General features: G+C 38.0%; 2 protein-coding genes across 4 annotated transcripts; one reads left to right on the forward strand and one right to left on the reverse strand.

The window, feature by feature from the left end:
• The first annotated feature begins 4,449 nt into the window (after positions 1 to 4,449).
• Positions 4,450 to 12,684, forward strand: EIF3K_1 (Eukaryotic translation initiation factor 3 subunit K). Of its 2 annotated transcripts, XM_051209808.1 has the most exons (6): positions 4,450 to 5,388; positions 5,422 to 5,520; positions 5,560 to 5,680; positions 5,712 to 5,786; positions 5,822 to 5,888; positions 12,293 to 12,684. In XM_051209808.1, the coding sequence occupies exons 1-6, from the start codon at positions 5,261 to 5,263 to the stop codon at positions 12,574 to 12,576; spliced, it is 774 nt and encodes a 257-aa protein (XP_051072893.1). In that variant the 5' UTR covers positions 4,450 to 5,260; the 3' UTR covers positions 12,577 to 12,684. The 2 variants fall into 2 exon arrangements, with proteins under 2 accessions (XP_051072893.1, XP_051072894.1); XM_051209809.1 differs by having other exon boundaries at positions 5,308 to 5,388; positions 5,422 to 5,680.
• A 365-nt stretch (positions 12,685 to 13,049) lies between these two features.
• Positions 13,050 to 88,395, reverse strand: RALGPS2_1 (RasGEF). 2 transcript variants are annotated; one of them, XM_051209910.1, is made up of 15 exons: positions 87,875 to 88,395; positions 59,924 to 60,136; positions 57,943 to 57,993; positions 46,051 to 46,134; positions 42,993 to 43,082; positions 40,361 to 40,577; positions 35,334 to 35,483; positions 33,304 to 33,909; positions 30,651 to 30,700; positions 28,625 to 28,743; positions 25,465 to 26,174; positions 23,013 to 23,524; positions 19,465 to 20,160; positions 16,808 to 17,074; positions 13,050 to 13,414 (listed from the first exon to the last, which is right to left on the reverse strand). In XM_051209910.1, the coding sequence occupies exons 1-15, from the start codon at positions 88,079 to 88,081 to the stop codon at positions 13,073 to 13,075; spliced, it is 4,314 nt and encodes a 1,437-aa protein (XP_051072895.1). In that variant the 5' UTR covers positions 88,082 to 88,395; the 3' UTR covers positions 13,050 to 13,072. The 2 variants fall into 2 exon arrangements, with proteins under 2 accessions (XP_051072895.1, XP_051072896.1); XM_051209911.1 differs by having other exon boundaries at positions 25,203 to 26,174.
• Between the last annotated feature and the right edge of the window lie 55,784 nt (positions 88,396 to 144,179).

A 144,179-nucleotide genomic window follows, 5' to 3' on the forward strand; every position in this document is an offset into this window, starting at 1 on the left:
ACACTGAAGACGTATGTGGTTGAATCTAACAACAGGTAGTGAGAAAGTTTGTACTATATCTGACAAAGTGCAGTGTCACGTGAGGAGTGAGTATATAACATGAAAGTGTCATACTTACGTAAAATATACATGAATATTGTGAAGGCACGGACGAAAAGAAGTTAGCATTAGATTATAAGCAAATTAATAAGTGTGCAGAAAACAACATAGGTTTATATTGTGACTGTCTAGATAATAAAATAGTACGCTCGCTTGAGTGATTTAAACGATCGTGAAAACAAAGTAATGAACCGTTTGTGACAGTGGAAACAATAGTGAAAGTGAGTAGAAGAGAATATGACAGAAATTGATCTGTTGTGCCGCCAGAATATAAGGATAAAAATGGTTGAAAATGAGTAGGTTCTAGTTAACCTCAGTAGAGTAAATAAAGTCGATTAACGATTACTGGATTTCAATTTACACACATGGAGTTTGTGTGAAAAAAACAATCCATCAGCAAAATGATAACTGCATCGATGGCTGATATTCCTTGCTGTACTGCAGTTGATAAAACCATGAAACCCGAAGTTAGTCTACGTTGTCGTTCTAGTTATAACCACACGAGTTATTGTTAAATGTGTATTAGTAGAATGACCAGAGAAATGGGGTAGTAACTGTGGAGATGGGATATGCTGAGTCGTATTCCATCTTGGTCGTGAAGCCTAGCGTGGTTTATGTCGTTTAAAGTTGATGCGGTCGACCCCATTTGTTACGAAACCGTACTAAGACATGATAAAGAGCCAGTACGTATGATTGTTCACAACGGGCGAACGAAACTGACCTGCATGTGCATTCCCGAGAGAATAGCTCTGAACTTTGTGTTCTAACAAACAGTGCGACAGGAACAAAGTATTAATTTCAGTAATCAAGTAATGTTTGCAGGCAACGAACACTGTAGGGTGCACTTATACATGTGGACAAATAGATAAGATGAACATGATCGTTACTAATCGCCTAGTAATGCGACGTCGAGTCTTTGATGCATGTATAGACATTAAGTCAAGGGTCATCAATTGGGCGAAAAATGGCTGAAGTTTAGTTTAGAATGTCGTTGAAAAAGTAGAAAATGGAGATCGCTGCGTACATATACGATGAATGTACATAACTTGCCTGTAGAGAACATAGGTTCCTACTACCGGAAGTATGACTCAAAACTTATGTTTATGATAGTTTCTAACCGCTGTTAGTGTTGATGTGGTTGTGACCATGCCATAATCAGCATGCAGGATGTTCGCTCGACTACTTAGACAGAGGACCCATGTGCTAGCGCGGGTTACTTGACCGCCAATTAACTTACCAAGTCGCAGGTTGTTCAGTATACGAACGGCTAGTAAAGACGTCAGAAATATATGTTATGATATAGTACTGAAAATGCCACAGGTATTTGGATTTTGACAACGCTTTAACCAGTAACACCTAAAATGAATCGTACCCACCAATTGAAATCAAAAGACAGAAGCGAGGAGGTTCGAAGATATATTTGATAGGCTCTCAGTATATTGATGATCGTCTGATCTAATCTGGACAGCGATTGCAGGGGATGATGAGCACGGCGTTCCAACTCGTGATCTGGTGTGGATGCATAACTGGGAGCCGAAAAAGGGAAATAAACTCATGCACACGTATTAGCGTAAAAAAAGATTTTTATAATATGGTTTTTTTAAAATATAAATATAAATATATAAGCATATTAAAATTGTTTTTTTTTAAATATTGCATTTGGTACAAAGAAAAATCGAGATGACATAAAATGTCAACCAGTATCTTACGTGCAATGCTCTTTTCAGTGTTCTGGAAATCTTACTCTTCTTCCAGAACGCGTAGTTATGAGTTTATTTTCTGATACTGCCAAAGTATCATCGTGCGTGTTGGCTGTCGAATGAGGTATTATAAATATAGGAGCCGTGTCGTTCGATTGTGCCGAAGGAAAATCAACGCGAATGGGATTTCCTTCTAAAATACGCTACTTTGAGGCGATAGATGCTGATGCTATCGCTGGGTCCGTTCTTATCGACTACATAATACTTGGGCACGAGTTGAACAACTTTGAAGGGTCCTTCGTATACTGATTCGAGAGGTCATCGATGTGAGTCTCGACGAACGAAGACACGTGTGCTATGTCGTAAGTCAGGTTGAACGAAAACATCAGTTGATTGAGGTCGAGTGGAACAGGTTTAACTGAATGCTTTGCGTTTGTAAGCCTGTTTGTGTAGAAGGTTAGATCCATGTTCATTGAAGAAGACGAAGGACCCACGAATTCTCTTGAAAGTCGAAGTGTCATTCCATGAACGAGTTGAGCCACTGTTTATCAAATGTCGGCTTTCACTGCACTGCGAATACCTAGTAACACGAGTGGAAGAGCGTCAGTTCACTGAGAAACGTTTGCAGCTGATAGGAAAGCTTTTGGTTGTCGGTGAAAGCGTTCTACCAACCCGTTTGTTTGTGTGTGGTAGGCAATCGTTTGGAAGCGAGTGATTCCTAAAAGTGTGGTCAAACGACGGAAAAGTTCAGATTCAAACTGACGTCCGCGATCTGTAGTGATGGTTGAAGGGCAGCCGAAGTTTGCTACCCATCGTTCGACGAAGGCGCGAGCCAATGTCTTAACAGTGATGTTCTTGATATTTACTGCTTTTTGCCATCGAGTGAAACGGTCTACGTAGGTTGAGAGATAAGAGTGTCCATTTGAATCTGGTGAAGGTCCTACCAAATCCAGATGAACATGGTCGAAACGAGCGTCGGAACTTTTGAAAGAGCCAAAGGGACATTTGTTTTGTCAAATAACCCTTGATTTTTGGCAGCTTGCACAGGAGCGTGCCCACTTCTTCACGTCTTTATCCATACCAGGCCAGCAAAATCGTTGTGCTATCAGTTTGATGGTTACATGAACACCTGGATGAGAAAGTTTGTGCAACATATTGAAGACGTTGCGTCGTTAATGTTCAGGCACGACTGGGCTGTCTCTACCTGTGGATGTGTCACATGGTAAGGTTTCGTTATCTGTTCCTATCTGATTATTGCTCAGCCCAAGGGTTGTTGGGGGTAACTCGTGCTGAACATCAATGTCTTCTTTTTGAAGCTGGGCGAGTTTGAGAAGGTCGATTCCTTGGAAACTGTTCAAAGAAGTCATACGAGACAAGGCGTCTGCGACTACATTGTTTGCTCCAGAAATGTGTCAAATGTCTGAAGCTGGTAATGTTTTCTAGACTCAAGGAGACGGGCTAGGAGGACATAGGACCAATACGGATAATAGGCTGCTCATACCGGTCGAACGTCATTGGTTTGGGATAGTGCAAATATTTGTATAACTCGTATTTTGATTGGTGGATAAATCACGTAATAAAAAGCCGGACATAAAATCATGACAGTGCAGTACCACAATTCAGTGTCTAGCAACTGTCTAGAGGAAAATGCCAAAGGTTGCCTGGTGGGTTTAACCCATTGTTGTAAGACTCCTCCGATTGCTGAGCCGGATGCGTCCAATACGACAGTAATGGGTGCTTGAGTTTCCTGATGTGCAAGCATTGTTGCTTGAGCGATAATTTCCTTAATTGTGAAGAATGTTTTTCGCGCGGTGTCGTCCAGATTGACGGATATCGCATTTCCATAAGCGGTTTCATAAATGACACGCATTTCGGTGTGAACAGTCTATAGAAACTTAGTAGGCCGTTAAATGTGCGTAGTTGTTTGATGGTGGGCGGTTCTCGGTAATTCAGAACGGCTGCCACTCTGGTCCTAAGGTGTCGAATGCCTTGAGCATATATAGTGTGTTTTAGGAAGTCTAATGAGTCGGTTCCGATTTGACATTTCTGAATGTTTACGGTAATGCCATGTTTTTGTAGTCGGTCGAAAACAAGATCCAGATGCTTGAGATGCGATTCTCTGTCCGTACTTGCTATTAGACAGTCGTCATGTGCTTAATTGTGACTGGGGATAATCTGCGACCGGATAAAAAAGTTACGCAAGCAGATAAATTAGTGTTTCTGTCTACTATAGTAGACAGAGGCTATAGCTTCCGCTTGCTCGTATCGATGATTAGATAATGGTGTTGTAGGAGGTCTATACTAATGGTTGGAATACAAAACTTCTGCAACAATGAAAATCTAGTGAATAGGCTTGCGTAAACCTATTTTAGGGTAAACGTACCTTTTGCCGTACGTAGCGATAGGCTTTTCGTTTGCCGCCTGTAAGTTCAAAGCAGATTCGTGAAACCGGTAGTTGGAATTCGTTGGGAGAACGCTAACTTCTGCGCCAGTGTCGACAAGGTAGCGAACTTTCGTTATCACATCTGTGACGTATAACAGCCGGCTACGGTTGCCTTTAACGCATACCGGCTTGGAATTTTTCCGAATTGTTTTTAGTGTCGGTCGATTCTGAGTTGAAAAAATGGCAGGGTTTTCTGCAATTTCTGGAAGACTTTCCATACTGGTTATGATACAGCACCATTCGGAGTTATCCGTCTCTCGTGGTCTAGAAACAGATCGCCTACGTGAAGTGCTTCTTCGTGGATTGTGTGACCGTTTACGGTCGTTACGACATTTAAGTTAACATGTAAATGTACGACGTAATTCTGTAATATCATTCTGGGCCGTTTGAAGCTTTTCTTTGACTGAAAAAACCTCGGCATTAGAAGATTTCGTGATTTCTAAGATGTGGTCGGCAGATGCAGCCAGCTCGTCTAAGACGTTGTTCTGAAACGAGACCAGCACAGCTTGCACCTATTGAGGAAGTTTGGATAAGAAATGTTGTTTGAATAGGCCATCATCGTAGGTTCTTTGGCATATAACCTCTCTCATTCCTTGTAACATGTTTGTCGCTGAACCGTGTTGCCAGCCGATGTTATTAAAGACTTGGTCTAACCTTTGTCGATCAGTTAGGTCTCTGCGTCTAAGGATAGATCGTTTCAGTGTCTCGTAGGGTTCCGAAGCATCACTAGTAAACACGCTAGGTGTTACGTACCTGTTGAATTCGCGCGGTATTGCCTTGACTACTGCGAGGAATTGTGCACTTATGTCGTTCACGCCATGCTCGTAGAAGTTGGCTTCTGTGTAGCAGAGCCAGGCTTTGATGTTGTCTGGACAGAAGGGCATTAGTGAGAACTCAAGTACTTTGGGTGTCTGTTCAGTCATGGTGAAGTATCGGAGTACGAGAATGAACGAGTGAGAAAATATATTTATCAAAAACACGGAAAAAATCACAGTGTATAAAAAACTAGAATAAGGCAATGATATGTAAAATCCCAAAAAGGAACAGACCCTCAGTAGGCGGAGCGTTTACAGGCGCGTCCCTTGAAGTGTTTCACGTTATGGATCGTAAGACAGTCATCAAAAGCAAACTACAAGGAATAGAGAGGTATTAACCTGTATGTATTTTAAAAGACATTAGCTATAACCCTGAACACATAACAGCACTTGAAGAACATCTTTCATGGCAGATCATAAATAATGATTATGATTTCGAAGCTAATTTAGCTCTGCTTAGATTGTATTTAACAAGTCTTTGTGATTAGCTCTTCTTACATAGATATCAGTTCTATCCGGAACGTTTCAATGCTGAGTGTGCGAGGTTAGTGCTGCTGAAGGCAATTATAAGCATGAGTCACTCAGATTTTACATTGTGCAAGTACTTGATTCACCTAGAACATGTAAGTAGTTGATATACATTATTAAAGTTAGCTCAGTGAAGAGCCACTTTCACAGGTTGTGGAACTTGGGTTTCTCCTGGAGACCTGTCGGTTTTCTGAGTTTTGGGTTTGTTCAGTTTCATTGTTTTACTTAGTGTGTAGACGAAAATTAAAGAAAACCCCAAAGTTTTTTCTGCTATCCCTGGATTCCGTGAATCTGTATGTAGATGTAAGTACTGCCTTCTCCAGAATTTTATATACTTAATTTTTTATGTGTAACCTAGTTTTCATAGAAACAGTTTCATGCATTTGAATCCATTCATTTACTGTGTCTATAACTTGCTTTATGAACATTGTTTAAGAATATTTTTTTAAAAACTAGGTTGTGCCCATAAGTCTTAGTGGTTTAACGACATTTTCCGAAATATGTTGCTGTGATCTAAAGTAAACTACAGCGATGTACTCAATAATTACAACTTGTAGATATCTGTCACCAGTCAGTCAACTACAAAGACTGTCGCTCATTCTGGAGCACATGCCTAGATTCAGATCATGCTCTAGTGCGAGCGCGTATTTGCTTGCGTCTTACTGGACGTAGGAAAGATCCTGCAAGGAAACCTCTTAGGGCCCTACTTAATGATAGTCAAGCTAAGAGTATATTTCAGGAACAACTAGGAAAACAGTTAGGCAGCCATGTATGTGATGCCCACCCCGATGCAGCATGGAATGATATCCGAAAAGCTGTGGAAACAGCAGTGATATCTGCTAGTAAGGTAAACCAGAAGGTTAGGGAGCAACACTGGATCTCAGCAGCATCTATCTCACTGATAAATGCTCGGAAACACATTCCACCTGGCTCTGAACATAATGAAGAGCGGAGTCAGCTTAAGCGCAAGCTGACAAGAAGTCTACGCAATGATCGCGAACAGTGGTGGGTAGCGAAAGCAAGAGAGATGGAAAAGGCAGCGGCAATAGGTAATAGCAGACAATTGTTTAGACTCGTTAAGGAAACCGGAATTAGGAACCCGACCGTTAGCGAAACAATCTCAGAGAAAGATGGACATATTATTCATTCTCAATCCAGGAGATTGGATCGATGGGCAGAACACTTTAGGGATCAGTTCAACTGGCCTTCAGCCACACTTCGGTTTCCCACGATCTCCAGTCAACCTGAATGGCAAGTTAATGTAAGTCCTCCGTCCCTTTACGAAGTTGAAAAAGCCATAGGAAATCTGAAGCGAGGGAGAGCAGCAGGCCCTGACAGGTTTACTCCTGAGATTTTTAAGGATGGTGGTCCAGTATTAGCAATGAGATTAACCGAGGTCTTAGGTAGAATTTGGGAACTGGACGTAATCCCATCTGACTGGTCTCAATCATTGATTGTTCCAGTTTTTAAGAAAGGACAAAAGTCCTCTTGTGACAATCACAGAGGAATCAGTTTGACTAATATAGTGTCTAAAATATTAGCCTCAATAATACTTCGACGCCTAACTAAAGCTCGTGAAGAGCAGACTAGAGAAAACCAGGCTGGTTTTCGACCTGTACGTGGTTGTATAGATCAGATATTCACACTACGTCAGGTTCTAAAACACAGACACACATTCAGACGCCCCACAATGGTAGTATTTCTCGACCTTAAGGCGGCATTCGACTCTATTGATCGTGAGGTTCTATGGCAGTGTTTGTCACTGAAAGGAGTACCAAAGAAGTACATTAACCTTATAAAGGCTCTCTACTCGAACACAACTGGTAGAGTGAGAGCTTATGGCGAACTGTCATCAGAATTGATCACCTCAAGTGGTGTTCGTCAGGGCTGTCCACTCTCCCCATTCTTGTTCAACTTTGTGGTCGACGTACTTTTAGAGATAACACTCTCCTCATCTAAATTTACAGGGGTTGAACTTCTACCAGGAGGTTCACTTGTTGACTTAGAATATGCTGATGACATAGTTTTTTTTGGTGAAGACGCTGACAAAATGCAGAGTCTTCTGACCACTCTAAGCAACAATGCAAGCATGTTCGGGATGCGATTCTCTCCCTCGAAATGCAAAATGTTGCTTCAGGATTGGGTTACATCGGCACCCGAACTAGTGATAGGGAGTGAAGTAGTTGAGTGTGTCGATCGCTTCACTTATCTTGGAAGTCTCATCAGCCCTTGTGGTTTAGTGTGTGACGAAATCTCAGCACGGATACAGAAGGCTCGACTAGCTTTAGCCAACTTGCGTCATTTATGGCGTAGGCGAGATATCCGTCTATCAACCAAAGGACGTGTTTACTGCGCAGCAGTTCGTTCCGTCCTACTTTATGGCAGTGAAACATGGCCGGTAAGAGTAGAGGATATCCGTAGGTTACTAGTATTTGATCATAGGTGTCTTCGAAACATTGCTCGTATATCATGGGACCATCGAGTAAGTAACACAGTTGTTAGGAAACGGGTACTAGGTAAGGATGGCAAATCAATTGATGACGTAGTGAAACTTCATCAGTTGAGATGGCTGGGACACGTGTTACGTATGCCCAACGACCGACTGCCTCGACGTGCGATGTTCAGTGGTATAGGAGTAGGTTGGAAGAAAGCTAGGGGTGGCCAGACCAAAACATGGCACAAGTCCATGAAGTCACTGACAAGTGGTCTGAGTCATGTTGGTAGGTGTAGACTACCTGGTTGGGGACCGCGAGATGACAGCAACCGATGGTTAGAGACCCTGAATGACATGGCTCAAAATCGTTTGCAATGGCGCAGGTGCATCCACTCTCTGTGTTCTCCCAAATTCTAATCTTCTGAATTCTTCATGTGCCTTTTTTCCTCTTTCCAAATTTCTTTCACTGGATTATACTCTTTAAATAACATCTCCAAACCCTAATCTTCCCGATTACTGCTTATACTTTTACTGTCTCTACCACTACGGGATTTGAATCGACAACCGCATCTGTGTGCTAATGTGGTGTGGCAACTCGAACTGATGTACGTACGTACGAAGTTCTACGTTGTTACTGACTGACTGACAGTCAACTACAACGTACGACCAGACACATATATGCATCGACCCAAGTAGCCACACTTCATTAGCCCTAAATTCATAGGAGTAGTTACTTCAATAGTAATATATAGACGGAAGATTTCATATAAGAATATAATGCAGAGAGAAAGAATTCGTTGGTAGAAAGAAAGGTATAAAACAATTTTAATCTCATAGTTTAAAGGGAGACAAAGAGTGTATACACCAATGCCATTGTGATCGGTTCTCAGTCATGTCATTCAGAGTCTCCAACCATTGGTCAAGACAGTCATGTGGACCACAATCAAGTAATCTTCATTTACCAACATGATTGATACCAGAGGTTAGTGACTTCAAGGACTGATGCCACGTTTTGGTTTGGTAGCCCCCAACTTTCTTCCAAACGGCTCCAACACTAGTCAGCACTGCACGCCGTGGTAACCAGTGTTCAGGTATATGTAACACGTTGCCCAACCCTCTCAGTCGATGAAGATTCACAACCTCATCAGCTGATTTATCGCGGCCTGCGTCTAGTTTCACCATTACTTACTCAGTGATCCTAACAGATACGAGCAATATTTCTAAGACATCTGTGATCAAATACTAGTAACTTACGAGTATCTTCTACCGTTATTAGCCACGTTTCACAGAATGACCTGCTGTACAGTATACTCATCCCTTAATCTATAGACGGTTATCTCACCCTTGCTATAGTTGAGACAAAAGCCAAACGAGCTTTTCGAATCCTTGTATAGATTTCGTCAGACACCATCCCGTTAGGGCTGATCAAACTTCCAAATTAATGAAGTTGTCAACGCGTTCAACTATTTCACTCTCTATCCTTAGTTCAGGTGTTGATGCCGACCAGTCCTGAAGCACTGCTGATTGAGTATTTTAGTTGTTCTCTGACAAATAATATGTTCATCAAATTGGTATTGTGCTGTGTTCTTGTTTGGTTAATCATAAGTCACTCATCCACTGTAGAAGAGTGGTAAGCTAGTGATTTAAGCATTTGTGTTCAGACTAAGTTTGGGAACCATAGCTGCTACGTTGGTGTAGTTTTCTTTTGATTGCCTTTGTGAGTATTGGCTGGAACACGTCTCTTTAGGTTCTTCTATGCCCATGTTAAACAGTGTATTTCTTCAAAGATTACTAAAAAGATGAATTACCAGATACATAATCAAGTGCTGTACAGGCAGGTTAGTCAAAATCGTCATGTTGAAGGGGCGAGATTTTAGTGTGGCTAAAATAAAAGCCGTTGTAAGTTAGTTAGTTGGTCAGAGAAAAAATCCTTCACTACAGGTATACGATATATTAAAGAAATTCGACAGGAACTCATTAATACACTTTTGAGATTCTTTCCACAATTCATACTTAATTTAAACCCTATTTTCTGATCTGAATCAAACTTTGAAACTTAAAAGGCTCACCATGTAGTTTTAAGTGTAGTTTCCGAAGACCAAAAATGACACTTCCTGAAGTTCAGTCGTTGGCTTTAATGAGGCATGGTGTTAAAACTGTAGAGGGGTAGATAATTATAAGGAAGTGGACGTGCGATTCGATCTTGAACAAGGCAATCTTGTGTTCTGGTTAAGATGTGTGGTTGGTCATCACTTCTCGGTCGCACGCACTGTTGAGGCATACTTCATGGGAAGGAAAGTGGTTTATTAGTGATTTTGTTAATTTGAGAGTGCAAATGCGCAGCCCACGGGACACATGTTCGCTGTTGTTTACGCATGGTCTTTTTGAGAGTAGTTTTTAATGTTACCTCTATACTTTTAGTACCTTACCACTGACGACGTGAACTTGTGGGGTAGTGTAGTGTTATGTTACATTGCGGGGAGACTGCATGACTGTCGGAAGGGGATATCTCACTGTTTTCCAACTAATCTATCTAGCATAGTAAAACCCAAAAGAACAAGTTTCGTTGTCATTGTAGTTCGAGTGGGTCATCACGACAGACAGGTCTGACTACCAATATATGATAGCAACAGTTAGGAATTAAACAAATTTGAAATGCACAGACTCTCTTTATAGAATTGTTCAGGAAGTGACTGGATATTATCAGTTCAAATTCCACTTAAATCGTTCACTTGTTCGGTGATGTAGTTTTCGGTAAAAATTAAGGATTCACTTATCACTATACATTCAGTGTGGCCATATTAATAATCTTCGTTTGAAACGTGATGTTAGCTACCAAATAACTGTGGTCGCCTATCGATGGGAAACTATCTAAAAACTCCTGAACTGTAACGCATTCTAAAACTCATTTGAGTTTGAAGAAATCAGTAGTTGGATTTGACGCACTTTTTTGATTAGAGTAATGGCTGCATGATTCGCAAGTAACGTATAGTATTTCAGAGCGCATAACCTTCATCTACTCCTTATCAGTCTATGTGAGATAAAATCAGTGACTATCTATTATACATTTCAGTAAGGTAAATTTTAAAACCAAAACCCCTCTAATTATTTTTCAATGGATTAATAAGGTTCCAACTGGAACACATGCCACATTTTATACAAATCCGGTGATATAATTCACTTGTCAAGCACAGATTCGTATACTCAACCGTAAGCCACATTTTACATTTAAAGACTAATGGTTCCATCCAAACCAAAGTAGGTGAAGCAGGGTTGAACCTGCAACCTAGTCGCATTATAAATTATTGCAAACCAATCATGGTTGAGGGCCTATTATTACGCAACATGTCCATTAGTCTAGTTCATAATTTCAATAGCTTAGCTCCTTAGTCATTTATTTATTTGAACAGAAATATTGGTACAAAGGGCACCGAATACATATGCGCCACACAGGTCACTTTATTTGTGATACTGCCTGGGCGCCCAGATCAAAGCAGGTGGTTTTCTTAGAGGGACACTCGGAGCCTTCAACCTAAAGGTCTGATTCCCAAGGCAGTGGAGAAACGTCAGGAGATGCAGTTCCATGGTAGCCTCTGTCAGAGAAGTCCTACTCACTGCCTTTTCGTGGCGGGGGTGTTGTTTACGAGATTGAGAGGACGAAAGGCGATTGTCCGGCGCTTTGACTGGATTCGAAACCAACGGTGCACATGGGCCCCAGTATCCTAAAGGAACAAGTGGCGTGTGAACCAATCGTTGGTCACCGGCTACCATGTGACTGCATCTCCTCACGATGCCCCACTGCCTTGTGGGTCAGACTTTAAGGTCAAAGGCTCGGGGTGTGGCCCCCTAAGGAAACCATCTGCATCGGTCTGGTCACCCGGGCAGTATCCGAGCCCTCACACAAATCGAATGATTTATGTAGCGCATATCTATTTGGTGCCTCCTTGTACTAATGTTTATGTGTTTAAATAAAATAAAAACCCGTGGTGCGAAAAGGAAGTGGGTAGGACATCTAGGGTAGTAGTTGTATGCATGTGAGAGCATTTCTCGAGAAAGAGCTGACTCCCCGTTCTCGGATGTATCGGGACATTTGGAAGGTTCGTCTGAGATGCAGTCCTATGGTAGCCAGTAACCAACAGTTGGTTCATACACAATTCATTGATTGGATATTTAGAGTTGCATATATGTATATATATATATATTTCTCTCCTTTAAATAATTTCCATGATCTTTTCATCTCTATGCCTCTCTTTGTCTCTACATACATATATAGTTATTGTCCAAATTATATCTCAAACATATCAACGTATATCAAAACCCTTATTAATGAGCTTTTTGGATATGTCAGAGAATGATTTAAAACAATTTATTAAACAATTTGAATGGTCCGAAATCACTGATCATCATAATCAACTTATCTTAATTAATAATCATGAAGAGAATATTAAATCAATACAAATACGTGAACGTGTCAATTTCGATTCGATCACATCAATGTCCGGTGCATTTAGACCATCAAAAAGTGATTTTTTCATTAAAACTAACATACAATCATAATCATCATGTCAATCAATCAATCAATCAATGATTTATTTCATTAAAAAAAAAGAAAAAAGAATATTCCATTTTTAAATCATTGAAATAGAAGAAAAATCTTCTTTGTGTAATCATTTTTCTTTTTATTATTATTATTATACATTTTGCCCAACAATTGATTTGTGTGTGTGTGTGGGTGTGTAGGTGTTTGTGTGACAACAAAATAATCATGATATTTATTGATGAATAATCAATAAGTCAGTTAGCAACAACATAGAACTTTGTATCTACGTACGTATGTACATCCAGTTCAAGTTGCCATAGCATAAAAGTCAAATAATCTATAATAAAGAAATAAGAGATTATAAAGTAAATTAACAGAAATGATAACTATTCAATTGTTACACATATGTGCTTATATATTAAAAAAAAATCTTATTTGTACAAGCAAAAACTGAAAATGAATGAAGACAAACAGAGAGAGAGAGAGAGTGAGAGAATGTTTTAAAAATTGAGATCATTCCATTGTGGATAAATTAAGAAATGGTGTTTGAAACATATGCTTAGATACTTGTTGTGAGGTAGATGGAAATAGAGTAAGTAATGGAAGAAGCCATTGGAATGATTTATTTAATAAATAATCATTTGATGGAGTGGTAGGAGTAATTGTAGTAGTATTAGTAGGAGGAGGAGGAGGAATGTTAGTTGTTGTTGTTATGTTAGATGACAAGTCATATTTATTTCGATTTATTTTTGAAATAGTGCCAAATTTTTGTTTAATTATTTGACTGAATCGATGCACCGTTTTAGTAGTCCATGACCAAGAAGGTAGCAGATCACGATGTGTATTATTTGTAATCTATTATAATATGAAATAGACAATACAGAATAGAGAAGAGCATTAAATGGATATTGTTATATTGTTATGTTAAAAGATTTCACAGCTAAATCTAGTCTGTTCATTTAATTTAGCGTGAAAGTTTTTCTTAAAAAAAATAAGTGAATGAACATTGCATATACATGGAAAAATAGGGGGGGCAACAGTGATGATATTCAAACCGTGACCAATGTAGCCGATATTTTCAATCTACAATGTAGATGAATCCAAACAGAATCTTACATAAGCAAAGATGGATAGTGGGTAGCAGTGGAATCCAAGACGCGCCTTTTGTCCTGTTTGGGACTCGTCGACTGGATGTACCTGCATCTTGGAGTTGATGTTCACGCTGGGACTTGAACCTAGTACCGCGATTTATTTGAATCTTCTCACTCCATTGCACAAGCAAATGGCTATCAGGACTCAGTAGCTAAGTGGATAACGCGATGGCGTTTGAAGCGAACGGTACTGAGTTCGAGTCCTAGAGTGAACATCAACCCCGACATGCAGATACATCCAGCTGACGAGTCCCAAAATAGGACGAAACGCGCGTCCTGGATTCCACTGCTAGCCACTACCCATCTTTGCTTCCAATGCTTGTGAATTAAGGCAGTATCGAGGTAATACACATATGCCTGTAAGAAACTGACCAGTTGTGGTGCTAAACATCAATGGGAGGATTCAAGTAAACAATACCAAGCAAATTTAGAACCTTATATACAAATTGAATAGTCACTCTTTATGTAGCATCAATAGTGCATTTGTATAATTTAACACATTAGTGTGTGTTTTCGATCAATTTGACGAGGCAAGTTAAATAATCACGCAAAGCTTTTAAATTATGCCCAATGTTTCGCCACAGATATTTGATATGGTTTGGAGATTATTTTCATCAAAAACTGTAACTTACAAGATAAAAACTAAAAGCCAGGAAACAATAAATAACCGTTTCACATCAGTTTGAAACAGGGATCTTTAAATCTGTTGGCGAATGCAATATATCTTTGAAAAAGCTGAGTTGATATTCTATGATACACATTCCTGACTTCAGCTAACTCTTGAAATATCATGGCCATCATTGATAAATAAAACGTATCACCACTCACTGATAGCTTGATAAACGCAACATACGTCACAGACTTCCGCTAGAACTTAAGAAACTCTCCAAGATAGTCAATAACTAGTCAGAATATTTTAGATGCTTCTTCTTAAGTAGTTAATAATTGTAAAAGATTATTTGACTGGTCGTATATTGAATATTGTTCAAATTTATTTATTGTGTTTTATTACTTTGATAAATAAGAGTGTGCAACATGATACGATAAGAGGAAGTTTGAAACACCACTCTAACTTTATATTCAATGTCTGGTAAGTTAATGTTCATAAAACTGTTACAACATTGTTTTAGAGCATTAGGTGAGTAACATTGATTGCCAGGATGACCTGGCCCTAGGTTTCGGGCTATTTGGCACTCGTCAGTAATCTTGAGGGAGTTTATGATTCTTTTAGAGTACAGATCCGCATCATCCAGTGTTCACAGTTCGAGACTGCACTACTGAGTTATTTGGGTTTCGACTGGTCTATAAAAATCGATCAGCCCAAAGAACGGTGCTGGTCACTGCTCAATTGCAAACTGCCGTAGTAATAATAGTTATCTGACTACCGTTTACCTCGACACACAATACTAGCTTGGGTAGGCTTCACGAAAGCCGGGAGCGGTCAAACTAAGACACGGGATCATTGACTGTTGAAATGAAGTGTTCAGAAATTTCATACGATTGATTGCCTTTATGAATTTGAGTAAAGCCTGAAAAAGCATCATATAAATTTATTATATTTCGTGGTTTCTCATCAACTGCTTACAACCATTGATATGTATTGAAAGTTAACAATGAGGTAAGGTATAAAGTGAAGCAATTAGCATAGATAAACGAAATGAATTAGAATGATAAAGGTTATCAATAATAACTATATATATGCTCAAAAACGGATTACAGGTCATTTGGATTTGGCATTGAAACCATAAGTGTTGGGTGATGCATTAATCAAATAAGGTCCATAGACAGATGAGATAGATTGTGTGATAATTTTAAAGGTTATGAAGTGTTTACATAAGATTACTGGAATTAAAGGTTGATAAGATGGGTTACGTAAATAATTGGACAGGATTTGAAGAGTTCACAAAAGTTTTCACTCACTTAATTCTCTTTCAATACATATATGGTTGGAAGCAGCTGATGAGAAACCACGACATATAATAAACTCATATTATTCTGCATCAATGTTTGTTTTAGCTTCATTCGAACTAAACTGTGCAAACTGTTAGGTTAAGAGCCGCGTGACCAGTGGTTGGGAACACTGGGTGACATAACTAAGTGACAGATCCACTCTTGATTCCTAGTACTTCGTCATGGATACGTTTTCATTTTTTCTCTCCAACTATATTCATGATATCTTATCTTTCTTATAGTCACTGGTGCTACTATTATTTCAATTACTGCCATTTATCTTAATAATTCTGTCTTGTGCTAACGTAACACAGCAGGTGATAATAAGGGATCAGATTATTTAGTCTCATATTACATATTTTTCGAAATGCTAGTCTCCATGATAGTAATATTTGTTGTTATCTGATTGATTGTTGTCATATTTCGTTTGCTATTTTATGTGTTCTAACATCATTGGATGTTTCAACATAAGCAGACTTATTCCTTCCCAGTTTTTGACTTCTGTACGAGATATAAAGTTATCCTAGAAGCCCCATTCTCACTATCTCATCATTAATGCGTGGTTCATTAACGTTAAAGCGTTTTTGTGCATCAGATGTACGGTCTATTCTATTCGTTGCGTCGTATTAGAAAAAGTCTCAATCATTCGTAAAGGGAATTTACCCACAGGAAACCCCAATACATTAATTGTTTTTACTAAGGTTTAACAATCACAAATGAAAATTTCTAATATCCAATTCAGTGGCCATGATTTTCAGTACTGTCAATTTTTATCTCCTCATTTCCGTTGCTATTTGACTGGTCTTCCCCGGTCTCCTACATTGTCCGGATGTTCCATGTACCTATAAAAGTTGTTGTTTTGGCTGTTAGAAGAGGCATCGGCCTCGTGACTTCGGAAGAATCTCGGCTTTCATCCTGAGGAGTCATAATTCTTCCTTCAACTCTGAAGGCAGAGTTTAGATGGTTTAATTTGTTTAATCTGGTTGGTGTTTTTTCTTAGCAAGACGTGGTTGCCGACCCTATGACCAAACCTCCTTTACCCGGGCTTGTGCCCGGCAGTAACTTTAGAAGAGCTACAGGCGGCCGTATCAAAATCAATTTGTATATATAAATGAACTGGTGAAGAACAAAAAAAAACAACAGTTACCTGAATATCAGAATTCAATGCAACACCAAATTGATCAGCATGTTCCATAACTTTGGAAGAACTTCTATTTGAATTTTTACATGTCATTGATTGTATACATGAATATTGTGCAATTGGAGACATTAATCGATACACTTTCTCTTTATTTGAATGATTTTCTAAAACTAATACAGTTTGATGAATACAATGACCCTTCAATGGAGGTTGATTATTATTATCAAAGCATGCATCTTGTATACGTAAGACTTTACATCGACTAGCTGAATACTAAGATAAATAAAATCAAATGTTATATAGAATAAATTATTGATTGAAAACAAATGATAATCATGAAATAATAAAACGTAAAAATAAAACAGTCCTCTTCTATTATAATTTATGTTGGAGTGATCCAGGAAATTCCTTGCGAAAGATAAGCAAGCATCAGAAAACACTAAGATGCGTTTCATCCAATCAGCGTTCACTTGAAGTTTTAGCCAAAAATATCAAAGAAGTGAAACGTCGCATGTAGAGGTCCTGATTGATTGATTGCTACACTGCTACTGTGTTTAGTAGCATTCCAGAATCTTCTAGCAACCCAAGGACATTTAAAATATAAAAGCCTCGTATTTTCTGTATTGAAATGAACCTAGGAGTAAAGTACTTTTCGCATACTTTGCGTCTTCTCTCTCTTGTTCGGGTCGCTGTATAGTTCTAGCTTGGGGGTTACTAGAAGAGCTTAGGAACTGAATATAGCGTTCAGTCTGCAAGACTTATCAATTTAAGAGCCGTTCTGATGTACATTAAAGGTATTACAGTCTATTGTGTTACGTAAATAAGTGTTATGGACAGTTTGATGCTTCAGATAAATGAATTCATAACAATATAACGCAACTTGTTGAAAAAATATGCAGATTCACGTAATTATATTTTTGAGCTAGTGATACTAACTTAGTGGGACCCAAATATACAATCTAATGGTAGCTAATCGATATAAGACATTTGAAAAAGTGATATACAAAGCCAAATATATGGTTAAGTATGTTGTGCAATGAATGACAATAGATTGTCTCGAAGGAGTCAACTTCTTCATTGTCAAAAGAAGCATTATATGTCACTTGTAGAGGAAGAGTACCCTAACCCATTCCATTGAAAAAGTCCTAGAACTCACGTTTTTAGACCCTTGCTAAATTACCACACAATATTCTTTAACCATAAAGTCAAGAAGAGAAGTATATTGTACACTTTCGTGATACTTCTCATTTTGCTCGAATAACAGGTTGTTAACAGATTTTGTTGGTTGGTGCTGACAAGCAAGGATATCATAATATACACCTATTGTCTTCAAGCTCCATAATTGAGGACAGGAATGAAATTTCGGTTACTAACTATTCTAGTGTTGAAGTATAATACTAGGATAGATTCATCGCTGAAAATTTGACTCAAGTTGTAAGCTAACATTAGTCTTACAGTAACGCACTGGTCATGAGACTTAGAAGCTCTGGTTATGTTTCCTAGAGAGATTGTAAATAGAGGTTATCAAGTTAATTTTTACTGGAAACGAAGCATTTGTCCAATAATCCTTTGTTTTCAATGATTATCTAGCTCTAAGTTAGTTCATGATGTAAACGAATAAAAGGCATTCTGAACTTGAACTACAGCAGTGATATGGCAAGTGGAATAAACTGTGCACATATAAATCTTTACGAAGCTAGCTAATTGAATCGAAATCCTGTACTTTATAGAAAGTAACTTTGAAATGCATTTCCTGAAGTTCTATTTCTTCAATTGTCATGACCTAAAGAGATAATTACATTTAAAATCAGGCAGTTATCACTGATAGTATTGAACGGTGAATACCCACTAAATCGACATCTAACCAAAGTTGCAAATAGAGATATTGTACATCGTACCATCAATCGCAGACTTATTTTCGTTTTTTTTCCTGTCAAACTGTGGGAAAGCCAAATACTCTACCCATTAGACCATCTCCTCTTTGCATTGCGAAAGTGGTTCATTCTGTCCCAGCTCAGTGCTTTAAAGATATTGTGCTTGCTGAGAAACACAAAGTTTGTAGCTCTAAACTCGTGGTTGAGGAGTCCCGAAAATATTTATTTATTTAAACATATAAATATTAGTACAAGGAGACATCAAATAGATATGCTTCGCACAAATCATCCGACTTGTGTGAGGGCTGGGCTACTGCTCGAGCGCTCAGAAAGAAGCACGTGGTTTTATTTAAGGGGCCACTTCCCGAGGTCTAATCCATAAGGCAATAGAGCAATACCAGGAAATGCAGTCCCATGGTAGTCGGTAACCAACAACTGGTTCATACACCATTTGTTTCTTCGGAGTAATGGAGCTAGCCTATGTGAACCATTGGTTTTGAATCAGGTTTTCTCAATTCTCTTAAGTAGATCCTCCCTGTCTATCAATCTGACTAAAGCACCGGACATTCGTTTTTCATCTTCTCAATTTTGTAAACAACATCTTCATCACGAGAAGTCAGTGAGTAGAACTTCTCTGACAGTAGCCATGTGAGAGAATTTCGAGAGAGAGAGAGCTGATTCACTCCACTCTTAGCTGATATGAATTTGTTGCGTCCGTATCAATTCATCAAGTGATATAACTATTAAAAGTAATAAATCAGAACACACACACACACACAAAAAACTTACATAATTCGGTGAGTTGAAAAGAAGTTGAGTTTTATACATTTTTGTTTTATTCAATTGTGAAGATAAAATAGATGACCATGAAATTAATTGTTTTGTATGAGTTTTAAATAAAACTAAAAAAGCATATTCATCATTATGATTATTAGTATTTAATGAAATAAGTAGTACAGCCCAATAATTTTTAAATTTTTTATAAAATGTACGTGAAAATAAAGATTTTCTTAAATATTTACAATGACAATTAGTAGCAATTAATTGAGGGGATAAATGTTCATTTCTATAGTCTGTAGATTGTTCACCATCATGGATATTATTATTATTATTATTATTGGAAGACGAAGAAGAGGAAGACGATAACGAAGTAGACGTCATGGAAGATAAAGAAGTTTGTGAATAAGAATATGAAAGATTAGCAGTAATAGTAGGTGGTGAATGTATATTTAACTTATTTTGTTGTTTTATTGGTGATTGATTATTATTTACTTGTAATTCCAAAGTTGATGGATTCATATTATGAAGAGTTTGACAAAATGGAATCGTGGAAATATTGGAATGATCTGTAAATGAAGTTGACAATTGTGGTGCTGGTGGTGGTGGTGATGATGATGATGTATTACTACTACTGATTGATGATGAATTATGGAACTTGGCAATTTTAAATGATGTTAAAGAGGTAGTACAACATAGTAAAGGACCCTAGAGATAAAATACGAAACAATAATCATAGCGTAACATTAGCATTATTTAATTATATCTAATCTGAAGCTATGAATTAACGCCAATAATAAATATATACCGATGAGTAGAAATTTGTGTTTCTGATGTTTCGTGACTTAGTATAACTCACTTCTTCAGACTACACAGATAAATATGAATTAAGGTTAGTTTTGAATTATGAAAACATATTCATTATAAAATAGATGAGTATGTTTGAGGTGATCCACAGGATATACATATATACCAACCAAAATTGATCACATTTTAGTCAAAAATGTGAACGATGGGCCAATCCGAACTATTTTCTAATTGAACTAAAAAAACACACACACGTAGTTTTCATTATACCTACTAATTGAAACAATTTGAAATAGTGAGAATCAAGTTGACAAGCGATTAGACAATCGTCCAAAAAAAACTTTGATCTCGTTTCTTTAGGAATTCTGTAATGGATTGTTACAAAACCACTGAGTGACTTCGAAATATGAACACAGACGTGACTCTTCAGAAATTTCATCCAGTTGGTGTTATATCCCGATGAGAATAATCAATGGTAACTGTTGGAATGTACTTCTGGACTAATACTATGCGTATATTTTTATCGTATAGTTGTTAAACAATTAAACTATTCATATTCGTGTCCCTCTTATGATAAGCCTTATTTTGACCCATGAACTTGTTACGTTCTTGATCTGTCTACCCATTTTTGGTGCTGAGGATAACTCGTCTTATCTGGATTAAGACTTTGGCGCGATAGGCTGACCGGCTTAACCTTGAGGCTGGTACGCGTGAGTTCGAAGTGGGGTAGAGAGAATAAAACTATTCTATCACCTGATTGGCTGACAAGCGCGCGAGTGAGAGAAGACAAGTCAACTGGAACACTACTCGATTCCGATCTGGTTCCCGATTTTTAGATCAGTGTAAAAAGATACATGAATAAGTAGATGATTAACCCGACCACAAAGTACAGTAATTAGAAAATATACAATTATGTCCAAGACTGGAGATTAGCGTAGAAAATAGAGTACAAAATAATGTTTAAATTACAATAGCTTCGGAACAGAAAAGGGCTATGACAGTGAATCATACATCAAACGAAAGCTTATGATTTGTTGAATAGATTAGGGACAAAAATAAATGTTCTTGTTTTACAAGCTTTGAATGAATCGAAATAAAGTCCCAAAAAATAGCTTTCGCAGTTTGTCAAGGCTTCTTGTTTCTCTGTTCACATCAAAACTATTATTGGTGAGACTATAATTTACGGACAAACCAATCAGATTTACGATAACAGATCTCAGATTTTGGCGCAAAATTCATTCACCCATTTGGCTAAATACAGTCTTGGTGTTAGCGGGACATAGACTGGATTAAAGCATGCTCAATGCACGATTGCTTTGGTGCACGCTGATTGGCTAATTCTTGTTCAATCAGCACTATTCGATGCTTGGAGAACACTCTAGAATCTTCTTGTATAAAAACTATAAATGTACTAACGTTTTTCCTATTGTGCTTCTTACTTCCATCTAACCTTGTTTTTTTTGGAATATAATCTCTTTCCTGTTCAACCGTGTTCTGATTTGGGGACTTGTCGAGTGAATCGGTGTCCGAGAATACTAACCAATAGGAATAGCTGGGTCATAACCGTAAGAAAGAGATTATAACACTTGGCATTATAGCTGATGTTAATTCGTGATGAAAACCCTAAATCTAATTTTGTAACCCTAACCATCAACTGTAAATCATAATCCTTATTCTTCAGATGGCTTTATGACCCTCATTTGGCCCTAGTAAGTGGGTAAACACTCTCAAGGTCACTTTGGCGTCGCTCATAGGTCGTCCATAGATTATAGTCTCACCCTGTTATTATACGATTTACCATTCTGGAGTTATGCCCAGTCTATCAATTACTGTCCCCCAAATTCACAGTCACTTTTCACTGGATCATGTACAAATGTTATTTTCTATTTTACGGTACGATATGGTCTGTTTGGTTTGTATGTAAACGGAGTATGTTTGAAATATATGATTCATATTGCAGAGGCTGAGATTGATGTTCTGGACTTAATAAGCAGAGCTAGGCGGGAACCAGGACCGATAAAGACTGTAGACTGTTCGTACGGGTTTTATGCGTCATTGGTCCGGTCGATAAATCACTGTTCTCTAATTGAAGGTATCATTATGTCATAAATTAATAGGACACAAAGCCACAAGATATAACAGTTGGTTCTATTTATTAACTTGAATGAAGCCAAAATAACAATTGAGGCAGAATAACATAATCTCATATTTCATGATTTCTCATCAGCTACTTACAACCATATATGTACTGAAATGTTATGTATATACCGATGACATTGTGGTCGATTCTGAGCCATGTCACCCAGTCTCCAAACATTGGTTACGATAGTCACGCGGACTCCAACCAAGTAGTCTGCATCTACCAACATGGCTAAGACCCGAACTTAATGACTTCAAGGACTGATGCCATGTTTTGATTCGGCCGACCTTAACTTTCTTCCAACCGTCTCCAAAACTAGTCAGCATTGCGCGTCGTGGTAATCGGTGTTCAGGCATACGTAACACGTGGCCTAACAATCTCAGCCGATGAAGATTCACAACCTCATCGACTGATTTACCATCATTCCTGCGTCTAACCTCACTACTACTTATCCAGTGATGCCAGCAGATGAGAGCAATATTTCTGAGGCATTTGTGGTCAAATACTAGTAGCTTACGAGTATCAAACAGCAGAACACTAACCTCAACTTTCTCGAAAGAGATGCACAAAAAGATTAAGCAAAATATTAAATATTCAATAAAAAGAAGCTTACTTCTCGAATTACTTCTAAATTATTTGCTAATTTTATATTTAAATAAGTTGAGTTTACTGGAGAGGATTGTGAATGAGAAACATTCGCTGTTGACATGAAAACCGGGGAATGATGATGACGATGAACAAAAGTAACATTCTCATCATGTGTAATATGTTTATAATCATTATTATTATTATTATTAGAAATTGTTACTTGGGCAGCTGCAAGAGCAGCTAAGGCTAAATGAGATAGATTTGTAGAAGAATAATGTTGAGATTGTTGTTGATATGATGATAACTTAGGTAAATGTAACGATGATGATCTTATTTTTGATGTAGGCAATACAAATGGAAATGTTTGTGAAAGACGATAATGAATTGGATCAATATGATTTGTTAATGATGTAGTACAAATATTAAATGAATGATCTTTTTGAGGTGATATAAACAATGATTGATGGAGTATTGAAGGTGAATTACTAAGTGGAAAATTATGAAGTAATCGTTTAGCAACAGAGATTTTCTTCCCATCTAAAAAAGTGAAAAAAATGAAGAAGAATTTCAGTATAAATCAAAATGAAAGTGTTATGTATATTAAACATAATTCATATAGGTGCAAGTGAGATAATCAATGCATATGAATATGATAATTTAAGCTCAACATTAATAAACACACAAAATTCATAGTGCATTGAAATGTAGATTAAGCAATGATTACATGAATACGGTGATAGTTTGTTGAACATAAGTAGACAAACAAGTTTGTTATTTTACTTAACAAAGAATCATTATAGTGCATGGTTTGGTGCGACACACACACACACACAGTACACGTGTATCAACATAAAAGATTAAAAGTAACTCTTGGATTCAGTGATAATGACTGTGAATAATGATAATATTAGTAGCAATAAAATGTATTCAACAATGTGAAAAGCAGGAATGTGACACAATAGAATTATGAATATATCTCCTATGTAGTCTTCTTCGACTTCGATGCCTGTTACGCCCAATGGAGCATAGGTCGTCGACTAGCATTCTCCATTCCACTCTGTCCTCGGACTTCCTTTCTAGTTCTATCCAATTTTTGTTCATTCTTCTCATGTTTGTCTATCCCCATTTCTCGGCGTAATGTGTTCTTTGATCTTGAAAATCTCAAGGTGAGGGCTTGCTTTGTGACATAGTTGGGTACTTTGCTTAATGTGTGTCCTATCCACTTCCAGTGCCTCTTCCTGACTTCTTCCTCCAATGGGATCTGGTTTGTTCTCTCCCACAGTAGGTTGTTGCTGATAGTGTCTGACAAACAGATCCGAAGTATTTTGCGTAGAAAAACTGTTAATAAACAGTTGTGTCTTCTGGATGTTAGCTTTCGTAGTTCTCCAGGTTTCCGCCCCACACAGTAGAACTATCTTGACATTTTTATTGAAAATTCTGACCTTCGTGTTGGTGGAAAATTGTTTTGAGTTCCAGATGTTCTTCAGTTGTAAATATACTGCTCTTGCTTTGCCAATCCGCGCCTTCACATCTGCATCATATCCACCATGTTCATCAATGATGCTCCCCAGATATGTAAAGGTTTTTACATCTTTCAAATTTTCTCCGTCAAGTATGATTCGATTGATGCATATTGTGTTGTATTGGAGAATGTTGCTTTTCTCTTTATGATCTTCTATGTAGTAGTATGTGTTATTTATTTTTTTAGCAATTTTAGCTAACTTCCTGAACAGTTGTTCTGTTCTTGAATAAAACTTGTTATTAATAAGCAGCTACATAAAATGGAACTGAAGACAATATCGTTGTGATAAACATAATACTATTGAATCACCGAGTTGAAATCATACAGTAGGAATAAGGGATGTAAACAAATCAAAAGTATTCAACCATAACAAAACGCCTTTTCAATATTGAACCATCTAGATATCATATGAAAATCTTGACAAGACCTGTTGAAATCTTATACTAATCGAGAAATTTTCCTTTTATAACACATAGGTGAACAATCAATAAGATATGTGAATACAGGTGCATAAACGCCTATACAAACATAAATATGGAAACAAAAGTAACAAATCATATGTAGCTGTGATCAACAAATGAAATGAGTCTTGCATAACAACAATAGTGGTAGCTAATATCCCCTACCCATCCACCCACCCACACACACACACACTCACACGGTGTAAATGTATCATTGAATTCTTTTACTTACTATGTACATTTAATTATATTAGGCCATATAAATGCTTCGGTATGTACAGAGTCTAGAAAAAAACAACACCTTAAATACATAGAGAAAAAGAAAATTCGGGGGGGGGGAGAGAGGCATAACACATAGGATTTAATCTAATTCTTTTACACTCTCTCTCTACCTATCTCTTTCCTAATTCAGTTGTATATGTCAACATAGTTGAAAAATGAATAGAAAGTAAAACAATAACTCAATTTAATCTAAAGTCTTGTAGTTAATTTACGTTCAGTAGATGCATTACAATAGGATAGATTTTTCTTTCTTTGATAATGTCCACTATTGAAATCTTTAAATGATGTATTAGTAACAAGCATTGTAGAAGATTTATGCTTACTACTAGTACTATTATTATTATCATTGTCAGTAGTAGTAGTAGTAGTAGTAGTAGTAGTAGTAGTAGTGATATTTGTACACTTTTTCGGTTCATAATTTGATATTCCTGTATCTGATATTTTAGTAGTATAGTTATGTTGATGTTGTTTTATTCTACGACATGGTGTAACAGGAGCAGTTTTTGCATTGAATATATCATGAAAGAATATAGATGATTGATTTTGTGAATCCTTTGATTTTGATTTCATAATACATTGTAATTCAATGACAGAATTATGCGATGATGAAGGTGATGATAATGATGATGAATTGCCAGAAATCATTTGCTCTTTTTTTATTGATTGTTTATTATTATTATTATTATCTGGATTGTTTAAACAATCAGTGAATACAAGAAGGTGAGGTGAAGATGTCGACGAATTAGACGATGAATGATCAAACATTAAATTGATATCACCATTGCGTTGTTTAGAAGTTTTGATATTGGTATTAATATTATTATCATTATTATTAGTATTCATATATTTTTTGAGTATTGTAGGTGAAGATTTGTTGATGAATCCATGGTTGTGATTGGATAAGGAATTTTTCGGAGATTCACTACAGGATAGGGTTGTGACAAGTAATAAATATAGACAAGCGAAAAAAAACACAATAAGTACAAAGGTAAGTGTACAATAAATAAATAAGTTAGACAAATAAACGTATAACTCCGCCCGGAGCCCCTATGGGGCTACTGCCGTTCCCAAGCCCGGGATAAAGGAGGAGGGTTGGGCATGGGGTTAGCGACCACGTCCCGTAGAAAACTAACTTGCTAAAAAAATGCTAACCACTAACTAAGCTCTTCAAATGGATTATATATATGGTTAAGAGATAGACTCGTAAATGTAGTGTAGGAGTGGGGTTATGGAGGTTTTAAGTGGTTGAAGATAGTTCAGAATAAGACGTGGATCTAGGTTTTGTGATAGTTGGAACTGGTCTGGAAGGCATACCTGCTGTCTTAAAAGAACTGATGCTCCTATGGAATTCAAACATGCATCACCCAGCTTCACAGTCTGAGATGTTAACACTGAGCTATTCGTGGTGACGTGTGATATTAAAATATTGCAGTAAAATTATAAATATATATCAGTAAGAGACTATTGAAGAAATGAAAAATTATGGCTCATAGAAAGAATAGAAGGGTTGAAAGGAAGATACATGAATTTCTGATTATCAAGCGTGACGAAAACAAGATTTCTATCTTCCAACGAAGGGGAGAGTATAATGACCAGCACTCCACTTTTTATTACCCTACATGTATTGACCTCATAAAAACAGTAGACATGCGTAAACTGCTGGTTCTCGATCATATTTGTTTTCGAGGCATCGCTGGGACATATGTTGGGACAACTAAGTGAGCAATATTGAAGTTAGACGAAACGTAATAGTCAACAGTGATTGTGAATTTTCATCAAATGAAGTGGTGTAGGCATACGATAAGTGTGCTTGTAGCAAGCCCATTCAGATATTGTATCATTTGTCTACTCACTGTAATTCAGACACTTCACTATGTTAATTTCTGTGTGTGTATGTTTGAGCGCGTGTTTGCATACAACCTTAATTGGCGGCCTGCTTGAGCATCTGGGCTACCTGTTCCTGCCATCTAAACATTTCAAAAAGTTATCTATTTTTGTTTGTTTTCATATATCATTATGTCTATTCATCGAATAAGCTATTCTGGTGCATTTCTGAAAAGTGTACAACCTTTCGTTATCAAAGTTACAAAAAGCTCAGTAAGAGACAATGTGGTTGCTGGCAATATACAACGAAAAGAATGCACATTATTCAGATGTTCATTTACTGGACTGCTAACATCTAACTGGCGATCACTCAATATTTATCGCCAGGACCGACCAAGAAGAAAGAAACGGAAACTCGTCGAAATACTTTGCGCTGAGAATTCTATATTGTACCAAAAATATAATATTGAATAAAGCTGATGATAATAATAATAATTCTCCTATTCGTTGCAACATACAGATAATCAATAATTTATCCACACTTGATTGACACTCAAAAATATATATGGATTTTTAACACACACACACACACACTCGTGGTTTCACAGTGTGCTTGCTCACTGTACGGTTGTGGATTTTATTTATCTTGAACAATAAAAATATCGCTACAACTGGTGTTCAAGCTTCTGAATAACCTCCAGTAAATCCATAATTCTACTAGGAGATTTAGCCTACCTAAAATACTCAGTTAACGAGATATCATTTATTGGAGTCATTTATAGAGGAAATTAGCCTCAACATGCTCAACTGTCATATATCACGACAGGCAATGTTGGTTGGAATAGGAGCAGATTGGAAGGTGGTTAGGGGTGCCAGAATAAAAAGTGGCACTAGACCATGAGAACACTGAGTGTTGGACCGAGCTATGCTAGTAGATATGGTGTACCTAGTTAAGATCCATGCAACCAGTAGTTGGGGATACTGAGGGATATGACTGAAAATTGATTACAATGCTTCAGACATATGGGCTCTTTATCTTCCGTTAGGACTTAATTTATTTCCGTTCAGTATATATATATATATATATAATTTGAACACGGATATTGGTACAAAGGAGCACCAGATACATATTTGCCATACAAATCTCATTCGATTTGCGTGAGGGCTGTGATATTGGTCGGGTGTCCAAACCGAAGTAGGTGGTTTTCTTAGGGGACCACAACCGGAGCCTTCCACCTAAAATTCTAATCCACAAGGCAGTGGAACAACGTCAGGAGATGCAGTCCCATGATAGCCGGTGACCAACGATTGGTTCATACGCCATTTGTTCCCTTAGGATCCTGCAGCCAACCCATATGCACCAATGGTTTGGAATCAGGGTTTCCCAACTCCCTTGAATGGATCCTGCGTATCCCTCAGCACGGTTAAATCACCGGACATTCAATTTTCGTCCTCTCAATCTCGTAAACAACACCCCCGCCACGAGAAGGCAGTGAATAGGACTTCCCTGGCAGGCGAATTATATATATATATATATTAGCGACTTACACATTATCAAAAGATAATTTCATATTCCTATTAAAACGTGGTGACCGAGGTAAAAGTTGACTACTGCTACCAGTATTAGTAGTAGTAGTTGAAGTAGATAAATTTTGTTTATTTTCAGTCTATAAAGAAGATTAAATAAAAAAGAAATCATCACATAATTCCATAGTGAAAAATAATTGACTTTAACTAAGGAAATTAAGTAGAAGTTAGCAATGGATCTATGAGATCAACACAAAATCGAAAATCAAGTAATAATAATGTGAAATAACTATTTTGCCGCCTATCTGTTATATGTATTATTTTCTTCGATCATTTTAGCATAGGGGATGAAAAAGATTACAGAAACCTTCTATAAGGTGATTAGGACAAGTTTTATATATAACTAACTACCTTCTACTTCAATGCATGATGTATCGGCCTGCTTGAATATCTGGGCTACCTGTTCCTATCATCATCTACATATTTTAACAAGTTATCTAATTTTGTTTGTTTTATTACATCATTATGGTTATTAATTGCATAACCTATTCAAGTGCGTTTCTGAAAACTGTACAATCTTTCTTTGTACAAGTTACAAAAGGCCCAATCAGAGATATCGTGGTTGCTGGCAATATGCAACAAAAAGAATGTACATTATTTAGATGTCGATTGATTGAACTACTAACTTGTAACTGGCGACCACTCAATATTTATCGTCAGGATCGACCAAGAAGTAAAAAATGGAAACTTATTGAAATACCGAAAATATAATATTGACTAAAGCTAATAATAGTAATAATAATAATAATCCTAGTGTAGGTGTAGTAGTAGGTAGGTAAAAAACTAGATTGCCCAAATCACGACACACAATCAGTTCATGAAGTTGTTGAGTGGCGGTCTCAGCCATGTTAATAAGTGAGGGCTAATTGGTTGGGGTCCGCGCGATTATTGTAACCAATGGTTGGAAATGATGGCTGATATATATCAGAGCTGATCACATTGCCACAAATGTATTTAATCTTGAGTTTTATTTAATATTCACTTGGTATTGTTTCGTTTGTATCTTCCCATTGAGGTTTAAGACTGCAATTGATCAGTCTATCAGAACTCAGTACCAAGTGAATTTAAATTTACTACATTGCACAAGTAAGTGGCTGTCAGGACTCAGTAGCTGAGTGGATAACGCGATGACGTTTGAAGCGAATGGTACTCGGTTCGAGTCCCAAATTGGAAGAAACGCACGTCTTGGATTCCACTACTAGCCACTATCCATCTTCGTTTATAAAAATGTTTTATTTATGTTTAGCGTTTACCACTATCACTCACGCTGTTATTATCCCTACTACTCTAGTATTTATCTTGTAAATCTTATTTCAATATACTAATGTTGTGTAAAAGTATTGTTTGTTAAAGATAATCTATAGGTCAGTCAGTAACAACGCAGGACTTCGTACGTACGTACGTACGTAAATTCGAGTTGCCATACCCTTAATTATCCTTCAAATATATATATATATATATATACATATACTCAGACAATAATAATAATTACTATTATGCCGCATAAATCATTCGATTTGTGTAAGGGCTAGGATACTGTCCGGGTGCCCAAACAGAAGCAGGTGGTTTACTTAGGGAGTCACACCCTGAGCCTTCGACCTAAAGGTTTCATCCACAACGCGCAGTAGAACAACGTCAGGAGATACAGTCCCATGGTATCCGGTGATCAATAACAAGTCCATACTCCATTTGTTCCTTTGGGATTCTGGAGCCAGCCCATGTCCATCAATGGTTTAAAATCACTGTTTTCTAACTCCCCTAGGTGGATCTTCCATTTCCACCAACCCGTTTAAAGAAGTCGAGATCAACTTATTAACAGGTTACAAATGAGTATAGTTCTAAACTAAATTACATATATATGTAGCCTTCAGATTGCTTTATTCACTTTGAATAATCATTTAGCATAGGTTGTAAGGAGTTGATGAACAAATAGAAATGAAAGAGGTATATCGTTATTGAATCATAAACAAGGAAAAAAACAACTTACTTTATCAATAGTCGGTGTTGTATCATTATCACAGAATAATAGTCCGAATCCTTTATGAAAATAAACAAATGAATATATGCATATACATATATATATAGCCAATTTGATGAGTTTCATACATAATAAGCTCAACTATATACAGTAATACATAAGTAAATGGAGAGCTTACGGAAACAGTTTTTTTTCTCTCTTTAAAAACAGTGAAGTAATGATTGCTGGCTTCTTCAAACAGGGCTTCAAATTACAAGAAGAAGATCTTTAGTGAGTAAATGCTGTTTTTAAAACTATACAACTTATTTCATCAATAAATACTTTAAAATCTTGTATTGTAGATGTATACTATGTCTTTGATACCCATGAACATACATGCTACAAACATCAGTATTCATAGAATCTCAAGTGAACAGTATGTAAAATAATCACGCTTTGCTGTTTGTCTATTTGAAGATTCAAAAACGATTAACCTAGATATTGGTAGTGTAATAAGTATGGAATTACGTTCGACTGAAGAACAAAATCTTCAGGATTGAATTTCAGTAGACAGATGTTGAAAGATATTCAGTTGAATGAGATTGTAAGAAATAGAAAGCATAAAGATACTCCCCAAAGGTGCCTATTTGAAGTTTCTGACTATGTTTTAGTTTTCAAATGAAATAAAAAATTTATTCTATTGAAAATCCCTTAGTTTCTTCTAAAAAACAATACCTACTGAGTGTTATAATATATTAAGCAATTGTACAATGATGTAGGGCTCTGACACCACTTTTAACCAGTCAACATCTTCAAATCCAGTGTAAACCAACTAAGATTTGAATAAACACACGAGATGACTAGTAATCACATTATATAAGTTTAACCTAAACCCTAACACATGAACCAAGTAACAATGATCCCATACATTTAAAACGATATTAACTCCGTCTGGAGCCCCTCTGAGGCTACTGCCGGTCCCAAGACCGGATAAAGGAGGAGGGTTGGGCATGGGATTAGAGACCCCATCCCGTAGAAAACTAAAACGATAACCAGGAAAAACAATTCAAACCACTTAAACTCTTCCCTGCTGGTAAGAAAGTCTCCATTTAGAAGAGTTATGACGCCTCATGGTGAAACCCAAGTTCCTTCGGAAGTCAAGAGGCTGACGCCGCTGCTGACAACCAGAGCAACCATTTATTTAGGTACATGGAATGCTCGTACAATGTGGGACACCGGGAGAGTCTACCAAATTGTTGCAGAAATGAAGAGATACAACCTGGAGGTGCTTAGAATGAAAGAAACACATTGGACGCAGGTTGGACAACAACGACTAACTTCAAGGGAGCTTCTGTTATACTCCGGTCATGAAGAAGAAAGTGCTTCATATACACAAGGAGTTGCATTGATGCTGTCCAAACAAGCACAAAATGAACTTATAGGATGGGAGTCACATGGACCAAGGATCATCAAAGCCTCCTTCAAAACAAAGAAAGAGGACATTTCAGTTCACGAATAGCCATTAAGCTCTAAAAGAGTCATTTCCGTTCCACCTAGTAAGGTAAAAAGCTTTTTTTTAAAAAAACTGTTTTAATTAGTCAAATAAAGAAGAAGTATATTCTTTGATGATCAACTTTTAATGAATTTTTTACATTGAATTTGGAAGAATAAATGCTTATAGGCATACTACAATCTAATCACAATTCATTGAACTAAATGTTCTATGGAAAAAGTGGGTCGATCAATGTGATTGGTCACTGAGTTTTAGAAGAAACATCAGGTATTCAGCTTAATTATTATTAAATATGTGGCTTCCTTACCTCTTAATGACTTCTACTCTGGACTCATTGAGAGTGACTGTATGTAACTTTGTGGAATATGGTATTGTTTGGATTTACTCTGGTTCTATAGTTTTGATCGTGAACCGGGTATGTGATATAACGTGTTTCGGTTTGTATATAGCGGATAATTTGCGTAATCAACCTAACAGTGTTATAAACTCTGTTATCCAGACCAATTTCATTATTGTATAGAAATTTTAGAGTAGTATACCGAAGAAGGAAAAATACTTAAATTTATATGTCATATCAAGAAACTGGTACGGCTAAGAGTGAGAAGAGTCAACTCTTCATCTCCAAATGCTCTCACATGGCCACATGCATACAAACATTGTCAGGGAAGTCCTACTCACTGCCTTCTCGCGGCATTACTGTTGTTTACGAAATCGACAACACGAGAAGCGAATGTCCGGTTCTTTAAACGGGTTGGTGGAAATGGAAGATCCATCTGGGGGAGTTAGAAAACAGTGATTTTAAACCAATGATGTACATGGGCTGTCTCCAGGATCCCAAAGGAACAAATGGAGTATGGACATGTTGTTGATCACCGAATACCATGGGACTGTATCTCATGACCTTGTTCTACTGCGTTGTGGATCAGACCTTAAGGTCAAAGGCTCAGGGTGTGACTCCCTAAGTAAACCACCTGCTTCTGTTTGGGCACCCGGGCATTATCCTAGCCCTTACACAAATCGAATGATTTATGTGGCGCATATCTATTTGATGCCATCTTGTACTAATGTCTATATATGTTTAAATAAATAAATAATCGTGTCACACAGAATTTTAATTATGATTCATAAGTAATTTGATGGAGTAAAGAATTTAAACCAATCAATGCTTACCTCCCCAGCTGCCTAGTTTTCGATGAGTTGGTCGTTTTCGAGGCCGTTGAATTGAATTCACCACAGAATGGTTTGATGTTAAACAATGAATACTTGATGGCATTGAAATATCTTCTTGAGAATATGTTTGTTTAACACAAGGTGGTGGAGGTATAATTGGTGCTTCAAGTAAATCGTATAATATTGAATTGGATTTGATTTGTTTTTCAAGTTGATTCACTGTTGAATTAGATGGATTACCTTTGTTAGTATGCCTTGTTCCTGTTGTTTTGTTATTTATAGTTTTACAGGATAATGATAATGTGGTAGTTTTAATGGAAGACAATGTAGTAGTAGTTGTTGTTGTTGTTATTGTATCACAATTGGAAGTAATGTTTGTTGTACAATTATAAATTGGCACAGGTTTTAATATATTATCATTATTACTTAAAAATGAATAATTCGGTGGGACATTATTTTGACGTGATACATCTGGTGGAGATGATGTAGGTGGAGGTTCTAATTGAATAGATAATTTATAATTTGCATCTTCAATAAATCGTTGAAGTTCTTCTATGTAACGTTGTGCTTCCAAATAACTGGCTATGGATTCATTTCGAACAAAAGCTGATGAAATTGAAATATAATATAAAAAAGAAAGGAAGACAGTATTTTTTAAAATGATAACTTAATGTGAAACTGACATAAAATTAACCAGTACCTTTTTGAACGGATTTCAAAATTCCATCTGAGCAGTTCTTATATGGACCGTAATTTGCCAACACTAGAACTGAGTGAAAGAAGCAGATAGGTAGTCTTTTTATGAGATAACATCTTGGTATGAAAAATAACTGTGTAGGACTAAGATCATAAATCCCCTAGTTGAGGTTTTAGAAAGCATACAACTCAGTGTATTAACTGGTTAATAAACATGGATCAGAACGGAAGTTAATGGTGATCATATTTCTCGTAAAACTAAGATGAATTCTTTAACATTTTCAATCGAAATGTCTCTTTTAATACGTATGCCCAACAACCGCCTACCTCGACGGGAGATGTCTAGTGTAGGAGTAGGTTGGAAGAAGGTTAGTGGCAGCCAAACTAAAACATGGTATCAATCCATGAAGTTACTGACAATTGGACTGACCCATGATAATAGCTATAAACAATCTGGGTAGCGTCCTCGTGATTATTGTAAACAATAGTTAGGAACGTTAAGTGGAACGTCTCAAAATTGGTGTATTCATTCTATATCTTCCCTTAAATCTTAAACTTCTGAATTCCTCATTATTTTTTGTATTTATTACACCAATATATATTTTCTTGAATTGAACCTTCGATGTCTATTCTTTTCTATTACCGCTAATACAATAACTAACTTCACTATCCTGAGATTTGTCCTCATAATTTCATTTCTCTGTTCTAATAGGGTATGGAGACTTGACCCGATGTATAAACGTATCAGATTGTATGTTGCAACTGGATGATTACTGGTTATTTATTCATTTTTTGACCTTTTCATTACACTTACTTACTTACGCCTGTTACTCCTCGTAAAGGAGCATAGGCCTCTCACTAGCATTCTCCATCCAACCCTGTCCTAGGCAATCCTTCCCAGTTGTTATTCATCCTCTTCATATCGGCTTCACACCCTGAGCCTTTGACCTAAAGGTCTGATCCACAAGGCAGTGGAGCAACGTCAGGAGATGCAGTCCCATGGAATCCGTGTCCACCAACCCGTTTAAAGCGACGGACATTCGCTATTCGTCCTAACAATTTCGTAAACAACATCCTCTGGTGTGAGAAGGCAGTGAATAGGACTTCCTTGGCAGTGGTTGTATGCACGTGGCCATGCAAGAGCATTAAGAGAGGAAGAGCTGACTCTCCCTACTCTCGACGGTACCAGGGCGTTTGATCGTAAGAACATAATAAAAATCGTTCTTGCTTTATTTCCAAAACCGAATAGTTTAAGGAATAACGATACCAATACTACTACTACTATTACTACTCGTATTAAAACTATATAAATTCAAATATATTTCATCACTTACGATAGTTGGATTGTTGAAAATTTGCAATAATCCGTAAGATATTATTAATTCGATCTTGTTTACCTTGATTAGTCCATGTACTATTTTCACGACGACTATACGATGATGATGCAGCCACATCAATAAAAGTTAAATCAGAAAGATAAACACCTTTAAACATGAAGAACAAAAAAAAATAGTTAGGCAGTACAATTTAACCCACTAAGCATAAGGTTTAAACTCAACTCTAAATCAACTGTTTCAGTATACACACAGACGGGTAGTAACATTAGTCGACATACTTAAAATTTAGTTGATACTTAAGTATTTAATGAATGAGTTAACCTAAACTAATAATGATAAGTTATTATCAGAGGATAGAACGCCAATCAATAGAAAAGTTTAAACAAACATTTATCCGAATTATCTTTTGATAAACAGAAACGAGATTCCAGTTATGTATGCATCATACCGGGGCCACGTGTATACAGCCAATTACTGTCAGGGAAGTCCTACTCATTACCTACTGTTAGCCGAGGGGTTGTTTACGAAATTGAGAGGACTAAAAGCGAACCTCCGACGCTTCAATCCAGTTAGTGGATATGGGAGATCTACCTAGGGGATTTAGAAAACCCTGACTCTAAACCAACGGTACACATAGGCTAATATATTCAACTATCCAGATGTATCAGTAGGTCATATAGTACACAACATTGATCAGTATCGACCAGCTGGAGGTTAGCGATACATCATACATGTAAAATAAAACCACACCATCTAATAGAGTTTCACAAATTTATCAATCAAATCAATATGTCTACTTAGAACTTAACACATAACACTGTTATTACTTCATTAGTAGTACAGATTCATTATGATATGTAATATTAAACATAAACGTGAGAAATACTAATAAAAGTCATAGCTAAGAAGGATTAAACAAAATGTAGTACTAACGATAAGAATGAAACTAATAAGATTTCAATAAGTCCATGAAAGTAGATCATGATAATTGTGATTCAAAGAAGCATAACTAGTTTTTTTTTTATAAAAAAATTATCTCTTCTTTAATCTATTCAAAACGATGAACTTCATATGTGTTATTCCATGGTCACTATCTGTTAAAAAGAAGAAGAGCTTAAACTCTACAATTTACAAAGTAATCAATTATATATCTAACTTTACATGAAAATGTTTGTGATGGCAAAGTGATTTGATTGTGAAGAAAATAAGATTGAATTATTTAATCATTAGGCTAATAAATAGTTGAATTAATGAGTCAATTAAAGCTAGATTACCATGGAAACTTTGAACAGTTGTTTCATCTTAGTATAAGGTTTCTCAGCCGTGCGCATCTACGACTCCGACCCACGAATGCTTAACCTCTAGACCATTCAGTCATTGTTCGACAAGGTAACAATGGACATTTCATTAAGGAGAGATATGAACTTAAAGGTACACCTCCGGATGAGAAAACAATACGTGAAAAGTGAGAAGAAAGCAACATTGTCAAAAGTATGTCTTAAAATAAGAAAGATTAGTTTAGAGAAGAGTACTCTTTCCGAGGAATTCATTTTCAATGTTGTGTAATCCTAAATATATACACATATTTTTCAGGATGATAATAATTACAATAATAGTGATAATAAACTTCTGTTAAACATGTGGTGTGTTCGAAGAGATTACGAGTTCAACTAATCTGCGAACGGAACGAAGATTCAATGACACAATGACCAATAAACTAACCATTCCGATGCGTCCCAGCTTGGTTAACTAGAGAGAGAATTCCAGGCTTAAAAATGGGAAATGTATTCCACAAGCAGCCAGAAGCACGAACAACAACAACAACAACAACAATAAGCACAACTCAAGTGTATATATACACCGTGTAAAAATGTCTTTAGGGAACGTTACAAAATAGCATATTGAAAGACAACGAACCAATAACATTTTAGGTCCTCTCAAATGAGAAATACGACATGAAGATGAAAGTGGGTGATTTTAAAATAGAATTACAAAAATAAGGCATTTACCAAGTGAGCTCTAAGAATTTAACATACCCAACATGGTGACAGTGAGGTAGAGTAAAAAAAGGAAGTAAAAATCATTTTCCTAATAATAGTTTTATTGTCAATCAGTTATCATCAACTTCTAAATAATGAATAAGAGGATAAGATTATCAATCGAATCAGTCAGGCACAATATTTCACAGGGCTCCTATCTCTGGCAGTATTCAAATAGACGACTGTGAACAGCTGAAAACAGTAACCACAACCACAATTAATAGTATGTACAATTTACGTTCTACACATTAATGGATAAGTATACGTGATGGAATGTATATATATACGACATATGAATGACAAAATAACAGACAGAACATAAAATATGGGTAATTGTTACAGTTACATACACATACGTCCAAATGGAAATCCAAATAAAACAAATTAAGCAATTGCAAAACTACTGAGAAAATGTAACAGTTTTTATATAGGTGAGAAAAAAAAGCTTAATAATCACCACTCTCACTGATTGTGAAATGGACGATTGATATCATGATCATGAACCATTTGGATTTATATCAGTATAGGGTTGTGGAAATTATTAAGTTATTGATTGAGATCTCCACAACCCTATACTGATAATTACTATGTGCTCACTAATGACTAGCTTCGTGAGAAAATTCTCGGAGCTCTAGTGAGAAGCCATGACCAGTGGAGCTAATCCGTGTCGGGTAGAGACAGGCATTTACCTCAGTACAATGGAAGATGATTGCGCGATTTCGTGGATTGGTTGAGTTTGGACATTAACACTGTTGGATGCCGGCTCAGTGGTCTAGTAGGCTAAGCGTTCGCGCGCAAGACTGAGGGCCCTGGGTTCTAATCCTGCGGGGGATCGTGGGTGCGCACTGCTGATGAGTCCCACAACAGGACGAGATGGCCGTTCAGTGCTCCCAGCATTTCAATGGTGTTCTAACATTAATCGGTCCAAGATCTCAATCCATATTTAGATTTTAACAAATGAGGTAGCAAAGTTTGAACATCGTAACATAATGTATTGCAGATTTGAGAAGCCAGCTTAAATCACATATGCAAGACAGATCAAAGTTAAGTACATAAATCTATATTTAATAAATCAGGAAGAATTCTTAATGATGTTCAGATCACTGTACACAGAAATAACATATATGAAATGAAGTGAGAATCCGTTATTGTGTTACGCAAACATGTGACAACATAAAAAATTGATTGATAGAATCTGATTACTACTATGCATTGGAAAAATATAACATGGTTACTACTACTAAGAGATTAATGTGGAAAACAGTCCAGCAAGTCATCATTTGTAACTGCAATAAATCAGTAGTAAAAACTAGTTACTAACAATACATGACTTTCATGGGAATCACAAAACGAGGATTAATGTCCTTAAAATTCTAGATATACTTTGTTGATAAATGCGAATTAGTGTAAAATCCAGGTTCTTGACTTTGACGAATTAACAATTAGAATAAGGTGCATCATGTGACATCGTGACACATTGTTAATTTCAGCTCACACAACAATACAATATGGATAACTATCTTCTCAATTACAAGTAATTACATTTATATTTTCATGTGAATTAAACACTGAATTATTTTGCTAGGAAGTGAAAGGTAACAGTAATAAATATAATTCCATCATAGACGTCTGTTATGGTATCAAAGAACAATCTATTAAAGTAGCTCTGGATTTAAATTTCCAATACGAGGTTTGAGGTGTACACTAATGAGGAATATATATTTCAATGGTTGAGATCATGAGTCAACTGAAGTTAAACCACCATGGAAAACCTGAAAGCACTCGACGGCTGTTTCGTCCTATTGTGGGACTCCTTAGCAGTGAGTACCCACGACCCTGTCTCACGAGATTCCAACGCAGGACCTATCAGTCTCGCGCTCGAGCGTTTAACCACTAGACTACTGAGCCAGTATCTAACCGTGTTAATGTCTAACTTCACACAGTCGTCTAGTGGTTCCAGGTTTTCCATAATGGTCTAGCTTCTATTGACTCATGATCTCAACCATTGAAATTACTATAACATTCACAAAAACCCTTCTGAATATATATCTATTAGGCATTGTCAATAGTTTTAACTAAACACACTAATTAGTCTATTTGAATAGTGCAATAAGAATATGAAGTTTATCAGAACTATGTGCTAATAGATTAGTGTAATACATTTCGAACAATCTGATCACACATATACTTGTTGTTAAAACATTTACATATAAAAATAAAAGGTCAACTAGACTAAAAAAATGGAGGATGAGAAGAGAAATGAGATAATAAATAAAATGATATGAAAAATAATGTAATACCTCATCAATCTGGATAATAAGCTAACATTACCAGGGTAGGTTTACGAGTGAGAACAAACTATTTTTGAACAAGTACATATGTGATCAGATTGTTCGGAATGTATTACGCTAATATACATCACATAGTTCTAATAATCAAATTTATCAAAATGGACTCATTTTTTAAAAATTTAGTCTAATGATGCCCCCGAGGGTGGGGAGACTTAGCTCTCCCTCTCCTAATGCTCTCACACATGGCCACATGTACACAGCCAACTATTGCCAGGGAAGTTCTACTCATTACTTATTGTTAGCCTGGGTGCTGTTTACGAAATTGAGAGGACGAAAAGCGAATGTCCGATGCTTTAACCGAGTTGGTGTATATGGGGGATCCACTTAGGGGATTTGGAAAACCCTGATTTCAAACCAATGGTCCACATGGGTTGGCTCCAGTATCCTGAGGTAACGAATGGCGTACGAACCAATTATTGGGCACCGGCTACCATGGGACTACATCTCCCAACGTTGCTTCAATACCTTATGGATTAGACCTTTAGGTCGAAGGCTCCGGGTGTGACCCCCTAAGAAAACCACCTGCTTCGGTGGTCTAGGCACCCGGATAGTATCACACCAATATTTATGTCATCAAAGTCTAATCCTGATTAATGTTATCTAATATAAACACTTAACAACAATTAAAACTTACCTAAATATGGTATACATGGAAGACGTGAATTATCTACAGCTGAACGAAGATTAATAAAATTTTCTTCTTGAGAAAACAAATCTGACAATTTTCGAAATATATGACGATCACGTGAAGATAAATTAGACCATGTAGCATTTAATCGATGAATACATTGCATATGTAAAGCAGATACAATAGCCATTCCTGATGAGAAATTATTTAAATCAACTAGTTTCTGTATAAAGTAATGAGTAGATGTGTGTGTGTGTGTATGTTTAAGTGAGAGAAAATATAAAAATAGCCAATATAATTTTATTTATGACAATAATAACAAGATTAGTAATTTGAATAATTATGTAACAGAATTAGACTGAAGTGATATTGTGAAGATTGATTGAATTTGTAGGGTGTTTTAGTCATAGACTAATCATAGACTCTTTAGTATTCACAAACACATCGGAGATCGAACATAGAACCTTCATGTCTGAAGGTGAACGCTTGACTAATAATATAATTCCAACTTTAATCAATTTGAAATACATTGTGATGATTATCCACTGTCGTTGACAAATATACATTGATTCAAGTTGGTATACTACGTCAGTACAATGAAATGCCATAATATAACCACATTAACAGAATCAGTAATAGAGGAAAAGATTCTAACCCTAAAAAACGAACTTGTTAGATGGGAATAATTTTTAGGATAATTAAAAAACAACAACATAGGATTGAAGGCAAAACAAAGAGTGAATGCATCTGGATCACTAAAAGATTGTGAGCCATGTCAACTGCTAATTATGCTGATAGAGCGGACCTTAACCAGATAATCTACACCTATATACATGAGTAAGACTAATAGTCAGTACCTTCATGAATTAATGCCATGACTTGATTTGGACGTCTCTAAATTTCTTCCAGCCTACTCCTACACTAGACAACATCGCCTGTCCACATAAGTGGTGGTTAGGTTTACGTTACACATGTCCCACCCACCTTAGATGATAAATATTTCTAACCTTATCGACTGATTTGTCATCTCTACCTAATACAGTGAATCCACCCCTAGTATTGCTAATTTGGTGGTAAAAAGACATTTATAATCGAACACTAGTAAACTATGGATATAATCTCTTTTAAAACATTAGATTTTACAGCCATAGAGTACAATGGAGTAAATCGTTGTACAATAAACCTGCCCTTTGGCTGGTAGACGGACATGTCGACTGAACCAAAAGGGATGTGCGTTGAAAAATACCGACTGAGCATTTTGAATTGGTGCCAAGGTTTAGCCAGACATTAACTCACAGATTGATATGACTTCCAAAATAAGTAAAATGGTCGACGCAATTTATTACTTCATGCGTTAACGTAGACCAGTTATGAAGAAATGTTTTCCATTTAGAGAAGTATAAACACATTCTAAACATGCTTGTATTGTAGCTCATGACGATCAGAAGACTATATTTTTTATCAAACAGGACTTTCATTGGTGATGATAATATAAAATACGATTTCGTTGTTAACTAAAGAACCCGCCATATTCGAGATGATCAATTCTCAGTGTCATTTATTTCACTTATAACAATGTGACCGGGCCATGATGCGGTTACCAACTTCTCAATAAAACTTTAGGAATTCTTTTCGAGATAAGTCGTGAATGAAAAAAAGGTTTATAGAGACTATTCAATTTCGGTAGATAGTTTTACAATATAGAGAATTAACTCAAGTTAAAAATGCAAACCATTGGATGACAATATGTACAAGTGATTGATCAATAAGTAGTGATTAATGTCATGTTTATCTGATCTTTTTAGAGATGACTGAATGTTATCGATTAAATTAACTATTTGTTAGCAGTAACAGATATGAGCAACTCATTGATGTCAATCCTTAAAACTGTTTCACAAGTGTATATCGAACTTGTTTTGATCGATAGGCCGTACACTAGGTTTTTTACTACTGCGGTGATATTAAAGTTGATCCCCGATCAGTGCATTTCAACTAGGCATGTCTATAAGGTACACTGATTTTATCTGCTCTACTACTAGTACCTAGGAAGATACAAGAACTTCGCAACTATTATATATATATCTTCCTATATATATATCTTCCTACGGGTATTGTATGAGTACTTTATACTTTGATGAGCTAATAATTTCAGGACACTTGTGATTGTAATTTCAGTAATGTTTGTGTTATTATTCGGTAAGAACAAATCTTATGAAAGTCAAAAGTGGAATAGTTGTTTTCCGGGCAATTGATTTAAAACTACAGTAAATTTCTATTACAAGTATTTTGAGAATAATCTCGACAACAAAGTTAGTTATGTGAGAATGATAGAATTGAATAGTACTGCTTAACTTCAATGTATATTACCAACAATAGAGATAGTTGTATGTTGTCACATTTAATTGTAGTGAGATTATGTACAAAGACATTACTGACTCTATAGGCAAACGAGTAGTGGCAACTTAGTGATCACTAGAATAAGTTTGGAATTAACTGTCATACTGACATTGTGGACTACTACTCACAAACTAACCATAAATCTGACTACTGGCTTTACAGACATACAAGTAATAGCATAGACCTCAATTCAAAACATAAATTAATAATCAAAAGAAAAATAGTAGGTATATACACTAACCTTTGCTATTCGTATAAAATGTGATAATATTTCTGTTCGCTTCGATAAACTTTTCTCATTTAATATATCTTTTTGAACCCAGAATATGATCTAAAAATGGATAGATAGATTTTATATCAGAAGGCTTTTTATAGATATTATAGTAATTTCAATGGTTGAGATCATGAGTCAATTGAAGCTAGACCACTATAGAAAATCTGGAAGCACTCGATGGCCATTTCCTCCTATTGTGGGACTCCTCAGTGGCAGTGCGCATCTACGATCCCGCCTCGCGAGATTTGTACCCAGGACCTAACAGTCTCGCACGCGAACGATTAACCATTAGACCACTGAGCTGACTGGCATCCAACGGTGTTAATGTCTAACCTCAACGAATTCATGAAATTGAGCGACAAATAAATTTTTTATTTTATTTTAACACATAGATATTGGTACAAGGAGACACCAAATACATATGCGCCACACAAATCTCATTTCATATGTGTGAAGGATGTGATACTGCCCAGGTGCCCAAACCGAAGCAGGTGGTTTCCTCGGGGGGCCACACCCGGGGCCTTCGATCCACAGGGCAGTGGAGCATCGTAAAGAGATGCAGTCCCATGGTAGCCGGTGACCAACGATTGGTTCATACGCCATTTGTTCGCTCAGGATACTGGAGCCAGCCCATGTGCACCATTAATTTGGAATCAGGATTTTCCAAATCCCCTAGGTGGACACTCCATGTCCACCAACCCGGTTAAAGCGCCGGACGTTCGCTTTTCTTCCTCTCAATTTCGTAAACACCGCCACCGCCACGAGAAGGCAATTAGTAGGACTTCCCTGGCAGAGGCTATATACGCGTGGCCATGTGAGAGCATTTCGAGAGGAAGAGCGGACTCGTCCCACTCTCGGCCGTTTGGGGGCGACAAATAAAGTAATAACAAGTATGATAATGAACAAGCAATAAACAATGTGTAGGAGAGAGAGCGGGGGAGAGAAGAAACATTAATGATAAAGAACAGGAATTTAAAGTTCGTTCGAAAAGATAAAGATTATATCTCTTTGTTTTTTTAGAAAAAAAGAATGAAAATAAATCTCTAGTTGTCATAGTGATAGATAAGGAAAATTAATATTTTCTGTAATAAATATTAAGCTAAATCCTCTTAGTTATATTATAAAGGTCAAATAGAATTATATAGTTTAATCATATATCATAGATTAACAAAGAGACATTATATTGATGGTTATTATCGATTTAGTTATATAGCATAGAACATTTTATTGAGACCTCGAAAAAGTCTAAAAAAGTTAAATAAATACTGAAAATGTGAAGTAATGGTGATAACCAGGTACCTCAATGAGCACAATTAATGAAGCCTTACAACTACATCAACTTTATACCTGATATATATATAAAGTTGGCGATGAGATGACTGTTTCATTAAATAATATAAACGTTACCTTAGGGTAAAATCATAAATAAGAAATTATCACTAGTTACAATGTTTGAGAGCGATGCTAGGGTCAGACATAGGGTATTTGGATAAATTGTTTGAAAGTGTGAACTATTAATAACTTAGATGGTTGAGATATAGACTACATATACCTAACCATAGCCTATTTCAATGCGCAACTTTGACTGGGATAAGAGTGCATTAAAGGAAAGCTATGAAAGCGTCCAAATCAAGACATGCCGCTAGCTAATCCATAAAATCACTGACTGTTGAACTAGGCTGTATTGATAGATGCAAAGTAACCGGTTATAATGAGCATGATGATGACTGCAATCAGTAGTTAGAGATGATGGATCAGGGTTAGGTTGTGTAGACATTTTATCCTACACCATATGGTGAGTTTCAGGATTCCATTACAGATACACAACCTTTTATTATTTAATTTTTCTCACTACTATTGACTATACCATTACTATGAATTCTTTATTACATATCTAGTTAATTTTATTTCTCTGTACTGATCTCGCATGTCCCCACACATTAGTTATAACTGAGGATGTTTCATAGTTGAGACTGTATTTATCTATCTCCCTATTAACATGTTTTTTTTGCTGAATCTCACTTATATTGTTAACATTTAAGATTTAATGCTATTTTTGCCTAATTACTAGAATTAAACATAAGTGTCATGCATTTGAATTCATCAATCATAGTAGAAGATAGAAAGTTAGGATAGTGGCACTAATAAAAGATATTTTGTAATTTAACTATTTATTTAAACACACAAAAATTGGTAGGAGGCAATAAATACATATATACGCCACATAAATCATTCGATTTGTGTGAGGGCTGCGATACTGTCCGGGTGTTCAAGCAAATGGTTTCCTTAGAGGGCCACACCCGGAGCCTTTAACCTAAAGGTCCAATCCACAACGCAGTGGAGCAACATAAGGAGATGTAGTCCCATGGTAGCCGGTGACCAATAATTGGTTCATATGCCATTCGTTTCCTCAGGATACTGGAGCCAACCCATGTGGACCATTGGTTTGGAGTCAGGGTTTCCCAATTCACCTAGGTGGACTCTCGATGTCCACCAACCCGGTTAAAGCGCAGGAGGTTCGCTTTTCGTCCTTTCAATTTCGTGAAAAACAGAAATGCCACGAGAATGCGGTGAGTAGGACTACCCTGGCAGTTGTTGTGTGCACGTGGCTATGTGAGAGCATTTTTCGAGGGAGAGCTGACTCTCCCCACTCTCGGCCATACCAGGGCATTTGGGGGCTAGTAGAAGACAGAAAGTTATAACAGTAGCACTAATAAAAAATATTTTGGCATTTATTCATTTATATAAACACATAAGCATTGGTACATAGAGGCATCAAATAGATATACGTGAGAGCTGGGATACTACTGCCCGGGTGTCCAAACCGAAGCAGGTGGTTTTTTAGGGGGCCACATCCGGAGCCCCCAAAATAAAAGGCATTTTGGTAAGTAGTTGATGTTACTTCAAACAAAAACACAACAACAACATTATAAACTTATAAGAAATCGTTCCGATGTGAATCAGTTAAACAGTAAAAAAGAATGAATCTTTTAAAGAACAATAAACAAATAACAAAAAAACTAACTTGATTAAACCATCTTGTAGAAGCAACAATATTTGGAGCATATTGTAGTTTTTCTTTACTATTCCATTTTAATGTATAAAATTCCTAAATTAACAATACGAACAGAATGAAAATTTAAATTAGAATAATGATTGATAATTGCTTTAGGCTTAGGCTGAATAAGATCGACTATCTTTTGTGATTAAACTTTTAGATGACTTGAGTAATTACTTACTCCGCCTGGAGCCCCTCTGAGGCTACTGCCGTTCCCGAGCCCGGATAAAGGAGGGTTGGGCATAGGGTTAGAGACCGCATCCCGCAGAAAACTAACTCGCTAAAAAAACGCTAACCAAAATAAACAATTCAAACCAGTTAAACTCTGCCCCGGGAGTAAGCAAGTCTTCATTTAGAAGAGTTATCACACCACATGGTTAAACACGAGTTCCTTCGGAAGTCACGAGGCTGACGCCGCTGCTGACAACCAGAGCAACCATTAATTTAGGTACATGGAACGCTCGTACAGTATGGGAGACCCGGAAAGTCTTCCAAATTGCTGCAGAAATGAAGAAATACAACATGGAGGTGCTTGGAATTAAAGAAACACATTGAACGCAGATTGGAAAACAACGACTAGATTCAGGGGAGCTTCTGCTATACTCCGGTCATGAAGAACAAAGTGCTTCATATACACAAAGGAGTTGCATTCATGATATCCAAACAAGCAAAAAATGCACTTATAGGATGGGAATCACATGGACCAAAGCATCAGGACCAGACAACATTCCAGCAGAGGCACTGAAAGCAGACGTAGCGGCAACTGCAAAGATCCACCGCATTCTCTTTAATAAGATTTGGGATGAAGAACAAGTACCAACAGACTTGAAAGAAGGACTTCTGGTCAAAATTCCAAAGAAAGGCGATCTCAGCAACTGTGATAACTACAGGAGCATCACTGTTCTTTCAATACCGGGAAAAGTCTTCAACAGGGTATTGCTAAACAGAATGAAGGACTCCGTAGACGTCCAACTTCGAGACCAATAGGCAGGATTCCGTAAGGATAGATCGTTTACAGACCAAATCACAACTCTACGGATCATTGTGGAACAATCACTTGAATGGAATTCATTACTCCACATCAACTTCATTAACTACAAAAAAGCATTTGATAGCGTGGAGAGAACAACACAGCATGCATCAATCCAATCACAATTGACGGAGAAAATTTGGAAGATGTAAAAACCTTTACATGTTTGAGCAGCATCATTGATGAACACGGAGGATCTGATGCAGATGTGAAGGCGCGGATCGGCAAAGCACGAGCAGTATATTTACAACTGAAGAATAACCGGAACTCAAAACAATTGTCAACCAACACGAAGGTCAGGAATTTCAATAAAAATGTCAAGATATTTCTACTGTATGGGGCGGAGACCTGGAAAACTACGAAAGCTATCATCTAGAAGATACAGGTGTTTATTAACAGTTTGTCTATGCAAAATACTTCGGATCTGTTGACCAGACACTATCAGCAACAACGTACTGTGGGAGAGAACAAATCAGATTGCAGTGGAGGAAGAAATCAGGAAGAGGCGATGGAAGTGGATAGGACACACATTGAGGGTAGCATTCAACTGCGTCACAAGGCAAGCCATCACATGGAATCCTCAAGACCAAAGGAAAAGAAGAAGACTAAAGAACACATTACACCGAGAAATGTAGACAGACAAACATGAGAAGAATGAACAACAAGTGGATCGAACTAGAAAGGAAGTCCCAGGACAAAGTGGGTTGGAGAATGCTGGTCGGAGGCCTATACTCCATTGGGAGTAATAGGCGTAAGTAAGTAAGTAAGAATTATAAACTGAACTTTAGAGCATATTTTTCCTAATGAAAATTATTGATATAAACCGAGGTTCAAACTGGAACCCTAATGGCTGAATGTTGAATAATTTAATCACTAGGTTGATGTTTTATGGTAAATAGAATTTCTTGCATTGAAAACAAAATATATTTGCTGTATTTCAATGGTAAATGTTTCAACAATGTGTCAAAATACTAGAAACGTGACAATTTATGTTATTACAAAATCTCTTTATTTTCTGAACAGAACAACTTTTCATATGTAAACTTTTCTAAAAATGAAAGGATAATGGAAAAGATAGTTGAATGCTTTATGCTGATTACTTCAAGGGGTATAGTAAACTAACTAGTAAGTTTATTCAACCCAATGTAGAAATACAGGACTAAATCGGGAAATATCTATATTAACAAACCAAGATATAGTAGTAAGGTACGTTGGTACTTAAAAATGATCTGATAAGGGTCCGTGTAAATATCGTAAATGATGGTTGGATATGAACACTGATGTAACGAAGAATCTATCACAATGGAGTAGAAAAATTCATTTGTTATCCATTAAATTTTGAGTTCCAGCATTCTTAATTCTTGAAATAAATTTCGGGTGTTTAGATTCTTTTACTATCATTACCACTACAATTATTGTGATTTCTTTAATGTCTATCCCATAGTGGTATAGCAATTCGGGTTAACGAAAGTTTACTTGAGGCTATATGTTATGATTGATTTACCAAAAAAACCCATTCTTTGAATGTCACATTTATTTGTTACATCATTTATTTAGTCAGTCAGCTGCAACGTAGGATCAGGTACATATATGCATAGGTTCAAGTTGCCACACTTCATTAGTACAACTACATGAACACCAAATTCATAGTAGTTACTTCAATGGTAGTAATATATAAAAGAAGGATTGTGTATAAGGATATAATACATGAAGAAAGAATTGGTCCGGAGATAGAAATGTATAAAGCAATTTTAATCTAATGGTATAAGGGAAGACAAAGAGTGTGTACATCGACGCCATTGTGATCGATCCTGAGTCGTGTCACCCAGTCTCCAAACATTGGTTACCATAGCCAGGCGGACCCCAATCAAGTAGTCTACATCTACCAACATGGATTAGATTATAAGTTAGTGACTTTTTGGACTGATGGCATGTTTTGGTTCGGCCGACCCTGACTTCCTTCCAACCGTCTCCAAAACTACTCAGCATTGCGCGTCGTGGTAATTGGTGTTTAGGCATACGCAACACGTGATCTAACCATCTCAGTCGATGAAGATTCATAACCTCACCAACTGATTTACCATCATTCCCTAATACCCTGCGTCTAACCTCACTATTGCTTACCCGGTGATCCCAGCAGATGCGATTAATATTTCTAAGACATCTGTGGTCAAATATTAGTAGCTTACGAATATCTTCTCTTAGTGGCCACGTTTCGCAGCCCTAAAGTAAAACAGAACGAACTGCCGTGAAGTATTAGATTTTAAAATTACCTTGAGTTTCTCTAATCTATGCTATACCATAACAACATCGATTTGCCACTAGTTATTCACTGCCTACATGCCTATGAATTACATATCATATCTCTACACTAATATATATATCGATATGGTTTCCAACATCATAAACAGTACTCTTCGAGCAGTTACATTAAGCAATAATTATATAGTGTCACAGTAACCATAAAATGATATCGATTTACTGGGAAAAAAAGGAGATTATGATAATCAATGTAGGATTCAATTAAACCCTTAGTACAATACATAATATTAAAAAAGAATTAACAGAATATTTTAATAGAGGGTTAGTATTATGGTAGTTAAGCAAGAATTAAGAGATGAATATTGAGAATGTGTTTGTTTGATTAGTGTTCAGCTGAAATTCACTCTTATATCGATAATCAAGATAGAGAGTGTAAATGTACAAAGTTCTTTTCAATGCAAACGTTAAGTTTGTGAACATGGATTCCGAAAGGTTCAACAATATGCAAAAAATGAAGTCAAAAACCATATGGTGGATAACCATACAGACTTTACTTAATACAACTTGATGTCGTGTATTAAATCATTATGGTACGATGAGTCAGGATCATTTTCTTAATATCTCATTGGTAAAACGATTAGCTGTGATAACACCATTGTAGATGAGTAACTTGCTTCTTAAGAATGGATATACCATTTGAATGATATTGCGGAGTCAGCTACATATTGCTGGAGATAGAGCTATCACGAGTTCACTTAATCTGCGAACAGAACAAAAACTTGTGACCGTAGACCAATAAGCTGGCTATTTGATGCATCCCAGCCCCGCTAACTAGAGGGAGAAGTTCTAGCTTGGAACGAAAAAGTATATTCCGTAAGCCAGAAGCACGAGTGAATAATAACAGACACAAATCAAACGTATGTATACAACGTAAAACTGTCCTTAGGAAGCGTAGCAAAAATAGCATACTAAAAATACACAACGGACCAATAGCGTTAAAGATTCTCCCAAGTAGGAAATACGACATGAAGGTGGAAAGAGCACTTTTGGCGCGAAAACAAGGAAATTTAAATCTCCAAAATAGAATTATAAAATTAAGGCATTTACCAAATGCGTTCTGGAGATCTAACATCCCCAACACCTCCCTCTTTTAATGACGTACGTTTCTGGGGTCCACTTGCATTTTGACCGTTTGTTGTCGTTGTCGGAGTGACCACCATCTAAGTCGTAGATCGACCTGTCGATGTGCTTCTTCCTGTATCGGGAGTGCGGGTAGACTAAAGGTATATAATAGGATGTCAAGAGGGAGATTCCCTTCTGTCGATGGGCGAACTGGAGCTAACCGCTTGCGTAGCTGGTTCCGATGTCGATTCCACCTGTCTCTTCCTACCTCTACTTCGTACATGACATGGTCTAATTTTCCTACGACATGTGCTTCAGTCCAGAGACCATGATTTGGTCTGTAGCCCCGAGCGAACACCGGACATCTTTCCACTGAAGTTAATGTGTGAGATGCGTGCATAATAGCTTTCTCTGTTGTGTCCGGGAACTAATGTGAGATGACAGCACTGGGTCCAAAATCTGAAGCGTCTGCAGCGACAATGATAGGCATGAACGGATCGTAGTGTGTCAGCAATAGTTCATAGCTTACGATTGTTTTTAGCCTGCAAAATGCAGCTTCACATTTTTGTCCAGTTCCAGCTGGTATTCTTATTCAGAAGATGATTTAGCGGGGCGCGTATGTCATGCATCGACGGAACAAAAGCTGAGTAGTAGCTAATTAATCCCAGGAATGATCGTAGCTCAGAGATATTAGTGGGAGTCGGCATCAGTTTTATAGCTCGGATGTTTTTCAGGATCTGGTCTGCGACCCGCGGCATCGAAGATGAATTCCAAGTATTTAACTGACGTCAAGAAAAGCTGGCATTTTCTGAGCGTAATCGGAATCCGTTATCGTTGACGCGTTGTAGTACAGCTGTCGTGCGTTCTCAAAGCAGTTCTAACGATGTGGCAACAATCAAGATGTCATTGAGATAAGTTGCGACCCCCAAGTTACCCGATAGAATGGTATCTATTAGTTGCTGAAAAATAGATGGAACTGTTTTAGCACCAAATGGTAGGCGATTGTACTGAAACAAGCCACGATAAGTATTTATAATAAGTAACTCTCTCGAATCTTCAGCCACTTCCACTTGTAGATAGGCATCAGCGAGACCCAGTTTTGCAAAGAACTTCCCACCACTTAGCATTGTGAACAAATCTGCAGGGACTGGCAGTGGGTAATGATGCTGTTCGAGAGCTGCGTTAAGACTTGTGGAAAAATCTGCGCATAATCGGGTTGTGCCATTAGCCTTCTTAATAACCACAATGGGTACTGCTCAGACAGAATAAGAAACAGGTGTAATAACTCCCTGTAGTTGAAGGCGGTTTAGTTCTTCGTCAACTTTCGATAATGCTACGTACGGCACTGGTCTCTTTGGGTGAGAGACAGGCTTAGCTCCAGATTTCAACCGATGTGTTGTTTTCATAGCAGTGCACTGACCCAATACAGGCTGGAAAATGGTTGAAAACTCCGTCATTAGTTCTTTCGAATATGCTTCAGGTTCATGAGGTTTTTCACCAGATGGTATACGGTGCTTAACGGAACGTCAGCTAAGTGTAGCCGGTCAAACCAGTCTAAACCAAGTAGATTAAGACCAGCTGGTGTGACGTAACATGATAAGTCTTGCGGATTGAACGCTATATTCGTCTCCTAAGCTATTCTGTAACCCCCAAGCTATAACTAGACAGAGACCTGAACACGAGGGAGAAGACGCAAAGTATGCGAGAAGTAGTTTACTCCAAGGTTCATTTTAATACAGAAAATACAGGGCTTTTGTAATATTTTAAATGTCCTTGGGTTGCTAGAAGATTCTGGAATGCTACTAAACATAGTAGCAGTGTGGCAGCCAACCAATCGGAGCCTCTGCATGTGACGTTTCGCTTCCTTGATATTTTTGGCTAAGACTTCAAGTAAACACTGATTGGATGAAACGCTTATAAGTGTTTCCTGATGCTTGCTTGTCTTTTGCATGCAATTTTCTGGATCACTCCAACAAAACATACCCCGGTAAACGTCGAATCTTGAAAAGAAACTTTACAATCTAGTTGTCCCAACAAACGTGCGTGATCTTCCCGTCTGACGTAACAATTCTCTCACGAAAATATTGGATCAGAATGTGGGACAACTAGATTGTAAAGTTTCTTTTCAAGATTCGACGTTTACCGGGGTATGTTTTGTTGGAGTGATCCAGAAAATTGCATGCAAAAGACAAGCAAGCATCAGGAAACACTTATAAGCGTTTCATCCAATCAGTGTTTACTTGAAGTCTTAGCCAAAAATATCAAGGAAGCGAAACGTCACATGCAGAGGCTCCGATTGGTTGGCTGCCACACTGCTACTATGTTTAGTAGCATTCCAGAATCTTCTAGCAACCCAAGGACATTTAAAATATTACAAAAGCCCTGTATTTTCTGTATTAAAATGAACCTTGAGTAAACTACTTCTCGCATACTTTGCGTCTTCTCCCTCGTGTTCAGGTCTCTGTCTAGTTATAGCTTGGGGTTACAGAATAGCTTAGGAGACGAATATAGCGTTCAATCCGCAAGACTTATCATGTTACGTCACACCAGCTGGTCTTAATCTACTTGGTTTAGACTGGTTTGACCGGCTACACTTAGCTGACGTTCCGTTAAGCACCGTATACCATCTGGTGAAAAACCTCATGAACCTGAAGCATATTCGAAAGAACTAATGACGGAGTTTTCAACCATTTTCCAGCCTGTATTGGGTCAGTGCACTGCTATGAAAACAACACATCGGTTGAAATCTGGAGCTAAGCCTGTCTCTCACCCAAAGAGACCAGTGCCGTACGTAGCATTATCGAAAGTTGACGAAGAACTAAACCGCCTTCAACTACAGGGAGTTATTACACCTGTTTCTTATTCTGTCTGAGCAGTACCCATTGTGGTTATTAAGAAGGCTAATGGCACAACCCGATTATGCGCAGATTTTTCCACAAGTCTTAACGCAGCTCTCGAACAGCATCATTACCCACTGCCAGTCCCTGCAGATTTGTTCACAATGCTAAGTGGTGGGAAGTTCTTTGCAAAACTGGGTCTCGCTGATGCCTATCTACAAGTGGAAGTGGCTGAAGATTCGAGAGAGTTACTTATTATAAATACTTATCGTGGCTTGTTTCAGTACAATCGCCTACCATTTGGTGCTAAAACAGTTCCATCTATTTTTCAGCAACTAATAGATACCATTCTATCGGGTAACTTGGGGGTCGCAACTTATCTCAATGACATCTTGATTGTTGCCACATCGTTAGAACTGCTTTGAGAACGCACGACAGCTGTACTACAACGCGTCAACGATAACGGATTCCGATTACGCTCAGAAAAATGCCAGCTTTTCTTGACGTCAGTTAAATACTTGGAATTCATCTTCGATGCCGCGGGTCGCAGACCAGATCCTGAAAACATCCGAGCTATAAAACTGATGCCGACTCCCACTAATATCTCTGAGCTACGATCATTCCTGGGATTAATTAGCTACTACTCAGCTTTTGTTCCGTCGATGCATGACATACGCGCCCCGCTAAATCATCTTCTGAATAAGAATACCAGCTGGAACTGGACAAAAAAATGTGAAGCTGCATTTTGCAGGCTAAAAACAATCGTAAGCTATGAACTATTGCTGACACACTACGATCCGTTCATGCCTATCATTGTCGCTGCAGACGCTTCAGATTTTGGACCCAGTGCTGTCATCTCACATTAGTTCCCGGACACAACAGAGAAAGCTATTATGCACGCATCTCACACATTAACTTCAGTGGAAAGATGTCCGGTGTTCGCTCGGGGCTACAGACCAAATCATGGTCTCTGGACTGAAGCACATGTCGTAGGAAAATTAGACCATGTCATGTACGAAGTAGAGGTAGGAAGAGACAGGTGGAATCGACATCGGAACCAGCTACGCAAGCGGTTAGCTCCAGTTCGCCCATCGACAGAAGGGAATCTCCCTCTTGACATCCTATTATATACCTTTAGTCTACCCGCACTCCCGATACAGGAAGAAGCACATCGACAGGTCGATCTACGACTTAGATGGTGGTCACTCCGACAACGACAACAAACGGTCAAAATGCAAGTGGACCCCAGAAACGTACGTCATTAAAAGAGGGAGGTGTTGGGGATGTTAGATCTCCAGAACGCATTTGGTAAATGCCTTAATTTTATAATTCTATTTTGGAGATTTAAATTTCCTTGTTTTCGCGCCAAAAGTGCTCTTTCCACCTTCATGTCGTATTTCCTACTTGGGAGAATCTTTAACGCTATTGGTCCGTTGTGTATTTTTAGTATGCTATTTTTGCTACGCTTCCTAAGGACAGTTTTACGTTGTATACATACGTTTGATTTGTGTCTGTTATTATTCACTCGTGCTTCTGGCTTACGGAATATACTTTTTCGTTCCAAGCTAGAACTTCTCCCTCTAGTTAGCGGGGCTGGGATGCATCAAATAGCCAGCTTATTGGTCTACGGTCACAAGTCTTTGTTCTGTTCGCAGATTAAGTGAACTCGTGGTAGCTTGAAACCTAGCTTGTTGGTATAAGAAGGCACTAGATGTATATGCGCCACACGTATGGAGTATACAATTCGCTGTCATTGTATAGTGGTATACCATTCCACGTGGTTTAGTAAAGAACAGATAACAGTGAGTAAGAGTTATATTCTATCCGATTCGGTGGATACACTATATAAATGGACTTGAGTAAAGCTTTCAAGATTGATTATCTTAATCTCCTTTGTTTTGTTCTCTCAGTAACTGATATTATTTTATGTTCATTGTGACACTATATAATGATTGCATAACACAACTAATTAATGAGTATTGTTTCTTTTTTTATTAAACGGTCAATTGAAAGTTTTTCATTATATAGTAACTAATTAGTAAATATTTTTGAATGAATTGAATTTCATTTAAGTTATACAGTTAACATTCTTGTTAGTTTTTGTTGAGGCGATTCAGAAAACTCCTCGAATAAAAGGCAAGAAAAGCTCAGGAAACACTAAGAAGCATTTTATCCAATCAACATTCTCTAGACGTTTCGCCGGAAACATCTCAAAAATGAAGTCACATGTCCAGTTTCTAATTGGATGATTACCTATACTACTACTATGTTTAGGAGCATTCTAGAATTCTCCGGAAACGCAAGAATAACTAAAATACTATAAAAAGCCGAGATTTTCTGTACTAGAACGAGCTATTGGAGTAAAGTGCTTCTCGCATATTTTGCGCCTTTTCTCTCGTATTCCGGTCGCTGTGTAGTTCTGGCTTGGGGGTTACAAGAATAGCTTAGGAACCGACTATAGCGTTCAATTAACAAGACTTATCAGTTTAATCGTTCTTTTTGTTTTGTTTTCCTTTTCATTGTTTTACAATGTATTTAATTGTCACATTTAGTTAAGTAAGCGAAAATTTATTTTTATTAACACATTTGAATCAATATGAATTTCTGTAACTCAATTTGTATTTGTAAAATAATATTGTATTAATTATTTAGATGTTACAGTTGAAACATTTTCAGTGTTGCAATCAAATGCCCTGGTATGGCCGAGAGTCAACTCTCCTTGTCCAAATGTATACAGCCAGCTACTGCCAGGGAAGTCCTAGTCACTGCCTTCTCGCAGCATAACTGTTGTTTACGAATATGAGGGAACGAAAAGTCAATGTCTGGTGGATACGGAGAATCCACCTAGAGAAGTTGGTAAACCCTGATCTCAAACCAATGGTGTACATGGGCTCCGAGATCCTAATGGAACAAATAGTGCATGAACCAATTATTGGTCACCAGCTACCATGGGACTACATCTCCTTATGTTGCTCCACTGTCTTGTGGATCAGAACTTTAAGTCGAAGGCTCCCCCTAAGAAAACCACCTACTTCGGTTCGGGCACCCAGGTAGCTTCACAGCTCACACACAGATCAAGTGACTTGTGTGACGCATGTGTATTCGGTGTTTCTTTGTACCAACATTTATGTATTTAAATAAATACAATGTTGTCTTATACAGCATTATCGTTCAACATAAATAACAATGAAAGTTTCTTGATCAAAACTATTCAGTTCAAAAAATAAGACATCACTTTAAAAAAATTTAATTTAACTCGCTTATGCTAAGCATTCAAAAGTATTGAAGTTATTTTTCAATTACTGAATTATAATCAGGTAGCGCATATCTTAATTGTGTTGTGCTCTTTAAGTTCAAACATTTAAAAGGGGAGCTGTTATTGTCATTGTCATCCAAGACAACAACTCCGGAGATAAATAAATTATCAGTGAGACTATAATTTATGGACTACCTTTGAACGACGTTAAAGTGACCTTGAGAGTGTCCACCTCCTTGCTAAAGCTAAAAGAGGTACAACCCTGTGTGGATAATGAGGATCATGATTTACAGTTGATGGTTAAGGTTAAGAATTAGATTTACGGTTTTCATCACGAACTGACATAAGCTTAAACCCCTAAACTCTTTCTAACCAAATACATGATTGAGTTTCGCGCCGACATTCGAGACCTGTTATCTTATATCTGATTGGTTCGTCCATAAATTATAGTCTCGCCAAATTATCTACTAATTTACTGTATGTTCACTAGCTACACTGAGTATATATATATATATATATATATATATATATATATATATATATATATATATATATATATCATGAACCGATTGATGTTGGACCACCATTGAAAACCTGGAAGCACTCGATGGCCGTCTCGTCCTATTGTGCGACTCCTCAGCAGTGTGCAACCACGATCCCCTTTCCAGGATTCGAACCCAGGGCCTTCAGTCTTGCGCGCGAACTTAACAATCTCCACAACCCCTATACTGAAATATGTAATTGTTCAACTGTGTTCGCGCGGTACAGATTGGATTGAAACATGTTCCGTCCAGGACTATATTGAGGGACACTGATTGACCATTTCTTAACCAATCAGCACTAGTCGATACTTGAGAAGACTCTAGGAACTTCTTATGTAAAAATTATAAATATATTAAGGTTTTTCTTATTGTGATTCCTACTTCTACCCAACCTTGTTATGTGGAATATAATTACGTTCCTGTCCAACCGTGTTCTGATTTGGGGACTTGTCGAGTGAAGAAGTGTCCAAAAATACTAAGCAATGAGAGTAGCTGAGTAGTAATAGAAACCATAACAAATTGTAATGATCATAGTTGATCACTTTTAACAACTGGCTTAAACAGATTACATAATTTAATGAGAAAAAGAGAGAGCGTAAAATATCTAAACAATTTGATCGGTAAACAAATGAACTAAACTAAGTGGTTGTAAAGCATTATCGACTAAAATATTTAGAATTTATGTATGTCAGCATCTATTTTAGGACACTATGCTAACTAAAATAAGTTGGAAGGTTCTATGTTACATATAACTAAATGACTGAGTTGAAAAGAACGGAAGTAAATATATGAAGTATAATACCCACTTACATCTGCTTCGATTGCTTGAAAGTATTCCAGTTCAATTAAAGTGACTTGTTGCTATAAAAGATAGAAAGAAATGAATTAATAAAAACAAATGTTAAACTAATTAAATGTCGATGATTAAAAAAAATATTGAACTACGTTAGATGGCTAGAGGAAGTCAAAAAGAAACGTTTTAAATATCCAACATACTATATGAGATGTTGATTTACTTCAACTTATGATCACATTACAACGTGATCAATAAAATTTGATCAGCACTAAATAGGACCAAACAGATATAGAATTAGTCACTATTTACTGATCCATCAACTGTATATAATGAACCATAAATGAACAGATTACAAGTTCCAAAGTCATGTTTTACATACATGGATTTGTATGATCGGATTGAATATTCCATAAAATGAAGGAATTTAATGTCAAATGTATGATCTTATGCTTTAACTGCTCAATAATAGAGAAAAAATTTCAGTTGTTTTTAGCAATAACCGAACGCTATCGATAAAGTAAGAATATAATAACTGTGCTGAGTGCATTATAATTCTACCTTAAATGGTTGGCGGTAGTCAGTAGGATACCCTGCGCCTAGGTTTCGTGATAGTTGACACTCATTGTTAAGGGAATTTACAATCTTTAGGGACTGGATGTTACCTATGAGACTCGAACATGAGAAAAACAGTTTAACAGTCTGTGGTGTAAACACTAAGGACTTGACAAATATGATATTGGTCACTATCAAGTTATCACTCGATATGACTGTCTTAATCGTACACGAGGTCGAGGAAGACCTAAATACATCAGTAGTAGCATCTCGGACAGTGAAGTTTGACGAAGTAGATTCGAGTTCCACAGGGGGCACCAGCTCCCCTAAGCTCCCATGTACCCGTTACTAACGCTCGGCAATTATTACAAAACTTGGGTTCTGTTTAACTACGTACAGACAAGCCTAGCATACCGAACATAGTTTTTATTTATTTATTTCAACACATAGATATTGGTACGAGGAGGCACCAAATACATATGCGCCACACAAATCTCATTCGATATGTGTGAGGGCTGTGATACTGTCCGGGTGCCCAGACCGAAGCAGGTGGTTTTCTTAGGTGGCCACACCCCTAGTTTTTAATAAGGAGTGTAACCATAGAATACAAAGTAGGAAATACTTTTAACACAGAAGTTTTAGAAGATGAAGAATGAATCTCCCTAGGTCGCTGTGACCAATTTTCAGATATTTAAAGTTAAAGACAAATGAATACAGTCATTTAGTGGACCCTAACCAGTAAACGTGTGTCACAATACTTAGATAAAACCAACATTCAACAACAACATAGATAAGCCAATCTTAACCTTCTTTTCACTTACTGATTACCACTATACAATCAGTTAGTTGGCTGTGGATGTGTGGTACATGTCACAAACACATCAGTCAATGGAAGTTCACAACCTCGTCTACTAAGTGATACACTTATTTTATGATATGTGGACACCCATCTTACACTACAAGTGAAGCACCTCAGTGAATATCAAGTATGCTTTTATAAACCGTACTGATAAATTCTCAGCCAATGACCTGATAAGGTTGACGAAGCTTGAAAGATAAGTTTATTAGTCAATCATTTAGACTTTCTATGTTCAGATCAGTCACCAAAACAGACCATTTTGTAGATAATGATTACTTTATTAAGAAAATCAAAATAACGATCGTAGTAGTGCATATTCAGTTTCCAAACTCAAACAATAGGAGTTTGATTTTGTCGTGAACCTGTTATCGTTGTAACACTATGTCATGAATCATAATCGGTTCAATCAGTCAGCTACAAAGTAGGACCAGGCACAATGAAACGCTCCAACGGATAAAATATGAAACTATGGCTTACTGAATAAATAAGAACATTGATGAAAAATGTCATATGAAAATGATCTATAATACTCTTGCCTAGTTATTAGCAGTTACATGGAAAAGAAAGAAAAAACAACAACGTACAGCAATTAATTCAGGATCAACTTTTAAATGTTTTTCATAACGACTTCTACCAACATCTAGTGTATCATAACTTTTACGTACAATTTTCATGACATTTGGAACAGTTGAAGATTTACTTCGATGTGATTTATTGTTTGTTATTATCTTCGATATGTTTGATGTGGCTCTTTGATTTGAAGTATTTGGTTGCGGGAAAATGGAATCCAGTGAACTCTTAAAAAAAAACGGGATACATAAAGTGACAAAGATAAAAAAAACTAACAAATAAGTGAACTTTGAAAGGAAGGATAGAATAAATTGAATAATTATTTCTTTCTAACTGGGTTCACTTAACAGTAAAATCTGGTTCATGATTAAACCTATAGTGATTAATTAAATGTAAAAATCACACATATTTTTTTGGTATCAGAAGGGGTTTTGTGGGTGTTGTAGTAATTTCAATAGTTGAAGTCATGAGTCTAGATTCAATTGACTCATGATCTCAACTATTGAAATCACTACAACAACTACAGAACCCTTTCTGATACTAATCAACATATACTCACTAGTGACTGGCTTCAAGAGGTATTTCCTGTAGTTCTAGTGAGAGGCAGTGATCAGTGGATTTCAACCGGGTCAGTTGTGAGATAGTTACTCACTGATGACAATGGTGGATTTGTCGCTCAGTTTCGCGGATTATTTGAAGTTAGACATTAACACCGTTGGATGCCGGCTCAATGGTCCAGTGGTTAAGCGCTCGAGCACGAGACTGATAGGTCCTGGGTTCGAATCCCGCGAAGCGGGGTCGTGGATACGCACTGATGAGGAGTTCCATACTAGGACGAAACGGCCGTCCAGTGCTTCCACATTTTCCTTGGTGGTCTAGCTTCAGTTGACTCATGATCTCAACCATTGAATTTATTTTTTTTATAAACTGCTACAGTATGTAAAGGTCTTGAGTGGCTGAGTAGTATCCAAGCCTTCACAAAAATCGAATGATGAAGTGTGGCGTATATGTAATCGGTGCCTCCCTTGTACCAATATTTGTGTTCAAATAAATGAATAGAATAAATATGTAAATGATGTATAGAATCTCAATGTATAATAATGCAGAAATATGCTGAATGAATCAATTATATGTGATGTAACATCTAGTTTAAGAGTACAGTGATTTTCGACCGGACATTGAAAATTGGTACCAAGCAAGTATCATCAAGTAATTAGTTATCTTTTTGGAAGCTATAGTCTCAATATTGTTTGTTATATTAACATTTTCTTCTAGTCTTGCATAGATTCAGAAAGAATGAAAATGAATTTGATTAGACGATTACAACAACTTAACTAGAAAGTACTATAGTAAGTAAAGTGATTTTAGGCAAGGATGTAGAAGTTCAAACGAATCAATAATTTAGTAGTTTAATTACACATGCTCTTAGCTATTGTTTATTCATTTAGTTCACATAAAATCTGGTACAACTAGGTACCACAAATAGTATGTTTTACATAAATAATATTTCTATATGGGGCAAGATATTGCTCAGCAGCTCAAACAGAAATAAGTTTATCAGAAAAGGTTTTGTGAAGATTTTAGAAATTTCAATAGTTGAAATCAGGAGTCAATTGAAGCTAGACCACCATGGAAAATATAGAAGCACTAAACTGAGTGAGACTGATAGGTCCTGGGTTCGCGGGGGGCAGAATCGTGGATTCGCACTACTGAGGAGTCTCATACTAGGACGAAACGGCCATCCAGCGCTTCCAGGTTTTTCATGGTGGTCTACTGTCAATTGACTCATGATTTCAACGATAGAAATAAGTTTCCTTAAAGCGCTACTCTCCCTGGGCCTTTGACTTAATTTCACCCTGTACAGGAGCTAAACCAGAAGACGCCGTCTCGTGGTAGCCAGTAGCTAAAGATAGATTTACACAACATTCGTCCCACCACCAGGATCATGGGAACCATATACATCACTGGTTTACAATTAGTGTTTTCTAGATCTTCTATATCTACGACCCCGGTCTAAGCAGTAAACGTTCGCTGTGTATCCTCTCATTTCCCAAAACACCACCTTTACATGAAGCTATGGTTGTATAGCGCCATTAAATAATCTCGAGAAGAAACGACTTTCTTTCCTTGACAGTATTAGGGCATTTAAGGATGTGCATTTGCTTCCCGACCGTTGTTGCTACCTTGACGTGGTGGTCAGGCTTGCCTATCGTGATGAAGCAACCGAGCTATACTGGCTGGAACAACCGTTCCTCAAGGTCCTACCATGTCACATAGGTTGGTTAAAGAGCGGTAAGACTAAAAGCAACAAACCCAAGGTCCGAAGGCGAAGTCGTACTGCTGACTGTACAGAAGTGTGGCAGCGGTAGTGTTCCTTTCAGACAACCAGCATAACAGCGATGCTGTCTTCCCACAAGAAGGGGTGGGGTTAGAATAGGTCGACCCTAAAAATACACACCTCGCCTTATCCCACGCATATCCGTCTCCGGCGGTAAGGTCTCAACAAGTACGGAGCTAACACAAACATTACCCACAAAAAGGTCGTGTGTGACCGACCTCAAGCAGTTGTCACTTTGACACTGCGGTCACGCTCTCAGGTCACTAAGACCACCTCTAATCCAATTTCCTTTTCACGTACCTCCATTTGCTTATTGTACATGCATACAATCTTATATATTTTGTCATATATGTTATGCCACCCTGAGTTATGTCATAAACACATTACTGGACAGATAAGCGTAGTAGTACAATGATTACTAATTAATTAAGGACTATGATATTGTTAATAGCAAAAATATAGATATAAAGGAATTTCTTAGAGAAACATCAAACATTTTAATTCTGTTATTAGAATACATATATAGATAGAAAACGAAAACCTTAACAGAAATATAGATTTTGAGACTGAAACATCCTGTGACAAATAAGTCAAATAATAACAGAGGAAATGTTCAAATAGACATTAAGATTATTAATGACGTTAACAAGTTAAAATACATTGTAAATTTGTACACAAACACATACAAGTAGAAAAGTAACACAAATGTGTTTTCTGACTAAGTAATGGTGATTATAGTAAAAAAAAGATACGTGACTACATGAATTAAGCCGATTTTACCAACATATTCAACTGGAACCTGTTCATTATCTAATGATATCAGTGGTTTTATTTTGATATGGTTTATTATAGAATTTTTGTGTATACAGTTGAGTCGCCTTTCGAGAACTACAACAGGGCCTCTAGAGACTCTAATGAAGCCGACGAGTTTCTATCCAGTCAGAACATGATGGAGCTTTTTAGAAATATTAACGTGGCATTCTATGATTAGACAGTAACCTAATATGTTCAATGTTTTAGTAAGATTGTTGCTGAAAACAGATTTAGTTTCTGTCTACTTAACATCATAGAAGTTTTCACCAAGCATACCATTGATTGTCACTATGAAGGTATATATTTTGCAATTGTATAGCATTGAGAATGAATTCACTAAGAAGAGAATTATAGGCTGAACCAATCATTCTTGTTTTTACGTCTCACTATTTCGTTTATACCCACACAAAAATCACATGCAAGTGTATGTGTATGAAGTTGTGAGATACACCTTTCATGTATGGAATAGCAATAACGATATTTGAACCTTGGTATTTGGAATACATAATGTTGAAACTATGACAAACTTTATCGAGTCAACCATAACCAATATAAGATCTGGCACATATATACCTTGGTTGAACCTTTCACAACATATTAATATAGCAGTTACAGTGGTACCAGTATCTGAAAAGAATGGACTATACGGTTTTAGAAAAATGAATCGGTAAAGTGTACAACAATTTCGAAACTCATGATCTAAGTGAGGACCAATATGGCTGAATTTGTGGTCGGACATTTTGAATGATTAGGTTCACAATTGTTTGTAGTGAAGCAGAGGCATTTACTCTTTATCTTACACCTGATCATGAATTTTAGTTTTCCTTGGCACATACCTTCATGGACCATATTTTTAAATACTTCGTCTTCAGCAATATTATTGCTGCTTACTTACACCGTTTACTCCTCGTGGAGGAGCATAGACCGCCCCACCAGCACTCTCCATCCAACCCTGTCCGTGACAATCCTTTGAGCTCCTTCCAGTTGTTATTCATCCTTTTCATATCTCCTTCCATTTCCCGACGTAATATGTTCTGTAGTTATTTATTTAAACACATAAACATTTGTACAAGGAAGCACCAAATAGATATGCGCCACACAAATTATTCGATTTGTGTGAGGGCTGTGATACTGTCCGGGTGCCCAAACCAAAGCAGGTGGTTTTCTTAAAACGCCACATCCGGAGCCAGCAATCTAACGGTCTAATCTACAGGGCAGTGGAGCAACGTCATAAGATGTCGTGCCCTTGGTAGTCGGTGACCAATGATTGGTTCATATATCGTTTCTTCCTTCAGGATCCTGGAGCCAACTCATGTGCACCATTGGCTTGGAATTAGGGTTTTCCAACTCCCTAGGTGGGCTCTCCGTATCCACTAACCCGGTTAAAGCACCGGACATTTTCTTTTAGTCCTCTCGATTCCGTAAACAACAGTAATGCCAGGAGAAGGCAGTGATTAGGAATTCCCTGACAATGGTTGTATGTGTAGTGAGCGAGAACACAGGTGGGGACAAACGGATGTATTTAGCACAACAATTACAGACTATCTCAATAAAATCCAAATACCATATAGTAAATCGTCAATTTGCAAAATATTCATGTATCAAATCAAACCAGACGGTTTCTGTTGCAAACACCAATCCATTGTCTCCCATTCCATTGTTCATAGGTTTTCTTACAAATTCCATTATGTTCTCGCTCTACCTTTCTTGATCTTCGCCATCTTCTACTGCCAGACCTTACGCTCTTTTGACGCACGTTATATACTACTTATGTCAATATAAGTAGCTCACACCAGAGTATGCACGTGGCCATGTAAGAGAAGTTGGAGATGGAAAGTTAACCTCCCCCCGCTCCCGGCCGTACCAGGGCTTTGAGGGGGTGACCAATGTGTTCTTTGACCTTCCTCTTTTTCGCTTCCCTTCAGGATCTGTGTTGGGGCTTGCCTCATGATGTAATTTGGTGATCATTGCTACTATATTAATGAAAATCTCTATTGCTATTCATGTTATCAAGTTAATCTGGTATGAAAATTTAAGCCAACACACATCTATAACACATTTCACATTAATAATGAGTTTAGCTTATACAGAATTTATTGATGATGCATTTGAAACGCAATCTATTGCCGAATATATTTACTACATTAATAAGAAAGAAATAATTATCATAGAGAAACAATTTTTTTAATTATTTACTAATTACCAGTTCTCAGGGGTTGTGGAGATTGTTAAGTTTTGATTGAGATCATGAACCGATTGATGTTAGACCACCATTGAAAATCTGGAAGCACTCGACGGCCGGTCCGCCCTATTGTGAGACTCCTCAGCAGTGCGCATCCACGACCCTGCTCGCGAGATCCGGACCTAGAGCCTTAAGTTTTGCGCGCGAACGCTTAACCTACTGGACCACTGTGATCCGGCATCCAACGGTGTTTATGTCTAACCTCAACCAATCCACGAAATTGCGCGACCATCTTCCATTGTAGTGAAGTAGATACCTGTTTCTACCCGACATGGATTAGCCCCACTGGTCACGGCTTCTAACTAGAACTCCGAGAATTTTCTCACGAAGCTAGTCACTAGTGAGCACATGGTAATTTTCGCGGGTTCGAACCCCGCGAGCGGGATCGTGGATGCACATTGCTGAGGAGTTTCACAATACGACGAAACGGCCGTCCAGTGCTTCCAGGTTTTCAATGGTGGTCTAACATCAATCGATTCATGATCTCAATCAAAAATATTTACTAATTACATTTAATAGAGCCAATTATTTTTTTTTCTTCTTTTTGGTGATTATCTTTTAAATTAAATTTTTATGTCTGATAGTTTTCTTGAAAATCGATCTTGTTTAAGCTCTGAGAAAAGAAAACAATCACCATAGTAACGATTAATGTTAGGTGGTTAATGTTGTTAACTTTCTTTTTATATTTTGACAATAAAAAAGAATGTGATTATATATGTTCTTTTTTGTTATTTATGTATATAAAACTTGAATGAACCAATTGATTATTATTTGCTTAATCAAATAAGACATTCAATCTAGCAATGCTTAATGATTTAATAATTAGATAGAATAGTAAGAAGTAATGCGTAATAAGGCATATATTAAAAAAGAAAGGGATATAATAATAAACTGAAGTAAAAATATACAGGAACATGTGAAATGATGAAAGAAAAAACAAATATTTTCCCAATTTCGTAGAATATGGAGTGGAAATGGATGGGTGTTAAAGAGGTAAGTTCTAGTTTAAGTCAAGGAACTTTGAATTCTTACTAATGGGTTCGAAGCTTTAAACCTAGTCAATCCAACCGAGTGGAGTTTAGCACTTACACAATAAGCGTAGCTTAGGACCTGGAAAAAAACAGTTTAAGTAACTTATGGACTGGAATCACCCCACTTAATTTAAGGCACAATTTGTACGGGGGATTTCTGGATATTGTAGTATTTTGATAGTTGGAATCGCGAGCTGATCTTAGCTAGGCTACTATTAGCCCCCAAATGCTCTGGTTTGGTCGAGGGTAAGGAGTCACTCCTCCCTCTCCAAACGCTCTCACATGACCACGCGTATACAGCCACTGTCGGGGAAGTCCTACTGTCTTCTCTCAGCCGAGGTGTTGTTTACGAAATTGAGATGACAAAAAGCGGATGTCCGGCGCTTTAACGGAGTTGGTGGATATGGAGGATCCATTTACGGGAGTTGGAAAACCCTGATTCCAAACCACTGGTGCACATGGGCCCCGGGATCCTGATGAAACAAATGGCGTATGAGTCTACTATTGGTCACCGGCTACTATGGGACCGCATCTCCTAACGTTGCTCCACTGCCATGCGAATCAGACGTTTAGGTCAAAAACTCGTGGAGTGGCCCCCTAAGTAAACCCCCTGCTCCGGTTTAAGTGCCCGGGCAGTGTTCCAGACCTCATACAAATCGAATGATGAAGTGTAGTGCATATAATTTTGGCGGCCTGTTTGAATATCTGGGCTACCTCTTCCTGACATCAACATATCTTAACAAGTTACCTGTCTTTTGTTTGTTTTAACACATCATCATGTCGACTAATCGCATAACCTATTTAGGCGCGTTTATGAAAAGTTTGCGATCTTTCGCCGTAAAATTTACAAAAAAGTACAATCCGAAACAATGTGGTGGATTGAAAAGAATGACAATTGTTCAGATGTCGATTCATGAACTGCTAACATCTAACTGGTAATCACTCAATATTTATCGTCAGGATAGAAGAAATAAAGGTCAGTCAGTCAGCTACAACGTAGGATCAGGCACATATATGCATCAGTCCAAGTTGCCATACCGCATCAGCACAACAAGATGGACACCGGATTCATAAAAGTAGTTAATTCAGAGGTGGTAATATATAAAAGAAAGATTGCATATAAGGATATAGTACAGGAAGAAAGAATTAGTTTGTAGAAAGAAAGATATGAAGCGAATTTAATCTCTTAGTTTGAAGGGAGACAGAGAGTGTATACACCGACGCCATTGTGATCGATTCTGAGCCATGTCACCAAGAGTCTCCAACCATTGGTTACGATAGTCACGCGGACCCCAACCAAGTAGTCTGCATCTACCAACATGGCTCAGACTAGAAGTTAGTGACTTCAAGCACTGATGCCACGTTTTGGTTTGGCCACCCCTAACTTTCTTCCAACCATTTCCAATACCGGATAGCATTGCACGTCGTGGTAATCGGTGTTCAGGCATACGTAACACGTGGCCCAACCATCTCAGTCAATGAAGATTCACAACCTCATCAATTCATTTACTATCATTCCCTAATACCCTGCGTCTATCCTCACTATTACTTACCCGGTGAACCTAGCAGATGCCAGTAATATTTCTACGGCATCTGTAGTCAAATACTAGTCGCTTACGAGTATCTTCTACTCTTAATGGCCATGTTTCGCTGCCATAAATTAAAACAGAACGAACTGCCGCGCATTATACTCGTCCTTTTATTGACAGACGGATACCCGACCTTCACCATAGGTGACGTAAGTTGACAGAAGCCAAACGAGCTTTTCGAATCCGTGCTGAGATTTCGTCAGACACCAACCTATTAGGGCTGATCAGACTTCCAACATAAGTGAAGTTGTCAACGCGTTCGACTACTTCACTCCTTATCCTTAGTTCAGGTGTTGACGCAGACCAGTCCTGAAGCAACAACTTGCATTTAGAGGGAGAGAAGCGCATTCCAAACATTCTGGCATTGTTGCTTAGTGCTACCAGAAGACTTTGCATTGTATCAGCGTCTTCACCAAATAGGACTATGCCATCTGCGCATTTTAAGTCGATAAGTGGACCTTCTGGAAGGAGATCAATACCCGAGAACTCAGTCGACGAGAAAGTTATTTCCATCAATAGGTCTATAATGAAGTTAAATAAAAATGGGGAAAGTGGACAGCCTTGATGGACACCACTAGAGGTTGCAAAAGTAGATGACAGTTCGCCATAAGCTCTGACTCGACTAGTAGTGTTCGAGTAAAGAGCCTTTACAAGGTTTATGTACTTCTGAGGTACACCTTTCAATGACAGACACTGCCACAGAATCTCGCGGTCTACCGAATTAAATGAAAGTAAAAATGGACACTTTCGGTGCAAAAATGAGAGAATTAAATTTTCATAATAAAATTACAAAATGAAACGTTTACCAAGTGATTTCTGAGAATCTAGCATCCCTAACATAATTGCTTAAATTGGTTTATGATTTTCATATTTCCATATAAATATTCATATATATGTAAAAGATAAAACTTAGTAAAGATTAAGTTGTGAATATAATTCGTTTATATGTGTCGTTCTGACTTTTTATGTATTAGCTGACCAGATATCTTTTTTTCTAATGATTAAAATTTTCAATAAGCTTAGCGTAATGTGATTTTTATTGCAACTTGATAATAATGACTTATGTACCACGATAATAAAAATAACTACCAATAGGTTTGTACGTAATTACATGTTAAAAGAGAGCTATGCTTATAAAACAATAGTTTTATTAATCCATATGACTTAAATCAAGCTATTGGTTTATATATTATTTTCTTTTAAGGCCGATCATTAAGTTTTGATGTTATTAAGACACAAACAAAAAGCAAGATAATTGTACTGACCCTTTTACGCCTGATTAAGTCTGCTTGATAGAGAAATTCCATTTAAGCAAAGAGTATGTTTAAATTAAGTACAGCTGTTTTTTTTTAAGGATTGTAACAAGATAAATAATTATATCACAATTTTAATTGATGAGATCATGAGTGAAATAAAGCTAGACCACCATGGAAAACGTAGAAGTACTAGACAGCCGTTTCGTATTACTGTTCTATCATTCACTGCTTCCAGATTTTCCATCATGGTCTAGCTTCAATTGATTCATGATCTCATCTGATAACATTACTATAATATCCACAAAACTCCTTCTGAAATTATATCATATCTGAAATTAAATGAAGTAAATTTTATTAGTTAACTCTAAATAACTTAGAATTCTATGGGAAACTAATAGGAAAAAGGATAAAAATAGTTGAGATAGCAACTTGATATTAATTATTTCAAAAAAACGTAAAAACTAAACAAAAAGGGTGAAATATAATGAACACCTTATCAGATGTATTATTATCATTATTATGCAACTGTTTACTGAATATAACTATGCCAAATTGTTTTCAGTCTACCAGTATTTGTATTAGTTTGATGTATATATAGTAAAATGATAGATCATATGAATTAAATTGGAAAATTCTAATTTTAATTAGTCATTTTCTGCAGCAATTTGGATGACTCTCTCTCAGTCTCCCACATTGTACAAGCATTCCATGTACCTAAATTAATGGTTGCTCTGGTTGTCAACAGTGGCGTCAGCCTCATGACTTCTGAAGGAACTCGGGTTTCACCATGAGGCGTGATAACTCTTATAAATCAAGACCCTCTAACTCCCTGGGTAGAGTTTAAATGAAGTCATATTATTCTGCATCAATATTCGTTCTGGCTTTATTTAAATTAATAAAGGGAACTAATTGCATGAAATTTTTGAAGAGTTAAAATGGTTTGAATTATTTCTTCTGGTTCAGTCAGTCAGTAACAACGTAGAACTTCGTACGTACGTACATCACTTCGAGTTGGCACACCACATTAGCACAGAGATGCCGTGGTCGATTCCAATCCCGTAGTGGTAGAGGTAATAAGAGTATAAGCAGTAATCAGGAAGATTAGTGTTTGAAGATGTTACTTAAAGAGTATAATACAGTGAAATAAACTTGGGAAGAGAAAAAAAAGAGACAAGGAGGAATCAGGAGATCAAAATTTGGGAGAACACAAAGAGTGGATGCACCTGCGCTATTGCAAACGATTTTGAGCCATGTCATTCAAGGTCTCTAACCATCGGTTGCTATCATCTCGCGGTGCCCAACCAGGTAGTCTACACCTACCGACATGACTCAGTCCACTTGTCAGTGACTACATGACCTTGTGCCATGTTTTGGTCTGGTCGCCCCAAGCTTTCTTCCAACCTACTCCTATACCACCGAACATCGCACGTCGAGGCAGTCGGTCGGTGGGCATACGTAACACGTGTCCCAGCCATCTCAACTGATGAAGTTTCACTACGTCATCAATTGATTTGCCATCCTTACCTAGTACCCATTTCCTAACAACTGCATTACTTACTCGATGGTCCCAGGATATACGAGCAATATTTCGAAGGCACCTATGATCAAATACTAATAACCTACGGATGTCCTCTACTCTCACCGCCCATGTTTCACTGCCATAAAGTAGGACAGAACGAACTGCTGTGCAGTAAACACGTCCTTTGGTTGATAGACGGATATCTCGCCTACGCCATAAATGACGCAAGTTGGTAAAAGTTAGTCGAGCCTTCTATATCCGTGCTGAGATTTCGTCACACATCAGACCACAAGGGATGATGAGACTTCCAAGATAAGTGAAGTAATCGACACGCTCAACTACTTCACTCCCTATCATTAGTTCGGGTGTCGATGCAACCCAACCCTGAAGCAACATTTTGCATTTCGAGGGAGAGAATCGCATCCCGAACATACTTGCATTGTTGCGTAGAGTGGTCAGAAGACTCTGTATTTTGTCAGCGTCTTCGCCAAATAAAACTATGTCATCGGCATATTCTAAGTCTACAAGTGAACCTTCTGGTAGAAGTTCAACCCCTGGAAATTTAGATAAGGAAAGTGTCATCTCTAAAAGCACATCAACGACAAAGTTAAACAAGAAAGGAGAGAGTGGACAGTCCTGACGAACACCACTTGTGGTAATCAATTCTGATGACAGTTCGCCATAAGCTCTCACTCTACCAGTTGTGTTCGAGTAGAGAGCCTTTATAATGTTAATGTACTTCTTTGGTACTCCTTTCAGTGACAAACACTGTTATAGAACCTCACGATCAACAGAGTCGAATGCCGCCGTAAAGTCGAGAAATACTACCATTGTGGGTGTCTGAACGTGTGTCTCTGTTCTAGAACCTGACGTAGTGTGAATATCTGGTCTATACAACCACGTCCAGGTCGAAAACCGGTCTGGTTTTCTCTAGTCTGTTCTTCACATGCTTTAGTTAGGCATCGAAGTATTATTGAAGCTAATATTTTAAACACTATATTAGTCAAACTGGTTCCTCTCTAATTGTCACAAGAGGACTTTTGTCCTTTCTTATAGACTGGCACAATCAGTGATTGAGACCAGTCAGATGGGATTACGTCCAATTCCCAAAATCTACCTAAGACCTCAGTTAATCTCACTGCTAATACTGGACCACCATCCTTAAAAATCTCAGGAGTAAACCTGTCAGGGCCTGCTGCTCTCCCTCATTTCAGATTTCCTATGACTTTTTCAACTTCGTAAAGGGACGGAGGACTTAATCTAACTTGCCATTCAAGTTGACTAGAGATCGTGGGAAACCGAAGTGTGGCTGAAAGCCAGTTGAACTGATCCCTAAAGTGTTCTGCCCATCGATCCAATCTCATGGATTGGGAATGAATAATATGTCCATCTTTCTCTGAGATTGTTTCGCTAACGGTCGGGTTCCTAATTCCGGTTTCCTTAACGAGTCTGAACAATTGTCTGCTATTACCTATTGCCGCTGCCTTTTCCATCTCCCTTGCTTTCGCTACCTACCACTGTTCGCGATCGTTGCGTAGACTTCTTGTCAGCTTGCGCTTAAGCTGACTCCGCTCTTCATTATGTTCAGAGCCAGGTGGAATGAGTTTCCGAGCATCTATCAGTGCGATAGATGCTGCTGAGATCCAGTGTTGCTCCCTAACCTTCTGGTTTAACTTACTAGCAGATATCACTGCTGTTTCCACAGCTTTTCGGATATCATTCCATGCTGCATCGGGGTGGGCAGCACATACATGGCTGCCTAACTGTTTTCCTAGTTGTTCCTGAAATATACTCTTAGCTTGACTATCATTAAGTAGGCCCCTAAGAGGTTTCCTTGCAGCGTCTTTCCTACGTCCAGTAAGACGCAAGCAAATACGCGCTCGCACTAGAGCATGATCTGAATCTAAGCATGTGCTCCAGAATGAGCGACAGTCTTCCAGCGAGCCCCTCCATCGGTGGCTGATAGCGATGTGATCTATTTGGGTCCAACGCTGGGACGAATTAGGGGGTCGCCATGTTAAAAGACGTTTTTCCTTATGCTTAAAGTTAGTATTTGCAAGAAAGAGGCGGTTATCCGAGCATAGCTGCAACAGACGGTCGCCATTATCTGCTCTTTGAGCCATGATGCCATAAGATCCACCTAGGTGTCTTTCCCTATCGCTTAGTTTACCTACTTGAGCATTAAAGTCACCGGCCATTATTACTACATCTGAGCGCCTAGCTTTTCGGAGAAGGTCGGAGAGCTTTCTATAAAACTCATCTTTTACATCATTTGTGCTGCAGTCAGTGGGAGAATCGGTAGAGACGACGAAGACGCAACGACGGGTGTCCCTATCTTTCCGGATCCTTACTGTTCCGTTTAGTTGGACAGCGCACAAACGACTGTCTACTGGGATCCACTCTAAGAGAGCTAGTTCTGCCCTAGGACTCAATGCTATGCCTACACCGGCGAGGCCACGGGAAGCAGAATCAGGGCTTCCAGATACACGAAGTGTGAATCGAGTCGGTTCTTTATTTTGGCATGGTGAGGTCAGATGAATGACGCTACTCGGATCCTGTATGCGCGTTTCGGAGACGCAGCACACATCGATGGCGCGGGATTCTAAAGTCCTAGCTAAGGAAGCCTGTTGTCCTATTTGGTACAGTGTTCGGACGTTAAAAGCTCCTACGTGTAGTTTAGAGCGTGGTTTCAGGAGACCAGGAATAGCATTCCGCGTACTCGAATCGTTTGCCCTACCGATGCGAGGTGATAAAGAAACGTGAAGAGGGTTAGTCATGGAAATAAGAGAGGTATTAGGAGGTGTAGGAAGGATTTGAATGTGACCAACTTGGTTTCGTGCGCTGTTAGGGGTATGAGGGCTGATACCACTTCCCGGCTGCCCACACCGTGGAAGAGTATTTCTTGAGAAACCTGAAAAAGAAGTCTTCTGGTTAGCATATTTTTAGCGATTTAGTTTTCTATGGGATAGGGTCGTTAACCCCATGCCCAACCCTCATCCTTCATTCGGGCTTGGGACCGGCAGTAGCCATAGAGGGGTCCCAGTCGGAGTTTTTAGTTAGTCATTACCAAATTAAAACTTATCACGAATGTGCATCAGTTCAAAGTTCGATTTCTCACATTAGGACAACGAGGGGGGGTTAACAACCTGAGAGGCACAAGAAATTTAGTATCGAAAACAATTAAAGTCCATATGTGAAAAATATAGTTTAAAACAAACAAATGAAACTGGAGAACTAAGCTCATAATGAAGAAAGTTAGGATTTAAAATAAAATACACAATAAATGACACTACACTATTATGACTAATTTTCTGCTGTTACCAAATGTCTATAGCCACTAATCGATATTGAATCTCGTTGCTTTCAATTGGTTAGCATGACGTACCTAAACTTCTGAGCCAACTGACACCCCATAAATTACACCTCACTTCTTTTTCAAGATCCGACCACATGTCCACGTAGGATGTTTCTCACGATAGTCTATAGCAAGTACTTTTCGTCCCACCGTAAGCAAACATCTTTGTGCCCCATGATGTGGATCGAACTGGTTCTCCATTGATAGGTTTCGTTGAGGCTCAAGAGTTGGCGTGGGACGGATGATATCGAGATGTGTTCGTATTTTTCTGCCAAGTAGAGCTTCTGCTGGAGAGACCATGTTAATCGTCTGAGGGTTCGGTGTAGAGCGATAAATAAGCAGGAACTTATGTAAGATATTTTCGGTGGTCCCTTCCCCTTTAGATTTTTTTAGAGCATTTTTAAACATACTCACAAAGCGTTCCACTTGACCATTTGATTGGGGATGGAATGGAGGTGTTCAGACGTGATGGATTTTGTTCTGCCAACAAAATTGTGAGATTACGGATGTAAACTGTGTTCCATTGTCACTAACTATCAATTCCGGGATTCCGAAGCGACTGAATAGTTGACGTAGTTTACTGACCGTGTAGCTTGCAATCGGGTGTTCCATGAGAAAAATTTCTGGCCACTTGCTATATGCATCAACTACCAAAAGGTAAGTTTGTTCATGAAGTGGACCAGCAAAGTCCTAGTGTATACGCTGCCACGGTGACTGTGGTATTGGCCATGATTGCAGCCCTGCTTATCGCGGTGCTTTTGTTGCTAATGAACATTTGGTACACGAACGGGATAGCTGCTCCAGTTGGGTGTCTAAATGCGGCCAGTATACATAACTTCGTGCTAGTGCTTTCGTGCGATTTATTCCAGGATGTCCTGCGTGCAACTGTTCAAGCACTACTGGTTGTAGCTTCTTTGGGATTATGACACGTTCGGTAAACAGCAAACAGTCACCAATCATTGAAAGAGAGTCTACGCTGGTAAAACTGTTGGAGCTCTGTGGAACTGATTTTCGAGGGCCACCCTTCCAGGTGGAACTTTCTAACTTCTTGTAGGGTTGGGTCTCGAAGGATTTCTTCTCTGACTTCATCTGACGACACTGGAGTGTTTCGAATGGCATCTGCCACTATACTTTCTGGGTCTACTGCTGTGGAGGCAATGATTATATCCTCTGGTCCAGGATGTTGAACTCCAATTAATCGGGAGAGAGCGTCAGCTTGACCGATGGTATTTGTCGACTGATACTTGATATTAAAATCATAACTCAGGAGCATTGTCGCCCAGCGCTGTAATCTATTAGCCGTATAGACAGGGATTCCTTTCTTAGAACCAAAGATTGTAATCAAAGGTTTGTGATCTGTCAGTAGGGTAAATGTACGACCATAGAGCATTTTATGAAATCTTTTGACAGCGAAAATGATTGCAAGAGCTTCCTTTTCAATTTGACTGTAGTTTCGTTCGGCTGGGGTAAGTGATCTATCAGCATCGGCAATTGTCTTTTCTGATTTGTCCGGATACACGTGAGATATCACTGCTCCAACTCCATGACTAGAGGAATCAGATGCAACAACAATTCCCAAACTGGGATCGAAGTGCGTCAAAAGAATCTTTCAGCTGAGCATTGATTTGACTCTGTCAAAAGATGCTTGACATTCTGCTGACCACTGCCGAGATTTATCTCTTGATAGCAATTCATTCAGGGGACCTATCACTCGATGCATTTCAGGCAAGAATGTGCTCTGATGACTGATTAATCCCAAGAAGGATCTTAATGAAGAAACATCAGCTGGTGAAGGCATCTTCTGAATGGCTTCGATGTTGGCAAGGTCTGGTTGGCGACCGTTCTTATCTAAGATAAAACCAAGGTATTTGATCGAATGTATGAAGATACATTTTTCCTCACGTAGTTGGAAACCATACTCCAACACTCGGTTAAGGACTTGGTGTAGTCGATAAGAAAGTTCACTGTCAGTTGAAACCATAACTATGATATCATCTAGATAAGCTGCTGTACCAGGTATACCTGTTAGCATCGTATCCATTATTTGCTGAAAGATAGCGGGTACGCTGTTGATGCCAAATGGTAGACGGGTGTATTGAAATAACCCTCGATGAGTGTTAATGGTCAGAAGCTCTCTACTGTCTTCATCTACTTCCACTTGGAGATAAGCATCGGAGAAGTCTATTTTCGCGAAGCATGTACCACCATTAAGCTTGGCAAACAGGTCTTCAGGAACTGGTAATGGATATTGATATACATCTAATGCAGCATTTAAACCGGTCGAGAAATCGGCACATATGCGTATAGTCCCATTGGCCTTCTTAATCACTACGATCGGTGCGACACATGCAGAGTAGTTAACTGGTCGGATTACACCAGCCTGTTGCAAGCGATTAAGTTCCTGGTCGACTAGCTCAAGAGCAGCATATGGTACAGGACGTCTCGGGCGAAAAATAGGTATAGCATCTGGTTTCACTGGTAAGTGAGCTTTCATCTTGGTACAATGGCCAAGACTATTCTGAAAAACAGAGGCAAACTTTCTTTTCAGTTTTTCTAGTAACTTCTCACCTGTCTTCTTTGTAAGTACTGGGGTGCCAATGATGAACACGATACGTTACAGACACTGTTAATCGGTACATCTATTAGTCCAAGTTTATCTAACATACTTAGACCAAGAAGATTAAGGTTTGACCGTTCTGTTAGGTAACATATTCCTGTACAGTTAGTTCCATTGAAAGAAAATTCACACTGTAATTCACCAACCAGTTTTAGCACACCACCTGATGCGTTTTTAGCCGTTTTCTTGGATGGCTTCATTGGCGGTTTACCCAGCAAGTTATACGTTTCTCTAGACACTAAGGTGATATCTGATGCCGTGTCAATTTGAAGATGAGCTGATATGCGGTTTATCTGGATGATAACATACTTTCTTCGAATGTCATAGTTTGTTTGAAAGGCAGTTACCAGAGAAAGAGATTTAGACTCGGCTGATTTCACATGTTGAGGACGTTTATGCTTCTTCATGGGCTGAGGCGTACGATTCGGTGGACAATGACCTTCTTTATGTCCACGTTTGTTGCACATCTGACATTTATGCTTCTTAAATGGACTGAATCGTACACAATGACAATCACCACATAACCAAAATGCAGTCGTTGATTTGTTACGAGTTGTTATCAGCTTCTGAACTTTTAACCTAGTAATAGCATTGACACTACTGCATGTTAAATTAGGATTTGCCTGTTCAATCAACTTACTGTCGTGTCTTATGCTTTGTAGCCGCTTACACTCATCTGTCAATGTTCTGAGTGTGACGTTCGGGTCTTGATCCAGTCGAGTCAAAAGTCTAATCCTGATCTCAGCATCTTGTGGTGACTGGAGAGCTTTGATGAATATTAAGCATTTAAATTGGTCTTCTGTCAACGAGCGTAACTTGGACCGTTCAGATTATCTGTTGACGATGTCTGCTAGAAAACCATATTTATTGGCTTCACGTTTCACCAAATTTAGATACCGATATCGAATACTAAACAATGAGGATGACTCACCGAATATCTCTGACAATTGAATTACCGTCTCCTAGAAACTGAGCTCTCGAGGTAACTTTGGCAATATATGGTCAGTATGACGTGTATGTTCATTGCTTCCCAACTTACGTACCAACAGTCGAGTCTTCCACGCGTCGTCTTGGTTACAGAATTCTGTTCTAAATGTGTCTTCCCAACGTTTGAACCACGTGAGAAAAGTATTTCCACTTTCGGGATCATAGATGAATTCTGGGATGCTGCTAACAATTACATCACAAGACGTACTTGAAATAGCATGTGAACTCGAGCAGTGGATGTTAAGCTGTTGAGTCAGAGTCTCCAACAACCGCATTTGTGCATCAAGTTGCGCTTGCTGATGTTGTAGTATTCGGTTGAGCTGGTTATCTGATATAGGCATCTTGAATTTGTTTTCCTTTTTCCTCGTCGCCACTGTTATAATCTCTTTCTTATAGTTATGACCCAGCTATTCCTATTCCTTAGTATTCTCGGACACCGATTCACTCGACAAGTCCCCAAATCAGAACACGGTTGAACAGGAAAGAGATTATGTTCCAAATAACAAGGTCAGGTGGAAGTGAGAAGCACAATAGGGAAAACGTTAGTATATTTATAGTTTTCATATGAGATTTATAGAGTATTCTCCAAGTATCGACTAGTGCTGATTAGATAAGAATTAGCCAGTCAGCGTGCAGCAAAGCAATCGTGCATTGAGCATGCTTTAAACCAGTCTATGTCCCGCTAACACCTATTATTTAATTCAATTCACAAAATCTGCTACGACTGGGTAAAATATGTAGTAAGTATCAAACAAAACATTTCTGTGGTGACTGGAATAATCTTGGCAAAAACTAAACTTAAACGGCCAGCCCCCGAGCCTCTAAACTATAAACCTAATTCACAAGGCAGTAAGTTAGCGTTGAGAAACGGTGTCCTAAGGTAGACATCAACTCGGATGCAGGTACATCCAGGACGAAACGCGCGTCCTGGATTTCACTGCCGGTCACTATCTATCTTTGCTTGTAAGATCAAGGTGAGCCTATTGGATCCGTGCCAGGTTTTCGTCAAATAGGTGAAGCAATTGACAAACTCAATTACTTCACTTTCTGTGGTCGATCCAGACGACGACCTAAACAAATTCTGAAATAACTTTTTTGAGCGGTAGGGAGAGAAACACATCCTAATGACACTCGAACTGTTGGTTGATGTCACCGAAAGATTGCGTTTTGTTAGGATCTTCACCAAACAAAACTATTTTTGAAACCTTAGAGCTAACAGAGAGGTCAAAAGACAAGTGCATGCCATTGACCAAGAATTGGCCGATATAGTGTTGTTAGTTGTTCATCTGGTTAGCAACTGACCTGAATTGGACTGCACACCATTGAAAAAACCTACGCCAACCTCCTCACTGAGTGGAAGTTTGGCTTTTTGAGTTCAGCCGCAGTAATTCAGATAAGAGTACATCAATTTCATTGAAGTATCCTACGTCAAGAAGTAAGTCTCCTGATAAGTGATTAATCCTTGAGAATTCAGGTGAGAAAATTTATCTGTGAAAGAATTTCTATGACTAAATGAAATAAAAATCAGGAATCTCTAGAATGGTGGAGTTGAATGCTACCATGAGGTTAAAAGATCGAGCGTCGGTAAGAATGTCTACATTGGAAAATCTGTTATCTGTAACTAATAGACAGTAAAGCAACTTCTGTTTAAGTGTACAAAGAATATCCACCTCATGTTTAACAACGAAATCTGCAAACAAATAAATAAAGTAGCAATCAGATTTCTCCTAGGTTCAATTCTTGATGATATTTTTATAGCCAAACTGGAAGTTTGACTATTACATGATGCTCTTAATAACTTGGAATACTATTACTAATACGTACACGATATACTAATTATCTACGAAAAATCAATTAACCAACAAGAACCGTTGGGAACAGTAAAAGACGCACATCCACGGACTATTTCCATATGTGAAGAATACAGAATTCCTTGGCGCTGGATGGTTTATTAAGAAATATGTTTTGAAAAGAAACCCGGACGGGACAATATATCAACTACCATAGCTCGACACCACTCCAACATAAATTTATTCTAACTAAACACCGGTCACAGAACCCAACGACTATACTCTGAGGATAATATAGGAGAATTAAACAAACTAAGGACGACGTTACTACAAAATGCATACCTCAGTAAGTTCATCAAGAAATACGTAACTTAGCTTGAAGGCAAGATGCAGCCTTCCACAGATGAAAAGAAAAATCTAAACGTAAGACTCGGTTCGAAAGGTGATATATCGAGTGAGATTCTAACACGTGGTCGGAAGTGGGGTGGCTCGCCCTCCCTCTCGAAATGCTCTCACACGGCCACGCGTATATAACCTCTGCCAGAGAAGTCCTACTCACTGTCTTCTCGCACCAAGGGTGTTGTTTACGAAATTGAGAAGACAAAAAGCGAATCTCCAGCGCTTTAACCGGATCCCAAACCAATGGTGCACATGTGCTCCAGTATCCTGCAGGAACAAATGGCGAATGAACCAATCGTTGGTCACCGGCTACCATGGGACTGCATCTTCTCACGATGCTCCACTGCCTTGTGGGTCAGACCTTAAGGTCGGAGGCTCGGGGTGTGGCTCCCTAAGAAAACCACCTGCATCGATCTGGGCACCCGGGCAGTATCACAGACCACACACAAATATGATGAAATGTCGATATTTATGTAAAATACTTGCATTGCTTCGATTAACAATCAAACGATTCACATTATCATTATTATTATTCACTACTATTATTGTTATCATTATTATAACTTACTAAGTCATTCACTCTTTTTCATTCCCACTTTATGTATCCTTATTTCTCGACATATACAGCAGCTCGCCTATGGTGGAAATTCGGCTCTATCTAAACGTTCTTGAGTCACTGTATGGTTGAAAATTGTATGCTACCACCGAATACGAGTACTGAAGCAGTTTTTCTGAAACCACGTGCACCATTCAAACTGGCTGCCTTCAACGTTTGCACACTTATGCAGGTCGGACAACAGATAAGTCAGTCAGTCAGCTACAACGTAGGACCAGGCACATATGTGCATCGGTCCAGGTTGCCATACCGCATCAGCACAACAAGATGAACACCGGATTCATAACAGTGGTTAGGTAAAAGGTGGTAATATATAAGAGAAAGATTGCATATAGAGATATAGTACAAGAAGAAAGAATTGGTTCGTAGAAAGAAAGATATGAAGCGAATTTAATCTCTTAGTTTAAGGGAAGACAGGGAGTGTATACACCGACGCCATTGTGATCGATTCTGAGCCATGTCACCAAGAGTCTCCAACCATTGGTTACGATAGTCACGCGGACCCCAACCAAGTAGTCTGCATCTACCAACATGGCTCAGACTAGAAGTTAGTGACTTCAAGCACTGATGCCACGTTTTGGTTTGGCCACCCCTAACTTTCTTCCAACCATTTCCAATACCGGATAGCACTGCACGTCGTGGTAATCGGTGTTCAGGCATACGTAACACGTGGCCCAACCATCTCAGTCGATGAAGATTCATAACCTCCTCAACTGATTTACCATCATTTCCTAATACCCTGCGTCTAACCTCACTATTACTTACCCGATTATCCCAGCAGACGCCAGCAATATTTCTAAGGCATCTGTGGTCAAATACTAGTAGCTTACGAGTGTCTTCTACCCTTAAAGACCATGTTTCGCTGCCGTAAATTAAGACAGAACTGACTGCCGCGCAGTATACTCGTCCTTTTATTGATAGACGGATATCTCGCCTTCGCCACAGGTGACGTAAGTTGACAAAAGCCGAACGAGCTTTTCGAATCCGTGCTGAGATTTCGTCCGATACCAACCCATTAGGGCTGATCAGACTTCCAATATAAGTAAAGTTATCAACGCGTTCGACTACTTCACTCCCTATCCTTAGTTCAGGTGTTAACGCAGACCAGTCCTGAAGCAGCAACTTGCATTTAGAGGGAGAGAAGCGCATTCCAAACATCCTGGCATTGTTGCTCAGTGCTCCCAGAAGACTCTGCATTTTGTCAGCGTCTTCACCAAACAGGACTATGTCATCTGCGTATTCTAAGTCGATAAGTGGACCTCCTGGATGGAGATCAATACCCGAGAACTCAGTCGACGAGAAAGTTATTTCCATCAGTAGGTCTATAATGAAATTAAATAAAAATGGAGAAAGTGGACAGCCTTGACGGACACCACTTGAGGTTGCAAACGCAGATGACAGTTCGCTATAAGCTCTGACTCGATCAGTAGTGTTCAAGTAAAGAGCCTTCACAAGGTTTATGTACTTCTGAGGTACGCCTGTCAATGACAGACACTGCCACAGAACCTCGCGGTCTACCGAGTCAAATGCTGCTTTTAAGTCAAGAAAGACCACCATCGTCGGACGCCGATAAGTATGCCTATGTTCTAGAACCTGACGAATGGTGAATATGTGGTCGATGCAGCCACGACCAGGTCTGAAGCCAACTTGGTTTTCTCGTGTTTGCAGTTCACGAGTCTTAGTTAGGCGTCTGATAATTATCGAGGCTAGTATTTTAGATATTATATTAGTTAAACTAATCCCTCTGTGGTTTTCACAGGATGATTTTGACTCTTTCTTATATATTGGGACGATAAGTGATTGTGATCAGTCAGATGGAATAACGTCTAACTCCCAGATCTTAGCTAAAATATTAGTCAACCTAATAGCTAAAATTGGACCACCATCCTTAAAGACTTCTGGAACCAGTCCATCTGGACCAGCTGCCCTTCCTCGTTTCAGATTATCTATAGCCTTTTGAACTTCAGCAAGAGTTGGGGGACCTACTTCAATGTTCCATTCACGCTGTCTGGGAATGGAGGGTAGTTGTAGAGTAGCTGAAGGCCAGCTGAACTGTTCCCTAAAGTGTTCCGCCCATCGTTCTAAACGTCTGGACTGGGAATAGATGAGAGTATCGTCTTTTTCCGATATAATCTCACTTACACTTGACTTATTAATTCCAGTTTCTTTTATTAGTCTGTAAAGTTGTCTTGTGTTCCCTATAGTCGCCGCCTTTTCCATCTCTTTTGCTTTCGTTGCCCACCACTGCTCACGGTCGTTTCTTAAACTTTTTCTTAACCTAGATCTGATTTGTTGTCGCTCTTCATCATGTTCGGAACCTGATGGAACGAGTTTGCGAGAATCCATCAGTGTGATAGACTTTGAAGAAATCCACTGGCCCTTTGAAACTCTGTGGTTTAAGTTGCTAATAGAAGTCACTGCTGCTTCCACAGCTGCTTGTATGTCTTTCCAAGCAACATCTGGGTCAGCCTCGTCTTCAGAACTACCTAAGTGTGAACTCAGTTGTTCTTGGAACCTATTTTTGGTTTTCTCGTTACTCAATTCAGTTCTAATTGGTCTTTTTAATGTGGCTTTTTTGCGTCCGGTGAGGCGCAAGCAGATGCGTGCCCGTATTAGGGCGTGGTCGGAGTCCAAGCAGGTACTCCAGAATGAGCGACAATCTTCTACCGACTCTCTCCAACGATGACTGATGGCAATATGGTCTATTTGAGTCCATCGTTGGTTTGGTGTAGGGGGTCGCCATGTTAGACGATGTCTCTCCTTATGCTTAAAATTTGTGTTTGCTAAAAATAAGCGATTGTCTGAGCACAGTTGCAGCAGACGGTCACCATTATCTGTTCGCTGTGCCGGAATGCTAAAATATCCACCTAAATGCCTTTCTGTGTGGTTTAAGCTACCTATCTGAGCATTAAAGTCACCCACTACGAGTACGTTTAGCTTTCTGAAGAAGTTCAGATAACTTTCTGTAAAATTCATCTTTCACATCATCTGAGCTGCAGTCAGTGGGAGCGTAGGCAGAAACGACAAAAGGGCAACGACGTGTGTCCCTATCCTTCCGAGTTCTTACGGAGCCGTTTAGCCGAACAGCACATAGACGACTGTTGACGGGGATCCACTCTAGCAGTGCTTGTTCCGCCCTCATGCTTAGTGCTATGCCTACACCTGCCAGTCCACGAGAACTGGCCATCGGGTCACCAGATACACGTAGGGTGTATCTCGTTGGTTCTCCGTTTTGCCGAGGTGAGGTCAAGTGAATGACCACACTGGAATCCTGTATGCGTGTTTCGGAGACACAGCATACATCAATGGAAAGAGACTCTAGGGTTTTAGCCAAGGAAGCCTGCTGACCGATTTGACATAGAGTGCGTACGTTGAAAGCTCCAATGTGTAGTTTGGAGCGAGGTTTCAGTAGACCTGGGACAGAGTTTTGAGCACTAGAATCGTTGGCTATGGTGACACTTGAGGAGGAAGCCGAAGGAGGAAGTTTAGGGTTGAAAGTCGATGTAGGAGGAATAATAGGAATTGAAGAGGAAGGTTGATTATGAATACAATGGCCTTGTGTGCTGTTAGAGGTATGAGGGCGGTTATCACTTCCCGGTTGCCCACACCGTGGAAGGGTTCTTCTGGAGGTACCTGAAAAGGAAATTGGATTAGAGGCGGTCTCAGCGACCTGAGAGCGTGACCGCAGTGCCCAAGGGACAACTGCTTGAGGCCGGTCGCGCACGGCCTTTTCGTGGAAGGTTTTTGACATGTTAGATCCGTTCTTCAAAGGGCCTTACCGCCGGAGACGGAAATCCGTGAGGTAAGGTGAGGTGTGCATTTTAAGGGTCGACCTTTTCTAACCCCACCCCTCCTTGTGGGAAGGCAGCATCGCTGTCATGCTGGTTGTCTGAAGGAAACACCTTATTGCTGTCACACCTCTGTACAGTCAGCAGTACGACTTCGCCTTCGGACCTTAGGTTTGTTGCTTTTAGTCTTACCGCTCTTCAACCGACCTGTCTGACATGGTAGGACCTTGAGGAACGGTTGTTCCAAATAAGGCTGGCTATGTCTTTGGAAAGTCTTAATATCGATGTTTGTTGTCTATCCGAGACCAGTATTCAAGACTCTGGTGAAGTACTTCAAATTCGCTCTCCATCTGTCGCTTCAAAAAGCATGTTTTACGTGCGTTTATCCGGGGACCCTGTGGCATCTTCGTCTGGTCTTGCTGGCGTTGGTGTCGCACTAAGCTCTGGAGCTGAAGCAGCATTAATCGACTGGATCCCCATTAACAGTCGGTTATGTGCTGGTAGATTAGAAAATTCCATCAAAGTGAGAAGAAATCGACGTGAGAAACGATGTCTTTTCGTCATCTCCACCTATGCCCCAACAGATTGCAGCCCGGATGCAATCAAGGATGAATTTTACCACCAGTTAACTGTTCTTCTTCAGAAAGTGCGTTTGACAGATGTTGTAGTACTAGCCAAAGACTTGAATGCTCAGGTTTGGCGTCTAGGCACAGAAGAGAGTCGCTTAGGTGGCTGATGGGGACTTGTTAGTCGCGGGACAGATAACGGGGACCGGAAGCTCTTCCAACTCATCTAAGCCACTGGCATCAAGAAGTCTGTTGTGAGCGAAACAATCTGCGAGGATGACGGAACGCCAATCACTAACATCCATCGACGTCTTGGACGATAGGCACAATTTTCCGAAGTACAGTTCAACTGGCCTTCTGCTCCGGCAACATCGGTCAGACTGTCCTGCCCTCCACGACTCGTGACGACTGATCCACTAAATGAGGAAGTCCGCAAGGAACTTCAACTTTTGAAGAGTTACAAATCACCTGACCGATATGACTTACCTCCGGCTCCTTTTAAAGATGGTGGTGACTTTCTGACTAAGGAACTGACTGTGTTGTTCACAAATGTCTGGGAGCTAGAGAGTGTGCCAACGTCATGGAATGAGGCAATAGTTGTCCTTATCTTTAAAAAGGATCCACGTCGTTCCTGTAACAACTATCGGGGGATAAGTCTACTCCCGATTGCGTCCAAGCTATTGGCTTCCGTCATACTTCGTAGGTTGTTCAAAACTCGAGAAAGATTGACTCGCGAGGAGCAGGCTGGGTTTCATTCTGGTCAAGGATGTATTGATCATATCTTCACCCTCCACCAAATGTTAGAACATCGCCATAATTATCAAAGACCAACAATCGTAGTGTTTCTTGACATCAGGGCTGCCTTCGATTCGTTGGATAGGACTGTTCTCTGGGATTGTCTATTGAAGAAGGGTGTGTCTGAGAAGTTTATTAACATCCTAAAAGCCCTATATACAAACACCTCAGGCAGAGTGGGGGAATACAACCACCTCTCTCCATTGTTCCATTCGAGCAGTGGGGTTAGACAGGGTTTCCCAATCTCACCATTCCCTTTCAACTTTACCATCGATGACATTCTGGAAACAGCTCTGACGGATGCAAGTAATGGCGGTGTGGATCTTTTGCCTGGAGAAAGACTTCTCCACCTTGAGCATGCGGATGATATTGTCTTACTATGCGATAATGCTCAAGGCATGCAATCCGCACTTAATCAGTTGGCAATCAGTGTCCGTAGGTATGGTGTGTGCTGTGCACCTTCGAAGTGCAAAGTACTTCTACAAGACTGGTAGGATTCTAATCCTGTACTCAACCTGAATGGTGAGCAGATAGAAGTAGTCGAGAAGTTCATGTATCTGGGTAGCTTCATAAGTGCTGGTGGTGGCGTGAGTGATGAGATCAATGCACGTATAGTGAAATCCAGAGCGGCTTATGCCGATCTGGACCATCTTTGGAGCCTTCGTGATGTTAGTCTGGATGTAAAAGGTCGGATCTACAGCGCGCCGGTGAGAGCAGTTTTGCTCTATGATTGTGAAAGCTAGCCTCTCCGAGTTGAGGACGTTAGACAACTCTCTGTGTCCGATGATCTTTGTCTCCGAAGGATTGCTCACATCCAGTGGCAACACTATGTTAGTAATGTAGAGGTTCGGCATCGTGTGTCCGGGCACAGAGACGATGATGCAATTGGTGTCACCATCTTGAAACACCGACTCCGGTAGCTTGGACACGTTCTACGAATGTCGTCCCTGAGAATCCCACGTCATGCAATATTTGCCGACTCTGAGACTGGTTGGAAAAAGCGGAGAGGTGGTCTTCTTCATAAAAAAATGGTTGTTTTTTCCTTAACTGAAAAATTCTTCTGATTATACTTTTCCGTTTCTCCCATTATTATTACTACTAACACTAATCTGTTCGTTATTGTCCTTTTTTTACGCTCTTACCTTTTTCTCTCTTCGAATTCTGATTGTTTTGTGTGGCGCATATATATTTGGTGTCCTCTTTTACCAATATTTATGTGCTCAAATAAATAATAAATAAATAATATTCTAACACATCGAATAATTAGACCCATTAAAACGACTCTGGATGATGACAAACTACACATAACTTCCTCAAGGAAGCTAATACTGATACAGTAAATTAGGGATAAGATACCGACGATAGGCTTAACTATGTGTTTATCAATTCAACTGCTCCGGTGGAGCCAATTACATCGCCCGCACTCAAAAGTCTTCATCCTTACGCGCTTGCAAACACAAACCTGAATGGTATAGAAAAGGTCTCACTAAATCTACTAACAATGTTATTCTTTCCCACTTAATCGACCAAGGACAACATTCAAGTTGAAGATGGCTACTGAGTTATATATCAAGTCCCTAGTAATCTGAAAACAGATGCAAAATTACGCTTACTACATATTGCTGAAGCATTTGATAGCAATCCAAATAGACACATGTCTTCAAAAATGTTACACAAAACCTGTCTGTTTAGCTTGACCCACATTAGGGTCGTATCATCATTAGTTTCGACTGTATCCTCCCTTCATTGAATTTGTAACTGTAAAGACCGATAAGTTATTGAAAACGATCGTTAGTCTAAGATTATTTAATGGTTTATTTCAGACGTGTCTAGCCTTTACCTAAAAAGTCAGTACAATGTTACAAATGAGCAAGATTTGTGCTCACGAATATCATATAAATGGGTTTTAAAATTACATGCATACTCGGCTTTCTGTTTTCCACAGTTTAAAGTGTGACGTACGATGAGCCCAGCTTGCCAAAATGAAGACGGAAGCTGCTATACTAAAAGTCCTAATATAATGAAAATATTTGATGAACAGCCATGCCGCTTAACTCCAGATACTATACCAAAAACATTAAAAAAGTCAGTACTTAGATCTACATAGTACAGTGTATTAACTCCTTGTTTGGTCCCCATAAGAACACTCTCTTGAATACATAGGTTGGTTATTTGGGTTAATAACTGTTATCATTAACTGCTTATTTTGAAGACGAATAGCAAATCAAATATACCAACAAATAAGTGTTTGTACATGAACTTACGGTGTCATTATATCCCTGATTAATCCCCAGATATAAGGAATGTGGCTTGTGCTTTGAAGTGGACCATGACGTTGATTTCACAGAATCTTCTAAACTAAGACCTCGAATGAGAGGAGGGACGTATCCTGGAGGTATAGTTGAAGTGTTTTTAACATTAGCTCGTAAATCACAACTGCAAACATTCTTATCAGGAGTAAGAAAATCCATGTCTAGAAATATGTACGATCTATATATTAGAGGATATGAGTAATAAGTGCTCCAGAATCATCAGATTGACTCCATAGTACCAAAATCCTACTACTCTTCACCTTCACGATATATATGTTATAGGGTAGTAAAACAACATTCAGTCTTCAGTCTTCAGTAATAAAGATAGGAGGTCTTTCGACATATATTAATCCTTGCAGTTTGTAATACTGTGAAATTCCAATCTCGTTTTGAATATGTTAACAGACGGTGATGATATTACGTGTTCCGGTAGAGAATTCCAGTAATTCACTACTCAGTGCGAGAAACGGAACTCCAGACGTAAAGTATTTGATCTCGGTTTTTGAACTTTCTTTGAATGCCCTCTCAGATGATCGGTTCTAGACGGAACCAAAAGATAAGACATGTTAATACCAAGGTCATCGTTCAGTATACGATAAGCCAGTATTAGATCACACCGTATTCTACGGTAAGATAATGGAACTAAGTTGAAGTGTCTCAGTCTGTCTTCATAAGATAGGCCAGATAGACCTTGTACCATCTTAGTAGCACGTCGTTGGACTCTTTCTAGCATATATGCTTCATACTTGAAACAAGGACACGCTGCTTGAATCCCGTATTCTAAATGTGGTCGCACATAAATCGGGTATATTAATCTAAACATTTCATCATCTAAATACTGGAAAGATCAGCAAACTGACCATAATACCCTATAGCGTTTTGCAGCAGCAGCCTTACAGTGACTAGTCGTTTTGAGATCATTACTTAATGTGACTCCTAAATCTTTATAGTTTCTTACTTTGGGTAGCACGAATCCACGTAGTGTATAGTCATACGATTCATCAAAGTTATTTAACTGCATCACCACACTCTTATTAGGATTTACTTCTAGTGACCATCTATTTAACCATGCGGCCAATGAGCTAAGATCGTCCTGTATTACTATTCTATCCGACATACTATGTATGGGTCTCCAAACCTTTATGTCATCAGCGAAGAGTAGGACGGATGATTATGTTACACTTGGCAATTCATTTACATAAGGTAAAAAGAGAAGAGGACCTAGGATTGTACCTTGGAGAACCCCAGTTTTATAGGTACCCACGAGGAGAGAGCCTCATTAATCCTTACTTTTTGTCTCCTATCATGGAGAAAGTTACTTATCCAATCGACGACTGTATAATGGATTCCAAAACGTTTCAGTTTGAATTTAAGACCAGAGTGGGAAACCTTATCAAAGGCATTACTTAGATCTATGAAGATCACATCCACAGGAATATTCCGATCCTTTGCCGCAGCCCAATCTTCTCGTTCAATGAGATTTGTCAAGCAAGATAGGCCTTTCCGAAAACTATAGTTTATAACTGCTATCCGGATGAATTTCTCCATCAGTTTTACAACTGCACTAGTTAGGCTAACGGGTCTATAGTTACTAACTCAATCCCTACCCCCAGCCTTATACACCGGACTTATTATGGCGCCTTTCCAGTCTCTAGGAAGTCTGGACTGTCTCAGAGACATGTCGAATAGTATCTCTAATGGTTCAGCAATTTCATCTGATATGGCTTTCATAATCCTAGGATGAATATCGTCAGGACCACTGGACTTATCAGGTTTGAGATGCTGGAGTAGCCTTAAAACATTATCTTTCTCAATGACTACAGGATCCATCAGCGAGCCGTCACGGTCACGACGAATCATTGGTCATTCCTCATTACCGATAGAAAACACTTTACTAAAGTATTCCGATAAAGCTTCAGCTTTTTCGGCATCATTCTCTGCTAAGATTAACGGATTATTATACGCGAATAACCGTTTCGGACTATATCTAGAATCCCTAACCAATTGTTTTTTGTATGATAGTCTAGTTTTTCTTAATAACGCTTTACAGGCATTCCTAATCTTACAATAATTGGATCTGTTTTGTTCTGAGTCAGTAGAGATGAACATATTCCAGTGATTCTTCCTTTTTCTAAGGCGTTTCTTGACAGTTTTAGTTATCCATGATGGACTTTTATTCGGTATTCGCGGTACCAGGTATGGTATGAACGGGGACGTAACTAGTCTAAATTTACCTTTGAATACAGACCATGCTTCTTCAACTGATATGCTAGTATCTACTAACCAATTTGTCTTAGCAGCACATTACTGAATGGCTGATATGTTAGCTTTCCATAGATTTGGGCGAGATGTAACCTGATTGTATAACATATCTCTAGCTCTAAACGCGAGTGACAAAAGAGCGTGATCGCTGTTCACTAACGGTGGAAGAATATTTAAGTCGACAATATCCTCAGTCTCATGAGTGATTACCAAGTCCAGCAGAGAAGAACCCTGGGTAACACCAAAACGTGTGGGTTGGGATACTTGCTGCACTAGTGCATGCTCCATTATTGTTATCAAGAACCTACTATCAAAGGAGCCTATAGATCCTTTTTTGGTCATCTCAGTCCAACTAATATCAGGTGCACTAAAGTCACCTATTATCAAGCATCTTGTATTTTCACTCCAAAGATGAATGTGCTCTAAAATAGGGTCATCAGCTAAACAGATTGGGCTGCGATAGATGACACCTAGCATAAATGTACTACATCCTATTGCCAACTTACAGCTAATGACTTTACAAGTACCGCTATCATGGTATTCGCTAGTAGAGGAGCGGATGTTTATGCTATTGGCTATATATAACAGGACGCCGCCTCCTTAACTACATCTATGTCTATCACTCCTGATGTAATGGTATCCGGATAATTCTGGAGTAATGTCTAAGTTATGGACTAACCAAGTGCGTGCTCCATTATTGTTATCAGGAACCTACTTTCAAAGAAGTTTATAGATCCTTCAGTGGTCATATCAATCCAACTAATATCAGGTGCGTTAAAGTCTCCTATTATCAAACATCTGGTATTTTCACTCCAATCTCACTTCAATCTTCATTGTCTGTGTGATGAGTTTGTGCACTTGCTTCGTGTTGTTTTTAGGTAGTTTAGGATCTTTGGTAAATTCTAGTGGGTGGCGGTTTTGCTTTATCACTGCACGGTTATAATCAGTGTTGTAATCATTTTTTTTAGTATATTTTGGTATTTTGATTGAATAGATTTGTCGCGGGATAGATACGTTTCTTGATGCCAACAGACAGGAAGTTGATTGGTAACAATATGATAAATAAAAAAGAAAAATTTAAATGCCAAGAGATAAAAACTAACAAGTTATTTGATCGGCAATGCAGTCTGTGAGAAGACCGAAACGTGAAAACAAAAGAGGAAATGAAGTTGATGATATTCAAGACACTTTTAACTTAATTCTGTGCGTTAGTGATAACAGTAGTGAATTACGAGACATCCATCAAACACAAATGGTCTAAACGGCAGATGGAAATCAATGGGGTGTATATGTATTCATGAAGTCGCCTCTTGTAGCTAACCGTTGTGGGCGCTGAGTTCGTTTCGTCTAATGAAGCGTTACATGTTGAGAATACTGTTATTGCAAAAAGTGAGAGGATACTCGTTTTTCAATCTCTCACACAGATTTATTGTAGTTGGCTAGCTCCCAAACCCTCTCTAGTTAAAAGTGAAACGTAAATTAAAATACTTTTGTTGCTTTGAATAATATGTCCAGGAATTAATTGTGCTATACCAATGATGAGCTTGTACAAATCAGAAGGTTTCTCAGTAATCGCTTCCTATTACGCTGTCGCCAATTTGAAACCATAACAGGGTGATTGATTAAAATACAGTTCTAAAATTCTTTAAGAACGTAGATATACATTATTAATTTAAGAAACATTACCACACAGTTACTTAACTTATAGTTGTTCAATCAGTAGTCAAGTCTAAATTACACTAAATATACATGTTAATGAATTGTGTATTATGATTGATGAAATTGACGAAACTATTTACAAACTCGGTCAACAAGTTGACTCATAATTATCATTCAACAGTGTTGTTTTCTCGTAATCTCATACCCTTACATATGATTTCAGTATGTGCTGAATTTTCCATCTGGTTAAACCAAGATCCAAAATTTCACGAGTATCCCTTACTTCTGTCTGAAGATCTACTTACCAGGTTGAACGATGGTAGGTTTAAAGTCAGACGTGTTGGGAGTCCATTTACAAAGTTCAGTGACTTATGAGTGTAAATATTTTCTCACTTTCCATACACACATACCCGACTGTCCTATAGACCTATGACTACAAACTTCATATTCCAATAAATTACGGCAACCATTTTGCAAGGTATTACGGGAGCGGCAGTTTATTTGGATGATACCACAACCATGAGAATAAGCAGAACATACTCGCAAAACAGGTTGATCAGGCTCTATCATTCGTAATGACGACGAAAAGTGTGACGTTAATATAACGCGGGTATGAGAGCTCAGCTTCATAATTAATAAAGACGAATGGCGACCAGACCCAAAAATACTGAAGCAACGAAAACTATGCTTTGGCCAAAGGCTAATCTTGCTCTACCAACTTTTTTGGGACTGTTTAGCTATCACGAACAGTTATTTTTAAAATACATTTTGTTTGTGCTTCGCTGAACTATTTATAGGTTTGTTATTGGTCCGCGGACTATGAAGCAGCTAGAAAATTAAGCATCTCCCAGACTTTAATCTCGAACTTATGCATAATGACCCTCTTTGATCTATTGTCACTGTTTCAAATACGTAGAGAGATAACTTCAATCCACCCATGTCTGTAAGACAGAATTACAACTCCTTATCATCAAGTGGGATGTCACAAACCAATGGTACTGATGCTGATTTAGCATGCAACTTATCTCTTTAAATGGTGTTTGCGACGTTGATTCAATTTCACTTCCTACCGAGTAATCCTAATGAAATTAAAACTAAGCATTACGCTAAAAACGAAGTCATTTCGTTACCCTATAAAATCAACAAAAACCAAAATGAACTGAAGTAGCTTCGATAAAAGAAGTGATAACCATTTGTGTATCAGGATATTGTCTTCAGTATTATATTCTAAAAATATAAAAAGTCGTATACTTTCAGCTTTTCGAATCATCTCCATTTGTGCAGTTTATTGTCCATCCATATCATATTTACTTTTGTTTACTTCAATCTATAAAAATGCTCTTGCTTAAAAAGTAACTTAATAAAAGATAATTAGACTAAGTAGTCATAACTTAACTGTTCCATTACACTGTCTGATCTGCTCGTTCTTTCTCTTTCTTATCACCCTTTACAGCCCCGTTGAGATATGATACCGAAAACATATATAAAATGGATGGCTTTATCCTGCCTCATTTTTAATGCCTCAAATGTTGCAGAGGGATATAAGGTTGTGGTTTCTCTCAAATTTACGTGGATTTATTCTCGATCATCAGTCACACTTTGCAACGTAACCTCCATAAAGCGCGTCAACCGTCATATTGGCAATACGAGTCTTATTAATACTACTTACGTTCATTTGTGAGGAGTGTCATTCCCCATGATTCCATGAACGGTGTACCTTATAAAATGTCATATTAACGGGGTAACTCATCACAGTGAGGACCGCATCTTCTATAACAATTTGATCTTGCTTGTAAACTGGCGTGCCTCATGTAACAGAATGAATTATTATTGATATGTTATCGGGGCAGTCATCAACGTTATCTTTCCTGATGTGTCTGACGAAACAACCTCACACACAACCAGAACAGTGAAAATGACAGAATGCGACAATAGCCAAATGGTGAAAGAAGCTCTGGCAATCATTTGAGCCATAAAAATGTTCCACAAGATGATATTTGAACAACAGTTTACCTCATTGGACATTATAAACTAATATTGACCGTGTTTACTTAAAAAACGGATCGTCTTTCACACGGTTGTCTGGCTTAAATGACGGGCAACAGCACTTCACTGTTGAGATTTTAAAATCAAGTACAGCTCTGGGACAAGTAGATGCCTTATCGACAATGATAGGTGTTGTAACGTGTGAGTGCAGATTTTAATAAGCAGCGTTTATATCGATCGACCGCAGTGACACGTAGACACGTAATGAACGACCTAGTGTCCTGATTGGCCCTGCTTCCCCGTCTATCCCAGCCAGTTGAGTCCAGAACGCAAGTCACAGCCTCTGAGATATGAATCATTGTATTTCAGACATACTCTATTTACATACTAACCAAACATACCACATCGTACCATAAAAATAGAAAACAACATTTACACAATATTCAACAAGTGAAGTAAATATCGACCAATAGGGAATGTACATTTAGCGTCCAAGGACAACGTTAGACTTAACATGATAACTATTGGTATATTTTTCTGCACATCCTAACAATAGGTTTCCAGACAAAATCGTCAGAAGACACTCTTGTGGTAATCACGAAAACTGAAAAATAAGTTTGTGGCATGTTGAATGATGAAATCGAAAGACCACTGGTTACTTTCGAGCCATCGAAAAACTACTGAAAATGAAGAGAATTAAGAGGTGTTAAGAGTGGTCTTCTTACTAGGTTGCTGAACTATCGTTTTTAATGGTAACAAAAAAGTACGTCAGTGTGACTCATTGATAGCTGTTGATTGATGCGCTTAGCTTAGCGACTGAATTATTGTCCCAGAATTAATGAGCCAAGTCGTTCTCAAGAAATTCACAGTGATCACTGTAACATCCAAGTTTTCTCTAGTTCCTGTTATTGAAGTACGGTATATCGACCTATTTGCAATTTACAAACCCAAATTAGCAATATAACCAAACTTTAATTTAGGTAAGAAGGTTTATTCGCAATTTACAAATAGTCGACTGTAACGTCATTTTTCCTATTTTGTAGGTTCTCAGAGCAAAAACTCTCAAGTACCATAACAAAGACAAATCAAAATGTTGGAAAATAATAATATAAACAAGCTAAGTCAGAAGTTCAGTAGAACAAATACATACCAAAACAGTGAAATTAATTATATTTAATATAAGGGTTTCAATCAGCCAAATGTCTTCAAATCTCCTGTAAAAATCACCCTGTAGCCAATGAAATAAAGTCGTCGTCTGGAAATTATGCTCATCAACTTTTAATGGACAGAGATATCGAAGAAAGATGCCGTGAATGTTCATCTTGCTCACAAGGTGTTAAAAACCCTTCGGAATGTAAACACAGCAGTATCCTGTCTCTCTAGATTCTGATAATGACTATATAGAATCATGGTCTAGTTCGGTATTAGTATATTAATATTCGTTACTATAGTAATAGATGTAATTCCAAAATTGTAGATGTGTCATTATATTACCGCTTAACCTATAAGATCATACGTGGAAGTCTCAGTATTATATATTTTGACTTGTTGTGTCGTGACAGACAGCAATGCGATGTTTAGCATCTCTGAAAAACACATCTAGGCTGGGAAGAGAATATTGTATTTAACTTGAATAGGTAGTAGTTACACAGAATGATGAAGCCTGTATGGCTAAGCCATGCCATACTGATCAATTGTTCCGTTGCTCATCGTTTTTCGACTTCTAAGCGTTGCTTGTCCAATATGAATCTTTCCAGCAACTACACGCTCGGCACCAAAGATCATGTGTTTAGGAATCAATACAACTACAACTCGATGCAGATTTTGCTATCGCAGTATGGGAAAACGTGCCTCTTTTAATTGTAGATGGTTTTAGAGAATAGCCAGAAAAATACACCATGTCAATTTGCACAGACAGTGAAACAAATGGCAAGTTATCTGATTTGCTTGTCTGTTCCACAGCACTAGAGAGCGTCGTGACCAAAAATGCATAACAACTCATGTAAAACTATTCAAGCATTTCGGTAGAATATATAGATGAACAAACATACACTTATCATTACACAACACTCGATCGAATGAAGGGGTGTTAAACGTTGAAAGGGAGAGATGTAGTGACAGTAGGTACAAACCATTATTAAACAAACTGATATTTATTAGATGACACAATCCAAACTCGAAAAGAAAATCATCGACGAGACTTCTGAAATCGGTTGTAGTTTCACTGCAACGGAGCTTAACTGCGATACTATTCCATAAAATTGGGTGACTAGATATGCACGAAAACGTTCATATTGCTATTAGGTTCCATAGTAATAAAATGAGACAAACGAGAAACGTTTCAAAGGTTTGTAGTGTGGCGTCCAGTCGCGGTTGACTATGATCACCACTACAAGAATACTACGTGCCAGTTGACCGATAAGATTCCACGTAGGCCAAATATCAGAAGGCAGTTGATGGCTGTAATTGTTGGCAATCTCGTGGTATTGAAAGAATACAGAGATAGTGCCAGGCTACAAGTGTGGCTACTGAGCGTAACCGAATTCGCGCAAGGTCACAATCAACGGAAGAATGTATGTATTTTGTTGCAGTTAAGCAAACAAATACGGTGAATTAATCCCTGGTGCAATTGATTATAATAATAGTTGTTTCCATTATACCAATCGCGTTCTCTTGATAAAAGTAGGTCACCGCATGTTATAGTTTATTTTTAAGTCATTTAAATAGATGACGAACTTTATTTGTACAAACCATTACTAAACACACTGATATTTATTAGATGACACAATCCAAGTTCGAAAAGAAAATCATCGACGAGAATTCTGAAATGGGTTATAGTTTCACTGCAATGGAGCTTAACTGGGATTCTATTCCATAAAATTGGGTGACTAGGTATCTCGCTTTGGATAATTGAGATGCAGTATGCACGAAAACGTTCGTACTGCTGCTTTATTTTTCAATTTTATTATTTTTAATAGCTTTGATTAAAACTTTATTTTTGTACACTATGAAATTCTCAGCACAAAATCAGTCAACAACTATCCGTTTCTTATTTCATGATCGATCCTGACGATCAATTACTCTGTCGAGGCATAATGAAGGTAAACTGATTCATTTATTTCTTTAAAAATGCAGATTACAATTCTGAAGTTGACCACATTGTTGGTAGTGATTTTGTCACCACACTGTTTCCTAAAGTCTGGTAAATCAGGAGTAAAACAAAAGAGAGTGGAAACGTTTTGTAAAATGTGCGTTGGACGTTTAAGACGTGAATTAGGCACATAAACCAAATCCGTAAAGATAAAGTGACACTAAGCACAGAAGATAAGTGAGTCTTTCACTCTCAGTAATTACGGACACTCCAATCATGGAAACTTTCAAAAACACCATGAAGAACAAAAGAAGGAGAAGTTGGTCAAAAGCGACATCAAAAAAATGGAACGTCATCATGAAGCAGTTATCAACTAACAAGTAGATTCATCACAAACTTTTATTCCGGGAAGGTGCTGCGACGAGTCCTGGAAAGCTCGACAAGACCTGAGGGATTCCAAAGGAGCTGAAAAGATTCTATCTCTGCGGAATGCAATAGAATTTTCTGAGAATTTGTCATGGCTGCCTGTGATTGTAAAATGGTGTAACTTTCAGCTTGAGAAGTTACTGGATTGCAATAACACAATGGCGTATACTGAAAAATATGAATATTCTGGCGCATCTGTACATTTTTGACACTTACCCAGTAATTGCTTCTTCTTCTTCTTTTCTCGACTTTTGATCACGATTTATAGGTTATTTTTCACGCCCGAGTGCCGATACACGTTTATCGTATAAGCCGTAGTCAAGTATATTACATAACACTAAATTTGAGGGTCTTCCGTCCTAGTCGTATCTTGTGGCGCCAAATATATGCTTCATCAGTTCAGAACTTGTATTATTTGTGGCAAGCCGCCTAACAAACCATCCTGTAGAGGTTGTATCCGCCTTGTTGAGAATTAGATATGAAGTGTTGAAACATCCAGCCTGTAGCATGCGGTTGAACTTCGAGTGTGGTAGGTTCATTATTTTCTGGATTATATCGTTCAGTATTAGTACCTTTTGAGGTACGCTACATACCAGCAATCACGTATTTTGTGCCGTTTATAAAAAGGAATCGTCAGCGCAATTACGTGACCTCGGTTAACTTGGTACCTTGTAGCGTTACAACTCTGTAGTGACTATTAATGTATATCGCCACTCCACATTCCGTTTTTGTGACCCATCGTGTCGGAAAAGTGACATGAATGGCGAGCTAACTTTTTCACCTATGATTTCTGGCCACCCCATCTCGTGGTTTCACTCACATATTCAGTGAGTTATGAACTTCTAATAACTGTGGCAATCCCATCATAACCCGAGGAAGAATAAATGAATGTTAATTGGCAGAAATCACTTGTGAACTATTAGCAATACACATATCCCTACTCGATAGTTAATAAGTTACTGGACCATGTAAACACATATATTCGATTGTCTTTCAATTAGCCTATTGATTAGTGCAGCAGGATTTACTATTCTTAAGTTACTCTTGATCTATTACTACAGTTTCTTCACTCACAACCACTTTTGACGTGATCTTGATAGATTTTTATTTCCTGTTTTATGGCATGATGCTGTCTGGTTTATCTTTTTATATAGAGTGTGTATGTCTTAATTACATGATTCATACCGTACGAGCTCCATGAATAAAGATGCCACATATATTTGGCATTCGAAAACGTTTCAACCAGTCAGAAGGGACATCAACATTTTGACATTCGAAGGAACTCGGCTTGCACCATGAGGCGACATAAATCTTCTAAAATGAAATTCTTACTTCAATTAATATTTGTGTATTTGTGCGAACTCATCAATGGAAAGAATCGATTGAAGGAGATGGTGATTGTTATTTCAGATATTTTGATAGAGAGACTAAACCTTTGGATGCAGATCTATAGGCGCATGTTATACAAATATCGAAACCATAAATACCTGTAATTTCACCGACTTTCATTTTTCACTCAGTTACTCTTTGATTGTGTATTGATAACGGTGTGACTTGTACTCTACGTCTGTTCATCACTTCTCTATTCATTGTGCAAAAACATTTCAGTGTGTCTTTCAGAGCCTTACTATGAATAGTCAAATTGCCATACAGTTTATCGATATTCAAACATCATTCGATAATCTTCAATATAATGCGGTTCGTGTACCTCATTTGTGTTTGGTAATTCCGAATTTTACCGATTCCTCGAGGAACCTAGTACCATTTTGAGAGACGCAATACTGGAATTAGTTGAACATCTATCACTGAGATTATCCAAATATTATTTATACATATAATGTCCTTAAGATGCTCGGTGGTCGATTTCAGTCAAAATGTCCGTTAGAATGATGATGAAATTTGATATGAAACATTCGATTTACTTACTTATTGAATGTGATCATTTGTAAGAAACTTAATCTATAGCACTCGTTAAGAATCAAACATTTATGATAAAACTGTAGATTTTGAATAGAATAAACCCATTGACGAGTTTGTAATACAAGCGTCCGACGAGTGTGAAAAGTACGTTTGACAACTGAATTTCGTAACCATTCCCTGCAGTGTATGAATACAAAACTGAAATACCAACAAACCATTCTGGACGTCTTTCGTAAAGGAGAAAATCACAGGTCGTTTATTTAACACTACAGTGAAATACGACATCAAATGTGTCACGGTATGATCTATTTCACACTACCAGTTGCCAACATGAAATCGAGTAAAGCGCTGCGGTTTCCACAAAAAAATGTAAAACCACAAGGTGTGGCACAAGTGCAGATTTGTCGGCAGCAAAACACGGCGAACAAAATTCAATAATAATTGAACACACATAGAATTAATTCACATGTATAAGAAATACTGACATTTGTGAAACATTACATGCTTCGTGTTATGCTGAGCACAGTCAACGAGAAATGTAAACAAGAATAATGTATCATGATATGACATTACACTCAAATAAATCAATTTATTATTATGCTAAATGTTCTCGAATATAGAACTATTGATCGCTGATCGATGTCAAATAGTATTCACTTTCCTACAATGTTATTTACACTGTCATATGGATGACTGATCTATTGAGCAGAGTTTGATTGCAGTATTTGACTGAAAACCGTCTCATTAGTTACTGCTCAGTAATTTAATTATCGTTTCCAGATATTCGAATAAATATGTTTGATCTGTGTAAGTTTTTGACAGCGCATCAACATTGTGAGTGAGTTGTGAAGCAGTTAATCGAGAAAGTTGATTGACAGTCCCATGATTCAACGTCACTTGTAGAGAACTCAATGTGAGTTTTCACTTCAAATATTTGGCAAGTGACATTCACGAACTGAGACTGTTCAAAGATACAATGTTTAAATCAAACACGGGTCAATTAATCATATTATTACTATATTCATGTAATACTCATATTATGTGCATCTTACTGAAATGTGACTATTGTGCTTCAACAGCATAATTTCATTACGCATACTTGTGTGTAGGCGAACAATTTCTTCCACTCAACATTCTACATTGCAACTTCATTCCGAATCAATATACCTCACAAGTATAAGGTAGTAGAGAAACTGTGAGTTCAGCATTTCATTGAATTTGATCGTTTTATGTGACAAATCTACTCCTCGAACTCCACATCTCATCCCATGATTCCTACTTATTTTACTGCCAAACTAAACTGAAGTGTTGTGTTGAGTGGCCGAAATGGAACATGAGACAGATGTAAATTATTGCTACTCAGATAGGTAAAAGCTTTTCAGACGGTTTCGTAATTTTGATCATAGTAATCTGTATAAAGTACAGTATTATTGAGAAATTCAGTTGTCTTTAATCGTTTACATGTTGAACGAGCTGAATATATTTGACAGTTGTTTATTAACGCGTAACTATACGTTTTAGGAGAGCTGTTTGTCTGCACTTCAATGTAGAGCTCCGTCACTCATTCATGAATAATGGCCAAACAATCTGTACATTACCATATGTATAAGTCGCGCGATTCGCATTATATCAGCAACTAAGTGTTCTTATTGAATATTTTGGTGTCACAACGTCATTGATGAATTGTTGAAAAATAAGTCTGATACGAATAGTGTACAATGTGAGTTGGAATGGCTTACGGTCAAAGGCTGAATGATGTCGCACAAAGTTGTAACTGAAATCATACAGCATATCACACGTATATTCACGCAACATACCACATTCACTATATATGCTTTACACACTTCAAATGCAAAATAAAGCTCTGTTTTCTCACATGATTTATATTTGAAACTCCACGAACACAAGTAAACACAATCTGAGGAGTTCACATCACATATATAATGGATAACCAAATACACAATTAAATTCACAGTTACTTCACTTCTATTTATTTCTGTATCAAAATGGTTTTTTTGAAACATCACACGCTTCGTGTTATGCTGAACACAGTCAACGAGAAATGTAAACAAGAATAGTGTATTCTGATATAACATTACACTTAAACCAGTCAATATATTATTATGCTAAATGAGGTATCAAAATAAGAAAGAAGTCCGAATATTACTCTGAATGAATCACCATATAGAATAGGGAACATAAACAATGTTCAACAAGAATTTCAATGTTGTAACAATGAGATTTCTGCTCATCATCTCGTCATGTCAGTTGTTATTTGCGAAAGGTAACATCTATGAAATAATTACAATATCGCTTGCTGAATGTCATGCAGATAACATCACACGTTAATTTAACAAAAACAATATCATATATCACATCACATGAGGGTGATGAGATGCATGCTCTATCAGAACCTATCGAGGAACAGCCATTAACTGATTGTTGAAGAGAAGAAGTATGAGGGTAGCCATCAACAATCGATTGACCATGATTAGTGAAAGTGTCTGATTAAAGTGATAATGCGAAACGTGACTCAGTTGAGTTGTTTAAGTTGATTAGGAATTGGAGTATCAGGGATTTACATGACAAGACACCTGGAAACATATACGAACAATCAGTTATAAATTTATTAGTGAGTGTGATTCAAAGCGCTCCACAATATCGTAGACTAATTCTAACAGAAAATGATATAGGGAGAAGGGAGGATGAATCTCACCAAAGACGTTTATTCATCATCACGCTAAATATGATACGGAAAATCAATCTGCTACATTATGTCTCCTTAAATTGTCGTTGTTTATACTTGATTATCGGGCTGACCCACAGCACACAACATGCTGACCAAATCAATCAGGGTTGATCGCTCCCTGTAATCACCATCAATGGGTGATGCTTACTCCTCATATATATCAGGTAAGATATAAGTAGTACAAGTGTGTGTGAAATCAATCAATGAAATGACATGAAGTATATACTAAATTTGCAAGAAATCGTCTGTCGATATAAGCAGCATACACTACAGTTTAACTTCAATATCTTTAACAGAGCAAATTTCATTTGATTCCGATTTTCTATTCTCGTTATTTGAATTGTGATAGTAAAGGTTGTTCATATTCATATAACTTGAGTATGACGAGTCAAGTTCAAGATGGACAGGTTAGAGTGTAAAAGTGACTCTCACTCAACTTAAGAAACGTAGGTCAAGTACACTCATAACAACAGTGAAATGATGTGCAAATCCGAATTCAGACGACCACTCGTTTCAGGTCAACTATTATCTCACCATCATTCACTCTACAAATTTTCTCCACTCATATTCTCAAACACTCATTCACTCACTCACTCACTCGCTCACTCAAAATAAACAAATATGCTTCACTTTCACTCTCACATTGACCTCAACAGAATCACAAGTACTCACACGACACAATTGTATGTCCACTCACTCCATCTCACACACAGTATAAGAGCGATGTGACTTCAGCCATTCAAGGTGAAGATCTAGGCTACTCGTTGTAGCTAAGATTGATTGGTTTGACACATTGTTAAGGCCATATACGTTGATGTTCTGATTAGCGATTTAGTCACGTGTTAATTAACATGGCAACAGTCATAATATAACATCATATGTAACCTTAACGTGAGTGTTGTGTCCTAGTAGTTGAGACTCAAGGACAGAGAGTAAATGATTCAAGCGAGTATCATTTAGTCAAAATTCAACTACGTCAAATTTGATACAGCCTGTGATATCTCACAGTTGACGCCAAAACACTAGTTACTTCTGCGAAATCTAATTATCGTTTTCACATTATCAATTAAATATGTTTGAATTGTGTGAGTATTTGATAGCGCATCACCATTGTGAATGAGTTCTGAAGCTGTAAGTCCAGAATGTTGGTTGATGATCTCATGATTCAACGTCTCTTCGAGAAGATTCGATGTAAGTATTTCCCATTCAAATATTTGGCAAGTAACGTTCACGAGCTGAGATTGTTCAAAGTTATTCTGTTCAAATCAAATATGAATCGACTTATCATATTATGACTACACAAATGTTTTGTGATTACGCCACTGATATTGTGTCCATGTCCCGCATGTTTCAAACTTAAAATGCGACGACGGTCTGGCTTACCATTATGCGCATACTACGAAAACGAGACAGTTACACTTCAGCAGCAACCTGAATTTACTCGAGTGTCATTTGATAATACATACCTGTACGCATTAGAAAACCTGATTACCTGCACTATAGTGTGAAGCTCAATCACTCATTAGTTAATTGCAGTCTAGCCTACTGTGCATTGCTTCATGTATTAGTCGCGCGATTCGCATTATATCGGTCAGTGAACATGGTGAGAAATAAAAGGATGATGGAAGCTTAAATATTTACTAATATACGCACGAAACAAATAGTTCTGTTAGCGTTCAACATTGATTGCAACCTCGTTAGCAATTGCAGACAGGCCCCAATGTTAAGGATCACTATCAGGAATGTTTAATACGATCAGTGAAATGTACTCTGAAGAGCCTTATTGATATGTTGAATGCCGCACATAACTTTGAGTGAATTTTTTGATGTACATTCAACAAACCAGATCAAATGCTTGATCACTTCACCTCAGTCTGAACGTAGTGTTGCGTAAATGGGTTTATCAGCAACTAGCAATAAGCATTGGACATTTTGGTTTTACACAGTCATATGTGAATGGTTGCAAAGTAATTCTGGTACAAGTAATGTATAACGTCATGCGGAATGGCTTACAGACAAAAATAAACTATGACTCATAAAATTTTAACTAAAATTATGCAGTCTATCACACGTATATTCACGCAACATACCACATTCACTGTGTATGTTTTACACACTTCGAATGCGAAACAAAATTCTATCTGTCCACATGCTTTAGTTCCGAGCAATGACGATTACAATCAAACACAATCTGAGGAGTTCACATCACATCACTTATCAGTGTGAAGGATAACCGGATACAAAGTTAAATTCACAGTCTCTTCAGTTTTATTGACTTCGAAATCGATAGTAGTTCCCGTCATCTAATTTCGGCATTGTTTCTACCCCCTTAAATTCACCGCGACACTTCTCTTGAGATGAAGTCCAGAGACAGAAAATCATATAACAGAGAACAGCTATCAGGATCTCGATTTCGAAGCATCACTCGATTATAGGCAATAATAACACGAATCATAATGTGGAACATTTACATGAAGATGCTTTTCAGAGAATGTTCAATCAAATAAACATGTTAGGTCATATGAGAGAATGGTATCGAATTGCGATCTTGCCCACTAAAATCTGCTGCATTCGTTGCAACGAGGTCAACGTATAAATGACCATACAAGTGGCAATCTACTTACCCGACTTTACGAAACAGTGTGGTCCTAAACTTCTGAATGACAAAATCCCTAAAATCATGATGGTCAACTTCATAATAGTGATCTGCATTTGTGAAGAAATAAATGAATCAGCTTTCTTTCATCATGCCACTACAGAGTATTTGTTAAATCACTGAGCTCACTTATGCAGAGTTTATACGTATGTATATACAACATGTCCATATAGTTTCCACGTCCCCATTAGTGCACTTTCTGTGGGATTGAGGATACAAACAATGTAATGAGATTTTCTCTGTGTACTAACAGTTCGTCATTTCACTTAACAGTATGCTTATGTTGAGTTGTTGTATGAACGTCTTATTTATTCACACTCTCATGTGAATTCATATTTTTCGATTATCTCATTACACTATAGTGGAATCGCTATCTTTGCAAATATCCAAATTATAATTATGGCAAAGCAGAAATAGTAGATGGCGTTTCTCATAATTGAGAAATTTCACATTACAAACACATTCGAATGCCGCATCGAAAACGAGATTCTCCTGTTCAAAATTTCGGTATTCATTACACTAAAACGTGGTCATTAGTTTTGGTGCAATCGAGACCGTTTATTACACAAGCCACACAAAATGCATCATTGTCAAGTCATTCCATTCGGGAGTCATAAAACCTCCTGATCGAGACACTCTGTTGCTTGATAATAGGTTAATAATTATTCTACATGTCAAAACTATTTGAAAAGCATTTTCAGTTTACCATGTCCATCTTTTAACTGCCAAAAAAGTTCCACAATTGACGTCTCAACAATTACGGTATCCATACAATAGTCCGAACTAAGTGAGTACGGTATAGCGGTAAACAAATACCCTAAATAAATTGCTCTGTAAATCTTCAGCATTGGATACTGACCTTGTTAATCTAAATAGTTTCACCTGAATGGAGGTGCTTGGTCATGCAAACGCAGCAGATGAGGGGTAGAAAAGCTGTGTTCACCATCCCCCTACAATCACCAGGCAGATCAGATCGGTCGATCCATGATATACTGAGAGCCTATCAAATATATCTTCGAACATCCGAACTTCTAGCATTTGACTTCACTTGATCGGTACGAATCATATTAGTTGTTACTGGTTAAAGCGAAGTCGAATGCCAAATATATGTGGCATCTTTATTCATGGAGCTCGTACGGTATGAATCATGTAATTAAGACATACACACTCTATATAAAAAGATAAACCAGACAGCATCATGCCATAAAACAGGAAATAAAAATCTATCAAGATCACGTCAAAAGTGGTTGTGAGTGAAGAAACTGTAGTAATAGATCAAGAGTAACTTAAGAATAGTAAATCCTGCTGCACTAATCAATAGGCTAATTGAAAGACAATCGAATATATGTGTTTACATGGTCCAGTAACTTATTAACTATCGAGTAGGGATATGTGTATTGCTAATAGTTCACAAGTGATTTCTGCCAATTAACATTCATTTATTCTTCCTCGGGTTATGATGGGATTGCCACAGTTATTAGAAGTTCATAACTCACTGAATATGTGAGTGAAACCACGAGATGGGGTGGCCAGAAATCATAGGTGAAAAAGTTAGCTCGCCATTCATGTCACTTTTCCGACACGATGGGTCACAAAAACGGAATGTGGAGTGGCGATATACATTAATAGTCACTACAGAGTTGTAACGCTACAAGGTACCAAGTTAACCGAGGTCACGTAATTGCGCTGACGATTCCTTTTTATAAACGGCACAAAATACGTGATTGCTGGTATGTAGCGTACCTCAAAAGGTACTAATACTGAACGATATAATCCAGAAAATAATGAACCTACCACACTCGAAGTTCAACCGCATGCTACAGGCTGGATGTTTCAACACTTCATATCTAATTCTCAACAAGGCGGATACAACCTCTACAGGATGGTTTGTTAGGCGGCTTGCCACAAATAATACAAGTTCTGAACTGATGAAGCATATATTTGGCGCCACAAGATACGACTAGGACGGAAGACCCTCAAATTTAGTGTTATGTAATATACTTGACTACGGCTTATACGATAAACGTGTATCGGCACTCGGGCGTGAAAAATAACCTATAAATCGTGATCAAAAGTCGAGAAAAGAAGAAGAAGAAGCAATTACTGGGTAAGTGTCAAAAATGTACAGATGCGCCAGAATATTCATATTTTTCAGTATACGCCATTGTGTTATTGCAATCCAGTAACTTCTCAAGCTGAAAGTTACACCATTTTACAATCACAGGCAGCCATGACAAATTCTCAGAAAATTCTATTGCATTCCGCAGAGATAGAATCTTTTCAGCTCCTTTGGAATCCCTCAGGTCTTGTCGAGCTTTCCAGGACTCGTCGCAGCACCTTCCCGGAATAAAAGTTTGTGATGAATCTACTTGTTAGTTGATAACTGCTTCATGATGACGTTCCATTTTTTTGATGTCGCTTTTGACCAACTTCTCCTTCTTTTGTTCTTCATGGTGTTTTTGAAAGTTTCCATGATTGGAGTGTCCGTAATTACTGAGAGTGAAAGACTCACTTATCTTCTGTGCTTAGTGTCACTTTATCTTTACGGATTTGGTTTATGTGCCTAATTCACGTCTTAAACGTCCAACGCACATTTTACAAAACGTTTCCACTCTCTTTTGTTTTACTCCTGATTTACCAGACTTTAGGAAACAGTGTGGTGACAAAATCACTACCAACAATGTGGTCAACTTCAGAATTGTAATCTGCATTTTTAAAGAAATAAATGAATCAGTTTACCTTCATTATGCCTCGACAGAGTAATTGATCGTCAGGATCGATCATGAAATAAGAAACGGATAGTTGTTGACTGATTTTGTGCTGAGAATTTCATAGTGTACAAAAATAAAGTTTTAATCAAAGCTATTAAAAATAATAAAATTGAAAAATAAAGCAGCAGTACGAACGTTTTCGTGCATACTGCATCTCAATTATCCAAAGCGAGATACCTAGTCACCCAATTTTATGGAATAGAATCCCAGTTAAGCTCCATTGCAGTGAAACTATAACCCATTTCAGAATTCTCGTCGATGATTTTCTTTTCGAACTTGGATTGTGTCATCTAATAAATATCAGTGTGTTTAGTAATGGTTTGTACAAATAAAGTTCGTCATCTATTTAAATGACTTAAAAATAAACTATAACATGCGGTGACCTACTTTTATCAAGAGAACGCGATTGGTATAATGGAAACAACTGAGGATGATACAGGTATTCAGTGTTTGACAACGCTTCTACCAGTAACACCTTCTAATATGCTTTGTTCCCACCGAGAGAAATCAAAAGACAGAGTCGAGGAGATCAGAAGAGTGTATTTGGCGATAACCAATATATCGGGAATCTCTGATCTAATCTGGCTAGTGATTGCGGTAGATGTTGAGCACAGCGTTACAGCACGTGATCTGGTGCGGATGCATGACCGAGCGCCTTCAGTTAGATGAGTCCACTAAGACATATGGTCAGCATCCAATGTTGAAAACCTATAGAGCTATTTAGTTTGGGGATTTATTTACCGCTACAGATCACTCCCCCCTTGTGGGGCAGTGATGACCCTAAGATGTGGCCAGACAGAAGTTTAAACCCAACGAGTTTGTCGTTGGTAAACACTCTTCTGATAGCTTACTAAATTTAGCAGCGTCTGGTCGTCTCTCCTTACTATATGGGACCGGAGTACAACATAGTAAAAAAAGAAATGTACAATGAAAATTTCGTATCCTCATAAACGTCATCGTTCTTTTCCAGCCGTCCTGGAAAAGAAGAAAGAAAATGTAAGTGCATGTCGAAAATACACTCGTGTGTGCGTAAAAAGGGGAAAATAAACTCATGAACACGTAACAGCGTTAAAAAAATCGTTTTTTTTTTTGAAATAGAAATGAAAATATATAAGCCTATTAAAAAAATTTATTTTTTAATAATATAGAAAATGTCGAGAAGTGCCTTACGTGCAATAGTCGTTTAAATGTTCTGGAAATCTCACTCTTCTTCCAGAACGCGTCGTTTTAAGTTTATTTTCGGATACTGTCGAAGTATCATCGTGTGTGTTGGTTGTCGGATGAGGTATTATAAGTGTCGGAGTCGTGTCGTTCAATTGTACCGAAGGAAAATCTACGTAGATAGGATTTCCTTCTAAATACGCTGCTTTGAGGCGATCGATGCTGATGCTATCGTTGGTTCCGTTTTTATCGATTATATAGTACTTCGGTTCGCGTTGAAGAACTTTGAAAGGTCCTTCGTATGCTGATTCGAAAGGTCGTCGATGCGAGTCTCGACGAACGAAAACGTGTGTACTATATCGTAAGTCAGGTTGAACGAAAACATCAGTTGATTGAGGTCGAGTGGAAGCAGGGTTAACTGAACGCATTGCGTTTGTAAGCCTGTTCGTGTAGGAGGTTAGATCCATGCTCATTGAAGAGGATGAAGGATCCACGAATTCTCCTGGAAGTTGAAGTGTCGTTCCATAAACGAGTTGAGCCGCAGTGTATCCAATGTCAGCTTTCACTGCATTGCGGATACCTAGTAAGACGAGTGGAAGAGCGTCGGTCCAATGTGAAACGTTTGCAGCTGATAGTGAATCTTTTAGTTGTCGGTGAAAACGTTCTACCAACCCGTTTGCTTGTGGGTGGTAGGCGGTCGTTCGGAAGCGAGTGCTTCCTAATAGTGTAGTCAGACGACGGAAAAGTTCAGACTCAAACTGACGTCCGCGGTCTGTAGTGATGGTTGAAGGGCAACCAAAGGTTGCTAACCATCGTTCGACGAAGGTGCGGGCCACTGTTTCAGCAGTGATGTCCTTGATAGGTACTGCTTCTGGCCATCGAGTGAAACGATCTACACAGGTTAAGAGGTAAGAGTATCCATTTGAATCTGGTAAAGGTCCTACCAAATCCAGATGAACATGGTCGAAACGAGCATCGGGAGTTTTAAATGAGCCTAAGGGACATTTATTGTGTCTGATGACCTTAGATTTTTGGCAGCTTACATAGGAGCGTGCCCACTACCTCACGTCTTTATTCATACCAGGCCAGCAAAACCGCTCTGCTATAAGCTTGATGGTTGCACGAACGCCTGGATGAGAAAGTTTGTGCAATGTATTGAAGACATTGCGTCGATAATGTTTCGGGACGATTGGGCGATCCCTACCTGTAGATGTGTCACAAAGTAAGGTTTCTTTATCTGTTCCCATCTGTTTGATGCGTAGTTTAAGGGTTGTGGACGATAACTCGTGCTGAAGATCAGTGTCTTCTTTTTGAAGCTGGGCGAGTTTAGGAAGGTCGATTCCTTGGAAACTGTTCAAGGAATTTATTCGAGACAAGGCGTCTGCAACTACATTGTTTGCTCCAGAAATATGTTGAATATCTGAAGTAAACTGCGAAATGTAGTCCAGTTGTCGAGACTCACGGGGAGTGTACTTGTCAGAAGGAGAGCTTAACGAGAAAGTGAGCTGTTTATGGTCCGTGAAAAGAGTGAATTCACGGCCTTCGATATAGTGTTGAAAATGCCGTACCGCACAATACATAGCTAGGAGTTCCCTACCGAATGTGCTGTATCTCAATTCGGTGTCTAGCAACCGTCTAGAGAAAAATGTCAAGGGTTGCCAAGAGTTGTTAACCCATTGTTGTAAGACTTCTCCGATTGCCGAGTCGGATGAGTCTACTGCGATACTAATGGGTGCTTCAGTGTCCTGATGTGCGAGCATTGTTGCTTTAGCGATCAGTTCCTTAACTGTGGAGAATGCTTTTCGTGCGGTGTCGTCCAAATTAATGGATTTCGCATTTCCACGAAGTTGGTCAGTAAGAGGTTTCATAAGGAATGCGCATTTCGGTATGAAGCGTCTATAGAAACTTACCAGGCCGTTAAACGTGCGTAATTGCTTGACGTTGGTCGGTTCTGGGTAATCCAGAATGACCGCCACTTTGGTCCTAAGAGGTCGAATGCCTTGAGCATCGATAGTGTATCCTAGGAAATCTAACGAGTCGGTTCCGAATTGGCATTTCTGAACGTTTACAGTAATGCCATGTTTTTGTAATCGTTCGAAAACAAGATCCAGATGCTTGAGATGTGATTCACTGTCCGGACTTGCGATTAGGCAGTCATCAACATACGCATGTACGAAGTTGAGACCTCGAAAGACGTCGTCTATGAATCTTTGGAATGTTTGCGCAGCGTTTCTTAGACCGAAAGGCATTCGCAAAAATTCATAGAGTCCGAAGGGAGTAATGATGGTGGTTTTCGGTATGTCGTTTGTAGCCATAGGGATTTGGTTATACGCTTTAACCAAGTCGATTTTCGAAAAGACAGTTGTACCTTTCAAGGTAGCTGTCAAATCGTGAATGTGAGGCAACGGGTAACGATCGGGAATGGTTTTTGCATTCAATCGCCGATAGTCACCAGTTGGACGCCAATCGTTGCTGTCCTTTTTAGGGACCATGTGGAACGAAGATGCATAAGGGGTGTTTGACGGTCGTATGATTCCTAAGTCTATCATGTGATCGAATTCGTTTTTCGCTAACCTCAGCTTTTCCGGAGCTAGTCGTCATGCTTTAGAGAATACAGGTGGTCCTGTAGTCGTGATGTGATGTGTAACATTGCTGGTTACACACGGTAGTTTCGGTTGAGTTTGTTGTATCCCAGGGTACTTGTCGAGTAGTGGTTGATAGAGTGCGTCTATCATATGCTTAACTGTGACTGGGGATAATCTACAACCATAAAAGGAAGTTACGCAAACGGATAATTTAGTGTTTCCATCTACTAGCCTCCGTTTGCGCGTGTCGATGATTAGATTATGGTGTTGTAGAAGATCCATACCAATGATTGGCATAGAAACATCTGCAACAACGAAAATCCAATGAATGGGTTTGCGTAAACCCACGTTCAGGTAGATGTACCTTTTGCCATACGTGGCGATCGGTTTTCCATTTGCTGCCTGTAAGTTTAGAGTTGATTCGTGGAGCCGGTCGTTATGATTTGCTGGGAGAACGCTAACTTCTGCGCCAGTCTCGACGAGGTAGCGAACTCTCGTTGTCACATCTGTGACGTACAACAGACGGCTATGTTCGCCGGCTACGGTAGCCGTTAACGCGTGCCGGCTTGGAAGTTTCCCGAGTTCTTTTTCGAGTCAGTCGTTTTCGTGTTCGGAAAATTGCAGGGTTTTCTGCAATTTCTGGAAGATTTTCCATACTGGTTATGATACCAGCACCAGTTGGGGTTATCCGTCTCTCGTGGTCTAGAGACAGATCGTTTACGCGAAGTGCTTCTACGTGGGCTGTGTGAGCGACTACGGTCGTTACGAAGATTAAGATAACGCGTGAGTGTATGACATAATTCGGTTATGTCATTCTGAGTCGTGTGAGGCTTTTCTTTGACGGAAAATACCTTTGAAGTAGACGATTTCGTTATTTCTAAAATACGATCGGCAGATGCAGCTAGCTCGTCTAAGGCGTTGTTCTGAAACGAGACCAGAACCGCTTGCACCTGTCGAGGAAGTCTAGACAAGAAAAGTTGTTTAAACAGGCCTTCGTCGAAGGTTCTTAGGCCAATCACTTCTCTCATTCGTTGCAACATGTCCGTCGCAGAACCGTGTTCCAGGTCGATGTTATTGAAGAGTTGATCCAACCTTTGTCGATCGGTTAGGTCTCCTCGTTTAAGAATCGAACGTTTCAAGATTTCGTAAGGATCGGAAACATCACTAGTAAACATACTAGTTGTTACGTACCTGTTGAATTCGCGCGGTAGTGCCTTGACTACTGCGAGGAATTGTGCACGTGTGTCGATCACGCCGTGCTCGGAAAAGTCAGCTTCTGCGTAGCAGAACCAAGCTTCGATATTGTCGGGCCAGAAAGGCATGAGTTGAAACGAAGGCGGGGACAAAGTCTTAAGTTTGAGTACTTTGGGTGTCTGTTCAGCCATGATGAAATATGAAGTACGATAATGAACGAGGGGGAAAATATATATATATATATCCAAGGAAAAACACGAAAAAAAATCACAATGTTTTTAAAAAAAATAAGGTAATAATATATAAAAATCCCAAAAACGAGCAGACTCACAGTTGCAATTAGGTGTACCAGATCACGACGGTCTCACCAATGAGGATGATACAGGTATTCAGTGTTTGACAACGCTTCTACCAGTAACACCTTCTAATATGCTTTGTTCCCTTCGAGAGAAATCAAAAGACAGAGTCGAGGAGATCGGAAGAGTGTATTTGGCGATAACCAATATATCGGGAATCTCTGATCTAATCTGGCTAGTGATTGCGGTAGATGTTGAGCACAGCGTTACAGCACGTGATCTGGTGCGGATGCATGACCGAGCGCCTTCAGCTAGATGAGTCCACTAAGACATATGGTCAGCATCCAATGTTGAAAACCTATAGAGCTATTTAGTTTGAGGATTTATTTACCGCTACACAACTATTATTATAATCAATTGCACCAGGGATTAATTCACCGTATTTGTTTGCTTAACTGCAACAAAATACATACATTCTTCCGTTGATTGTGACCTTGCGCGAATTCGGTTACGCTCAGAAGCCAGTCTTCTTGTAGTGGTGATCATAGTCAACCGCGACTGGATGCCACACTACAAACCTTTGAAACGTTTCTCGTTTGTCTCATTTTATTACTATGGAACTTAATATCTGAAGTCTTCTTATGTTCGTACTTATGATTATTATTCTTACCATTACCATGATGAGTCCGTTGATACTTTAGACATACTGAACATTTAAAGTCTATAACTAAAGACAAATTATCTTGTGTGACACTTGTTATGTCCTTGATCTTTCTACCCACCTTTGCTGATGACGATAACTTGTCTAATCTAGATTAAGACCTTGATGCTTTAGGCTGACCGGCTTAACCTTGAGGCTAGTAAACGTGAATTAGAAGTGTGGTAGAGAGAAGAAAACTATTCTATCACCTGATTGGCTGACAAGCACGTGAATGAAAGAAGACAAGACAACTGGAACACTACTCGATCTATTTTCGATATCCTGATTTATGGATTAGTGTAAAAAGGTACATGAAGAAATAGGTGACTAACCCGACCACAACGTACAATAATTAGGAGAAATACAATTATGTCCAAAGCTGGGAATTAGAGTAGAAAATAGGGTGCAAAGTATTATGTTTAAATTATAATAGTTTTGGAGCAGAAAAGGGTATGGCAATAAATCGTACATCGAATGAAAGCTTATGTTTTGTAAAATAGATTATGGACAAAAATAAATGTTATTGTTTTACAAACTTTGAATTAACTGAAACAACGTCCTGAAACATAGATTTCGTGTTTGTTATGGCCTCTTGTTTCCCTGATCACATCAATACTTAAATTAACTTCTCAGATTCATTTTATCTACATCACGTATATTTGACTCAAACATATTGACATCTCATTATCCTTTATAATTAATCGTGACTTTCATAGCATCACTTCACACTAATATACGGTCATATCTTACAGTAACAATGATTTAGTTTCTTGTAGATTTTTATTATTTAGACTTGAAGTACATTCTTTCTTGGTTTATTCATTTGACAATACATACATAATGGTTTATACTTGTACACTGTTGACAAGTATGCTTACTAAACTATTTACATGTATTTCATTCCCTAAATATACATTCCTGTATTTTTCCTATTTCCATTCTCAATTTCAACTCAATAATATTATCAATTAAACTGAAACTGTTATTCATAGAAAGCAAATATTATGCTGACATTATTGAAACTTGAATATTGTTGAATTTCTAAAAACAATGTAGCGGGTTCATTTACAACACATATATACATACAAGAAGTTGTGAGTCGTATTAATAATAAAGCTATTTAGATCTTACATCTTCATTAGTACAACTTGATAAGCATGAAGGGCCAGTGAAATGTCACTGAGCGCTAGTCAAATCATCCGGCAGTTGGGTCATTGAATATCGAAGAAATCGTCGTTCCTCGTGAAGGTCAATGACAACCAATGTGCATCATTTAATCGTATGCCATGGACTGGCCCATGCGGCAGAGGTCTTACTTCCGCTTGTATCTACTTTAACTAATATATTTCTGTAATAACGTCCTCTGTGTTATACCTTGATACGTGAGTGGGGTAAACCACGTAAGGTGCTGACTTCGACGTTAGCTAATTTGTCGCACCATTCACTTCTAACTCGAGTAGGCCTAAAATCATTCGACATAGATAATCTCCGCTGGCGATTTACAAGCATATGTTGTATGAATACCGAAACTATAAATACCTGGCATTTTACTAACTGTGACTTTTCACTCGGTTAAACTTTAGATATGCATTGACAAAGGTGTGAGTTGTACTCTACGTTTGTTCACCACTTCTCTAATAATTATACACAAGCCTGTCAGTGTGCGTTTCACGATTCATATACGAAGAGAGAACTGGACTTCCATTATTCTGAGGCGGTGTAAGCATTCAAAGCATACAAGGTGAAACTGTGTGAAAGATTACGGAGTTTCTCATGCTACTATGTCGAAGGATTCAATGTGCTTATTTATGAAACATCGGCAAGTAACCAACTGGTATTGTCAATTACTCCAAATACGTCAAACATTGTTTGTTGTGTTGTAATGAAATTCAATTAATACAATTTGTTTGTAAATAAAGTAACATATCACACAGTCATTTTGCTCAGTAATCTCTCGTTTCATTATCATCCAATTCCGGACTTATCATAACACTAGAGTTTATATTCACAGAATATACACCAATTCGAATGCGAATAAACATTCACAGAACCAGTAAAATTTATGACGAAGATTTATTTAGGAGACAACTTAGAAACAAAAGCACTTGCGGAATTAAGTAAATTTTTTATAGGAACGTTGACTTTTTAATATTTGTATAAGTTTTGTTTATCATGTTGTTAATTTTGCCCCTCTTCTCCATCGGTCGTGATCTGACGGCAAATTCATTAGCCATTCCTACAAAAGCAAAAACACTCATGATCGAAACATTCAAACGTCCAGGGTACAAATGAACATCATCAACAAGTCAAAACGAATAAAATTCCTTATTCATCTTGAATTATTCGAAGGTGAGGATTATCAATAAAGTGTGTTGAATGTTATATAACACGAATCACATACAACAACTCACCTGCACCAACCAAAAATGGAACTACATCTTCCTTCGATAACACGACCTCACCACTCACTGAATTATCAAGTGACACAATCATCACTATTGACAACAACACTGTCGACCAAATCTGAACACAACAATTAACGAATAAACGATTAACAACTCGATAAATCGAACACTCACCATCCTCACTGAACTAACAACACTATCAAAAACACCAGAAGTGTGTTTCAATGTGATACGAAGAGAAGCACTTTGAATGGCTGAAGTCACATTGCTTTTATACTTATTCATCTTGAATTATTCGAAGGTGAGGATTATCAATAAAGTGTGTTGAATGTTATATAACACGAATCACATACAACAACTCACCTGCACCAACCAAAATGGAACTACATCTTCCTTCGATAACACGACCTCACCACTCACTGAATTATCAAGTGACACAATCATCACTATTGACAACAACACTGTCGACCAAATCTGAACACAACAATTAACGAATAAACGATTAACAACTCGATAAATCGAACACTCACCATCCTCACTGAACTAACAACACTATCAAAAAACACCAGAAGTGTGTTTCAATGTGATACGAAGAGAAGCACTTTGAATGGCTGAAGTCACATTGCTTTTATACTGTGTGTGAGATGGAGTGAGTGGACATACAATTGTGTCGTGTGAGTACTTGTGATTCTGTTGAGGTCAATGTGAGAGTGAGAGTGAAACATATTTGTTTATTTTGAGTGAGCGAGTGAGCGAGTGAGCGAGCGAGTGAGTGAATGAGTGTTTGAGAATATGAGTGGAGAAGATTTGTAGAGTGAATGATGGTGAGATGTTAGTTGACCTGAAACGAGTGGTCGTCTGAATTCGGATATGCACATCTTCTCATTGACGTGATGTTCCAACTTAAGCGAGTTTTCTTAAGTGGAATTACATTTACACTCTCACCTGTTCATCTTGAACTTTAATTGCCATACTCAAAGTTTACTAACATGAACAACCTATACTATCACAATGAAATAAACGATAATTTTCAAAGGTGCTTTATAATGTCAAACCTTAATAAACCAGTTACTTAGTGAACTTGAATAACTCAACTGTGTCACATTTCTCTTTATCAATACTATCACAATTAAATCGATGAGAAACGGAAGTCGGAAACAAAGGAAATTGGTTCCGTCAGAGACGATTAAATGAACCTGTGGAATATACTACTTATAACGACAAACACTCTCTTACAAATGATTCATATATTTCATGTCATTTCATCAATTAATTTCACATACACTTGTACTACGTATATCTTACCTGATATATGTGAAGAGTAAGCATCACCCAATGATGATGTTTACAGGCAACCATCAAACCTTGATTCAACTTTGAGATTTGTTTAGTATGTTGTGTGCTGTGGGTCAGTCCGATATGCATGTATAAACGACAGTATACGCTAACATTATGTTGTAGATTGATTTTTTGTACAGTATTAAACATGACTGAGAATAGAAATCGATGTGAAGCGCATTAAACAACCTCCCATTTTAAGATTAAGAATGATTGTTTGTATATGTCTCGTAGATTCCGTTACTTACAAATGATCACATTCAATAAGTAAGTAAATCGAATGTTTCATATCAAATTTCATCATCATTCTAACGGACATTTTGACTGAAATCGACCACCGAGCATCTTAAGGACTGTAGAATCCAAACTGCGGTTTGGATTGATGAATAGCCGTCTAGGTACGTTAGACACGCGCCCTTGCCCGTCAAAATCAAAACAAGTAATCGGGTAAATAGCGGTTCTATAATTCATCATAAATTTAAATGTAAATCGTTACCTAAACAAATATTACCACCCGGCTATTCAACCAATAATTGTTCAATCAATCAAATCTAAACTACATAAAATAAAGTTGATAAAAGATGTGGGAAAATTACCAGTCACAACAAATAAACGCTATTCTATCCTGACTGGATAGATCACACACAGAAGGAGGAGCAAATCAATATGGCTGTCGCCAAGAAAAAGTGTCAAGTAAAACAACATGGATACAGTTCGGGAGGAAGCACAAAAACTTAGTGAAGGTGTAATAAAAATAAAAACTATGATAAAATACAAATATTAACAATCCAAAAGTAATCAAAAAACTAACGATATACAACTAAGGGGATCAATAGGAACAAAGTGCAAGTATATACATGGAGGGATTTTCACAAACACACGAGGCATTCAAAACAGATCTTACACCGGCCCCCAAAATCCCTCCATATCACACAAGCTACCTTGATGCCTATGGTCATGGTTCATTATGTAGCATATGACACTAGAGGAACGAGCAGGACTTACAGCAGTACGCCTACTCTACCTACTTACATTGACATGGGAGAAATTAATTCGACCCTTCAAGGAGACATAATCTACGTATATCTCTTCCGACTAATCCGCCGTTCGTACGAACAACTACCGTTCTAACTCTTCCGTCGTCATCTATTTCACAATCTTCAACTACACCTAAGGGCCACTTTCCACGGGTCGATATGTCAGAAGCCACGATTACTACATCTCCTTTCTGAAAATTACGGTGTTCAACTAACCATTTCTGACGTTTTTGTAGGGACGGTAAATACTCTCTCAACCATCTTTTCCAAAACACATTAGCAAGATGATTAACCTGTTTCCAACGTTTGTCGTATTTATCTCTGATGCTGCCTTCTTCAACTATTCCGTCACATTCTTTCAATAATAACAGACTATTCGGCGACAAGGCTAGTTTATCGTTAGCATCTTGGTCGATCGTTCAATATCATTTCAATTTCAATCAAATAAGTGCTTAAGGCTTCATCGGTTAAAGTCTGCTCTCTAGTTATCAACAATAACAGTCGGCGTACAGACCTAATCATTCTTTCCCAGACTCCACCCCTGTGGCTGGAGGAGAGGGGGTTAAAATGCCACTGAATCTGCCTCGCTGACAGTTCTTTGTCTATTTTCTGCTGATTCAACTGCTGCACGAATTTTCTTAGTTCAGAGACTGCACCCACGAAATTTGACTCATTGTTACTGTAAATTTCTGCAGGTTTCCCTCTTCTTGCAATAAAATGTAGCAAGGCCATTATAAACGAATCAGTATTCAAACTATGTGTCAATTCAATATGCACTGCTCGGGTTTGCAAGCAAGTAAATATACATCCATATCTTTTTTCTAATGATCTTCCTCTCTTGACAACAAATGGTCCAAAGTAGTCTACTCCTACCGCTGTGAAGCTATACCATCCTGGTTGAACTCTACATACTGTAAGCGTTGCCATCAACTGTTGCCCTGTATTCATCGTAAACCGCCGGCATGTCACGCACTTTCCTATCACTCTCTTAACCGTGCTGGTTCCTTTTATTATCCAATAACTTTTTCGAATCTTAGCCAGTACTTGTGACGTTCCTGTGTGCCCCTGTTCCTTATGATAATGTCTAACGATCATTTCTGCCACTAAGTGTCGACTGGGCAGTATTATTGGATGTTTAAAGGCATTTGGGACATCCGAGTAGCTTAGTCGACCTCCAACGCAGAGTAATCCATCCAGCATTATCGGTGATAAACCCTTAAGATCATTGTGACTAAATACTTTACCACTGTTTTTAAATCCATTAAATATTTCTCCATACACTTCTTTCTGAACCATCAATAAAATTTTATGCTTGGCGATGTCAAGCTCCTTAACCTTTAAATCTCCCAGGTGAATGGATCCTTCATGACTCGGCGAACGAAGTACCATCAGGAAATCTATGAACCTTCTAAACCAGGCTACGGCCCTGATTAATTTCAACCACTCAGAATAATAAGAAAGAATAGGTGACATGTTGGACTTTATACTATTCAAATTAACCACAGCAATTTTCCTAAACTCAATATTGTCAGGCGTAAGTTCCGGACTGTCAGTAATTTTCACACAAAAATCACCTTGTAGTAATGTAGGACATTTAAACCAAAACTCAAGGTCTGACATTTTTTGTATACCTCTCGAGGTCCAATCAGCTGGATTCTGTGACGACTTTACATAACTCCATTGTTCAATTTTCGTATACTGGTGCACAACGGCGAGGCGGTTGGCTAAATAGGTGCTATAGCGGTTCTCGATATTCCTGATGTAGTACAACACTACCATGGAATCTGTATAAAAGTTTACTTTACAGAAAAAATTAGGCAGGCTTCTCTGTAAGACTTCACTAAGCCTCACACTTAACACTGCTGCTGCCATCTCAAGCCTCGGTATAGTGACCTGTTTGATAGGTGCTACCCTAGACTTGCTGTACAACAAAATACAATAGGGTCGTTCCTTCAAATAGCTGATTCGTGCGTACGCGACTGCTCCATAACCGATCTCTGACACGTCACTGAACAAGTGCAACTCTACTTCAGCATCGGGTTCGTCGATTCTCTTCTTGATACCCCGAGCTACCGCAACATTACCTATTTGACGCATAAAATTTACCCAATTTAGCCACGCGGACTTGTATGGCTCGTTGAGAGGCTGATCCCAGCCTATTTGGGACTTACATAGTTTTTGCAAGAGGACCTTGGCAGGAAGACAGACTGGAGCAATTAAACCCAAAGGATCGAACAGAGAAGAAACTATAGATAGAATCCCTCTCCTAGTCAGAGGCCTTTCAGGTGCATCGAAGTAAAACTTGAATACATCTTGTTTGAAATCCCATTCTACTCCTAGGGTTCGATGAGTGGTATCGTAACTCGTTGACATTTCTATCAAAGACTCTTCCTTGCATAAATCAGGCAAGATGGTCCTTACTCCCTCTGAGTTGGTGACCCACTTCTTTAGTTTAAAACCTCCTCTACAAAGTAGTTCCCTTATCTGCTTAACGAAGCTCCTTGCTTGATCACAGGTGGAAAAGGATATTAAGCAATCATCAACATAGAAATTATTCTTGACAGCATCTACTACATAACCATCATAACCGTCAGAGAATTTTTGGGCTGTTTTATTCAAGGCGAAGTTTGCACAAAACGGTGATGATGTGGCGCCAAATGGATGAGACGTCATTTGAAACTCCGATGGTTCCTTCGACATGTCTCCCTCCTGCCACCACAGGAATCTTAAGGCTCCTCGATCAGGCTCAGGGACTTTTACTTGCATGAACATTTCTTCAATATCTGCAGAGATTGCAACTGCTTCCTTGCGAAAACGCAATAATATACACACTAACTCGGCAGTGGTGTCGGGTCCTTGATAAATCATATCGTTTAAAGAAACACCTGAAAACTTGGCGGCACAATCAAGGACCACCCTAAGTTTTTCTGGCTTTTTCGGATTTAACACCGCATGATGAGGTAAATACCACTGGGGACGATAATTCGGTTGCAACTGTGATTCAGGGACCTTCTCTGCATAGCCCTTTGTAAAATTACTTTCAATACTTTTGGTATACCTCGCGTGCAGATTGTCATCCTTTAACAATTTACGCTTCAAATTCTGTAATCTACTGTTGGCTACTTCGTAATTTCCCACCTTCATATTTGAATTCTCCTTCCATGGTATAGGGACTACGAAATGGCCGTTGTCGAAGCGAGTGCCCCCTTCTACAATCTTTATAGCTGCCTTATCTTCTACCGATAATGATTTATCACTTGAATAAGCGTCGGAAAACTCTGCGTCATAAAACTTACGTATCTCGTTCTCTAATGTCTGTATCTTACTGGTATGATTAACAATTCTTTTCCTATATTCCGGATACGATGCAGGTCCGAAGACCGTCCACCCCAGCAACGTCTTCACAGCGTACGGGTTTTTTCTTCCACCCAACCGCTGATCTAACACCCAGTGTGCTTCGGGCACGTCGCAACCAATCAACAGCAGAATTTCTTCAGAGTCTAAGTGATCTATTGGTACATCCCTTAAATGTGGCCACTTAACTAGGTTGTTCACTGCCGACCTGGTTGGCTTATGACCCGGTACACTTGCCGCAATCAGAGCTCCTTCGATCGTCACATGTCCGGACCGATCTAAAGAATATACCTCGAAAGGAGTTCTTGTGGCCGTCATCGTCCTATTACCACTCACAGTCCCTACTACCACTGACGCTCGGTCTTCCTTCAGTCCGAGATGCCTCAAAAAGCTCGATTTTATCAACGTCACATCAGACACGTTATCCAACAAGGCATAACCCACCATTTCGGCACTTCCCGCCACCAACCGTACGGGAATCATTCCTAAGCACACTTGGCTACTTAGAGATTTAGTAAATCCACAGCAATTCTGGGTTTCAGACTTATTTACATCGTTGCTTGCCGTGTTAGTGTGCAGCAGAGCGTGATGTTTCTTCTCACAACTGTCAACGTTACAGAGCCTTGACATCTTGCATTCATTGACCTTATGTCCTTGTCGAAGACAGACAAAACAGATACCCTTGCTTTTAGCATGGGACCATCGTTCTTGAACTGTAAGCGCTAAGAACTGTGGACACTTATAAATAGCATGGTCGTAGGAACACATACTGCACTTAGTTTTCGCTGTCGAACTTTTCCCCTGCTCTGATTGGACGTGACAATTCGTCTTTACGTTTTGTCCTTTTCTTGAACGATTCGCTAACCGTCCAAATCTACTACAAGCTACTCTCGCACGCGAAGCGATAAACTGAGTGAGTTCGTGAAACGTCGGCTCTCTGTCATCTTCTGTCAATTTATCCACCCAGTCCGCCCACTGGGCTTACATAGGTTGAGGCAAGAGTCTCACTATTCTTTCCAAAGTAACTAAAGAATTTAGATCAGAGGTATAATTCATCTGTTCCAAGACCATAGCACAGTTTTCCATTTTAATAGCCAAGTTTGATAATTCCTCCGCGTCAGTATAGTCAAAATTAACAGCATTGAATAAGTCTTCTAATGTTTCCCGAGCGATTACATGAGACTGTCCGAACAAACGTTTTAAGATTTCCCTTGCTCTCTTGAAACCAGAAGATGCTTCCATCATGACACAACCCTCAATAGCTGCTTTCGCCTTGCCCTTACAGTAGTGAATTAAATAGAGCAAACGTTGGCTATCATCGGTGACTCTTGATGCTACATAGGTCTCGAATTGCCTTATAAACTTCCAATACCCTCTTGCCTGACCATCGAAATAACTCAATTCAACCTTTGGTAGTTCTAGACCAACAACAGGCGTTATGGGCTAAACGCTCTTTCCTGTTAATTCAAGCCCTTGCTTCTCCTTTAAACTAAGATTTTTCACGTCATCTGTCATCGAATTAAGACTAGAGTCACTACCATGATAATCAACCATATTCGAGTCTGAACCATGACAATTAAGGACATCAAAAGGTACTTGCTTGATAATAAGGGATTCTTCATTAACATCAACGAACTTTGAGTTTGATTTCCTTCGACGATTAGTTGGCATCATAAGCGAAATGACCAAATATTTCCAGAAATGATAATCAAAAGCCGCGAACGGTTGCCAAACGACTTCGATCAATTAATATTTGTTTAGAACTGTAGAATCCAAACTGCGGTTTGGATTGATGAATAGCCGTCTAGGTACGTTAGACACGCGCCCTTGCCCGTCAAAATCAAAACAAGTAATCGGGTAAATAGCGGTTCTATAATTCATCATAAATTTAAATGTAAATCGTTACCTAAACAAATATTACCACCCGGCTATTCAACCAATAATTGTTCAATCAATCAAATCTAAACTACATAAAATAAAGTTGATAAAAGATGTGGGAAAATTACCAGTCACAACAAATAAACGCTATTCTATCCTGACTGGATAGATCACACACAGAAGGAGGAGCAAATCAATATGGCTGTCGCCAAGAAAAAGTGTCAAGTAAAACAACATGGATACAGTTCGGGAGGAAGCACAAAAACTTAGTGAAGGTGTAATAAAAATAAAAACTATGATAAAATACAAATATTAACAATCCAAAAGTAATCAAAAAACTAACGATATACAACTAAGGGGATCAATAGGAACAAAGTGCAAGTATATACATGGAGGGATTTTCACAAACACACAAGGTATTCAAAACAGATCTTACATGACCTTACATGTTTATTTGATTGAACATTCTCTGAAAAGCATCTTCATGTAAATGTTCCACATTATGATTCGTGTTATTATTGCCTATAATCGAGTGATGCTTCGAAATCGAGATCCTGATAGCTGTTCTCTGTTATATGATTTTCTGTCTCTGGACTTCATCTCAAGAGAAGTGTCGCGGTGAATTTAAGGGGGTAGAAACAATGCCGAAATTAGATGACGGGAACTACTATCGATTTCGAAGTCAATAAAACTGAAGAGACTGTGAATTTAACTTTGTATCCGGTTATCCTTCACACTGATAAGTGATGTGATGTGAACTCCTCAGATTGTGTTTGATTGTAATCGTCATTGCTCGGAACTAAAGCATGTGGACAGATAGAATTTTGTTTCGCATTCGAAGTGTGTAAAACATACACAGTGAATGTGGTATGTTGCGTGAATATACGTGTGATAGACTGCATAATTTTAGTTAAAATTTTATGAGTCATAGTTTATTTTTGTCTGTAAGCCATTCCGCATGACGTTATACATTACTTGTACCAGAATTACTTTGCAACCATTCACATATGACTGTGTAAAACCAAAATGTCCAATGCTTATTGCTAGTTGCTGATAAACCCATTTACGCAACACTACGTTCAGACTGAGGTGAAGTGATCAAGCATTTGATCTGGTTTGTTGAATGTACATCAAAAAATTCACTCAAAGTTATGTGCGGCATTCAACATATCAATAAGGCTCTTCAGAGTACATTTCACTGATCGTATTAAACATTCCTGATAGTGATCCTTAACATTGGGGCCTGTCTGCAATTGCTAACGAGGTTGCAATCAATGTTGAACGCTAACAGAACTATTTGTTTCGTGCGTATATTAGTAAATATTTAAGCTTCCATCATCCTTTTATTTCTCACCATGTTCACTGACCGATATAATGCGAATCGCGCGACTAATACATGAAGCAATGCACAGTAGGCTAGACTGCAATTAACTAATGAGTGATTGAGCTTCACACTATAGTGCAGGTAATCAGGTTTTCTAATGCGTACAGGTATGTATTATCAAATGACACTCGAGTAAATTCAGGTTGCTGCTGAAGTGTAACTGTCTCGTTTTCGTAGTATGCGCATAATGGTAAGCCAGACCGTCGTCGCATTTTAAGTTTGAAACATGCGGGACATGGACACAATATCAGTGGCGTAATCACAAAACATTTGTGTAGTCATAATATGATAAGTCGATTCATATTTGATTTGAACAGAATAACTTTGAACAATCTCAGCTCGTGAACGTTACTTGCCAAATATTTGAATGGGAAATACTTACATCGAATCTTCTCGAAGAGACGTTGAATCATGAGATCATCAACCAACATTCTGGACTTACAGCTTCAGAACTCATTCACAATGGTGATGCGCTATCAAATACTCACACAATGCAAACATAATTATTCACAATTCCGGAAATGATAATTAACTTACTGAACAGTAACTAATGTGACGATTTTCAGTTGAACTTAGAAATACAGCTTCATTGGTTAGAACAGTTATCCATATGACAGTGTATATAACATTGTGCGAAAATGAATGCTAGTTGACATCGATCAGCAATCAATCGTTCCATGTTCGAAATCATTATTTGCGTGTTATTGACATCACGTCCGACTTTAAATGAGTGCATTCGAACGATTGCTACTCACTCCCAGCCTTGTTAATAAACCTTTTATACAACTGTGAACTTCCAAATCTTGTTAGTGTAAGGGATTGTAAGGTAATAAAGGCTATTGCGCTCATTAGAATTGAAATTGGGTTCGATATTTGTTTGTTCAGTGTCCGGATGCTTCACAATACTGTGTATTTTAAACGTAAGGATATTTACTTTACAAATAGACGATTGAAAACTAATTCCAATTTGATTTGGTGTAATGTGGAGACTAGACTTCAAACGAGTGTTCATAGCATCATTTCCAAAACTGGTCTTAGTGCATCGTGTATTATGAATATACCATTGTTGCTGGTTTAAATACCAAATGCTCATCAACTGATTCAGCTATCAAGTGAATGTGCTAACGTCAAGGAGGCTGAGGCCTTTACCAACTTTTCAGATGTACGAACACGCTATGGTCTATTCTGAAATATCCCAACCTGCTAACGTTTAATTATTCATGAAAAGTCATAAAGTCCATGGCTCCAGTATACCTGTGAAGTTTTTGTTTCATGTAAACCAGATGACTTTACAGTTGAGCTTCATCGTCGTGCTGAATATTATATCCAGGGTCTACTTCATGTAAAGTTGTCTTCTTGGCCGCTCAACGAGCATTGGATCAGTTTGTTTTGTTACGTTCATTTATGGTGTGTTGTGTTCGTAGATGATTTGCATTCACTCGTTCTTCTACTCAGCCAGAACATCCGTTTAAGTTGACGTTCATTTGTGGGTTTGATTGACTACATTCAATCAGTTTGTAAAACCACTGTGCATTTCACCGCAGATAATAATAAACTTTATATTTTCGATCCCGTTACGTTGATTGTTTCCAATGATCATTCATCTTTACTGCGATTTCGAAAGTTAATTTTTGTATTCATAGGCAAGCATATACCTTCGCCGGTTTATTCCATGTATTTCATGTAGTTTCGTTGACACAGGCAGCATAGACTCCATTATTTCACTCAACATCTTGAAATCTCTGGAGTCTATTATGATAGTACTGAAGTACTGGATTTTAGTGAACAAAAACTGCCCGTATGAGGGTGCTGTGAACCGCTAGCGAGGGCTGTTAATTCTCCATACGTACTTTGTGAGATTTTAGTTACGAAACAGAACCATGAATAGTGGGTTTCAAAGGCTGATAAGGCCTGAATCGGAGTTATGTCTACTACTTTCTAAAGAAGATTCTGATGCTTTACTTGAAGTGTTGATAGCTGCGTGTGTCATGTGCATAGAAGAGACGAAAATTCAGCCTCCAAGGACAGAGTGCTTTAGTTTTTCGTACAGGGTAAATAATTATTTACAGTCTTCGAAAAGCTGTACACAAGTTCTTGCGCGGAACGAATGACTGAACCGATAAAGTCTTCAGCATTGGGTTCTACTACTACTACTACTACTACTACACTAATGAAGATTGTGGCTGTACGTTTGTTAAGCTTCATATTCTGTTATATTTGGGAGATTCGGTAGAACGCCGTCATTAAAAGTCCAATATTAGAGATTAAATAAACAAAAACGACATGATTTATGGCAGAGCTGAAATAGTAGATGGCGTTTCTCATGAAAATCTTATTTTTTCACACTCTCATGTGAATTCATATTTTTTGATTATCTCATTACACTATAGTGGAATCGCTATCTTTGCAAATATCCAAATTATAATTATGGCAAAGCAGAAATAGTAGATGGAGTTTCTCATCATTGACAAAGTTAAGGTTACCGAAACCTTGAATATTAAAGCTGCACTAAACACATCAGCATCGACTCTTTCCAATTGAGAATGAAAGATCTTCCGGTTCCAGAAAACCTGTTTCTTGATAATTTCTTCAGCAATTCGGAGGAATCTCCCCGTCTCCCAAATTGTAAGAGCATTCCATGAATTTAAGTTAATGGTTGTTCTGGTTGTCAGAAGGGACATCAACTTCTTGATTTTCGAAGGAATTCGGCTTGCACCATGAGGCGACGTAAATCTTATAAATGAAATTCTTGCTTCAATTACCTTTTGTGTATTTGTGCGAACTCATAAACGGGAAGAAGACGATTGAAGAAGATGATGATTGTTATTTAACTGTGGCTTTTAGAGCCGTACTATGAATAGTCAAAGTGCCATTCACTTTATCGATATTAAAACATCATTTGATAATCTTCAATATATTGTGGTTCGTGTACCTCATTTGCGTTTGATAATTCCGAATTTTACCGATTCTTCGAGATACCTAGTAGCATTTTGAGAGACGCAATACTGGAATTAGTTGAACATCTATCACTGAGATTATCCAAATATTATTTATACATATAATGTCCTTAAGATGCTCGGTGGTCGATTTCAGTCAAAATGTCCGTTAGAATGATGATGAAATTTGATATGAAACATTCGATTTACTTACTTATTGAATGTGATCATTTGTAAGTAACGGAATCTACGAGACATATACAAACAATCATTCTTAATCTTAAAATGGGAGGTTGTTTAATGCGCTTCACATCGATTTCTATTCTCAGTCATGTTTAATACTGTACAAAAAATCAATCTACAACATAATGTTAGCGTATACTGTCGTTTATACATGCATATCGGACTGACCCACAGCACACAACATACTAAACAAATCTCAAAGTTGAATCAAGGTTTGATGGTTGCCTGTAAACATCATCATTGGGTGATGCTTACTCTTCACATATATCAGGTAAGATATACGTAGTACAAGTGTATGTGAAATTAATTGATGAAATGACATGAAATATATGAATCATTTGTAAGAGAGTGTTTGTCGTTATAAGTAGTATATTCCACAGGTTCATTTCATCGTCTCTGACGGAACCAATTTCCTTTGTTTCCGACTTCCGTTTCTCATCGATTTAATTGTGATAGTATTGATAAAGAGAAATGTGACACAGTTGAGTTATTCAAGTTCACTAAGTAACTGGTTTATTAAGGTTTGACATTATAAAGCACCTTTGAAAATTATCGTTTATTTCATTGTGATAGTATAGGTTGTTCATGTTAGTAAACTTTGAGTATGGCAATTAAAGTTCAAGATGAACAGGTGAGAGTGTAAATGTAATTCCACTTAAGAAAACTCGCTTAAGTTGGAACATCACGTCAATGAGAAGATGTGCATATCCGAATTCAGACGACCACTCGTTTCAGGTCAACTAACATCTCACCATCATTCACTCTACAAATCTTCTCCACTCATATTCTCAAACACTCATTCACTCACTCGCTCGCTCACTCGCTCACTCGCTCACTCAAAATAAACAAATATGTTTCACTCTCACTCTCACATTGACCTCAACAGAATCACAAGTACTCACACGACACAATTGTATGTCCACTCACTCCATCTCACACACAGTATAAAAGCAATGTGACTTCAGCCATTCAAAGTGCTTCTCTTCGTATCACATTGAAACACACTTCTGGTGTTTTTTGATAGTGTTGTTAGTTCAGTGAGGATGGTGAGTGTTCGATTTATCGAGTTGTTAATCGTTTATTCGTTAATTGTTGTGTTCAGATTTGGTCGACAGTGTTGTTGTCAATAGTGATGATTGTGTCACTTGATAATTCAGTGAGTGGTGAGGTCGTGTTATCGAAGGAAGATGTAGTTCCATTTTTGGTTGGTGCAGGTGAGTTGTTGTATGTGATTCGTGTTATATAACATTCAACACACTTTATTGATAATCCTCACCTTCGAATAATTCAAGATGAATAAGGAATTTTATTCGTTTTGACTTGTTGATGATGTTCATTTGTACCCTGGACGTTTGAATGTTTCGATCATGAGTGTTTTTGCTTTTGTAGGAATGGCTAATGAATTTGCCGTCAGATCACGACCGATGGAGAAGAGGGGCAAAATTAACAACATGATAAACAAAACTTATACAAATATTAAAAAAGTCAACGTTCCTATAAAAAATTTACTTAATTCCGCAAGTGCTTTTGTTTCTAAGTTGTCTCCTAAATAAATCTTCGTCATAAATTTTACTGGTTCTGTGAATGTTTATTCGCATTCGAATTGGTGTATATTCTGTGAATATAAACTCTAGTGTTATGATAAGTCCGGAATTGGATGATAATGAAACGAGAGATTACTGAGCAAAATGACTGTGTGATATGTTACTTTATTTACAAACAAATTGTATTAATTGAATTTCATTACAACACAACAAACAATGTTTGACGTATTTGGAGTAATTGACAATACCAGTTGGTTACTTGCCGATGTTTCATAAATAAGCACATTGAATCCTTCGACATAGTAGCATGAGAAACTCCGTAATCTTTCACACAGTTTCACCTTGTATGCTTTGAATGCTTACACCGCCTCAGAATAATGGAAGTCCAGTTCTCTCTTCGTATATGAATCGTGAAACGCACACTGACAGGCTTGTGTATAATTATTAGAGAAGTGGTGAACAAACGTAGAGTACAACTCACACCTTTGTCAATGCATATCTAAAGTTTAACCGAGTGAAAAGTCACAGTTAGTAAAATGCCAGGTATTTATAGTTTCGGTATTCATACAACATATGCTTGTAAATCGCCAGCGGAGATTATCTATGTCGAATGATTTTAGGCCTACTCGAGTTAGAAGTGAATGGTGCGACAAATTAGCTAACGTCGAAGTCAGCACCTTACGTGGTTTACCCCACTCACGTATCAAGGTACAACACAGAGGACGTTATTACAGAAATATATTAGTTAAAGTAGATACAAGCGGAAGTAAGACCTCTGCCGCATGGGCCAGTCCATGGCATACGATTAAATGATGCACATTGGTTGTCATTGACCTTCACGAGGAACGACGATTTCTTCGATATTCAATGACCCAACTGCCGGATGATTTGACTAGCGCTCAGTGACATTTCACTGGCCCTTCATGCTTATCAAGTTGTACTAATGAAGATGTAAGATCTAAATAGCTTTATTATTAATACGACTCACAACTTCTTGTATGTATATATGTGTTGTAAATGAACCCGCTACATTGTTTTTAGAAATTCAACAATATTCAAGTTTCAATAATGTCAGCATAATATTTGCTTTCTATGAATAACAGTTTCAGTTTAATTGATAATATTATTGAGTTGAAATTGAGAATGGAAATAGGAAAAATACAGGAATGTATATTTAGGGAATGAAATACATGTAAATAGTTTAGTAAGCATACTTGTCAACAGTGTACAAGTATAAACCATTATGTATGTATTGTCAAATGAATAAACCAAGAAAGAATGTACTTCAAGTCTAAATAATAAAAATCTACAAGAAACTAAATCATTGTTACTGTAAGATATGACCGTATATTAGTGTGAAGTGATGCTATGAAAGTCACGATTAATTATAAAGGATAATGAGATGTCAATATGTTTGAGTCAAATATACGTGATGTAGATAAAATGAATCTGAGAAGTTAATTTAAGTATTGATGTGATCAGGGAAACAAGAGGCCATAACAAACACGAAATCTATGTTTCAGGACGTTGTTTCAGTTAATTCAAAGTTTGTAAAACAATAACATTTATTTTTGTCCATAATCTATTTTACAAAACATAAGCTTTCATTCGATGTACGATTTATTGCCATACCCTTTTCTGCTCCAAAACTATTATAATTTAAACATAATACTTTGCACCCTATTTTCTACTCTAATTCCCAGCTTTGGACATAATTGTATTTCTCCTAATTATTGTACGTTGTGGTCGGGTTAGTCACCTATTTCTTCATGTACCTTTTTACACTAATCCATAAATCAGGATATCGAAAATAGATCGAGTAGTGTTCCAGTTGTCTTGTCTTCTTTCATTCACGTGCTTGTCAGCCAATCAGGTGATAGAATAGTTTTCTTCTCTCTACCACACTTCTAATTCACGTTTACTAGCCTCAAGGTTAAGCCGGTCAGCCTAAAGCATCAAGGTCTTAATCTAGATTAGACAAGTTATCGTCATCAGCAAAGGTGGGTAGAAAGATCAAGGACATAACAAGTGTCACACAAGATAATTTGTCTTTAGTTATAGACTTTAAATGTTCAGTATGTCTAAAGTATCAACGGACTAATCATGGTAATGGTAATAATAATAATTATAAATACGAACATAAGAAGACTTCAGATATTAAGTTCCATAGTAATAAAATGAGACAAACGAGAAACGTTTCAAAGGTTTGTAGTGTGGCATCCAGTCGCAGTTGACTATGATCACCACTACAAGAATACTACGTGCCAGTTGACCGATAAGATTCCACGTAGGCCAAATATCAGAAGGCAGTTGATGGCTGTAATTGAAATGTATTTGTTGGCGATCTCGTGGTATTGAAAGAATACAGAGATAGTACCAGGTTACAAGTGTGGCTACTGAGCGTAACCGAATTCGCGCAAGGTCACAATCAACGGAAGAATGTATGTATTTTGTTGCAGTTAAGCAAACAAATACGGTGAATTAATCCCTGGTGCAATTGATTATAATAATAGTTGTTTCCATTATACCAATCGCGTTCTCTTGATAAAAGTAGGTCACCGCATGTTATAGTTTATTTTTAAGTCATTTAAATAGATGACGAACTTTATTTGTACAAACCATTACTAAACACACTGATATTTATTAGATGACACAATCCAAGTTCGAAAAGAAAATCATCGACGAGAATTCTGAAATGGGTTATAGTTTCACTGCAATGGAGCTTAACTGGGATTCTATTCCATAAAATTGGGTGACTAGGTATCTCGCTTTGGATAATTGAGATGCAGTATGCACGAAAACGTTCGTACTGCTGCTTTATTTTTCAATTTTATTATTTTTAATAGCTTTGATTAAAACTTTATTTTTGTACACTATGAAATTCTCAGCACAAAATCAGTCAACAACTATCCGTTTCTTATTTCATGATCGATCCTGACGATCAATTACTCTGTCGAGGCATAATGAAGGTAAACTGATTCATTTATTTCTTTAAAAATGCAGATTACAATTCTGAAGTTGACCACATTGTTGGTAGTGATTTTGTCACCACACTGTTTCCTAAAGTCTGGTAAATCAGGAGTAAAACAAAAGAGAGTGGAAACGTTTTGTAAAATGTGCGTTGGACGTTTAAGACGTGAATTAGGCACATAAACCAAATCCGTAAAGATAAAGTGACACTAAGCACAGAAGATAAGTGAGTCTTTCACTCTCAGTAATTACGGACACTCCAATCATGGAAACTTTCAAAAACACCATGAAGAACAAAAGAAGGAGAAGTTGGTCAAAAGCGACATCAAAAAAATGGAACGTCATCATGAAGCAGTTATCAACTAACAAGTAGATTCATCACAAACTTTTATTCCGGGAAGGTGCTGCGACGAGTCCTGGAAAGCTCGACAAGACCTGAGGGATTCCAAAGGAGCTGAAAAGATTCTATCTCTGCGGAATGCAATAGAATTTTCTGAGAATTTGTCATGGCTGCCTGTGATTGTAAAATGGTGTAACTTTCAGCTTGAGAAGTTACTGGATTGCAATAACACAATGGCGTATACTGAAAAAATATGAATATTCTGGCGCATCTGTACATTTTTGACACTTACCCAGTAATTGCTTCTTCTTCTTCTTCTTCTTTCCTCGACTTTTGATCACGATTTATAGGTTATTTTTCACGCCCGAGTGCCGATACACGTTTATCGTATAAGCCGTAGTCAAGTATATTACATAACACTAAATTTGAGGGTCTTCCGTCCTAGTCGTATCTTGTGGCGCCAAATATATGCTTCATCAGTTCAGAACTTGTATTATTTGTGGCAAGCCGCCTAACAAACCATCCTGTAGAGGTTGTATCCGCCTTGTTGAGAATTAGATATGAAGTGTTGAAACATCCAGCCTGTAGCATGCGGTTGAACTTCGAGTGTGGTAGGTTCATTATTTTCTGGATTATATCGTTCAGTATTAGTACCTTTTGAGGTACGCTACATACCAGCAATCACGTATTTTGTGCCGTTTATAAAAAGGAATCGTCAGCGCAATTACGTGACCTCGGTTAACTTGGTACCTTGTAGCGTTACAACTCTGTAGTGACTATTAATGTATATCGCCACTCCACATTCCGTTTTTGTGACCCATCGTGTCGGAAAAGTGACATGAATGGCGAGCTAACTTTTTCACCTATGATTTCTTGCCACCCCATCTCGTGGTTTCACTCACATATTCAGTGAGTTATGAACTTCTAATAACTGTGGCAATCCCATCATAACCCGAGAGACTAAACATTTGGATGCAGTTATACAAATATCAAAACCATAAATACCTGAAATTTCACCGACTGTCATTTTTCACTCAGTTACTCTTTGATTGTGTATTGATAACGTTGTGACTTGCATCATCACTTCTCTATTCATTGTGCAAAAACATTTCAGTGTGCCGTAATATGAATAGTCGTACTGCCATTCACTTTATCGATATTAAAACATCATTCGATAATCTTCAATATATTGTGGTTCGTGTACCTCATTTGTGTTTGGTAATTCCGAATTTTACCGATTCCTCGAGGAACCTAGTACCATTTTGAGAGACGCAATACTGGAATTAGTTGAACATCTACCACTGAGATTATCCAAATATTATTTATACATATAATGTACTTAAGATGCTCGGTGGTCGATTTCAGTCAAAATGTCCGTTAGAATGATGATGAAATTTGATATGAAACATTCGATTTACTTACTTATTGAATGTGATCATTTGTAAGAAACGGAATCTACGAGACTCGAATTATGGATAATCTAATTGACGAGATTGTAATACAAGCAGGTGACGAGTGTTAAATCTATGTTTGACAAATGAATTGCGTTACCATTCCCTGTGGAGTATGAAGACAAAACCGAAATACTAAGAAACAAGAACAGTGCATCCTGAAATAACATCACACTCAAATAAATCAATATATTATGACCTTGTTGGAGTGATTCAGCAAATATCTCGCAAAAGACAAGCACGGATCAGGAAACACTAAGAAGCGTTTTCTTCAATCAGCGTTCACTTGAAGTTTTAGGCAGAAATATCAAGGGAGGAGAACGTAACATGCAGAGGTTTTTATTGGCTGATTACTACAGTGCTACTGTGTTTTGTAGCACTTCAGAATCTTTGAGCAACCCAAGGACATTTAAAATAGTATAAAAATGCTATGTTTTGTTTTTTGAAAAGAAACGTGGTGTGAAGTAATTCTCGCATAGTTTGAGTCTTCTCTCTCGTGTTGATGTAGATGTAAAGACCTAGGTTGAGGGTTACAGAGTAGCCTAGGAAAAGAATATAACGTTCAGTTTGCTAGAAAACCAAATATTACTCTGAATGAATCACCATATAGAATAGGGAACATAAACAATGTTCAACAAGAATTTCAATGTTGTAACAATGAGATTTCTGCTCATCATCTCGTCATGTCAGTTGTTATTTGAGAAAAGTAACATCTATGAAATTATAACAATATCGCTTGCTGAATGTCATGCAGATAACATCACACGTTAATTTAACACAAACAGCGTTATACAATACATCAGATTAGGGTGATTCCATGCATGCTCTGTCTGAATCTATCGAGGAACAGCCATTAACTGATTGTTGAAGAGAAGAAGTATGAGGGTAGCCATCAACAATCGATTGACCATGATTAGTGAAAGTGTCTGATTAAAGTGATAATGCGAAACGTGACTCAGTTGAGTTGTTTAAGTTGATTAGGAAGTGGAGTATCAGGGATTTACATGACAAGACACCTGGAAACATATACGAACAATCAGTTATAAATTTATTAGTGAGTGTGATTCAAAGCGCTCCACAATATCGTAGACTAATTCTAACAGAAAATGATATAGGGAGAAGGGTGTGTGAATCTCAACATCGACGTTTATTCATAATCATGCTAAACATGTTACAGAAAATCAATCTGCTACATTATGTCTCCCTAAATTGTCGTTGTTTATACTTGCTTATCGGGCTGACCCACAGCACACAACATGCTGACCAAATCAATCAGGGTTGATCGCTCTCTGTAATCATCATCAATTGGTGATGCTTACTCCTCATATATATCAGGTAAGATATAAGTAGTACAAGTGTGTGTGAAATCAATCAATGAAATGACATAAAGTATATACTAAATTTGCAACAAAACGTTTGTCGATATAAGCAACATACACTACAGTTTAACTTCAATATCTTTAACAGAGCAAATTTCATTTGATTCCGATTTTCTATTCTCGTTATTTGAATTGTGATAGTAAAGGTTGTTCATATTCATATAACTTGAGTATGACGAGTCAAGTTCAAGATGGACAGGTTAGAGTGTAAAAGTGACTCTCACTCAACTTAAGAAACGTAGGTCAAGTACACTCATCACAACAGTGAAATGATGTGCAAATCCGAATTCAGACGACCACTCGTTTCAGGTCAACTATTATCTCACCATCATTCACTCTACAAATCTTCTCCAATCATATTCTCAACTACTCATTCACTCACTCACTCGCTCACTCAAAATAAACAAATATGCTTCACTCTCATTCTCACATTGACCTCAACAGAATCACAAGTACTCACACGACACAATTGTATGTCCACTCACTCCATCTCACACACAGTATAAAAGCAATGTGACTTCAGCCATTCAAAGTGCTTCTCTTCGTATCACATTGAAACACACTTCTAGTGTTTTTTGATAGTGTTGTTAGTTCAGTGAGGATGGTGAGCGTTTGATATATCGAGTTGTTAATCGTTTATTCGTTAATTGTTGTGTTCAGATTTGGTCGACAGTGTTGTTGTCAATAGTGATGATTGTGTCACTTGATAATTCAGTGAGTGGTGAGATCGTGTTATCGAAGGAAGATGTAGTTCCATTTTTGGTTGGTGCAGGTGAGTTGTTGTATGTGATTCGTGTTATATAACATTCAACACACTTTATTGATAATCCTCACCTTCGAATAATTCAAGATGAATAAGGAATTTTATTCGTTTTGACTTGTTGATGATGTTCATTTGTACCCTGGACGTTTGAATGTTTCGATCATGAGTGTTTTTGCTTTTGTAGGAATGGCTAATGAAGCTGCTGCAAGATATCATCCAATGGAGAGAAAGGGCGGGAGGACTGGTAAGAAACACACAAAAAGTAGAAAAAATAAGAAAAAGAAGAGGAAGGACGACATCAGTTTAGCCGATAGTTTACCATTACCTCTAACCACACCTCCTCCCAAGTATGTTGGTAAATAAATCTTCTTCATAACGTTTTCTGGTTCTCAGAGTGTTTATTCGCATTAGAAATTAGTGTATAATCTATGAATATAAGCTTTAGTGTTATGACGAGCCCGATATTAAATTAAGATGAAACGAGCCATCTTTGAGCAAAATGACTGTGTGATATTTCACTTTACCTACAGACGTATACTATAATTTGAGATATATTGCGTATTTGGAGTAACTGACAAAACCAGTTGGTTACTTGCTGATGTTTCATGAATAAGCACATTGAATCCATCGACATCATAGCATGAGAAACGCCGTAATCTTTCACACAATTTCACTTTGTAAGCATAATGCAAAACCAGTTCTCAATTCACTGCACATCTGTTTTTCGTACATGAGTGATGAAACGCTTACTGACAGGCTTGTGCATAATTATTAGAGAAGTGATGAACAGAGGTAGAGTACACACTGTTATCAATGCACATTCAACGTGTAACTGAGTGAAAAATACCATTCGGTGAAATTTCAGGTTATTATGGTTTCGGTATTCGTATAACATATGCTTATTGATCTGCATCCGATCGTTTACTCTCTCAATCAAAAATAACAATCGTCCTCGACATTAATCGATTTCTTCTTTCTATGAATTTGCACAAATTCAGTAGTAGTATTAAAGTGATTAATAGCAATAGTATCAGTAGTATTAGTAGTAGTAGTGCGTGAATTATATGACTTAAAGTTTTACTCGCTTTATACGCTCTGAATCTGGATACTAATAATGACACATAGACATGATTTCAATCCTCTTTTCACCTATGTTACGGATATGACACATGCAAATTAGTAAGTAAAATAAATGTCGGAGGATTGCTGTCATGGTATTTAGGGTTGTTTATTTGAAGGTAACGACGTGAAAGTTGTGGACGAGGAGATAACGAAGTTACATAAGGAGCAGCTTCTACAAAACAATATATCAACTTCACGGCTCACAGAATGTTAAATACAACAGATCATACTATATAGAAGGGAAGGAACCGTTAGGAGAATAAGTAGCAATCAATAGTTGATGCACTGAGATCACCAACAAAACTATGTAGAATTACTCCGAATGCTTTTGCCACTTCGTTCAGACTATTGTGAAAGCACCAAAATTGTTGAGACGTCAGTCGTGGAATTTATTTGCCAGTTAACACTTGGATATGGTATACTGAAAGTGCTTTCCCAATTGTTTTGACATTTTGATTAATTATTACGCTTCTATCAAGCAACAGAGTGTCTCGATCAGGAAGTTTACTGATTCTCAAATGTCATCTACTGTCTCAGCTCTGCAATAATTATGGTTTGGATATTTGCTAAGATAGCGATTTCACTGTAGTGTAATGAGATAATCGTAGAATATAAATTCACAAGAGAGTGTGAAACAATAAGAGGTACACACAACATTTCAACATCAGCATATTGTAACGTGAAATGATGAGCAGTTAGTACTTATGAACATCTCTCGTTACATTGCATGTGCCCTCATTTTCACCTTAGGCCGTTCAATATGGATGTCACTATCTAATAACCAAATTATTTTTATTGTCTATATTATTCACATCTGTTCATGCTTGCAAACGTTTTCTGAAGATGCCCTTTTAAGTTTGTTTTGTAATACAATCACGTACAAGTTCAAACAACGTTAGCATGACATCCAGATATAAATAAAACGGTTTCAATGTGCATGTGAAGAATATTGAGTAAACTCTTGAGGAAGTAATGGAGAAAATATTAAACATGATGGGAGCGTGAAATACGTAGACAGTTTAGTAGCTTTATTTGTGAACACCGTTTTGTTATCAGTGGTTTCTCAGAGCAGTCCATCAATGCTTTGCTGGTAGATTATCATTTGTCGAGTCAAAAGTAAAGTGTTGTATTTGTGTGAATTAATGAATCGTTTGGAATTCCTGATTTCTTGATTTCCAATTCCAAATACAATACATTCATTTGTGTTCATCTAGTACGTTCTGGTTAAACTGTGTTATTCCTAGTTTGTGCTATAATTTGAAAACATCAAACTATCACAAAAGCCTGTTGGATCCCTCGGAAAGAAAATGTTACTTTAAAGTTCACATTCAACACTGTCAATCTACCTTATGGACATAATGACATTAGCGGCATCATCAAGTACATCGATACCGACATTGAAGTAATTTCCATATTTCATGAACTAGGGTTTGAATGTTATACCGGTCAAACAGTCGAGATTATGTTCATGATTCCAAAAGCAATATCGTCTGTGAAGTACTTAAGGACAGTTAGTACTGCTCACTTTCAACTACAATCACACAGTTGATTTTCCTGTTAAAAAACAGATCGAAATCCACAACCAAGACAATTACTTGCTCACTCTTTTAACTAGCTTGAATATATTAAAACTTAGAACGTCGATATGGTGGTGGACGTACCAGATAGTGTTTGAAATCGAGTCGCTGACACAAACCAACTTATTACCGAGTAATTCCTTCTCAAACTTCATTCATATTCACAAACATATGAGATCTCAAGGATCTTTGACTGTTCACACAATATGGTTGTTTATCTGTCTAGAAAATGTGCCTTGATTCGAAATTTCGTAGTAACCTTTAAAATTAGGGACACAACTGATTGTTTTCTTATTAGGAATGACTAAGCTAATTATTGATCATTAAGCTACATGTGATGATTATTCTCTCGTAATCACCATAATTTGAGGGGTCAACCAAATCATCATCATCATCATCTATGATGTTCACACAATTAGTATCAAACATTAGTCTACACGATACCAACTAATCTATACATGTATGTTTATCGAAACATGGTCAATGAAATTTGACAAAATGAGGACTATTTAAGTAAGACATTAGTTACTACTCAATATGGTGACATTGTCAAATCAAATGTGCATCTCATTAGCGCCCATCTATTTGAAAATGTAACTGGGGTGTCACCGTTGTTATTATTATCATTATTATTATTTATTCACTTCACAAAATTAAAGTCGTTCTATCAAACGTTTGGTAAAATATACTGTAAAGACTAACAAATAATTCTAGTTAAGGGTTGTGGATACTACCTGGTTTTTGATTGAGATCATGAACTGGTTGATATTAGACCACTATTAAGAACGTGAAATCACTGGACGGTCGTCTCGTCCTATTTTACGACTCAGTGACTCAGTGACAGTGTGCATCCACGATCCTACTCGCGAGATTCGAACGCAGGGTCTTCATTCTCGACTCCTCCGAGTTTATTGTCATAATACTCATTGGGACTCGCCAGATTAGCTAGTAATGATACTTTGATTCTGCAAACGGAATATACTAATTGAGATCGTAGATGAAAGAGAATAATTCAGCAAAGTGTTCTCTTTTCCGCGAATTTACATTCAGAGTTATGTGATTCCAATTGTATAATTACTTCTTAAGATGATAATAATTACAGTCATAGTGATAACAAACGTTTTCTCAACACGGTGTAAGCGAGCTAGTTTTTAAACAAGCTAACTGATAATTGTGTTGTTGACAACGGTAAAGAAGGTTCAGTGTGATAAGATAACATGTTGAAACTGAGATGAAGCGTAATTAAGAAGATCATAGATACAAATCATCTTTCGGTTGAAGATCTGTCGAGAAGAAGAGAGATGGGAGAGAGATAGCTGTGAGAGAAGAAAAAGAACTACGTGATATTAAGACCATGATAGAAGAAGAGCTGTGGTTTATGCTACTTATGCTGACAGTTATAACCAGTCTGTAGCTGTAATCGGAAATCGAATGCCTGATAGCGGAAGACCAACTTGAAGAAAACAGAAAGATAGTCGAAAAGGAACCAAAATCACTACAGAATCATAGGAATAATGCAGTGTGTAGAGAACGACGCAAGGAAGATGTGCAAATAATGTATTTGAAGTATGATATAAAAGAGGTCTCTTCTCTACAGCGGTTACCTGTACTTCAGGAAGTTTGAGATTTATGTTCTTGTCAATGAAAACGGATGGTTACAAGTTGCCGATAAGAAAGCTCGCTATCTATGACCTTGATTTTGTCAACCTAACAATCCAGAGGGTATCTGGCACACCAATCAATGACAAAAACTATTCTGTAGAAAGTATCGTAAAACATTTGCATTACTGTGCTTTTATGTTTATAGCTCGCTGCAACCTCCAATCGCCTTCTGATATCTGGTACGCAACCTTCTTGCAGTGGTCATCATAGTCAACCGCGACTCGACGCCACACTACAGGTTTATCCCTTCAAAGCCATTTGTTTGCCTTCAATCGTTTTCTATTGAACTATGTCGCAATTTGTGAAATTACTATATTCCTGATAACACACTTTAGTGACATATAGAAAGGAGGATCTCAAATTGTAATGGTTTGGTCGATTCTATTCAGAAACGCATTAGAAGTAAACACATGAAAATCATTTGTTGAACTGTCTCTATCATAACTTGTATTATATTAGAACTAGTCTACTACGAACCCACTGTACATCATACACAACACCTATTGACTGAATGATGAATAGAAACATGTCGATGAAATCATAAATGTTTCTACTTAACAATGAAGCAGTATTCTTATCATATATATATATATATATATATATATATATATATATATATATATATATATATCAATTATGTCAATGAAAGAAACGTTCAAGACGATCAACAATGAAACTTTATTGATTCAACGAGTGTGAAAATTCAAAACAACCTTATTTCACTCATAATCATTGTACGCATCCTCCAAATGCTTCTTATAATCGCCCTTCTTTTTATTCTTATTCTTCGCGCTTCTCTTCTCCAAAGACTGAGATATCTCATTAGAGTCCATTCCGACTGCTACAAAACAATAAACTATCATGAATAAAACGTCCAAGGTTGTAATGTTCACAGTAATATCATTCACATATCAAAAACAATAAAATTACTTATTCAGCTTGAATTATCAGAAGGTGAGAATTATCAATAGTGTGTTGAATGTAATATAACACGAATCACATACAACAACTCACCTGCACCAACCAAAAATGGAACTACATCTTCCTTCGATAACACGACCTCACCACTCACTGAATTATCAAGTGACACAATCATCACTATTGACAACAACACTGTCGACCAAATCTGAACACAACAATTAACGAATAAACGATTAACAACTCGATATATCAAACGCTCACCATCCTCACTGAACTAACAACACTATCAAAAAACACTAGAAGTGTGTTTCAATGTGATACGAAGAGAAGCACTTTGAATGGCTGAAGTCACATTGCTTTTATACTGTGTGTGAGATGGAGTGAGTGGACATACAATTGTGTCGTGTGAGTACTTGTGATTCTGTTGAGGTCAATGTGAGAATGAGAGTGAAGCATATTTGTTTATTTTGAGTGAGCGAGTGAGTGAGTGAATGAGTAGTTGAGAATATGATTGGAGAAGATTTGTAGAGTGAATGATGGTGAGATAATAGTTGACCTGAAACGAGTGGTCGTCTGAATTCGGATTTGCACATCATTTCACTGTTGTGATGAGTGTACTTGACCTACGTTTCTTAAGTTGAGTGAGAGTCACTTTTACACTCTAACCTGTCCATCTTGAACTTGACTCGTCATACTCAAGTTATATGAATATGAACAACCTTTACTATCACAATTCAAATAACGAGAATAGAAAATCGGAATCAAATGAAATTTGCTCTGTTAAAGATATTGAAGTGAAACTGTGGTGTATGTTGCTTATATCAACAGACGTTTTCTTGCAAATTTAGTATATACTTTATGTCATTTCATTGATTGATTTCACACACACTTGTACTACTTATATCTTACCTGATATATATGAGGAGTAAGCATCACCAATTGATGATGATTACAGAGAGCGATCAACCCTGATTGATTTGGTCAGCATGTTGTGTGCTGTGGGTCAGCCCGAGATATAATGTAGCAGACTGATTTTCTGTAACATGTTTAGCGTGATGATGAATAAACGTCTTTGGTGAGATTCATCCTCCCTTCTCCCTATATCATTTTCTGTTAGAATTAGTCTACGATATTGTGGAGCGCTTTGAATCACACTCACTAATAAATTTATAACTGATTGTTCGTATAACTCCGCCTGTAGATCTCATAGTGTTTCTGCCGGTCCCATGTCCGGGTAAATGGGGAGGGTTGGGCATGTGGTTAGCGTCCCAATCCCGTAGACAACTAACTCTCTAAAAGTGCGCCTACCAGAAAAATTAATCTAAACCATTTAAACTCTGCCCTGGGTGTTAGAATGTCTTCATTTTGAAGAATTTTGATGATTCATGGTGAAAGGCGAGTTTTTTCGGAAGCCACGAGGCCAATGCCCCTTCTAACAACCAGAGCAGAAATTTTTATTGGTACATAGAACGTTCGAACAATATGGGAGAACGGGAAGTCCATTCAAATAGCGACGGAAATGAGGAGATACAACTTAGCAGTACTGGGAATCAGCGAAACCCTCTGGACCCAAGCTGGACAGAAAAGGCTAGCTACGGGAGAGATGCTGCTATACTCCGGTCACGAAGAGGACAATGGTCCACACACTCAGGTAGTCGCTCTTATGATGTCCAAAGTAGCACGAAATGCACTTGTAGGATGGGAATCTCACGGATCCAGAATCATCAAAGCATCATTCAAAACAAAGAAGGAGAGGATTTTAATGAATATTATACAATGTTATGCACCCACAAATGATAGCAACGACGACATTAAAGACCAGTTCTACGAGCGGCTGCAGTCAGTCATTGAGAAATGCCCAAGAAACGACCTAACTATTCTGATGGGAGATCTAAATACCAAAGTCGGAATAGACTACACTGGATATGAAGATATTATGGGACGACATGGACTAGGAGAAAGAAACGAAAATGGAGAACGATTAGCAAATCTATGTGCATTCAACAAATTGGTCAAAGGGGGCACAATATTTCCACACAAGCGTATACACAAGGCTACATGGATCTCACCGGACCACACTACATAGAACCAAATAGATCATATTTGTATCAACAAAAAATTCCGAAGGACAATGGAAGATGTGAGAACCAGGAGAGGCTCTGACGTAGCTTCAGATCACCACCCAGTTGTGGCCAATTTAAAACTGAAGCTAAAAAAGAACTGGACAAGTGGACAAACAGCACTACAAAGGTTCAATACAGTCTTCCTTCGAGATACTGACAAAGTCAATGAATTCAAGATAGCTCTCAACAACAGGTTCCAAGCCTTACAAGATCTACTGAAAGAAGAAGAAACTAGTATGTAGGACAACTGGAAAGGCATCAAGGAAGCATTAACTTCAACGTGTCAAGAGGTTCTGGGCCTAAAGAAACACCATCAAAAGGAGTGGATCTCTATAGAAACTCTGGACAAGATCAAAGAAAGGAAGACAAGAAGG

Source organism: Schistosoma haematobium, chromosome 1, assembly GCF_000699445.3.
Source record: "Schistosoma haematobium chromosome 1, whole genome shotgun sequence".
NCBI classification, from domain to species: Eukaryota; Metazoa; Platyhelminthes; class Trematoda; order Strigeidida; family Schistosomatidae; genus Schistosoma; species Schistosoma haematobium.

Excerpts from the sequence above, each read along its gene's own strand:
- RALGPS2_1 (XM_051209910.1), bottom strand. The coding sequence starts at position 88,081 with ATGGATTTTCTTACTCCTGATAAGAATGTTTGCAGTTGTGATTTACGA. Across the intron at positions 35,484-40,360 it reads TCCATGTATACCATATTTAG|GTGTTTATCTTTCTGATTTA; the intron begins GTAAGTTTTAAT and ends TCATGTTTAAAG. Across the intron at positions 17,075-19,464 it reads TTTTCAACTCACCGAATTAT|TATTCAGCTAGTCGATGTAA; the intron begins GTAAGTTTTTTG and ends TATTTATCTTAG.
- EIF3K_1 (XM_051209808.1), top strand. The coding sequence starts at position 5,261 with ATGATATGTAAAATCCCAAAAAGGAACAGACCCTCAGTAGGCGGAGCG. Across the intron at positions 5,389-5,421 it reads AAACTACAAGGAATAGAGAG|CTATAACCCTGAACACATAA; the intron begins GTATTAACCTGT and ends AAAAGACATTAG. Across the intron at positions 5,521-5,559 it reads AATTTAGCTCTGCTTAGATT|ATATCAGTTCTATCCGGAAC; the intron begins GTATTTAACAAG and ends CTTCTTACATAG.